The 102,063-nt window shown below is 46.6% G+C and overlaps 1 protein-coding gene across 5 annotated transcripts; it reads right to left on the bottom strand.

Annotated features, from left to right (window-relative positions):
- Positions 1-1,451: 1,451 nt before the first annotated feature.
- On the bottom strand, positions 1,452-82,046 carry ULK1 (unc-51 like autophagy activating kinase 1). 5 transcript variants are annotated; one of them, XM_086761137.1, is made up of 29 exons: positions 81,640-82,046; positions 81,298-81,459; positions 80,389-80,481; positions 80,259-80,300; positions 65,569-65,601; positions 64,684-64,720; positions 57,692-57,865; positions 55,883-55,956; positions 53,024-53,125; positions 46,132-46,190; positions 42,179-42,261; positions 37,584-37,634; positions 30,426-30,514; positions 28,278-28,443; positions 27,274-27,334; positions 26,848-26,937; positions 22,671-22,796; positions 19,312-19,463; positions 18,403-18,486; positions 17,553-17,815; positions 16,731-16,915; positions 15,786-15,901; positions 15,058-15,201; positions 12,312-12,499; positions 9,460-9,638; positions 9,197-9,315; positions 6,909-7,066; positions 6,558-6,693; positions 1,452-4,626 (listed from the first exon to the last, which is right to left on the bottom strand). In XM_086761137.1, exons 1-29 carry the CDS (start codon positions 81,691-81,693, stop codon positions 4,571-4,573), a joined length of 3,276 nt encoding a protein of 1,091 aa, XP_086617263.1. In that variant the 5' UTR covers positions 81,694-82,046; the 3' UTR covers positions 1,452-4,570. The 5 variants fall into 5 exon arrangements, with proteins under 5 accessions (XP_086617263.1, XP_086617264.1, XP_086617265.1 ...); XM_086761138.1 differs by having other exon boundaries at positions 28,278-28,440; XM_086761139.1 differs by having other exon boundaries at positions 81,298-81,415.
- Positions 82,047-102,063: the final 20,017 nt, after the last annotated feature.

Here is a 102,063-nt window from a genome sequence, read left to right as displayed (position 1 = left end):
CCAGACTTTAAGCCACATCAGCATTCATGTTTATTTAGATCTGACCAGCTTTCCAAGGGCTGCCATAGAGTCTTGCCTGGGTTGGACCACCGCAATGTTTTCACCACATTGAAGTGCAACTTCTCAGAGTTGTCTCCGACGCTGCTGCCACTGCAGCGTGGGGCAGCTCCGCAGGGAAAAGGAATGGACTCTCCCTGCGCGTGAGTCAGCGTAAATGACAAGCGAGCAGAGCCCCGTGTTTCCAGGCAGGACCGTTCTCACGCAGCGAACACGTGGAGTCCAACTCCCCATGGTGGGAAAGCCAGAGGCAGGAAACAGAAGTTATAAATAGGGCTAAGCAAGAAAAAACAATTCCAGCTCATGGTAAATTAAGATTTTGAAATAAGGTCTTTTCTTACAACAGCACAATACAGTCCAGGAACTGAATGGGGTGATGCTGAGTCACACAGGGGCTAGCGGGCAGGACACTCCCCAGGGATGCTCACAGCCAACAATAACATGCGTGGTCCAGCAAGCAGACTTTTGGGAAATGTTTGGTGGAATGATGCCATTTGGCTCCTGAAAGTTTGCACCTCTGTGGCTTAACTTTCTGTAAGAGTGGAAGGACTGGACTCATGAATTCAGGACCTCTCTCACGGCCCAGACGCAGAGCTTAGCTTTTTGTCAGAGTATTCAGGTTCAGACAGAGCAGGGATTACAACTGCTGTCTTGCACTCGAAGTCAGGATCAACGCTCACAGCATCCTCCTTGCACTTTCTGCCATGTTCAGTGACTTTGCACAGCTAGGTGGGCAAGAGAAAAGTAAGCCATGTGCCGCTCTGTTCAAATAACCAACTGCGATGAGCACAGAAATAGCAGAAAAATATTTAATCTTCATTAAAAACACCAAAATCTTACTCCTATACTCACACTTCAAGTATCTGTTTTGTACAGCAACAAGCTTTCTGACTCTATTGATTAAAAAAAGTTAGAGTTTACAATAATGTGCAATGATTAGGACTCAGAAAAGCACCACCATGAACCAACACTCGGTCCTCACCCTCCCACACGGGCAGCAGACACCCCAGCTCCAGCGCGCTTCATGCTGCAGCGCCGAGTAACAAACAGCTCTGACGGGCTGATCTTGCAAATACTGAAACATGGGCAAAATTTAAACATCTGCCTGGATGGGAAGGGGTCTGCTCTCATGACAGCTCCTAACCGCAGCAGGAGGAGAGCGTAGCCAGGTAACGAGGATGGATGAGCCAGTGATTACAGCTCCCACTTCTCCAACTTCCAAGGCTTCACGTGTGGCGTTAGGCAACACAGCTTGTTCTGTCCCATTCGCCACCCTCTGTGAAAAGCGGGTAACAGCACTTTTTCGGCTGAAAGTCACAGCTGGAACCAAACCCATAAATACCTGACTCGGATACGGCACTACCTGACATGATGAAGTACTGGAAACAGGCCACTAACAATTTCAAATCAATTTTATTTTCTTAAATTGGTGTTGTACAATTTAAAGCCAAAAAAAAAAAAGTCACACAAAACACAAATAAAAAAATGTTGACGAAGTATCAAGCATTACCTTATAAAGAACATCATCATACGCTCTCACAAACCTGAAGGTACGTGTTTATTAGACTGAGGTTTCTTGAAATCTATTAAAGACACTACACACAAACGCTGCGACAGTAACAAAGCCATGACAACAGCAGGTGGACTACACTAGCAACTTCAACAATTGTTGGGGGTTTGGTTTTTGGGGTGTTTTCTCTTTTTTTTTCCTTTTTTTTTTTTGCATACCTTATTGTCTACAAAGCAATAAATACTTTTCACCAAAAAAGTTGGTTTCACGCTACATGCAGTTAGATAAAAAATAAAGTCAAAGTGATGGCAAAATAAATCACCTGTCCGATTTTTCTTCCCCCCCCCCCCCCATTTTTGGGGTTTTTTTTGTGGGTTTTTTTTTTTTCAATTCAAGCACAGTGGCTAAGTTTCAAGTATTGAGAGAAAACATATATACACGTTTGTGTTTGTGTGTGTATCTACAGGTGTACACACACAGACACGCACACCCTTGCATGTATATACACAAACACGTACATCTAGATATCGGTTGAAGGTCTGTAAACCACGATTTTTTGGAGCAATATATACTCGCGTACACTGGATGTGGACAGTTTTGATACATTCAAGTAATGAAGTACAGCTGGAAGGTTAGTGCTGAGCTTGCCACGCGCAGGGTCTGTTACACCTGCGGCACAGCCGCGGATCCCGGGCCGCGCTGCCCCTCGGCAAGGAGGCTGCGGGGGGAGCGCGGGGGCGGCCGGAGGGGCTCGGGGTGCGTAGCAGGTGTCTGTATTGCAGAGTCAGGCCTGGCTTCGTGCTCTCAGGCTGCCTCCCGCCTGCAGCGTAGCCCTTTGCAGAACTGGTAAAACCCTTTCGGAAGCAGTCTGGGTCTCCTCAGCATTCTGGCCACAGGCTGGGGATAGTTGGTTGGTTGTTTTTATTTTTTTTTTTTTCTATTTTTTTTTTTTTTTTCCCCAGGCACAAGCACAAACAGCCACAGAAGCAGCAGGCTGCGAACATACAATTTAACAGCAGCCCAATACTGAAGCATTTGTGAAAGCCACACTTAAACTTCCCTGGTTGGGGCAATCAAATATTTTTAAATTTCTTTATTGGCATTCCTGCTCTGCGATCAGAAACACCCATGTTGCCAAAGCTGATGCCAGCTCCAAACTCAATTAAGTTGCTCCTGAAACCCTTGTAAAGTTATCACACTGAACATGCCAATATTGAGAGAAAAAAAAAGCAATGAGGACTTAACCACCATGTGCAAAATATTTTTAGATCCCCAAAAACAAAGCCTGAGGTTTCAAGTTGCTTTCAAAGATACTTTTCTGCCCAGCGCTAACAAAATACTGCCACGACTCTGATAAATTAAGACACACACGCGCACGCGGACAGACGGACAGGCAGCCAGCTATCCTCTCACACACATGCTCACGGCATCCGAAGCCTCAACCATAACTCGAGCCACTCGCACCCGCAGTCTCAATTGGCTACGGAGTCTCCTTAAAAGAAATGCTCAACATGAAACTGAACACTACAAGATTTCTTTATAAAAAAATGAAGCAGCAAATAAAACTTCTTAAAAAATGCATTTCCAATTGTAAGTGTGTAGGATTCTTAACGCCTGTTCTTCAGCTCTTAAAAAGCACGGAGCTTTATATTGACTGTCCTTAAAAGAACACTTAAATAAAAAACAAAACAAAACAAATCTTGGTACTGCCAGACTGCAAGTCAGCTTTGCCTGGTGTGGAGGAGGAACAGCACAGGCTCTGCAGTGCTTTTTGCCTCACACTCACAAGGTACAGTACAGTTAAATACGTACAGTTACACACAAATCATATCTATATCAATATATATTCACCCTTTGGAATACATATTAATATACGCACACACGTAGTGCAATAAAACAACCAGGAAGCAAGGAAAGGAATAAAAAGAACGGCATTCCTAACAGTCGTGATGTTCCTGGGTTGTTGTGTGATGCAAAGTCAACTTCTCAAAGTTCCCATAGTGTGTAAAGTGCTCCTTTGATTCACAAAGCTAGTGTTTTCGGTTTGGGGTAGGATGAGGGCTCCAGGAAAGGGGATATTGAGCCAACGGCTGAAAGCAGGACAGCACTAGTGCTTCCTCCTGGCAGATACGTACAGACAGGCCGAGTCTTTCATGTTGATCCCGCTGAGCTTGGGGACCAAGGGAGGAACGGATTCATTTTGGCTTCTGACAAACACAGGGGCATTACACTTTGTCGTCCTCCTGTTTCCTGCGCAGTCTCTTTCCCTGTGTCACTTGCCCATCCAGGCAGAGAGGCAGTCCGCACGGCAGCCGCAGGAGATGCAAACCTCCCCAGCAGCAGCGCGTCCTCTGCCTTGCTCAGTAAGTCTGTAGAAGGTGGGAGCTACTTCAGCAGCGCTCAGGCAGAAGGGAGCCAACTCCCTCCTCTCTGCCATTCAGTAAGCACTGCAAGGCAGAAACACCTAGAGAAGGGACAAAGGAGAGAAAGGAGGGGAGCCGCGGGTTGCCAGGAAGCTTGAAGATGCCTGGCTCTCAGCTGGGATAGGGAAAAGTACACAAACTGGCCTTGATTTCTGAATGACACCCTCCAACATCAACTGAAGCCAGCAGTTTCAGCACATCCATTGCCTGCAATGGACACAGCACTGGAATACCCTGTTCTTAAGCAAGAGGGATAGGCAGCAGTCTTATCCTTCAAAGTGCTGGGAAGAAGCAGATTTCTATCTTTCACCCCCTCTGCCAACGAGGGAAACCTTTCCATATTGGCTACGTCTTCGCTCAGGCCTTTGGGCAGGGAAGTATTTCTGCTTGCTGCAGTCACACTTCCCCACAGAGGAATCCGAGCCTGTGGAACGTCTTCCCAAAATGTCAAAATACAGAAGACTGAGCAGTTCATCCTCCAAGTCTCCGACTGCCAAAATCGTTGCCAACCACAGCAGCAGGCCGTTGGAAACAAAGGGATCAGCTGGGATGAGGTGCGTGAAGAACAACAACACTGAAATCAGGCGCAGAACCCCGACAGCAGAGCCGACAGCCTGCGCTCAATGCACAGTTTACCTGGGAGAGAAAAAAAAATGAAACAAAATTAACTTCTCATTTTCGTGCCAATATAGAGACTACTGGAACATACTGGAGATTAAAAATAAAATTAAAAAATATATATAAAAAGGCAGAACTTCAGCATTTGAGAATGGTTACCATGAACCAATTTAGACTGGGTGAAGATCTGACCCCAAATGCCATGCTGGGAAGGGACAGGCCGAAGGGTTGCATAGTCAGAGATCTAACAACGAAAGCCAGGAAGCAGCAGTTCTGACAGAGGTATCAAGAACCGCCATCCGCTGGGAACAATTTATTCACTTTTAGTTGCTGGGGTGGCTTTTGCCAGGAGGCAAGATGGCCCAAGGTCTCCAGTGCCATTTGCCCTGACCTGCAACTGAGAGACCGAGCCCAGCCCAGCACAGTCAGTGCCAGATCCTCACTGCCTGAGCCCAAGACTCTCTCAAAAGCTAAATGTTTAGTGGAATTAATTCCTCTCACAGGAAGACTTGCTACATTTCTAGATTAATCATTCTACTTTTCAGATATAAGTAATCATAGATTCAGGATCTGAAATGAAATGCATACCCACTACAGCCTACCAGAGAACAGCTCCATCAGGAAGCTGGAACATATGGCAAGACAGGGAATACCCAGATATCAACTGGGAAAATAAATCTATTAGATGCATTAACCGTACCTCTGGACAAAAGATGTGATTTAGGTTTGGTAAGAAATGATACAACAGAAACTCCTTAGTATTCCCTATTCACCTGGCCCTCCAGTACCACCCACCACCTGCCAGTCTCCGTTTGCTCTCCTTCAGCGAGCCTCCAGCCACCTGTGAAGGCTGGTGATAATTAACCAACTGATTGCCCGCGAGCCAGAAACCTCTTCTCTCGTTACCTACCCGAGAGCTCTGCCTGCACAGGGAGCTGGAGCAGCCTGGCAGCACTCTGGACGCCGGCCCAAGAAAGGCATTTGGTGGCTAGCAGAGGAGAGGGCACAGTTTGCCAGCTGCGGCCCTTCCCTTCAGCCACGCTGACGCCATCGGGGACTGCTGGCTGGTTTAGCTGTGGCGGAGCAGTGCCGAGGCCAAGTCAAGCTGCTCTAACAGATGATGGCCATCCCCCAGCCCCTCTGCCCACCTCCCGCACCGAGAGACCACAGAGCTGACTAAACCCCAGCCAGAAGGGCAAGGAAAGCGTGCTCAGAGCCAGCGAGGTCAGGCCTTTCCCCTCCACAGGCGCTGGCTGCAGAGCCCGCAGCGGCGGCGAATAACACCCCTCCCAACAAAGGGAGAGCGCGGGAGAGGTGACAGCTTGGGGCAGCAGAGAGAGGGGTCCATCTGTCCCTGGGAGAGGAAGCCAAACAATAGCAAGCAGGTAAAAGTTCAGCTTTCACTGCTACAGCAAGCACTTGCTGATGAGAAAAGTATTTGTCTGCTGCCTTCTCAGCCAGGCCTGGGGAACCAGACAGGCGAGCAGCCTTGTTCCAGGAGATGTGGTGGAAGGAGCCCTCTCTGTGCAGCCCTGCCTGCTCGACAGTTGCTGCCGTTTCACGTTCCCAAGTGCTCTGTGCAATCAGATGGATGGTTCCGGCGGGAAACCAAACCCAGGCCTCTGCTGTTGCCAAACCACTTCCTTCAGCAAGTTCTTTCACACATCAAAAACTCCAAGAAAGCCCTGGCAATTCCTCTGCATGAGAAGCTCTCATAACATGGCTCAGACCAGGGACCTGCATTTTTAACAACTTTCCTGCTGGGAAAGCAGGAGGCCAGTCTGCTAGGAGCTGTAACAAGCCAAGAGATCTCTGCTGTGTCCACCAAGATGTAGCCAAAGGGAAAAAGGATGCTGGGTACTGAAATTTCTGACCCATGTAGCTAGAAAAACATAACATAGTTTTGAGAAAAAAAAAAAAAAAAAAAAAAAAAATCACAGAACTCTCACATTTACTGATGTTTTCTATGTCCCCCTGTTCAGTGATGATATTCAAGAGCCCCTCCATCAGCAGCAGAGCCTTGTGGTACCTCTGTGCGCAGTCCTCTCTGTGGTGGAACATCTCATCCAGGGCTGCAGATTGCACCTGCAGGCAACAACAACAACCAAGAGGTTACTCCCAGACCAGTCCCAGCTTTCCCAACATGGCCCCTCAGCTGCATGAACACCTCCCTCGCCCAGCCTCCAGAAGCTGCACAAAGCATCGTGAGTAAATCCATCTGCTAAGGCCACCGGCAGGAACCGTGGGTGCCCAGCACCGGCTCTGTGCTACCCCTGCTCCCAGGCCCCCTGTGCTATTACCATCTGCACAGCATAGCTGAAGATGAGCTTCTCTGCAGTGATGCTGTTGATCCGATCCATGAGTTTCTGTTTGTCCAGGAAGAACCTCTGGAGTCTCATGTTGAGGCAGTGGCAGGATGATACACTGGATTTATAAAGCTCATTCAGCTTCTTCACAACTAGAGTAAAGGAAAGAAATGTTTTAGGCGCTACTTCCAGCTCTCCCTGTGCCTCCCAATCTTCATGCACAGGACCCCAAATGAGTAACTGCAAGACAACGGGGTTATGTTAAAGCCAAAGACAGACTGGCAGGAAAGTACTTGCTGCACCAACAGGGTCTTTTTCCTTTCCTCTGTCACCTTCACCAGTTATAAGCCTGCACGTGCCAATGCCTCCACATATGCCTAGGTTCACCTGAGGCCAGGTCTATTTTTGTTTCCTTCAGCTGCCACACTGCAGAGAGCACTTTGCACCAGGCATGTCTCTCATACCACCAGAAGCAACAGACATACCAAGTACAAAGCTTCTGCTACCTGATGGGTGATGACGTGCCGTAAAGACGTACGTGACTTGCATGTGGTAGCTGTCAGAGCTGAGTGTGGATGAGCAGCACTGACTAAGCAAGGGAACTTCTCTGTTGGGACTCTGCTTGCTGTCCCAGAAAAAAAAAAAAAAAAAAAAAAAAAAAAAAGACACTGATGCCTGTGAAAGTGTGGTGGTTTAGCCACATGATCCACGCAAAGTACTGAATACAAACTCCCACCAACATCTGATGAGTATTAACTGCTGTGTGCATGCTTGAAAATACCCGTGCTGCACGATTTGCTCCTGGAGGAGGCAAATTAACCCATACCGTGAACCAGTCTCTCTCAGCTATGACGCAGAGGGGCAACTTCACAGGACAGCCAAGCCTTGTGACTACATCCAGCCTTCCCAGGCAGAGATAAGAGAGCAGACAGACAGAGAAGAGACTGCCTCTAGGAAGAAAGGCTGCTGTAACTCTTCATCAGAGAAAAGGACTGAGGCACAAAACCGTAACCCTGTCAGGGTCAGACTGTCTGATCACCCCTCTCAGAAGGAATCTGAGAGGGGGTGGGAACCCCAAAGCTTGCGGCTGACAGCAGGAGGGTGAAATGAAAAACTCCATGAGAAGAGATTCAGGAGAGACTATTTAAAAACCAAAACAACACACAAATAGAGCGATATTCTCCTCCATGGAATTCAATCAGAGCTCCAAGCTGTGCCCAAATTATGAGGAGAAAGAGGACTGCTGTGGGTACGGACCCTGCCTGGGACACACTGCCCAAGGGCAACATCGTCGTGCTTCCCCACTTTTTCCATATACATGGGACACAAGTACCTTTAAAACCCTCGTGTCCTCACTTTGCCCTGAAAAGCCTCAAAGGAGCAGTATGTTGTGGGGAAAGAAACAAGCAAAGACAGCCTTGCCCAATTCCCACATACTGAAGGGCCAATTACACTACAAATCTAAGAAGTTGCAATCTGCCCTGGAAAGGAATAACTTATTTGGGTTACAACAACTTTCCTGTTAGCCTGAACACGTGGAAGATGTGTAGCTAAACCTGTGCATCTTGCTCTATGCTGCTTGCTGCAATGTATGTGTGCTCATGGCATTTAACTTCTATTTTTTCACACCCCATCCCAAGGCAGCACGAGTACTTTCAAAGACCAAGCTCTTGGGGAAGGCAGCTGATGGGTCAAGTACTTCAAGTGCTTCAAAAAGCTTCCTCAGTAATATTACAATGGGAGTTTTAAAAATATTTTTTCGAATCACTGAATCACAGCCAGCTCACACCACAAGCCAGCCAGTCAGATGCAAATGTAAGGCTGCAACACTAGCAAAGAAGTGACTCTGGCATTACCAGTATTTTACTTCCTGTGTTTTTGTTTCACTTGAAAAATCATCACTGCCAAGACAGGTCTCCATCTGCCAAGTAAGCACCTCCTAGGACATGTACTGTGTAATTAAGCTGGACTTAATGTCAAGTACAAAATAAGCACCCGAGATAGAGGTGTACACAGAATCAGATAAGATACATTCCCCTCTCGCTAATTAGTGCTGTAGATTTTCACAGGGGCATGAGCAGGAGTTTTGAGACCCAAAGGCAACATGAAGAGAGAAACATTCCCCTCAGTGTGAATGAAAAAGACCTGGCTGTGCAAGAGGACAGTAAGAATTAACTCTGTGGGCACGAGAGCGGGGCTTCAGGCTCGCTCAACCCCCTCCACACTTCTAATATTTCCATTCCAGGCGAGTCCTTCGCGCTGTGTGCCCAGCAGCCTCTTACCTTGCTTGACGGTGGAGGAGAGGCACAGCTTGCCCGCTTTGATCTGCTCTATGGCCATCTGCAGCCCTGAGGACAGAAGCTCCGCTACTTTCAGGTACAGCACGAGCTGCTCTGCATAGCTGCAAAGAAAGCACATTGCAAGGCAAACTGATCGATGGGACAGTGGTGAGTGTCCCAAAGGACTTCTGGTACTTAAGGATATGTGGGGTGAGAGGGAGTGACACAAGATTTGGGAGCTGGGCAGCTCTCTCCCCGGTCCTTACCTCCACTCCCGGCTGAGCAGGCTGATCTGGTCGGCCACCACGCTCTCCTGAAGCTGGTACTCAGATGTCACTGAACTGCTCATCTCGCTGGAGCTGCCTTTAAGGGCGGCAATTTCCATCACGTAGTGGACAAAGGCCAGCGTGAAGCGGAGGCTGCGCAGGATGTCAGTGTGCTCTTGCTGTTGAAGAGAGGCCAAGGTGGGGGTTACAGAGGGAAAGCTGGCATGCCAGGGAGGGCTGCTCACCTAGAGCTCTGCCAGGGACTCATCCCAGCTTACAGAAGTTAACACCTGGGCCTAAAACACCCCCAACACCTCTGCTTTAGGCAGGGACAGCCAAACTCAGACCCTAGCTTGCACACTGCACCAGTTCCTCCTCCACAGTAACAGCAGCAAGTGACAGCCCCAGGCCAGAAATTTCCAGGCAGCTCCCTGGAGAAGCTGCTGAGACCTGCTGCAAAATTACATGCCCCCTTCCCAAAGTGCATCCCAGCTCTGTGGGACTCTTTCAGAAGCCAGCCAGAAAGGGGGAGAGACCATCTGCACCACAGGCCCAGCTCTGGTCCCCACCACAACAACGCTGATACAAAACGTAAAGCGGGTGTGGATTTCATGAGAGCGACAACCGCTTACGCCACAGAAAACTGCCAACGCAGCGTGACCCACCCTACAGCCTGGGCCTCCCTTAGCCCTTGGTCTTTACATCCTCCCGGTGAGGTCCTCTGAAGAGACAGCAAGGACAACCTTTTATCTGCAACTCCTGTCCAGCTAGCCAGGGAAGAGAGCCTCTCACACCAAGTGCTATGTTCACTTCAAAGTAGTTTTTCCTCTGCTATTAGAGATCAAAGGGGATTAGATTATCCCATTTCTGGGAAGGTACATTGCCTAAGTTATTGCAAGCATTTTTGGGAAGTTTGTATTTGTGGAAAAAATTGAATGTTTGTGAGCCTACAAAATGAGTTGCTGCCTGGATCAGATGCAACTCCATTGTTCATACCCTCTGTAGAGAAGTGGCTAACCTGCTAGAACTTCAAATATTCAGTGGCTCAGTTCTTTCAAAGGGTTGTTTCAAAGGGATGTTTCCTACATAAGCATGGAGGTTTTTTTCTAAATTCAAGTGCTGCAAGCTTTTGTTTTTGATCCACTGGCTCAGGCACTCGGCTGCTAGGGGAGCTTTGACTATCTGAAACGGGAATCTCTCCTCCCACTATCTTGCTACCTGGACAGTCCAGTATGGTAAGGAAGTGTTATCTCCATCTTCCTCTATTTTCTTTAAAAGCAGAGGAGGAACTTGGAGATTAAGCAATTGCCAAGTCATACAAGAAGTTTGTGGCAGAGCAGGAAACTGGTATCTCTAACCAGTGCACAGTCCTTCCTCTCTGCTTGTACAGTCAGCTTCTATTAATTATCCTGGCATTCGTGGCCTCATTTGACATCACAAGAGTCTTTCCTTCCACAGTCATTTCTGTTTTGTGTCTCTAAAGCAATGCAAAACAAACTAAACCTCACATTCAACTTGCCTTGTCTGCACCTAGAGAAACTTTTTCAAAAGATGGCAGAATCACCTCTCTGAATGCAACAGCTCTGCTCAAGATAAATAGGGGTGCTTAAATAGCAATGCCCTGAAATATTTGGAGAAATCAAAAAATCTGCCAGGTCTGCATTCTGGCCAATTCTACAGAGCACAAAGGAATCTCAAAATATGCTGTAAAGGTTTGGTGTCAGGAAGGTTTTGTGACATGCAGATTACTGTGCTCAGTAGAAATGATGACTGAACCCAAATGACTCATTACAGCTAGGAGAAGCTGAACAGAGTCGTATTAACAAGATGAAGCTGATACTTCCTTAGGACATTTCTCTTCAGATCACTGTCTGAAGTGGTGGCAGCTGGCAGGGCCCCACAGTTCCGGGACCTCACAGAAGTAGGATGCTCACTTAAATGGACTACTGCTGCGATCAAATCAATACTGGAAGTCCTAACCCTGTGGCTCTGCAGGTAATTAAGCAAAGAAATGCAATTCAGTGCATAATTGACAAAAAAAAAATAAGCTAAATAAAACCAGAAGAGCAAACCCACATCCTAAAAACAACACATGCATATCTCTGTGGGTATCTAGGGGTTTTTTAGCAACACCAGCAAAATTCAGGTATAAAGTGATTTCCTCAGTCCCAGACAGCCCAAGGAGGTATCAGGAACAGAGCTGAAACCGTGGCTGAATCTGCCTCCCACCTCCACTGCAAACGGGCAGCCTGACCTACATTTCAAACCCATCTCAGCTACAAAAGCATTTGCTCTGCTTCAGCCTGCAGAGAAGGGGAGCCTGGCAGCCTTTCAGCTCCACAATCTGGTTCAGCTGTTCTGGTGCAGAACGTGGTGTCCTCCCACCCCCATCAGTAACAGAAGCATCAGTTTTACTTTTTTTCAGATCCTTTCAGCAGCAGCCGTATCGCTGCCTGACTCCCCCACTTGATATGCGAAGCTACTCATGCTCTCAGACAGATATTGCTAATGTTCAGTCTTTTAAAAGGGAAAAGGCCCAAAATACGCAGGTTTTCTTCAGAAACTTTGCATATAGCATTTATCAGAGACCTGCTGTTTCAGCTTTGGAAATGGTGAATTTTAACCCCAGCTGTCTCATGGACTAAACAGCTTGGTAGCAGGCTCAAAAGTCACCGCGCTAAATATGCCCTGGGCTTCCCCAGCCTTGCACTGGCCTGGCTCTCTCAAAACCAGCTTGCTCCATCTTTGCAGCCCAGGAGGTTGCTTCCAAACATGGAATCATCTCTCTGGATTTACTTTGCTTTTATTCTCCCCTGTCCTTTGCCCCTAACAGGTCCTTGGGATACACCCACCTCCATCAACGTCTCTTCCGGCAACTCTGGTGCCTCAAACGTAACAGCACCTTCCAGGTTGGCGGTGATCGGATCAGCAAAAGCGTACCGGAAACTTGAGGGGCCTTCCACCACATCCCCACCAGTTCCCACTGCCAAGTGCCGGCCGGTGAATGAGCCTCCAGAACTGAGAGAGCTGGAAGACCCCACTGAGAAGAAAAATAAGCAAAGAAATTACTAAAGATATCAATATTAGGCCAGGTATTCCTCGCCCAGAAGAGGGGACAATTCTGTAGGATCCAAGACCCTGGATCTGATAGGAGCCAGCATCAGGTACTTTGGAGGAAGATGTAGGGAACTCTTGATGCAGAATAACCACTCCGCAACATCAGCTCCTCAGCAACTCAGCTAGACCAGCTTACAAGCTCAAGCGGATTTAATGCACCTTCCAGAATGTCTGTCATTCACAGAGACAATTCAGAACAACTCTTTTTTTTCTTCTTCTTTTTTGTCCAGACCCCTTTCTGAATCTTGCCACAATATCTTTGGCTGATTTTCATCATATACCACCACAGTCAACTTCCCCATCATGGTTTAGCATGGTTTGAACCCTGGTTCCATAGCTTTTACACTATCACTGAATGAGAACTTCTGGTAAATGAGGTTTTTATCATGGGTTTAAAACATCAACCACTTACATGCAAACCAGGAGAACTTTCCATTCCACACCCTGCACTTCTGCTTCCTTCTCTTTACAAACAGGAGATAAGTGACTTCAGCTGAGTCAAGACCCTAACCTCAGGATTCAGGAGATCCTGCAAGTACAGTGTCCATCAGACAATTCCCTCACCATCATCTTTTCCCCTTCTTGACCACTGAGTCCACTCTATGAGCACATTGCATATAAAAGATGGACACTTCAAAATGAGTTTCTGTCTCACCACTTCCAGAGGGCTTCCTATCCCCTGACACACTGCCACAGAGGGATATATTCTGTCTGATGGGGGGGATCCCAGTCCCAGCTACAATACTCTGCTAATTCTACCAAGGCAATATTATCCAGTCGCTGATCCTTTGGAGGGAGATGTTTTTCTTCTTCTCACAAATTTAACTTGCTGCCCCACCCCACCTTCCAAAGGTTCAGCAGTATAACACACAACTGATCTGCAGAGACATACAGTCTCCTCTCCTCCCAGAGATCTATCCCAGCTGACAGCTACGCTTCAAAGCTAAGTGGATCATCAAAGACCAGCAGAGTATTTCCAGATCTTTCACAAAGATCCAACAATATAATATTCTGGATACTCTGTAATTCCAACAGGCTGTTTGCAGAAATTGTTATGATGACTCATTAAAAGGCTCTGCCTTTGTATCTGTCAAGCGATCTTACTCATGACGTGTCCAAGCACTTGGGGTGCAGAGTTTCAGCTTGCAAAGCTCCTCTTTTCACCATGTACTTTGTGCACTAGCTGTAACATAAGGAGTTACTGCACAGACCTAAAAAACAAAGCTTGTCAAGCAGCTTTGATTGCCTTGACCTAATGCTGTGTACGTGTTGTGGGTTCACTATTCAACAGCTTTCTCTTCCAGGTGTCCCATCTGAGATCTGGACTGTTTGGCAGATCCTTAAGGATCCAAATATCAACCCACTAAAAACCGGTGCTTGGATCTGCTTCCAAACTGCTATTATCCCTGCAAAAGCAAGATAGGAAGTCTGCATTCTCTATTCATAACATTTCAGTAGTAGCTAGAAGCTGTGGCCAGGATAGTAACGCCATTGTGCTACAGGCCCATCAGACACTTTCTAAGAGTCCCTGCCCTACAGAGCTTACTCTCCAAATAGACGAGACAAAGAAAGGATTATGGTCCCAACTTTCCAGACAATCAAGGATGTGAGTGGTTTTAGTAATGATGGAAATGCAAGCCATACCCAGGAATTGAGCCCGTATGTCCCCCTGTCCCAGTCAAGCAGCTTATTCATGGCTACATCCAAACCTTCCCTGCAGTAATTAAGAAAAACAGAGTCGACTACATTCAGATGAGGAAGAGCCAAGATGAGAACCCAAACAAGCCAAAAATGCAAATAAAAGTGTCCAAATATTTTCTGAAGCTGAACATAGACTCCAGCTCCCAGACACACTATCCCAAAAGGGCCAATTACCACAGCCTCAACTGTTGGCTGATGAGGCCAGAGCACTGGCACCTTTCAAGAAGTATCTGTCAAGCAGGAGTGCATTTCCCCGTTTCCTACTTAAGCAGCTCTGAGCGTAAGTTAACACCACTAATAATTTTGTATATACAGAGCCATCCTGGCCCTTTCCTAACGGTACTCATGCACTGAGACTGTTGGGCACGGACGGTCACGCTCGTCTTTTATAGCTCATCCAAAACCCACGGGGAAAAGGATCAGAACACAACACAGTCTCTGTGTTTCTTGACCTGTCAGCAACAGTGGGTCTATGAACAGCTGCAGCATTATTCCTGAAGCAGATAGCAATGAAGAAAAAGAAGTTTGCCCATCTCTTCCAGTACTGGAAAACCACTATCTGGCATCAGTCCGTGTGCCAGTGCAAACAGTTATCAGGAAAACCTGGGGTTGGCAGGAGACAGCACGAGAACCTCAAAGGCGTTCAGACCAGCTGAGCTCTACGGACTGTGCTCTGAGCAGCCCTCTGCCACCACCAGCGCTCAGCAGCAAGGAATTCAACACATTGCTCTGCCCCCAGGGATTCCCACTGGAACAGGCAGGTAGGTATCAGCCCTTTACCTGAAAACATCCTGGTCCTCGTGGTCTGTGGGGGAGTGGTTCCACTGGGAGGGGATCCGACAGTAAAAATCACTGGGGATGGGCTAGCAGAGCCCCCAGCCCGGGCACCAGAGTGCAGGGTCCCTCCGTAAGCACCTGAGGGAGCTGGGGAGACAGTTGAAAGGTGCAGACTGGCATTACAGGAAAGTTACTCAGAGCATGGTGTGCCTCACCCAGCGGTTTTGTGTTCCTGCAGACTCTCTTGAGAGACAGTGGTTACCAGCACAGGCCAGCGCTCCCTTTGGAGGCATCCCCGGAGCCTGGCTGGCGTGGACTACAAGACACAAGCCTGGGCAGCGTTAGGCATTGCTGCAGCTGTTCTCCCCTCCTCGCTTCCCCACCTGCAAGCCCAGGAAGACCCACCCTTGCAGAGCCATTCATATTCGAACCGCCTGGCAGAAAGTCCCCACTTCCACATGTTATCACATTCAGAAGAGGCCAAAAGAGGAAGCCCTGCCTACAAAAATCACACCACTAGTCAGCAATTACACACCACGCGCAGCCCACAGACCTTCGAGCGCTCCAGAAAAGAAAGCAAACACCATTACACTCCTCACACACGGCAGTCACTTCCTTTGCCAAAAGCCACCAGAAAAGCAGCCTCCCATTTGTAGAGGGTACGCAGGCAAACTGTTTGCCCCAGCCCAGCCCAGGACATCCTGCCAGATCTGCCTGGCCTCCCCACCTACCTGCAATTTCCATTGGCTTCTCATTGTTCAGGCTGTCGTTGCTGCCAGCTTCTGAGACCTGTGGTCCAAAGGCCGCTTTCAGAAGCAGGTCAGTGAGCCTGCCTGTGCTCAGAGATCTAAACAGAGGACAGACAAAATGATGCAGAAAGTCACCAAGTGCAAGGTTTCAGCTGACTTCCACTCTGGTTTGTGCTACTCCTGGTCCACAACCACTTAATGCTACACAGCACAGTCTGGAGCTGAAATAACCACTCTTCCTCTTTCAACAAAGCATCTGAAGCACCTCCTGCTACTTGCAGAAAGCATACAATGATTGTGACTAACTGCAGGAATGCAAGTACTGACTACAGCACTATTACAACACAAGTTTTCTTTGATGGAAGATACAGAGATTAGTATCAGAGGACTCCTCCAGATCGCTGGAGAAAGCTGCAGTCTGCAGAGAAGCATGTAAGAAAAACTTAACGGCGGAGTGACTTTGTATCCTGCAATGCTCACGACAGCCAGCACATGGGTTTCAAACAGATCTCTGGTCTGAAGACCAGTGCCCACTGTTTGAGAGACAAGGAACACCCACAACACCCTCTCATCCATGACAGACACAGACTCCACAAAGAACAAGGCACGCGTCTGCATGATTGCGGGGAATCTGGTCTAATTAAAAAATCCCACATCCCCACTTGATGGAACCCTGGACACTAAGCACAGTGTGAAGCTGCAGACAATCTCTCATTTTATAAAATCTAGGCCATGGCCTGCCCCTCTAGGGGAAGACTTCAAAATCTGCATCACATCTGCTTGCAACCCAAGAGCGCTAGCAGATTACTACAGAATATTTACAGATGCTAAATTACAACTTCAGTGTTAGCTGGGGTTATGAAATTTGCCCCATTTGCCCTGTATTAGGGAACAAAGCACCACTGTATAAAGCAGATTATAGCTCACCTGCCCTTGATCTCTTCCACAGGCCTCAATCCCAAGCCAGTTTGCTGGCAGTGGAAATGACCCATCTCCTTCAGATCTGGCAAGGTCTTGTTCCGTGTTGGAGTCATCATGACCCCCTGATGGGCCAAGAGGGTGAGGAGATTCTGGGAACTCGGGGTTTTGGGAAACTCAAACGGGGACACAGCCTGAAAAGAACAGAAAAAAACAGAGATCTATCTTTAAAACAAAGGATGAAGGTTCCTCTCACCTCATTTCTTAATCAAAATTAAATCCTGTGCTTAACAACCTGCATGAAATAAAGAGGTCAGAATCCCACCCCATGCAGTTACTTGTCCTAGAAAGACTAAAATGAAAGGACAACAAACTCTGCTGAAGATTCGTAGCAGCCTGACACAAGCACAAAGAAAATGCTGTCACAGTGCCAGCTCCGCATGAGACACCAGGGCTGTCACCTGCTTAACCGTCTGCCGTCTCTGCTGGGGATTCCTACCGCACGTACGCTTCTGTCACAAGCCGAGTCACTGCGTGCAAACCAGCCCAGGCACCGCAGTTCACTAACGCGCTTCTGCCTAATCTGGGCAGATCCTTTTCATTTAAAACGCTGGACCCTGCTCAGATGGTGAACGCTGCTGCCAAGTGAGATCTGTCCACTAAGAACTAGGACACCACCCCGTTTCACACAGATCACTGAACAGCCCTTGAAGAAAAGCGAACAAGCGGTGACAAATCCAGGTCAGAGTTATCTGATCATGCAGTGCTTCACCCCCAAATAACCCAAAAGATCGAGCCGTGAGAAACTCAAAAGCAGACTCCTTGACGTACCTTTGTAGGGGAGCCCATTATTGTTGGCAAAGGGCTCCTCTGCATGAACTCAGACAGCTTCGGTGAGGATCTGAGCTGCCGGCAGTGCTGCAAGCCATGCATCTGCAGTGGCTGGCTGACTGGGGTATGACCTAAGTGAGCAACGAGAGGATCAGAGTGCTGCTTGGTTATCTTCTGCCTGCAGGAATGCAAATCCGACAGGTTGGGAGCGCTGTGGAGCCGGGAGCCCATCCCTCGAGGAGAGTGTTCCGGCACCAAGGAACCTGGAGGGCCCAAACACAGCGACAAACCACATCGTTTTCTGCTTCTAACACAAAAAGCCAGCCTGATTCCACCACTCACTGCTAAAACATCTACAGATCAAAACCTCCATGGATGGCTAAGGCACTCTGATCAGAGCCACAATCTGCTAGGCCTGATCAGGATTTGACTCTACAGGAGGAACAAACAAGCACAACTGGGGCACAGAAGTGTAGCTTCTTTCCTTCTCTGCAGCCCTTACAAAGAAAGAGACCTTGACTGTCCAAGTTTGGCAGCAAGGAAATTACAGATCAAGCAGGACAACAGGAAGAGGAGAAGTCAGAGGTTTTGAGATGCTTTTCTTTCACTTAATTCATTGACTTAAAAGTCACAAATTTGAATTTCTGTGACACACGGTCTGTCAGCACTGGAAGAGGCTGGCTGATGGGACGTGAACAGATCAACCCTGACTCCTACCAGCACACAGAAATCCTGGCTGGCCAAGCACCAAGAGAAGCTGCTGAAGGACCATGCTCAACCTTGAATGCCCTGAGACTACAGTTCTGGCCTTATCTACAGGAATAATGAAGGAAGCTAAGAACCAACATACCAGCAACAGGAATCCGGCTTCTCACTTCTGCTCCAAGAGAGGAAGGGATAACAGTCTGGCTGGGCTGCTCTGGGATTGTTCCAACTTTGAGGGAACACAATAAAAAACGTTTATTCAATATAAAGTTTCCATAGACAATAACAACACTATGCATCATCTGCTTTACAGAAAGATGCTAGTTATCTCTCCAATCTTCTCAGCCCTAGCTGTGTAGTGAAAAGATCAACAACTGTAAAATGAGGGGAAAAAAAGCTCTGTCTAGTATTAGTTTAGCCTATTTTTGGTCTGACTTTCCAGTGATATTAATTCAGAGGAATAGAAGATGAATATTCTGCATTTCCACACCAGCAGAGACTAATACATACAGGATCAGAGACAGTAACACAGCTAGTTACATCAGAGTCTGTTCTTTCATAGAAAATAGAAAATCACATCAGTTGCACACTGGGGTTTTTCTTATGCCTTTTCCACTTGAATTGCTTGTTAGCATCTGGACCAGGCTAGCAGATACTCAGACCGCCACTCTTCAGTTTGAACAGTGAAGCTGAAGCCCTTCCAAAGCTGGTCAGAATCTTCCTCTCACAACAATTGGCTTATATTTTTTCTCACCCCAGCTCAAGCCAGTAAAAAGATACTCTGCACTTACAGAAGGCCTCTTCAGATGGCAGCAAAATGTTTGATGCAGACACCAAAACAAAGCTTGCCTCTGCTGGGGGCTAACAGGTATTTTCCTCTCCATTTTACTGAAGGCAAAACACTTGTCAAATAATCTATTGAGAAGAGCCTTGGGAAAACACAGCAATCTGAATTCCCAACTACCTGGCAGCTACAGCTGGTCATAACCCCCCTCTTTACAGGAAAAAGGCGCATGATTTTATTAGGGCAGTAACAGGCCAGTTGACATCTTACCTTGCGGTGATGGCATAAATGGCTTGGCACCGCCAAAGGAGAGCTTTCTAGAGCTGGGCACACATCCATGCTCTCCAGGATAAGGAGGGGAAGCACCAGTTTTAGGAAAACAAAGAGGACTTGTACTGCTAGACCTCCGGACCGTACCAGACCTTACAGGAAACAACAGCAGCACACAGGTTACTCCAGATGCCAGTACAGAAGAGCAAGGAGAACAGTAACACCAGACACACATACAGCTACTTCCACAGGTATGGAGCCTCATGACCAAAATCCCACTGTTCTAGGACTACACCAATACAGATTAAAATGATACTTTGTTCTCTAGAGTTTCAATCCAAACACAAAAGTTTTGCAAAACAAACAAAATTTGCTTAGCTTTAGGCAGGAAAGCCGGTCATTTTTCAGAAGTCACTTTTAGATGCTTCCAGGTGCCTACATCAATCCTGAACAAGACAGTTCTGTATCTTGCCAAGTCCAAGGTGTTTATTTTAGGCAGTATTTCAGAATGCCCTGAGAGGACTTTATTCAAGTATCCTTCCTGTGCTGAGCCACTTGTTCTTTTGTCAGAGCAGCTGTTTAGGTAGAAGGCTCTGTGAGTGCAGGTCCTGCGACACAGAGGTAAGCTGTGCCAAAGGCACTGCTCTGTAACAGAGCTTTGACTCAAATCAGAAGCTACAGAGCAAAACAGAGTAGTGTGTGCCTGTCAGAATTGAAACAGTTCAGTACCACCCAGAGGAATTTCTCTTTGGGCTGAATAGTCAGAAGCGCCTAGGCTCCAGCATCCTTTAACTCCTTGTGAAGCCTCACCTTAGAGAATTAAAATTAATTTGCACAGCCCACACATGCAAGAACCTCAAGTATTACCCAGCTGCTAAAATAAAACAGAAGAGGAAAACAGAGTATGGAGAAGTGTGTAGAGTCACACTATCACTCTGGAGAGAGATGGGATTATTGTATATTAATAATTTTTCTCAGTATTTTAATGTTTTCACCACACGTTAAGAACACACTACCTAAACTCCGCTTACTGAAATGCCATTCTGCCTCTGCACGCTCCTTCACCAAGATTCCCATTACACTCCTCTAGATGAGAAAACAGTCTTTTCATCAAATCCTTCATTCTACTCTCAAATTGGAAACATCTTGTTAAAAGAACATTAGTCTCAGCCAGTAGGTGGTTTTCTGGACAGGAATCAATGAATACGCTGAAAAAACCCTCTCTGCTGAAGCCACTGAAAGAAGCTGTCACTAAGATATCCTGCCTCCTCTCCCAGTGATGCTGCATTAAGTTGTCCGTATATATCTGAACCAAAATGAACACACAACAAGGAAACAGACACCTGGCAAGGTGAAAAGACACCTGGATGTTCAGTGTCATAAAGCATTGCTCTCCCATGTTTTTAACTCTCCACAATATGAGCCATCCAGAAGGCTGAGTATCATCTATTAGGAACTTGCATTAAAACCCACCAGCTGACTGCTGCTGCTGAAAGATGTGGAATGTCAAATGCCACCCTACGAGACATGGGATAAGCAAGCAAGCAGACGAGCAGGACAGGTGATGTGGCCAAAAGTACGCACACATAATTACCACCTCAGCAAGCAACATATCTGTCCACAAACAAGCCGCGTTACACAGGCATAGACCAGCCAGTCAGATGACAGTGGCTGATTTTTCAGAAACAAGAGTGTACGTAAGGGTTTGCCATCAAATGACTCGGCAAACATGACGAGGCACTTGGCTGGAACGGCCTATTTGATACATCTGATGAAAAAGTGGAATTGCATACTAAACGCCTGAAGTTCTCTCCTTCCATTCCTGAAGGGTGTCTACTGAATTTGCTGATTAGAGGAAGTGATGGCGAGAGATAAATATGGCTTCCTGGGGCAGGAAAAAAACATGACGCCAGAGATTTTGAGCAGATGCTAAAAGCAGAGTTTGAATCATCTGATTGCATCCATTCCTCGAGTTCCTCTGCAGGGATGATGCTAATCTCGTCATTACACAGCGGTGACTAAAAGGAGCAAAACACGACGGTTTGATGCTCGACTGGTAGCTGCAGGCCGTGAACCCGAACTCAGCAGCCCATCACCAGACCTGGGGTAGGCATGGCAAACTGAGGCGTATCCTCTGCACCTTCTCCAGAGTTCTCACTTTATACGGACAACTGGGACTCTTTTGCGAGTTCCAACACTAACAGGATCTACAAGTTTGGCTGTAAAAAATACAAGGTATGTAGGAAACAGGAAGGAGCTTACCACAAAACCTGCCATGCGCTTGAAGAAGTGAACATAAAATAGTATTAAAGTAACACCGGCACAAAACAATCTCTCTGCTGATCCCTGATTAATATCAGCATGCCGTGTCTCTACTTCCAGGGCAACTCTGAATAAGCCTTATTCTGAATTAGGCTGGCTGAAGCCCAAACTTAGGCTGACGCAGGTATTACCCTACTTCTGAAATCTAAACTTTAACTAAACCAGATACCAAAGCAACTCATACAAAAAAAAAAAAAAAAAAAAAAAAACAAGACACGACACCTCATAGACACTTCTGTTTGAATGCCCCTGCTGTACGAACTCTAAGATCCTGTATGAGTCTCCTTCCAATCAGTCTATGACCTGGGCTGCCACTGTCAACCCAGATTTCAAACCTGTAAGAACCAGAAATTATACGCGAGAAGAGATATAAGCCCAGTGTGTCCTGGACGTGCAAGGCATCACCACTGAACTCAGAAGGTAAGCTGTATGGCTGAAGTCTGGCATCCAGGTTCTCCTGACGGCCTTCACAAAGCATGCTCTGCCTCACAGGCATAAATTGCTCATGACTTAATCAGTCCTGGCTGCATAACCACATTAATATGCAACTCGTGTAAGACACATCATCTGTGGTGTGACTAGCTACAGGAACCAATTAAGGCAAAGTCAGGTAAGTTTTGCAGTTCTATTCATTTTAGTTGTTTATCTCAACGTTTTCCTTTTAAAAAGGCATCTGCCAGATGGATGGTTCTCACTGCCTGGACACCCAGCCCACAGCTGGCATGGGAAAAAGCTCTCAGACTCAAAGGAGCTCAGCCTGCACTGAAAACTGATGGGAGCTGTCTCAGATACAAGCACACAGACAAAATTTACAGTACATGGTAACAAATTTCAACGCCCCTAAAAGATACCCCCAAACTGTTAACACATAGCACACACCATACTGGCTCCCTCACCAAGGGGGAGAGCCCATCACACAGGGAAAATTTTAGCGCTACAGAGAACAAACTGCAAAGCAGTTTGTTTTACCACTCCCAAATTGTAACACAAGAGCCCCTGCACTGATACTACCCGCTCCTCCCAGCCTCAGCACTTACCGTGGAGAGGCGTATTGATTGGGAGACTGGAGGTTCTGCTCAATCCGCCGGTAGTTGTGAATCTGTGTTGGGACTGGAATGGGCACCGAGTGTCCGTACTTGCTGCTAGAAAACTGACCTGGCCGGCTGTTGAAAGGAGACACACAAAGAGAGGCTCTTGTAAGGGGAGGGCCTTCAACCAGCTAATTGGAGGTTTTATCTCTGTAAAGCAACCGTACACAGGGAGCGTCCCCTTGGCAGCTCTCGGGTTGTGGGTTTATACTGGGAGGTAGTTTGAAGTCCTATCACAGGGAACTGGCACCACACATCATCCTGAGAACAGGCACCTGTCTTCCAGCACGAATCCCAGTCACAGGCTGAAGTTAAAACATCCACCCAAGCACACCACTCCCTCCAGGAAAACCGGAGCCCTGCTATTTCAGGCCACAACTGGCCTAGTTTCCAACAGCTCAGATCCACAGCCAAAGAGCACATCATTGAACAGGGCCTAAACGTTTGTGGCTCAGAAAGGAAACTAGCAAAGATTTTGCTGCCAAGAGCTACTTGCGATTCATGCAGAGGCACTGCTGCAGCAATGGCATCTCCAGGAAAGTCTCTGCACGCCATGAAGAGAATACAAACTTGTGGTGTACATCAGAGCATTTTAAGTTAACTACAGGGTGGAAAAGACAACTTGGGAGAGAATAAATTTGAGGGACAGGAGCTGGTATCTATATACCCGTCAAAGTCAGCTGGAATATCACACACACAAAAGGGGACAGGCCCATTGTGCAAACTTCAGATGTCTTTCTAGTTCCATCCAGGCACGTTAACCAGCTCACGTCTGGTATCTATTTCCCTGAGTGACAGCTTCTCCTGTACAGGTGTACAGCTTAGCCTGTACACCACACTATACACAAACCATGCTACACAAAAACCATGCAAACACCACTTTTAGCTAAGTAGCCACCTAAAGTCTTTCCCAAAGGCTCCAGAATTCTAGGATTAATTGCCATGGCAATGGTATTTACAACTGCCAACACCAATTGCAGGGATGTTGCACAATTACAGAAAGATCTGATTGGTAATGAAGGCTTCTGCAGTCTTCCTTGTTGTCAATCGAGGACACGCTCCTGGATCTGCCCCTGAGAAGCAGGAAGAATCACTTCTTTGGGTCTAACACTCACAGTGGAAGTGTTTTACATAAGATGAAAGAAGATATTTAATTCAGCAAGAATGTACATACACGCACAGGGGGAGAGAGAAGAGTTTGTGTCTTATTTGGCAAAGCATCCCATTATCAGAATTTCCTTTTTGGGAAAGGTCAGCAGTACTCCGTGGTTTACAGTGACAGTGTTGAACAAAGCTGATCTGCAGGAATGTGTCCGCAGATCTCCACACATGGAGATGCTCCTCCATCACAAGAGAGCCACATAACTGAAAGAGATCTTTCATCAAGGCTGAAAGCTCAAAAGGGGATGACGATTTCTCCATTCCTCTCTCAGCATGTCTACTAATCTTTTAAGTTCTGTATATTCCTCCTCATTTCTTCCACCAAGAAAACAGACTTTTAATCTGATGTCTGTCTAAAATGCAGCATGGAAGCCTAGATTCTTCATTGACATACCATAAAATAAAGGCATTCAAGGCTTCTGATTGCTGAGTGGAAGGGTGAGGCTTTGGTGTCTCTGCCTTCCATCAGTGTAAGACATGGAGTCAAACAGAAATAAAGCAAACACAGCTTTAACCAAGAAATCTGAAGGTTAACATCAAACTTTATACATATCCTGATTTTCAACATAATGTTCAAACACTATCTCTTCAATCTGGGCAAAATCCTTTAGGGGAAGAGAACTTCCCAGGTGAAACTATCCCCCCCCCCCTCTTGAGGAGTTGTAACAAGTCCTTCTAGGAGCCAGGTCTCTCCACAAGGTGCAAAAGAAAGCAGCCAAATGAGGTGACATACACTAAACCTGCTAATTGGCCTCAAGCCTTAAAGACTACAACTGACCACAAATCTGCAAAGATCAAGAGATAAAGCTGGGACAGGAAGTTTAATTACTTAGTAGTAATTAAAAGCTCTTTGAAAATGGTATTAAATCCATTGCTGTGGGATACATCCAAGGAAGCATCTTTTGTTAGACTTATTAAGCATATCCAACAAGGAAGTGTTTTTAAAAAAAAAGCTCAACTGTCAGCATATTTTAAATCTGCCTAGTCCTTACCCTTTTATTTAGCTAAGAACAAGCAGAGCTGCTCTAGCGTACCACGACATCCTGAGAAAAACCCACTGCCGGCCACTCTAAAATAGCCTCTGCTTTCTGTCCTAGTTGGACTGCATCCAGCACTGCTTGCTAGCCCAGAGCCACACATGAAAGGGAGAACTGCTGCTTCCGAGTGAGCAAAGACAGAAAGAAAATCAGGAGTCCTCTGTGCCAGTGGAGCCACGCGCTGAACCAACGGGCCTCATGACACCTACAGTGAAGGGCACCAAAACTCATGTTAATGGTAAGGGCGTACCTGGCTGGCACCAGTTCAAAGCACTTTCAGGGGACAGATCAAAGATCATGCTTTACACTGCATTCAGAGTGACTGCTCCCGTCTTTCATCACTTATGTCTTATTCCCCATCCTGGACAGGGTAGGAAGTGAATTTTTCATGTTTCTTCAAAGCAGATAGGAAAGTGGGAAGTAGAACTAGAGGCTTTGGCATCTGCTCCACAGAAACTGCTCGGAATGAGCAGAAAAGACATTGAGAGCAGAAAAATGTTTAGATCACAGCCACTGGCATTGACTGGCCACCATGTGATCCAGTAGAATATGATGAAGCCAGTTTGGTGAAGACAGTGGTGAACAGTGAAAAGCAGGCAACATTTGTAGTCAGCTTCCATGAATTTGCACTCACTGCTGTCCAGAAACAAGGCCAAATCCTTTAATACTGATCCCCAGAATGCAAAGGCATCAGTTAAGGAATAAGCTGTTAAAAAGCTTAGCTGGCGATGGCATAAGAAGCCTCATGCAATTAAACTCCACGCTGTGGTACGTGCTTGCCAATTAATCTGATCACGTCAGCAAGGCTTTGAGCTATGTTCTTCTCCTTTAAATCTGTACACTTCGAGGCTATGTTTTGTCATTTTCTGGGTTCTGTTTATGTGACAAGTGTATTCAACATATAGCCTGGGACTACACTGCCTTCTTAAGGAAGATTTTAGGGTCATCCATCTCCCACTGTGAAATCCCATTCAATTCTCCTCCCCCAACAGGTGCCATGTCAACAGAATAGAAGATGAAAGCTGTCCTGCTTCCCTAGTAGGCAAGAACGAGACAGCTCCTGTAAGCTAAGCACGTACTCTAAAGCTTCAAGCTCTAGAGTCAATGGGATTGCCTTCCACAGACCATTAACGTCTTCTGAACATAAATGTGTCTGGAAGCAGTGGTGGTGCTGGGCAGCTGGTGCTGTTGTCTGCAGGCAGCCGTCACTTACAAAACTCCTAAAGGCTAAAGCTGAGTTCATAGCAACTGGTTTAGTTGGAACCCAAACCTATGACCATGCCTGCTTGCACTTGTTATTCCTACTCCTGCATCCTCCATTACTAAACAAGGCCCACGTAGTAGCATTGCTTTATACAGAGATGTTCAGAGTTTCAAGCAAACTACGAACAACCAAGTAGGCCCAGATCTGTCCTTCAACAGCAAGGGGAGAAGAGCAGTGCTCCTCCACATTTGCCCTCCTATGCCTTGCCCAGTAAGTCAAGTCTGTAATAGTTTCAGCCTTGGCTGACGTGTTGTGCTCTAATTCATGGCATGAATTTTATAACAACGGTCCTTAGCTGGAGTACTCATTACCTCTGCAGGCCAAGCACAGAGAATGAGTAGCACATATATGTCAGTGGAGTACATTTACTTTCTTGCTTGAGAATAATCCCTGGGCCCGCAGGGAACAGAGTTAATTCCAGCTCTACTGCATTCTCTCCTAGCTCCTCCTTAGGGCCAGGAGAGGGAGAGACAGGCTCTGTAGTCGGGACTGATCAGTGCCCGAGGCTGGGGAGTTTCTCCTGGGTGTTTCTCATTACTCTTTCATTAAAAGGGACGATGCGGATCTTGCCCAGCACACCAACATTTGTAAAATCTCCTCCTGGAAGTTAATGGGTGTTTAATTAATCAATGTTGCATAGTCATCCCTGAACAGTTTGTCTTACCTGGATGGGCTAGGAGAACTGCTATATGGGGGTGAAGGAGATGGTGTCCTTCCCTGGCTTTCCAAGCCTGCTGAAGTCACCAGAGAACTCCTGAAGGATGACAGAAAGAAGCCAGCTGTTAGAGCCTGGGAACCAACCCTGCTCCCCGCTACAAAGCACAGCAACAGAGCTGTGTCTGCCCAGCACCCTCTGCTACGCCTGGTCATAGGAGCCCTGGGGGCTGTCATGCTGCCCCACGCACGCTCTGGCATTCAGATGTCACATGCTGATGGTCAAACGGAAAATGGTCAGAACTAGGTAGGTGACAATCATCATCCCCGAAACAAAAGTTAACTCAGCAACATCTTCCCTCCCATCCACCAGAACCCAAAAGTCCCTAACGCACAGTATGCTCCAGTGGCTACTCAGCTGCCTTGGTGCTCTTACCCGCTGTACATCAGACTGTCTTGGATTGGTTTCCCTCCTGCAGCCTCAGCAGTTAAATCACCTGAGGAACAAGGAAGAACGGAAACATATTAATTCAAGATAGTTTTCTTAAAAATCTTTACATATATTGAGACCAACTGAGATTTTGGGTAGAATCTCCTGCGCCTCCAAGACCTGTTGAGTTGCTTCTGAAGTCAGTGTTTTGCTAAATACATGTGGGCTGAAGCTGATCACTCTTCCCAGGAAAAATATAAACAACACTGAGCTCTTCCTTCTCAAAAGGATTGCACAGCAGAGACCTTTCACAGATTCCAGTTCTACCCCTTCAAACCTGTTTTAATAAAAGTAGTGCAACTGTGGAATGAAGAATCACAGCATTTATCACTAAGTTCCAACTCAGCAAAGCATCAGATACATGGTCAAGGCTGAACAATATCCTTCTGCTAGTTAAGTAAGGACTCATGCATGGACATACTTAGGCATGCGGTTGAACTGGGCCCTGGCCTCTATGTAAATAGATATTTTTAAGAAATTCCTATCAAAATATAAACATGTAGATGTGCTAAAATTAAATTCAAGATGTTTGAAGAAAAACCCAACGTATTTTGTTATCAGGGATTTTTCTTCAAGTATAAAATCCATCCTGCTAGCTGAAATCCTGTCTTGGACTGTGATGCTGGGAGAAACTGAAGACAGGATGAGATGGCTTCTGTGAGACGAATACATTTCCCTGGGAGCCTATTTATCTTCTTTTTCCAGTTGGATTTCAAGGTCCAATCTCTTATTGAGGTCCCCAAGTAATCTTTACTCTCAAATCCTATTTTGGAAGGTAATTACAAAATATCCAATAAACTGGCCAGTAAGACAGATATCTCTTCTAGCTTGAGAATAAAACCACTCCTGTTACTCAAGCAAAACAGACAGGTTTAATCACTCCTTCAGCTTTCCTTAACATCCACATCCCACTCTGCTCAGAATGGTGGCATTTTCAGAAACCAGCTTACTTGAAAACTGTGCTGGGACCATAACGAAGTCATCTGTGTCGCAGGACGAATTCTTACTGCTGCTTCCAGCAGAATCCTTAGATCCATGCAGAAAGCCAGGAGAATCCTGGGTAGGAGACGCCAGTGCCTTCTCCTGCAGCTGCTGCTGCATCTCTCCAAGGGACTGCTAATTCAAGAAGAAAACAAACACTGGCTTCAGCAGAGCTACTTTGTCATTCTGCTCGATCCTTTAAACTGAGCTGTACAAGGCTACAAACAACATTTTGCTGATAAACCAGGGCTGATAGTTTGCCAGAGGCAGCTGTTTCATTTACTGAAAAGGAACAGTCTTTTATGACCATGTCAGAACATCACACCTTTTGTCACACAAAACATACTACCAGCATGTCTGATCCTCCCCAGATAAGAAAAAAGTCACCTAAGGTGTTGCATCCTTCTGCTGAGGCTTTCTGGATCAACCAGGCATTTTCTACCAACTCAATTTATTACAGCCACGAAACAGAGAAAAGCCTTCAGAGATGCTTTTAGTTATTCTTTTGAGTTACCTTTTTTAAAATTTGTTTTTAAACATTATACATCTGGTCTCTACTCATGCTTTTAGAGTAAGCGGCACTCGGGAACACGTACATACGCGTCCGTGCACTTTCGGGACAACCCTGTTCTGCTGTAGTGCTGATAAGGAGTTAGAGAAAGGTCTGAAGGAGATTAAGCATTCAATAGATGAACACCTCACAGCCATCAGAAGCAGGGCAGACCCTAAAAAGTCATATCTTTCTTCTCCCTTCAGCCAAACAATAGACAGCCCCACAAGACCTTGTTCACCCCTAAGGACCCTCCTGCTGCACCACTGGGGACTCACACTGTACATGCAGTACATACAAGCAGAAGGAATTTTCCAGCTGCCAAAGTTTTCTCTTCTCCACCCAACCTGCTAGCTCTGCCGTGCAGACATGGCATTTTTCACATCCCAAGCCAGCACACCTCCATCAGCAAAACTTCAAGATGCTGAGTAGGACCAGTGCAGTACACTTCTAGCAGGGGACCCTCCTTGAGTCTGGCAGTGAGCCTGTACCATCCCTGAGCTTCCCAAATCAGGAAAGCTCAGGGGAGATATTTTGCTTTTCGCATCATCTGCCCATTTCTGGAGTTCTATGGACAGGAGGGCCTCAGTCAACAACCTTCCTCCTACGTCTGAAGAGGGGAAGAAGCTTTTAGAGATACAATTATGTGACATTCAGAGGGGAGCAGACCTCTCCTCTCTGTTCACCCCACATTGTGAGCACCTACATCAACTTCAGATAGTGCCTCAGCCTTTCCCACACCAGGTCCTCACTGCAGATGCAATATCTTGCACAAATAGAGAAAAAAAGATTCAGCCATGGCACTTCCTGGAGGACGTTGAGAAGCCTTGGCCCAAGGAAACTCAGAACAATACAAAAAAAAGCAGCAATTCCAGAGAGGAAAAAAATCAGTCCTTCTCCCTTCCCCTACTCATCACACCACCAGCATTCCTGAATTCAAAGTCAAAAGGCAGCTTTCACCAAGAGTTAAAACAAGCTTTCAGTTCAGCGAGCTGGAGGAATGTCACTTCACTGGTCAGGTAATACTCTGCCCTCCAGAAAAGTTTTCACCCATTTCAGGTAACCAGATAGAAAAATTGTCAGTTCAGATCATCTCTCACAAGACCAAACTGTGGCAGGCCTGGTCTGAATGTCCCTCTGCGCCTGGGAACGCTGGTCAGAAAGAAGGAGGGTCACCTTACAAAGCAGGGTGGATACACTGCCAAGCTGCAGAGACTTTGCTTGAAAACAGAGAACTTGCAGCCAAGTAAGCAGCGCTACACTCTGAATTAGTGACCAATTTCTGGTTCTAAGGAGCTTTCCATCTCTGCCAAGACACGCTACTGTCATTAATACCAACTTCTTCATAAAGGCTTTTTGTATAATAGGTACTGGCAAACTGAAATATTTGTTGTGGAGAGAAAGACAACCTTTAGGATCCAAACTCTAAACAGACTGAGCCAAACCCAGGCAGAACTAAACTGTTCAGTGACTTGCACCAGAAGACCGTAAAAACAGAAACCTTGTTTCAAAGAAGCAAGCACGGAGACTGTTAAAACAAGCAGCACGTCCTTTGAGCTTTACTTACTGGAGGTGATGCCAGGTGGGAAGTAGAAGAGCTGCTGGAGGAACTACCAGAGCCTGAACTGGGATAAGAAGGCATTGGCACGGAAGCAGCTAAAAACAACCAAAGAAAAAAAAAAAAACAACAAAAGAAGTTGTCAACTAAGATTAATCAATAATAAAAGGTCTTTTTCATCTTTTCCCACAAGGTTCAGCTCATGTACCATCATGTATCTCATGTATCAAATGAGGCCCATTAAAGGAGAACAAAAGAAAAATTAGCATTCTGCTCAGTTACATGATTCACATTCACCCGCTCCTCCGCATACAGTTACAGCTCTTGGGGTGGAAGGTCTCGGAACGTCTGACCAAGGTCAGATGGCCACTCAACGGCCGACCTACACAGGTAGCAGGATGGTTTCTGCCCTAAAGAGCCTCCAAAGCACCTTTGCAAATGAAGGGAAAGATAATCAGAAAAGCAGACCGAGTTACTCGTGTCAGCGACAGAGGTTACAAGCTAGATCACACCCTTACAGCTTCTTCTTCATCAGACCCTGTGGCTTAGCACACACGCGCACACGTTGGGAGGTCTGCGCTACGTTAAACACGCGCCTGCTCAAGCCCTGTGCGCTTGCTGCCCAGACAGTCACTTGGGCATCCCAGGCCACACACTATAAAGAAAAACCCCACCAGAATTAATCATTCCACACGGAAATAATTCAGTGCTTCCTATACCACAACACGTTCTTTCCACAGCACTGGCTGCTCTTGCATCCCTTCCTTTTATGTTTTATTGTTCAATACCAGAACTGCCCACTTTGTTCACTGTAGAATTGGCTTCATAACCCTCAGAGAGGCACAAAGCTCACACTGAAAGGACTCGTTAGCATTGAACTTCAGGCAGAAAAGATAATTAAGGCATCACAAGAGGAAAAAAAAAAATTTAATTCCAATGACTTATGCAAGTGAGGTTCAGTAAATAACTCAGAAGAGCTCAGCTCCACTGAGGAGGGAGACAAGTCAAAGGCAGCACTGGCTCTTCAACAGACTTTGAAGTGTTCGGTGGTTCCCGCTCCCCAGCCCACTCGCACAGGACTGAACAGTGCAGAAGCTGCAGCAGAGTCCCAACATCCCCACTTCAAGGCAGCTTGAAGTTAGACCTTAGTCTGCAACCATTTTGGCATCTGAATGACTTAAGATAGAGATCAGAGGCAAGGCTTGAGCGAGGAGAGGAACACTCTGCTTTGCTTCTCTTCCATTGTGCTGGCAGAGAATTAGCACCTTGTATCAGATTTCTGCCTTTACAGGATCTCTGCTAATGACTCCACACTTAATACCGGGAGGGTTAATAACACGTAGAAGAAGAATGCTGCCGTTTGAAGTAAAACTACCTCTGCCATTAATCACATTAGATACTACAAAGGACTTACCTACTCTATTCAACCGGCTAGAAAAATAAAAAGTACACCTCCGCGCAATTAACTGTTGAAACAGTGTCCTAACGATAAAAGAATGGGAAAATACACCTTTTAGTAAAAGGCTTTAAGAAGTCTTTCCATGTAGCCTATCAAACGAAGAAGGTTAAAGGATGACTGGACCAGTGTCTCCCAGCACAAAGAGAGCAATCACTCAGATGCTGCGCTCCTCTGTGGCAGAGATGTAACAAGATCTAACAAGAGCAAAATGAAGCCAAAGAAGCGCAGACTTAAAATATATGTTTTAACATAAACAATAACCACTGTAACAGTTTAACCAGGGTCACAGTGATCTCCTCCGCCCTTCGCTAACGTTAACAGAAACAGAATGTTTTTCTAAAGAGTTCAAGTTATCCTGCAAACAGAGGTCGATCCAGCAGAGTCCCAAGGCTCACGCAATAGGGAGCCATAGCAGGACGGCTGCGTGACAAACTCACACACAGACGCCTTCCCCTTTTGTGCTGGGCCACAGTGGCAGCGCTCGCTCTGCCCGCACTTTGAGGGTTGGGTGCACTAGGAGATAAATCTTTCCAAAGTTTTGCAAGAGGTTACTTTTTAGCCTCTCCATCTATTCTACACTTGACGGACCGTGCTGTTAGAACACTTCGCCCTGGCTCCAGTAAAGGAGCTGGGATGGCGGTACCCTGAAGATGAGTATTCTGGGAGGTCGGGCAGCGGCTGGGCAGGGCAAGCTACACCACCCGCACCCCACATGCTCTCCCAGCACAGCTGGTTCCCACTCTCGATGCTCAGGGAACACAGAGGTCTGAAAACTCATCTGTAAAATGGAAAGCTCTGTCCTGCCTATACCACACTGCTTTTGATCTCCATGATCTTCCCAGGGAGCCTGCAAAGCAATCCCTATATATTTAATACCAGAAAACTGAGAAGAGGGAAGAAGTCTCTCCAGTTTTATCCTGCCAACTGTTACAAACTAATTCACCCTTTCACAGACAGACCTTCCCGTTACGGAAAGGCACTTTTCAGAAAAGGTAAGTGACTTCTGAACTGCATCAACACATGCCTGCTGCAAGACTTGCATCACTGTTCATTTTTCCTGGAATTAGTGTTTTTGTTAGAGTCATTACAGTTCTCTCTCTCAGGGTGCCCTCCACTCTATTTTTGGTCCATGTTTATTACTGATTCAAACCTGGCTGGAATTGAGACTTTTCTATTTTTGTCTATTTGCTTTGGACAGTTTTCTGTTAATCTAGGAAGGAAGACAAGCAGGCAGGCTTCACCACTATCAGCTGAAACTCCAGTTAAAATTCTGTCTCCATGGATCACACCTTTAGATACAGCTTCTATTAATCACGTCCTTATTTAAAACCCTCTAAACTCCCCAACTTCACACTGTAATGCTGTGAGGTCCAACTCAAAAGGTTGTGACACTAAAAACTGGCCTTCATGCATGCAGAACTACGAGGTTTGGCTCTGACAAACCATCTCTGACCACCATATCCCTGTCGGTGCGTTTTTCAGTGTCAGCCACACAGGACAGCTTGAAAGCAAGGCACTTGCTTCCATCTCCTCCACACACCCAGGCACTCCCAGTTTAAAATTAAAAAGGGTGCAAACACTTGGCTCATCATGTTTTCAGCTCAAGTCTGAATGCAGGGAATGTTAAGATGAATTGTAGGCCCCCACCCAAATCCAAAAATTGCTGGATTGTAATTGTAATGTAAATAAGTCTGTTTTCATAATTGTCCTCTCCAACTTGTTCCAGCAACAAACCAGTCATCCTGTGTGTTGCGTAACCAACACCAACTGGTTTCAAAATGGGTGAGCTGGAAGCCGTAAAGGCAAGCCTGTACTCCAGCTGTGTGGATCTTTATCCTGGATCCTACACCTGCAAAAATAACGTACGATGATTTGTCAGACCAGGGACTCGCTTGTCCTAAAAACATCCGAGCCTCAAGCTTTATATAAAAGCTTTATTTGGAGTCTGAGTTTTACACATGCTGGAGAGAGGCGTTTTTGTGATTATCTGGATTCAATTAAAACCAGTCATCAAAATGTTACTTAATTGCAGTCTCTGACAAGGCAATAGTTTGAGTGCAAAACCTGAAAGCACTTGCCCAAAGAACAAGCTGCTTTTTAAAGTTAAAAACTCTGCACCATTAAAGTCTTTTATATGCAGAAGTCACTGTCATTTTTTTGCTAGTTCTTACCCAAGTATTTTATGTACAATAAGATTACAAAGATGGTAACAGTCAAGTTAAGCCTGACAGATATTCCAGACACTGAACCACTTGTACACTTCTGAACTACAACCGCTTCTGTTTGATGCTCTCAGCTCAGAGCAAAGGAGGTACCACCTTACCGGTCATTACAGGCAGGAGCAAAAAAACCTCCAAAATACTCTGCATGGGTACCAATTACAGTGTGTTTATGGAGAGAAGACTTGCACAAGCATCTAATTATGCCTTCTCAGGCACTATTACTGTAACGCACTGCCCCACGCCACATGCTGATCAGATCTGGCTACAGACAGACGACGGTCTGACTAGACAACGGTATTGTAAAGACTTTATTAATAAACTAATATACATCTAAAGTACATGCTTAGTCACAGGTACAAAACCCACAATGTAAAGTAAAATATAAACAAACAAACAAAAAATAAAGTGCACATTTTAGTTAAAGCCACAGCCCTGAACCCACTCTCCAGGGTAAAGCCTGGGGCAAGCAGAGCGTTGCGGTTCACCCTGGACGGCAGCGGGCTGAGGTCCTTGCTTCACTAAAGGAGCGAGGTGAGAGGAGGGACACGAGAACAGCCATCCCTCGAAACCACAGCGGAGAGGATGAGCTTGTTAGAAATGTTGTATTTAAAGATTTTTGACAGAAATGTTGATTTTGCTGAAGTGTCTTGAAAAACATACAAATTTATTTAAACGAGGGGGACTCTCCCCCTGAACAACTTCAAAATTATTCACTTAAGAGAAGTACCCATATTTGAGGATCCTTCAATTTTCTGGAGTTCCAAAATTACATTGTATTTTTAAAATGTCTGTTTAAGTCCATGAGATGGTGCACAAACACATATCCACACAGAATGAACAGCGGGTGGCTTCACTTAAGTCGTTGTGTTTTGACCAGCTCTGGGCCACCCCGATGCAGTTCCAGAGCCCAGATGACATGCTCAGCTCAGCACACCAGTAGCAGCTCTCTTCTGCCCCGGCTACCTGAGGGCAGATCTGCCTGCAGGGTTCCAGAGGCCACCACGATCTGCTCCGACTGCAGAACTTTCTCACACGGAAAGGAAGCAGCGCTAAAATTGGTTTGGGACCTAAACGGATGCAGTTACCTGCATTACAGTGCAGGTGCACCTGACCTGGAAGGTCCTTCAAGCAAAGGCTGCACAGTGGGTCCCTGAGCTCCGTGGAGGTCTCAGTGCGGTCATCACACAACAGCTGCTACTCCGAAACACAGATCATCCAAACTCTTCCGAGAGAAACTTGCACACTCAAGTGTGAATGATCTAGTCCTGCTTCCGCTGAAGTCAGCGGTAGCCCAATTATCAGCTCTCAGGGACAACAAAAACATGAGGGCACGCTGTTTCTTCCTCTAGTTCTCCACTGCAGGCCTGAAGACTCTCTAATCCAGTTAGAGCACGACCATAATGATTCAGATGCAGCCGAATCTCTTCTCTGATACTTCCGACACCCACGATGCTGAGCCACATTTCAAGATGAAGTAGCACAATAAACTTTTGGACTCGTCTTAGTTCTGCACACAAAGCCAGGAGAGCCAGCCCCTGAGTAACTGCAACCTTACCAAGTTATCCACTCCAGCTAAAACTGTGCAAGTATTAAGCATGCTACTGTGTTAAGCAGCATCCCATACATCTCAGATGAGACCCAGACCGTTGCTGACACACTGGCTCTTCTCTCACCTATTCAGGAATCGAAAGGAACACCATTGTCACATGCAGCCTCTCTCATCCAGGCTCTTCGCTGCGCTTCCCAGAGGCTTTCATCCATCACTGCCATCAGGCAGCAGCAGAGACCTTCACTGCAGACTACAAGAATCATCTTCTTCAGTAGCAGACTTCTGTGCACAACAACTTGAATACCTCCAACAATGGGAAGATATTTCTCCAGTCTTCTTTTCAAAACCAGTAATGGTCTCTCCTGCCTGGAGAGGACTCCAAGTTGTGGACGTATGCCCGAGGATGAGAACCAGCAGGACAGCAGAGAGGTTTGGAGTTCAGATAGTGCTTATCTGCCAGTAAAGGTGCTCTTTTTATTGGGCCTTGACCCCATACCCTTAATTTTGGTGCAGCTGGGGGCAAAGGCTGAGCTACAGTCCCCTGGTCATAATGGTGCCTCTGGTTTCTGCACAGCAAATGCTCGGAAGTTGGAAACTGAGGCCAAGTCAGGAGAACCCTCTCCTGTTCGCAGGGGGTTTTCTGTTCCCCTGGCCAGTGAAGCAAAGGAACTGCTGGAGGCAAGAAATGAGTTGGTGGGCATGCAAGAACATGCTGGGGAAGTCCTCCTCTGCCCACAGAGGGATCAGAAGGGCTTTTCCTACACAGCAGTGGTGTTGCAGGTGCTGAGAGATGAGCTGGCTTAGGAGCAGTCCTACACAAGCAGGGTCCTTTCCTGCCTGCAGAACAGTCCTGTTTTGCAGGCCTCACCCCACATCTTGCTGGCACAGATGGAGATAGGGGCCTGGCTGACTTGCAAGCTCCCCTAAACCAGAAGCGTCTTTTCCTGCCTGCAGGATGGTCACCTAAGTACACAGTTAAAATCTGTATCAGCAACAACTGAAGTCCTGCTCTGGAACCAGGAAAGCAGGAGACTTTCAGTAGTGACATGGACATCAGACAAGGGGTGTCCACCCACAACATACGTCCAAAGAGGATGTTCAGAAAGCACTGGACACGCTTCCTCTGAAACTTCCAGCCCTTGCATTGGGCACCCCAAACCAGTCACTGATTAAAGTCTTGGCTCTATCATTTCCCCAAGAGATTAAAGGCCTAAGAGGATTCTTCCAGAAGATGACAATCATACACAATTCCACTAAACCAAGCCTCTTGGACAGAGCACTATTATATCCCGTACACAAGCAATTCTGAACTGTTTTCCACTGAAAACAAACCTCTGAATCACAGTGCATGTGGTTAGAAATTTCCAAAGTTTTGAATCAAAAGAGGAAAGAAAGAATTTTCAATGGAAATCTGTCTTTGTTTCAGCCAGTTCTCACAGAGCACCCAAATTTAACTCCACCAAAACACGACTGATCAAGAATTTGGAGGTAAATGTTGAAAGAAGATTTGGTAACTGGAGCCTGCCACTTGGCACACCCAACCTAAGGTACCACCTGGCAAGCAGGGACAAGAGCGCCAGTTTGCACCGTTCACTCTCCTGCAGATGTAGATGAAAGCAAGATCGTGCTGCGTAATCCTGTTCACCTACAAGCATCCCCACTGACCAAGCATACAAAGCAGCTGAAAGCATTTCAAAGCTACATTTACTTCTACTTTAGGTTTCTAAATAGCCCCCTAACCATCCCATTGAAGATAACTTAGCAAAACTAAATACATTTTCATAGCAAAATCTGGACATGACACAGTAACAAACGCTGAATCTCTGCCTAAACAACTAAGAAAACATGAAGCAGTCGTCGCCTTTCCTTTTGAACTAGCAGCAAAGGAAGTCATGTTATGGTTCAAAAAGAGTTGTAATCAAAAATGCAACACTTACATTTTTTCATAGAGGCACTTGCATCCAAGAATGGGTGATGGAAAAATTCATCTGAAAAAAAACAAGAACAATGACTCAGTGAAAGGAAATGGCTGTAAGAAGTTTACAAAGCAGTTAAAGCACAGCAAGTTACAGTATTTTGCAGTGATTTTTTTTTTTCCATGCAATCTAATCAACCATGGAAGTTCACTGACTGCAGTTGCATACAGTAGTGGTCAACAATGCAGACTGGGGACTGGATGCAGGACCTACTCACAGAAAAAAAGGATGGGAAGCTATTTGGATCCAGGAATTGCTATGTAATTATATTAAAAAAAAAAAAGTGGCTCCTCTGCTACCAGTCATCTCTGCAAAATCAGCTGGGGTAGCTACAGGAACAAAGAAAGGGAGGGGGGAAAAAAAAATAATCTCTGCATGGCCAAAGGACATGAGGGTTTGTACCTTGGGACTCACCACCAGTACTAACAGATTTTCCTTCCATTAAAGAACTTTATAAGGTTTTGCTCCAAGCTACAACCCTGGGCTGCTGGGGAGAATATGCTAAATGAATTGTTAACACTCCTTTGTCTTGCAATAGCTCTTACGCTGGTAGGAACAGGAATTGGTTACTGAGGGCTGGACAGCGTGACTCTGTCGAGACCTGGCACGGCCACCTCTGTGCATGTGCATCAACAGCTCCCATCAGCGAGGAGACAGAAATCCTTAGACACAAAGTAGAACTAGAAGACAAAGTCACCCCAGTTGTAGGGATCCAGGGGAGCTGTATTTAGCACACTGTGGTGCCACTCATTCCACAGAAGAGGAATGCTGGACAAAAGCACTTCCACTGAGTGATTTTCCATCACACACAGACCCAAACCCATTGTGCACTGAAGGCAGAAATGTATTTTTTAAAAGGCCACCGCAGAACTACAGCCCAGAACTCCCTTTCCTTTTACACCAGACACAATTGCTGCTTTGTTCGCTCATTATGGGAGGATATTCTACAGATCCAGGCCAAGAAAAGCCTCCGTCCTGGCTTGCTGGAGACCCTCTACAGGTTTGCATGTCCTCACAAGCAGCCACTCCTCTTGACTCCTTCATCTCCGATCCACTGCAGCTCTCCTCGGACCACAATCAGGAACTGGGCCTTTCAGGAGCGTTAGTCATGGATCAGCACTGATTGTTTGGCTAAATGCAGGCAGCCCAACTTGTTTTCCTAGCATGGATTTCCTGTTGCAACACCCAAGGTTTACAAACTTCTGCTTTCTGTAAACAGCTCCTCTTTGGCCAGTGAGCTTTCCAGAAAGTAGCAACTTGGGTTTTTTGTTTGCCTACTTCTTAAACTTCTTAAACAATCCCTCTTCTCCCCAGCCCCTCCTTGCCACTGCTTTGCCAGGATCACGTAGCCAGAGCACACTGGTATGGAGCTCAGCACAACAAAGTGATGGAAATCTCTGGCAGGGAAAGCTGGAGTCTCACAGATTAGATCTGCTGTGGATGGAGAACATCCCTATCCTGCTGGGAGCTGCTCAGCTGCTGGAATTTCCTGCTTCTTCAGCCTGCTCCTCTACAGGGTACCATCGTGCAGCTGAGCTGATTCACCTGAGGGGGTGGAAATGACCCTTTCTTTCAGTTTTCCCCCTCTCCCCTCCAAACTGCTTATTAGTTGTGCTTGCAAAGCAAAATATAACGACCCTGCTTGTCATCATCCACAGGAAACTTGCAACTTGAGACCCTCCTGGTTTTCCTCTAGATAATCTTGAGATTGCAAAGACCACCAGTTCCTGGTAGCGGAGCAGCTGAGACACACAAGTCAATGATGTTTCCAGCTGATGTGTTGCTGCTGTGTGAATCAAGCTCTGGGGGAGCTCCGGGGAGGGCACTGCACACATCTCCAGGTGGGGTACAGGGGGCCTCAGGGAACACAGAGCAGCAGGACACCCCGCTCCTCTGGAGAGGGTGGTGCAGGGATTATCCCTGACCCAGCAGCAGACATGAATCTTCACCTCACAGAGCGCAGGGGGGTAAAGGCACAGTGAACAAAGGCACAGACGATCAGCTAAAGTAGACCTTTTATACATAATGTACGTGAGGAGAGCAGCCTACAGTCAGTTTGGCAGTAGGAGGACACAGCACCTGTCTACTTGGAGTCAGCACTAGCCATTCCCATCAAGGGAAGGGGGAGATCTGCTGCAGACAGGATCTGGAGCTGTGGGACATTAACAACAATAGCTGGGCACAGGGAAGTGCTCTCATTTAAGTATTGCTACTATTTTGTCAAGGAGCATAATCTGGAGGTCTCCTGAGCTAACACTCTAAAGCAAGGGAGAAGTGTCCATTCAGTAGGTGTGGGTCAGAGAGTCTCCAAGACCTCAGGAACACAGAAGAGCTTAAAGATCTAGCACCAGCAGACAGCAGGGAAACAGTTGTGTCACAAGCAGGGATGAAGCTCAGATGCTTCAGCAGAGAGTTAGAAGAGAGGAGGCAGAGGTGGATGAGACCAAGAATACAACTGGATGCTGAGGAACTGTATTGGTCTAAGTAAATCATGGCTCTAGTACTTGCCTTCCTCTCAACTGACAGGAGATATTAGAATATAGTACGGGATGCCAGACAGCCATTGAGATCTGCCTTCTATAAAGCACAAGGAATATCTCAAATATAAGCTTCTGTACAAAATATATCCACAAACCCTAACAAACAATTACATCTTACAAGGATGTGCCAATTTGTAGAGAAAAGGATCCCGTATGTGATTAAGGGCAGGCAACATTCTCAGTAGAGCAAGATGTGCTGTAACTGTTGTCTTGAGTGAAATCAAAGTTTACTATCTCAAGTGTCCAAGTGTTAGACACTGACTCATGCAGTCTATTCCCAAGAGGTACAAAAAGGGCTTATGACAGGCTAAAAGGATTTACCAGACTCAATTTCTGACAGCATGGAAACTGGAACCCAAAAGATATTTTATTCTGAAAGGCCCAGTAGCATGATAGAAGAGGTACAGATCCACAGGAGACCTGCAGGGAATAATATTGAGAGGTGCTTATATCCATGTCAGCCTGCCAGTAGCTTCAACAGCTCCCTTTTCAAAAGGCTTGTTTTCTCACTTCTGTACCCTGGTAACCAGTAGTCCTTTACGTTCAGCACTGGATAATTATGATCAGCCTCGGCTAATCCACACACTCACTTCACCCAGGTGACATTTTCCCCAGAAAGGCTTTCCCAGTATCTCTAATCCAAAAGAGGAATAGAGGCTGCAAAACAATTTCTCTTAATTAACTAGCATACGCTGCCCAGCAGGAAACAATCCACCTGAGCAGATAAGCAACAAAAAACCAACAGAAAACCAACCCCCAAAAGACAGAAATATCAGATTCTTTTATCCCAAGCGTGACTAAAGAGCAATATCCTGAAAACACACAGCAGCACACTATTTTCCGGTTAAAAAAGTGTAGTGTCTGTGCAAAAAGCCGATAGGTCTATGACTTGCTGTGACACTGCCCACCTGATACTTCACACAAATCCGTGGGTTTTGGCGCTGCAGCCTTGTTTCAGGAAAACCACTTGAACAGGCTTGCCTAGCACCAAACCTTGTTCAAACACAGAGGCTGAGGGACAAACTTACCCTTTCCACCAGCAGCGCCAGCCCATGGAAGCAATGTTGCTTCCTGCTACTCTCCTCTGCACTCACAGGAGAGGCATCACCAGAATCAACTTCCTTGGTGAGAGAGAGTATCCACAACCTGATTTTTACCTGAGACAGGTCTAGACTACCTTTGTCTAAGGGGAAGGGAGAGGTAGGGGGAAGAATAAAAGACCACAGAGCTGCCTTTAGATGACCTGCTCCTTTCAGGGGCTCTAGGAAAGGTTCCACCTCTGCCTGCTTTCCTCTAGGGCACGGCTTCACTCAGAGGTTCTTCAGACCTTTTGGCTCAGCTAGACGTACCTGGAAGAGGCTGCCAAACTCAAAAGTGCCTGGCACACAATGATTGTTCTCAGTTTAGAAAGCATTAAGACGTCAAAGATAAAAAAAGAAAAAAAGAAAAAAGGAAATCTACAGGGATAGAGCCAAGAGACTGCCAGCTTGAGCCCTGATGAGAATCAGGGCATCCTTCCACAGAAATCTCGAGGAGAGGGCAAGGTTCTGCAAGCAGCTACGGGCTCCTGGCTCAGATTATCACTGCACAGCCTGAGAAACAAAGGTATTGACCGAGTTGTTCATTGAACGGGTGCAGCTTGCAGCTTTGGGAAGGAACTATGACACAGGAAGAACACGGATGCAAAAGATATATGGCTCACCTCAAAGCATACTTAACACATTAGAATTAGAATTAGAGAGATTATAAAAGCAGAAGCCAGGAGAGAGTAGCAAGTAAAAAACATTTGCTGAAGGTGCACCAAATCTGAGTTTACAAAACTATACTGGAATCAGCAATGACCTTTCTAGCACATACACTAAAACCCCCAAGATTATGCAGTCTTCCAGGCACAGGTGAAATCCAGGTGTCTGGATGCTTCTCCTAGCACCAGCCAAAAGTACAGAGGTTTGTGCAATGCCATGGCACAAAAGAAGACACAGAAGCAGCAGAACTAAAACCAGAAGAAGGTCTTACCAAAGTCCATGCGGTCCTTATGATTACGCTGCAGAAGGCCCAGCAGCAGCTGCCTTAGGTGGCTGGATGTCTCCCTGGGGATGCTAGGATTGAAAACAAAAGCAAATTAAGAGAGACTTGCAGTCTACTTAAACTGCTCTTACATATTCAGGAAGGCAACCTGCAAATGCAAACTCACTTAGTGCTGGGAGAGCTCACTGGAGAGAGGCTGAACAGAAATACCTCTATTTGCATCTCTGTTTGGCTTTTGCTCCCCATTGTCCTCATTAAGGCTACAGCTGATCTAGTTTTAGTGGCCTCTCCCCTGAGCACCCGCAGACCCTTCTCTTCCACTGTGGTGCCAGTGTCATCCCTCTGGTTCTTAGCTAAGTCCATCCAACATGCAATATTTTGCACATGATAAATAAAATCTCTTCTACTTGCTCTAATGGGAATAAAGAGGTCATTAAAATGAAGCAGTTACCAAGGGGAAGCTTCCAATTAAGACATTGCTGCTGAAATGTATTACCAATTACTACCATTTTATGAAGGCATTTCTTTTCCAATGCAGCTGATGTAAGACTAGCGAGTAACCTTTGTCTATTTGTTCCCTTGATATAGAGCAGTTATTAATCGAAGGCCACTATGATGTGAGCAACTGCTACCTGAGCAACCTAAAATTAGTGCACCACTACCTCACTTTCCAGTATAGCTAGGAAGAAAATACTCTTTCCCACGGCCATCGCAGCACGAAACAGCTAGTAAATCATCGCGCTCTCCCTCACCCCACAAGCAGACGTGGGGGAGGCCAGGGTAGCTCTTCACAACCGCAGCAGATTGCGAGAAGCAGGGAATAACTGAGTGGATTAAGGCAGGGAAAGCAGAGTTCAGCTCTTGCATAAGTGGATTCAGCTCTGCTGACTTTCCTCCGCAACCAGAAGCACGGTCGGGGCAGTAGCAGTCAGGGCCTGCCCACAGCCAGAGCAGAGCTCTCCAAACGAAGCGTAGGTGGCTCCAGCTCCTTTCAGTATTGACTCTGTTTATCATGGCTGCGCCCGGCACAGCCCCCACGGCCTGCCAGGCTTCCACCTCTCCCTGTGCGCGGGTCAGTTGAGGTGACGGCATGCGTGCTCCGCACAGCGATTCCAACCGTGCGGAGCCTGAGCCTGCTCAGTCGCGCTGCACGTGGCTCGCTCAGGCAGGGCTGGCATCACTCGCTGCCCCAAAGCCAAGCCCAACTGATGCCAGGAGAAACAACCCTTTCCATCAACTCTACCCCTGCCACAGACAGGGCAATAAAAGCAGCTAGGACAAAAATAGTAGGGGAAAAGAGGTGCTAGCTAGCACTAACAGACTCCTGTTCAGTGAAACTAGAGATGTGAGGCAAGATCTGTATTTATAGCTTTCAGTACTACCCGGTTATTTTTCCGTGAAGCCCTAGGCCTCGCTGGTACAAGAATTTTAGCCCACGATTCCTAGAACAGAGAATGATAGCAAGCATCCCTCATCCTTGTTTGTATTGGAGGGGTTGCTTTTCCATCCCTGACACTAGAATGGTTCCATGAGTCTTCCCAGGTCAACAAAGAAGAGGCCACCAGGACTCTGGAAGGGATGCAGTTAAACTGAGACTCAGCTTGAGCCAAGAAAAAACACCCTCTCGTCAAAAAAGGTGTGCCTCAAGAGCACACTGTGTAAGGGAATAACTCAAGATGCCACAGCCAGCAGAGTCTCCTGAAAAATACATTAGTGCTGGAGAGCTGCAGTCCTCCAGCGTCATCATCCTAATTTATTTATCTACGACATATAAAGCTCTCATCCAAAATGGGCCCATTTCCCAGCAATGACTTTAGCTTTTGTATGGTTTTAAAGCCAAGAAACAGGCAGGTCAAGTAGTAGACCTCAGATGTCACAACACAGACTGAAGATGGAGCAGATGAATAGCCTGTTTGCATCCTCTTATCTCTCACCTCTAAAACATCAAGCTTTGCTACCCTACAGTATTATTTTCCAAGGCCACCTTCTTAAACATAAGCAATAAAGCTGCCTCCTTCCCCCCATGATCCAAAATACACTTTGCAATGCAAATCAGCACAACGAACATCAGCTAGTGAGATCAGCACTATTAAAACTGCGAGGCCTTTGGGCTTGCTCCTACTGCCACGGGCTCCCCACCTCAGAACGACATTTCACCTGTCAGCACCAGCACCAGCCCGGCGGGCAGAGACCGCTGCTGGTGAGCATCTCACGAGCTTTCTTCCCCACCCTGTTCCCAAGCCAAAACACAGCATTTTCCACGGTGATGCTGGGCGGTGGGTGCCAGCCTGCCTAGCCCCAAGGAGAGTGAAACCAAATCCTGGCACTGCTGCAGTCCAAGAAGGAGGTCTCTGAAGTGGTTTCGTGTTTCATCCCGTGTTGGCAGGGCTGACGGAGGCAGTTTATTCATGTTTACACAGGAAATAGCACAGATTGCAGCTCATGTTGGAGACAAACTGACTTTGGAAAGCAGGGAACCAGCATTTACACAGAGGCCACTTCGGATCTGACTTCTACAGTGTGAACACAATGGGATGGATCTAAATTTTGGAGGAATGTGGTAGCTAAAAGGTGGACGTAAGTGAAAATGGTAAATGCAGACCGTGTAAAGGACTCACAACAAAGGAGAAGGGCTAAGCCCTACAAGAACAGGCATGCTCTCCTCTTACAGCTGAGTTTTGTTTCTCCCCTCGCCTGCCTCCTACTGTGTGCACCGTGAGCCAAAGCAGCAGCAGGGCAGTGTGATCAACACAAGGAAGCTTATTAATTGTAGGGATTAATTTCTCTCTTAGTAAGAGGGACTACCTGAAAGGTGAGCAGCCATGTTGTAGGCTGTGTAGGGGAAACAAAAGCTCTACTTTCTGCTCACACAGACCATCTGCCTCCAACTATGTGGTGGTGGTTTTGCTTTGAATTATTCTGTTTGGGTGCCTTACTCCACCATGCCCTCTGGTTCAATCCAGGAGAGTATGCAGATGTGCCAAATTTAATCCTGGTAGGAATTTGTCCTTTCTCCCCTAATCAAAAAAGGAAGTACTTAAAGGGAAAGTAAATGCATAGTGCAAGTCATCCATAAGAGCTCTAGCTTCTTGACAGTTCCTTCTGCTATCTCTTGGAGCTGTCTAAACTGACAAGGAAAAAAAAAAATAAATCCATATACAGCAACTCAGTGAACTTCCTTGTATGTGGCTGCATTAGCAGCTCTGCCAAAAGGAAGCTAACTTGCTGGTTGAAAAAGACCTTCCAATTTTTGGATGTACATCTGGAACTTCAGCCCTGCCTCTATACCAGATTGAGGTTTCCAGAGCAGGCGTGAGGTTTAAGAGCTCAGAGATGGAAAGGAAAGACCACAGCAACAAAACCAAAATACACTGACAAATCACAGCACGGAGCAGCTAGGTAACATTTCTTCCCGGTGGGACGAACACAGTTCTCTTCCCCTTGGAAACCGCAGCAGTGTTCATTTCCATCGAGGTTATAGTATTTCCTGCTGTTAGCAGGATGGACACAGCAGTTGCTGCCCTGACATGTGAGAAATGGGAATATGATCTGCGCTCAGGTATGGCAGGTTAGAGGAGAGACATCAGTTTGGCTGCTCACATGATTCAAGAATTGCCATGATTTCTACTCAAAGCTCCCTGCCTCATGGAAGCCATATGTGGGACAGGACCACCAGCTGGCTCTTGAAGTCACTAATGATCCTGAATTTTTGCAATTGAGGAGAGAAGTAGTATGTGCAGAAAGAGAGAACACCAACTCTGGCAATCCGCTGCTGTCTGACTTTCTCTGCGCCACGTCACTGCTGGTTTAAGGAACGGCGGAAGGCAGGTGGCCAAATATTTCGGTCACCTCCCTGAGGGACAAGCCAGGAGCATGCGAGGACAGGTGTAAATACAGAGTAAACAAGTGCACACAAATGGTGACACTGGAAAAGTGCTTACTTCGGCATCAGCATCTTGTTCTTCTCATAGAAGAGCCGAAGATCCTGTGGGCTGCTGGCCTGTAGAGGAGAAAGAAAACCAGTGCGTAAAACAGTTGACAGTGAAGGAAAGGGATTAGTATTTTTATTTCATAGTTACTCTGAAGAGCAGAGAGGCACTTTGCAATTGCTGAACCAGCACAGACAATGAGAACCTGCAGCTTGCTTTAGACTGAAAAGCCAGCACTATGCCAGAGTGAAAATGCAGTATTTCAACCCACTGTCTTTTTGTCCATGACCTGGTTCTGTCCTGCTCGCCCCTTCCAAGGGCTGAGCTTCACCACAGTGGACTCTGACGCTCAGGTCTGAGCTGGCCTAATAGCCTCACCCAGGAGGCTAAATAATTGCGGTCATGAGGAACCCCAAATGCCAAATGGCAGCTCCTGCTGAGAACATGGATTAGTGCTACAGGGCATTTAAAAAGGGGCAGGGAGCCCGTTGATGGGCAAGGGGGTCTCTGAAGAGACCGGGAACACAGGGAAACAGCAACTGAATTAGGATTTTCCACTCTAATTCCAGGAAGTCAGAAGGTCTCAAATCACAGCTCCTAGTAGTGCAGTAATACACACAACTGCTGGAGAATCCAATGACAAGATCCCAAATTCTGAGAGATGGGATTAAAAAAAAAAAAAAAAAAAAAGGGCTGGGCACAAGAGGTTTACAGCTGAGGTTAAAAATAAAGTCACCACTATAAAAGCACAGACATATAAAAATCTCCTAACGTCATTTCTCCATTTGTTTTTATGCAATGAATAATACAGGCCAGTAAATTAACCCTAGTGTCTCAAGCTTTTCTGCTTAGGCAAAGTCTCTTTATTAAAGGCAGAGCAGGCTGGCTGGCATGACACAGACATGAAGGGACATATAAACAGGGAAGGAAGATCAGAGAGATTCATCTGCAACCAATTACTGGTGCAGCAGAGTGTGCAGGAAAGTGTGAATGAGGAGGCAACAGCCAGCTCCTCCTGATGATTTCTGAGCTGGGCAGGCTCAAAAAAAAAAAAACCTGGAGCCTTCCACCTACTTCCATTTCTAAATTAGAAGCATTTAAGGTCAATTAAGATGCTTAAAACAGCAAATCAGACAAACCAATCTGCAGATGGCCATCAAAATACCACTAACACAGCGTGGCTGGAAAAGCAGCCATGTAAGATGCTGCTTCAACATCACCTACTCCCTCTGGCTGAAGATGAAAATTAAGGATAACAGAGCTCAGTACAAAACCTCAAGAGAAATCAAAGGGAGAGCCTCAAAAGCTGCTAATATTGATAGACTCATGTAGTACTGATCAGGACAGTACTTCTTACACAGTGCTAGCAACCCAAGCTTCACAGCTCTCCCATCAATTTGTACCCATGAGAGCTACTGGATTCCTGGAAGAAGGAAATAAAGATCTCCTGGTTCTCCTTTCTGCAATAACCTATCCTTTGCTGTTCACACACACACAGCGAGGACTCAAATAGAAGATGCAAAAATACTGTCTTCACAAACCATTAAAATGAATGTTATTCAGCAAAGCACCTTGTTACACAGACGCCAAACTGCATCAAAATTTCCAATCACTGCCACCCAATTTGATTTGGTTCAGTAAAACTCCATTCTACGCCTTTCCCCTTGCAGATCTTGCCCTGTAATTAGATTCCTAATATTTGGCAAACTTCAACAAGGCAAGTGTACACACTGCACCAAATGGCTTGGCCACAACGCTCTGCGTGATGAAAAATCCGCCTGGCAGACGTAGCGCACAAGGACGAGCAGAACTCCACTGCAGGGAAGCAAAGTGCACACTCACATCAGAGATACACAAGCCTTGGCTGTTTGCTCTGTTCATTTCCTGCCGCACAACTCAATTGTTTTGCAAATACAATGCGGCTCTGATCTACTTCAAACACTGTTTTGTCAGAAATTTTCCCAGCAGTAAAGACACAGAGTATATGAAAAGCAGCACACACGCAAAGCCCAGTTCATTACAGAGCACCAGCTTGGATAGAAACAAAATCCTCAGTGAAGTTCCCTCCTCTTTGTACAAATTAAAGAGAGATCCCTGTAGGGATGTTGTTTCTGCACATTCTGCTGTCTCAGTACAATTCCCACTTGTTCTGCAAGGACCACATCCAGGGTGTCAGGCTCCAGACCACGCTTCCTCAGCGGGGCTGCCCCCAGGAGCCCACAGTTCAAGGCTGGTCTCTGATACAGGCAGCTGCCTGCTGGGGAATTCAGTCATTTTAGTGGGTGCCCAGCACAGACAACTGTGGATCACCACTGATTTGGTAAAACCAACTGCATCTTCACATAACTTCATTATTAATTGACAAAGTCACACAGTTCTGCTGCTAGCACCAGGCTCCCAGTAACATGCCCAACTGCTCTCCTGCTGTTAGCATCCATTTCATAAACCACTGGGACCTTCAGATGCTTTGCTCACCTCTTCTTTCAATAAAGAGTGCTTCTCTGAGAATCATGGAAAAAAAAAAAACAAACAACCCAAAACACAGAAACATTTGTAAGACACAAAAAATGCCATTTGAATTCTTTCTTCTAGGAAGCCAAGCACTTCATTTGAAATCTACCTTTCAGGTAGATACACCTTACCCAAGACAAACATCAGAAAAAGCACATTTTAGGCACCTAGCAACGAGACCATTCAAGGTGCACAGAGCCAGCTGCTACCTGTAAGACAGCATCCATCTGTCAGAAACAGGGATGCAGAATTGACAGCTCAGTTTTCCCCCAGAACAGGAGACGCACCAGCAGGCCAATTCATGCCCTTGTTCCCCCTCCCACTGTGAAGCAGGTGCATTAGTGTAACTGGCTCTGTTCCTGTCTGTTCTTTCTATATATAAAGACAATTGGACAAATTCAATCCTGTCACTCTGCTTCTTTGTCCTGAGCAGCAGTGGAAATATGTTGATCCAACGAAGGCATTCAGCGTAACCCTGTCAAATCCCACTCGGTTCTGCCTGCCTGACAGTGAATTGCACACAAAAAGCACACAGGGTGGTGTTTCCAAAAGCGCTCAGCACTGGATTTGTTGCATCTTGGGGAAAGGCTGGATGTAAAAACACAATGCTCAGTCAGAAGAGGGCCAGAGACATTCACACCCTCAGTGAGCAGCACTGCCTAGTCAACACTTCACAGCACACGTATGGTATCTGCTATTTGTTTGAATCCTTTCCTTTGGGATTCCTGGGGATCTGGAGCTGCAGAGAAGGGATTCAGATGTGTTAGAGAGAAAAGAAATAAAGTAATAATGTTTCTAGCTCAGCAGTTCTAAGGAACTGGCATTCAGGGGATCCTGAAAGCACAAGGACTAGAAAACAAATAAACAAACAACCAAAAAAAACTAAACCTCTCTCTTTGGCTGTCTGTGGATGTTTTGCTTCTGGTTGTCACTTGTCTACACAGCCTACGTCACCTCACGGTGGGCACTGGATCCCAATCTTTTCAGTTCAGGTAAGAGCAAGAGAAAACCACTACACTCTCGAGGCTTTTCTCAGCACTGGTCAACAAGACCAGAAATGCACTGTTCAAGTCCTGTCTTCAGCAACAGAATTGAAGAGACGCAAGTGCAGACCACTTATTAGGCAAGGCAAATTAACAATTCCACATTAATACAGTGCTCAGCAAATCTGTTTATAGGGATTATGAATCCCATTAATCTCATCCCTGTGGCAGTCTCACTGGTTTGTTTATGGGCATGTTTAATACAAAAAGCTCCTTAAGACAGCTTCACCAGCCATCCTACCAACTGTTCCCATCTAAGCACCAGCAGCTTCTTTCCTGTCTGCGTGCAGGGAGGCAGGGAAGGGACAGGAACGGCTCTGGGAAGTTGCCTTGGGTGACCCAGCTATAGTCAATTTTGAGTCAGCCAGAAATCACACTCACGCACATATACACATCTCTGTCTTGACTTGCAAGCACTTTCTGGATTGACAGCTGCCTCAGCCTTTCCACACATTTGATCTTTTCTCCATCTAACCCAGGCCCCTGAAGCCCTATTTTATTTTTAGACAGCTCATTCCTCCTCGCTGCAGATTACACTGGAGTCCTTTTGGTTTGCATCCTCATGAAGGTGCCTCATGGGCTCACGTAGCGAACAGCCAGAGTGCTCAAACATGGCACGTTTCATGCCACTGTGCTCCAGTTTCCCATGGGAATCTCAGCTAGACAGAGGCTGTTCTTGCCAGTCTGGGAGGGCAAGCACCGTGAGGATTTAGCCTGGAGAGGTTAACATCAGAAATCCAGTTCCTGGCTGCCCTGTACAACTGGGTCTGCTGGTGGCACTATGCGGAATCAGCCTGTTATCTCCTCACCCATTCGCAGATGTCCCTTCCAAAAGCACTCACTCCTGTTCACGTTCTCCCATCCCCTCTGTCCACTACCCCTCTCTCCTCCTAAAAGCCCTTTAAATAATAGCTTCTTGCCTGCTCAGTGACCATCAGCAAATTCTCACAACACAGTCATGCCAACAAAGAAATAAGCAGTTAAACTTTAACTAGCTTTCTAACATCTGCCCTAGACAGGCTTCTTTCACCTGAAACTCACAGGTAGGAGAAGGCAGTTTGCGGCACACATGGTCAAAACAAATAGATGGTGCACGGAAAACCATCTGGGCTGAGTTTTTCTTTCTCCCTGATCAAACAAATGCACAGGTGCTACTGCAGGAATAAATGGGGGATGGCATTTTGCTTCAAAATACAAACTCCAAAAGAGGAAAGGGTGTGGGGAAAAAATTAAAATAGAGAAACAAATGACCCTCATCCCCAGCCCAACAGATGTTGGATGCATATGGGAGAGAGAGAGCTGATGGTTTTCTGACCACCAAGCTGACCGGTATTCAATTTTATTTCCTGTGAAAAATCATCTCTATAAGAACAAATGTTTTCAGAATAACATTTTTGTGACATGCTTCAATGACCAACGGTGAAAGTCACCCAATTCTTTTCAAAGAAATCAAATGCCCTGAAGTTGTGTGTGAGCTATTAAGCAAGAACACCTACGATAACATCACCATGTTAAATAACTAAATCATTAGAATGAGTACAGCACCAAGGTGCCTTTAGAGACTGAACAGCACCAAGTTACAAGACAGTAGGAGTGCAAGGCTCTCTATGCACGCAGAGTCAAAGCTTGCTTTCTCCACCTCCACATTTTTTTCTTAATGAATAAATATTTATTTTGTTTTATCCTAGCAGTGATTTTCCCCTCTCAAACAAAGATACCAACACTGACAAGTGGATGCAAGCAGTAAACAGGAGCCATTCAGGAGTTTCAGTGTACTTTGTGCGGAAACATGCAAAGGAAATGAAGTCTTGCTCTAAATACAGAGCGAGTTAGTGGACAGAATATAAAGCACTGGAATGGAAGATTCTTACAGCAGCAGGGAAAAAATTACCCTGAAGGAGAAAAGTGTTCTTGGCTCTAGACAAAACCAAAACATACCATTAGTTTACTTCTGTATTTGACCGCTCTTTCCTGCAACAGATTCAGAATTCAGTTTATCCTTCCTGATGACGTAACTGCATAAACATCCAAGGTCTTGAGTTAAATTCTAAAGAGCTGTGGATCTAAAGCTCAGAAAGTCCTGCAGTTCATAACATTTGCCTTGTTACATGAGCATAGATTCCCCTCCTTCTCCCCAAACTGACTTTTTTTTTGTTTGGGTTATTTGTTTTTGGGGTTGCTTTTGGTTTTTTGTTAGAGAGTCAGGATAAAGAGGTGTCAGGACATGAGAAAAGATGGCCACACTTCACATTTGCCCTAACTGACCTACGAACCTGAAGAGCTGGCATGAGCTGACACATCAGTATGCAAATTTGAGGTTTGGTCTTTTTTAATGGATTGGAGACAAGCTCTACAGGGCTCACACATTGGAGAAGCAAAGAAGTATCAGCAACTCAAGCATCTCTCTGCCACAGTTTAAGATAGCAAGGACAAAAACCTGACAAGTACAGTACTTTAAAACAGTGGTTGCAAGGGAGAGTCTGCAGATCTCCTTCAGCATGGAAGAAGAGTAACACGCAGTGTAGTATCCTAATGATTAGGAAGAAGAAAAATGCACTAAGTCTAAATGAACTCCAGCTATATAGAAGATTAAAAATACATGAAGTAATCCTGAAGCAACTTGCATAAGGCTGTGATGAATTCTCCATCATTCATAAATTTAAAATCAGATAATACCTTTCACAAGGATATGCTCTAGCTCATCTAAAAGTTATGGCATAAATTACAGGGTGGGGTTTTATACCCGACTGTCTTATATTTGGAAGGGTTTGGACTTTATGAACATAAACATTTCAGACTAGAAGGGATTGCTATGAGATGGCAGATAAAATCCTTTTGATAAGATCCTACTTAACTGCTCCAAACACAGTCAATTTAGCTGCAGCATACCAGTTACCACCAAATCATCCCAAACATTAACTTGCAATTATGATCTTCCTTGTTGTCCTTCCATATCCAACAGAATTAGAATTACAAATTATACCCTGAGTATACTTGTAAATAGAAACTGACTTTTTAAGTGCAGGCCTAGGAAAAAAAACCCACTGTTTTAACTGATTCATGATAATTTTCTGAGGAGATGATCCCTCCTAAGGATTTATAACCAGGAAATATATTTCACTGAGACACAGCCCAGAGAAGGAGAGTCATATTCTAGTAATATGTCCAGCATTACAACATGGAAAGCACCACATTATCAAGGTGTTGGACAGTCAGACTTCCATGAAGCTGGGTCTGTGGGAGTTAGTATTATAGATGACAGAATTCTTAGAGTAAACAAATTAAAAGGAAAAAAAAAAAAGAAAGAAAAAAGGTAAGAGAGTCAGAAACATTAGATCTAAGCAACTCACCTGAAAAGGAGCCTTTCCCGTCAAACACTGATAAATGATGGTTCCTATACTCCAGAGGTCAGCTTTGGCATCGTAGTGTTGAGACATAATGACTTCTGGTGCCTTTTTGGAGAGAGAACAGAAATCTGTTTTATAAAAGATGTAGCATTTGGGTTTTTTTTTTTGGCAGCTGCAGGAAAGAAACAGAAGTCACTATTATGCTTTAAGAAAATCCCTGACCTAGATTCCCCAATAGCCACAAAATGTTTGCTCCCAAGAACAACCGTAACACTACCTTGCATTGGCCAACTCCCTGTCTAAGCAGGTGAAGCAGAGACCTTCACTCAGCCAGACAGAAAAATACCAGACGCTGTTTCGCTACTCTGGGCAAACTCAGTACTTTCCCGTCTCAGTGTACCATTTCCTGCTGAATCCACCTGCGCTCAGAAGAAGCCTCACTGACATCGCACAGACGAGATAACAGGTAGGTGATGGAGAAAAGCACAGGCAAGCTTCAGCCTCCATCCTCATCTGGAATGTGGTGCTGAAGATGGCAGCATATTAATTATGCTCCAGAGCCTGCTGCCAAGGTCACAGCTTGGGTTCAAAGGCAGATCTGTGCATTTCAGTCCAACAGCTTGAGCCTTGCTGTGCCTCAGACTCCAGTTTCTAATCTCACATCATACACCATGCCCTTGGTTGCTCCCTTCCAGGCTTGTTCCAGAAGCTGGAGATTCTGCAAGCCCCATGGCTCAGGAGGCAGCATGCCTTAGGAGCGGCAGCAGAAGAAGCAAGACAGCAGGGCAGGTTTGCTAATCGCACATGTTTATAGCGGATTTCATCATAGTGCTGCCAACATGGAACAGGACCAATTTTCTAGCTCTGCTAGAAGTAAAGGCTACATGTAAGGGGGCGGGGGGGGGGGGGGGGAGGGGGGGCGGAGCAGCAGACAAGCTGGGGATAGGAGCTTGGTCTGTCCCTACAAGAAGCAGGCACAACACCAAACAAAGTCAAGGAAGCAGGGCAAGAACTGCACAAGGAGGTTTCAAGTCTCACGTAACATGGATCATATCAGGGTTCAGACAGAAAGCTTGTCTTGTTCTGGTGTGAATAAAATACCCTTTTCAAAAGAGTAAAATGAAGAGAGCAGCAGTGGGCTATGAGCTACAGCAAGAAATAAGGGCTTGCCTTGCCAGATGTTCCCAGGACTACCGCACAAGATCCACAATAGCAGTAGGGACAGACTTCAAACACCCCCTAAATCCCAGCTGAATCCTCCCTCCCCATCTTCCTTCAAATCCATCAGCAAACAGAGAACAATATGAAACATTCTGAGATTCCCTGTAATGTCCAGAGCTGTTTAAAATTAAAAAAAAATATATATATATATATATATGAAAAAAATATATATATAGGAAAAGGTCATCACTGGCTTCCTCCAGGCCTTTCAAGAAATAAGCTCAGTGTTTTCATTTACTTTCACAAAAGACTCTGAAAGAAAAAGTATCCCTAAAAATAGACAATGCAGGAAACTCTCATAGGAGAAAAAAAAAAATTACATCATCTTCACATACAGCACAGTCCAAATAAACATCAGGCTTCAAAAAAAAGGGAGAGGGAGGAAGTCTGTTTTGCCAGAGTTAATACTGTGGAACAGACTACCAAACACGCTACCCCTGTGCAGCACAGCACAGTCCCACCTAACTCTGCCCAAAAAGTACAGACAAAAAACTTAGGATGAGATCATGTTTAAAATCAGGCGCCTACTGCCCCAAAGCACTTGTAAAAATTTCAACCTAAATTGATCCACATCATCTTTTCACTTTCAGCTCAGACACCCACGTCCCCAGGAATTACTACAGGGTTGGCTTTGACATTTTTATTTCTGGCCTGATTTTGTCATTTTTAATTTCAGACTTGATCTTGACTTTTCAGTCAAGACCAGGATCTTGACCGCTGCCACGAGCGCAAACGACATCACCTCACATCCTGGTCCCAGAGTGGAAAGTACAAAGAGGTTGAAAGGGATTGGTTTGGTTTTTTCAAATCTGTTTCACAAGCTAAGAAGTTATCCCGGAAGCAGCTGGTTTGGTGAAATAATCAGTGGGAGTGAGGGCTAAGGAGTGGGAATGCAGAAAACACAAATTGCAAACAGAAGCTGTTGAACTCCATTTACACGCATCTGCTGAGCTGTACAGAAAAGCATCTTTAGGAGTAAGTTAGGCAGAACGGCAAAATCTCTGTCTGCACAGGTTCATAGATCTGAAGGGATTTTGCAAGACCAAAGAGCTAAAAACAGCTGAAGATTTAAAAAACAAAAAAAACCCAAAACACTGCTAAATAGGGACCTTGCTCCTGATGCTGCAGCGTTAGCAAAAGCGACTGCAAAGCCTGAGGTGACAGCAGGCTTGCTGAAGCACTCTGTCCCAAAAGGGCCTGCTGAAGCACTGATTTACTGAGGTTCCTCTCCAAGGAAGCAACACCTCAAATACAGCCAGATGTGTGAAATATCACCCCAGCCCTCTCTCTCTTCTGTTGTTGCTTTGCTCACAGCAGAGGAACTAAATCTCATTTCCCAATGCCTTCAATGGAGACACCTGGTCCCCTGTGGAAGATGCAGTTCTGGGAACAGACAGCTATCAATACTCCATTTTGCTAAGTTTTATTTATCAACAGCTCATCTGAAAGTTAGATGACAACACAGTTGCCCGACATTACCAGCAGCCAGAACTTTATGAAGTCTCCCTGTGTAATAGCTGGAATTCCAATAAGTAAATATAATTTCAACTTTGAGGGAAAGACCAGTGAAAAACAAAGCCTTGCTTCTAGGGGGCAAAGCAAAAAGAACACAGAAAAACCTGTAGGCAAAAACACACTTACCATGTACATCGGTGAACCACACAGCGTTGCTGCCATCATGTTGCTCTGCAGATATCGGGCAAACCCAAAGTCAGCTACAAAGAGAAACAAGAGAGGTAGGGCAGAATCAGACATCAGTTCTAGAGAGCCTGCACCTTCCCCCGTTGATTCCCGCTACATCTTCACAGCAAGTGAAGTGCCCCATCTTAACAAGACTTTGATAGATCTGTTCGAGCTGTAACATCCCTGTGCTAGTTATTAATGCACACTAAAGACAGAAAGAAAAGGAAAGGAGAGACCAAGCCACAAAAAAAAAAAAAAAAAAAAAGCATTCAGAAGAACAAATTCTCATCCATTTTCCAGAGATCAACAGTCACTTCTTCCTGTATCCTTTTGCCTGCACTCTGAAATGTCAGCTGCTGGAAGCTGGTAAAGCTCTCGACTTCAGTGAGAGCGTGCCAGTTCATACTGCTGGCTATCGCAGCTTTTAATTTGGAGGACTGAAAGTTCCCCTTCATTGAAAAGGCTGCAATGTAAAAGACATTCAAGAGAAACCACTACTCGCCACCACCCACATTTCTGGACCAGCCCTACTGAAAACAGCCTTGGTCTGCTCCTTTAGAAGGGTTTCAACAGTGCTAACCCCAGCACGAGGACAGAAAGCTGAGCCACAGTTCACCTGGTGCCTAGAAAAGCCAGGGACAAGGAATACCAAGATGAATTACCTCTGCAGGTTACTCAGCATCTAATCACATGATACTTAGAGGTTCTCTCAAGGTTACTAGATATTTCAAGCGGAGACTGACACAGCTGTTTACACTGTCACCTGTCACTAACAAATCGGTACAGCTAGCATTCCTTGGACCATGTACTTCTCAGGGAAGCAGGACGGGTACATCACACCCAAAAGCAGCCATGCCTGCAGCCCTTCTGCCTGCGTCTGCGTTCCAGTCACTTCCACCTTCTGGATAAAACTCCGCACTTCACAAAAAATGCTTCAGACAAATGGGCAGCAATGTTTCAAACTTTTCCACTGGATCTCATTTTTCAGCTGAATGAAAGCATTAACACCTTCTCTGCTGCACAGGGTTCAGGTGAGGAAAAGTTTTATCTAAATGTCAGCTTCAGCTCATGAACTGTAACATAATCAAAAGCCCACGTGTTGAGGGTGATATCATCCGGCACTCATTTCTGAGGGACCACAGGGAATACATGCGCTCTGTAACTGGATTACTGGAGCATTTGTCCTATCTACTGGCCTATCTGTGCCACTTGCCTGATGTGCAAAAAGTTAATTTCTTCAAGATGCAACTCAGAAGCCTGCCTCTGATTTGGACTGTGGAAATGCCTGCTTTCAGGTGTGCCTGACTCCCACTGTGCTCTCTGAGGCCAGCCAGGAGAGTAGCTAGTTTCAGGACTTAAGACACCAACATTTACCTCAATTCTATTAAAAACTGAAGACAAAAGTCACGACGGCTGCTCATTTCTGGGTAAGCCTGGATATTACAAGCCAGTTAGGGCAGGCTGTATTTGTTTTTGCCAAGGGAGGCACCGTTCAGCTTTGAAGTGGAGCAAGGCCTGCCCAACTTTTGTGTCAGTCTGTGTTCTAGCACAGCAGAAAGCTCTTGCTCCTACCGCTTGGAGCCAACTAATGGTTGTCTAGCAGAGGAACTAAGCGAGGAAGATGAAAAACACCAGGGCATTTTAAGAAGTGCAGCAATTCTTTCCTCCTCCTAGACAGCTCCCCAAAGACAGACTGAGGCTTGCCGCTTTTTTGTCACCAAATTCTCCTGAGAACGCTTAGGCCGACATTTGCAACGGGGGTCTTACCGATCTTTATACGAATGTTGTTGGGATTTGATTTCCTGCCTCCCACATAGGAAAGGAGGATATTCTGTGGTTTCAGGTCGCGATGGATGATGCCTTTGCTGTGCAGCATTTTCATGGCACCTGCTATCTGCTGGAGAAAGAGCCTGATGGTGTCTTCGCTAAGTGTTCGCATAGCTAGAGAGGAGGAAAAGAAAGAACCACAGATGAAAAAATTACAGTGCCAGTTCTCTGAAAAGCCCAGAGGGCAGACTCTCCATAACAATTAGCCATAATTCATCATTTTTACTTCCATGTATGGTGTTTTTTCTCCACACAGTATTTCTGAATGATTCCTACAGGCAACAAGGAAGAGTGTTCGCATTCCCTGCTTATTCTGTGGTCAGGGCTGTTTCCAGCCCTGAGTCTCTCATGATGAACTCAGGCCAGTGGTAGGTACTGAATTTTGTAATCAACTGGGTCCAAAACCGAGATTTGGTGAGGTTTAGGGCTTCCCTCAGTGAGTGCTGCCAGCCTGCTCTAGGCATGCATTAGGCAGGGCCTGTGGCCCAAGGAGTGGGAGGGATGCTACATTTGAGCTATGGCCAATAAATTCAGAGCTTTATCACAAAGACTATGTCTAAACCAGCAGCTAAGAGGAAAGGACTAGGCTTTACATCTGCAGGAATTATTAAGGCCCGGGCTGGGCCTGGAAAGGGTTAGTAGGTTAAATTCAGAGTCACTTAGGGTACGCGACCAGCAGGGATCTGTAACTTTGGGGTATGAGTCCAAGTCTAGGTCTAGCCCTTGTGCACCATCACCCACTAGACCAAACCATAATCCTAATCCTAAACCCAGTGTGGGAAATGAACCACAGTCCAATACCTAACACCATGGCCCTACCAAATGGCCCCCCGCAAACTGCCACCTGACACCCTCCATCTTGCATCCATAGGTAGTAAAGAGTAGCAAGACCGTCTCAGGACACTTATGAGCAATTTTTTTCTTTTTAAATATTAGTAATCAAAATCTGCAAGTATGGAAGCTCTGAACTGCCCTCTCCTCAGATATGGGCTTCCCAAGAACAGTGGTGTGAAAATAAATATTGAAGGGATTAAAAAAATATTCAACTGGCTCTTCTGATCAGAGCGATGCGACATCAGCTCTTGTTATTTTAAGAACTACATGTGTGAAACTCTTGCCAAAGCTGGGAGCAGCCTGCTAAACAAACCCCAGGATCAACAGTGCTACCAGCCTGCCTTCTTGACAAGTCAGGCTTAAAGCAAGCCCTGTTCCACTCAAATAAAGTAATTTCTTCTGTAAAAGGTCCCTGTAAATTACTTGGGACTTCATTAGTGTTTTTCCAGCTGTTCTCTAGTAAGCCATTAAAACAAGCTGGCAGGAGCTTCAAATGCTACCCTACCTAATCAGCCAGAAGGGAGGAATCCTTATGAAAACACAGATGAGGTTGCACACAGCTCTAACACAACACAGGAAATAAAAATAAAAAAAATCTAACTTTTAAAATACGTGCATGGGAAACAGCAAGGGACACAGATAAGTTCACCAGCACTTAGAATAGAAAATAAACTCCCAAACCTCACTGTTCTAGAAGGAGGCACAAGCAGAGCTAAAATGTCACCTCGGCTATCGGCTGGTGCTGGACTCCTACACGTGAGAGCAGCGCACATGTATACAGAGTTTCTGCCCCCTCACGGGGCCTTTTTGCTCATGAACTGGCACTCAGCTGGAATTCAAGAGACTCCTCTGCAAGAAGGGGAGATTCTGTGAAGGGATTTTAAGGATATTAAGAGGCAGCTCAGATGCAAGTCTTCCAAACCCACTCGTATCTTCTGAAGAAAAACACTGCCTCATCTTTAACAAGGCTTTCCCCGACCTCCTGCTGAAATACAGCAGTGCCCTCAGTCTTGTACTATTTCCTGTCTAGTAGAGGTCCAGTGTCCTAGCTGTGCTCAATCTTCTCTCCAACAAAAGGTCTCTGCAGTATTTCTGTGATTCCTATTCAAGGAAATCCATTCCGGAATGGTTAAAACATCATATTTAAATAAAACAGCAAGAATTCCAAAGTTTTTTACCCAATTCTGGTCAGGCCCAGGAAATGACCAGCTGTCTCACCTTCCCCCAAACATGAAGCAAGACTCGAAGCTCGGCAGTTCTTAATGTTATTAAGCCAGCAGGCAATTACAAACTCCTGGCTAAACACACTCTGCCTCCAGCACAGAAACAGTGGTGTTGGGAGCCTTGTTCTGACCTGCAGTCCCGACACCATGCCACATGTTTAAGGCGTTACCCTCTCCTTCATATAATTTGGTGGCTATACAGCTAACACAGCACTAGCCACCATCCCTCAGCAAACCAGTTAAGCCTCCCTAACGTGGGCCTAACTCTTTATACTGGAAACATTGCTACCAAGATCAGAAAAATCCATTCACCCAAAGAAAACAGGGCCTCTAAGCTACTAATTTCTGCAGAATTTAAGCTTTTTGGCTTCACAGAAGTCTGTACAAAGCTCTCAGTCCCGCAAAGGTGCTGTTTTCCTGACACACGCAGAATTTAAGCCGGTGTCTTGAGCCTGCAGACAGATTCCCTGGATTCCAGCAGCACAACTGCTGTGGCCCAGCAGAGCTACCGTGTTCCAGTGCAGTAAAATTAAACAGAGGTTTGTTAGATCCTCTGGCAACAATTAAGTCTTGCAAACCCAGGTAGTGCAGCAAGGTAGGACTGTGAAATGGAGACACTGCCCTCAGTAACAGAGAAGGGAGTCGGTTATTTGGGAAGTCGAGGTTCATACCCCTTTACCTCCCTCTGTTAACAAACAGGCTGTAACACAGAAAAACAAAAATCCTTCTCTCTCATACTCAGCTCATCAGTCTACTGCATGACAGTAGCAATCTCCGACTGAAGGACAGAGACATAAATACAACCGACACTTTCAGCAACTTCAGGATATTAGTCTGCAAAAGATCTCCTAGACCAGCTACTGTTGGCAGAGGGAGAGAGAAGATACAGAAGATTCATTCAATTTAGGTGCCACCAAGAAGAAGTGGAGAACAAAACCACTCGCTTTTGCTGCTACATCCCAAATAGGGAACTTGTACTTCTGTTCCTGTAAAAAAGGAGACATCTCATCTTCACCAGAAAATTGCTTGCAAAACACTAAGCCCACGCTGAAGTCTGGGCATCTCTATGGAAGTCTGCAGCAACACGTTCTTGCAGAGAACGCTGTTTCACAAGCCATTACTGAGAAGTAATAATATATCTGTGTTTATTTTCATGGGCTCCACTTCAGTGACGAGGCACTCAGCTTACTGCCCTAGGAACGGCGGCTACAGAGGTCAGTAGATCAGAGCAAATATTTATTGTAGGTCAGTGCAGGTCTCGCATGCCTCGTAGCTCTTGAGGGGTAGGAAAGGGATGAAACTACCTAAAAAGTGCCTGGTCAGCCTGTGGTGAGATGTTCAACCCGCTAGGTAAACTCTAGCGAACAGCCCTTGTCAGCTGATCCAAAGGTAGATGCGTTGGAGTACACCCGCTGATGTTACATGACAACACCATTTTGGAAAAGTTATTTAGGAAAAAGAGCTTCTCCTCTTACCCACAGGTGCCACAAGTATCTCTAACACGGGCCCAATCCAAATCATGCTGAGGTCTGAGAGACCAAGCTGATTTATTTGGGGCCAGTCTTGTAACTCCCCAAGCTCCACTCATGCATACCATGACCAGTGAGACCCCTCTGAAGTCTTCTGTACAAGTCAGAAGACTTATTCCAGATAGGTCTAGTGTCACTGCAGATATTCTTAGTTACCACGCTGCAGAGGGTAAAGAGCTACACAGAAGTGCCTCACACCTCTTCTTTGCAAGAGGGTCCCCGCACCACTTGGGATGAACCAGAAGATCACAGCTCCTTGCACCTGTTGTTGTCAAACCAAGAAATGCCCTGCTCTGACAGCAAGTTTTCTTCACAGATGTGCTCTCCAAGAAGTAGTTTTAAGCAAGGTCATGAATATGCACTTATGAACCGTCCATAACAGCCTTTCTCAATGCCAATTCACAGAATTTAAGAGGAAATTTTAGATCAGCCTGCTCTGACCTCCCAAGTAGCCAAGGCCACAGAATGCCAGTTATTCCTGTACCGAGGAGGGTCACTTCTGTAACGCTTCCCACAGCTCTGCCGTGCACAGCGGCAGTCTGCCACTCTCAGCTCAAAACCTATCATACGAGGGGCTTTAAATGAAAGCAACATCCACAGAGATATATCAGAAGGGACATCATATTGTACCATTAAAGAAGACCACAGAAGTTACGCTCCGCAGAATACACACACACGTATCAACATACATTGACACAACCTTGGGCTGTATCAAAGAGACGGGGCTGACCAACAGCGTACCCAGCCGAAACGCATGCTGCATTGAAACGTGCACACACGCACGTCTTCCAGTTATGAAGACAGGGAGAATTAGAGTGCCTTGGGATTCAACACAGAATTACCATATTGCCTAATGCCTGTAATTAGAGGGCAGAATGGATTGGGAAGCTTACAAGCATCTCGTTCAATGAGAAACGGGGGATTTGCATGTGCAGCTTGCATAAGTGTTACAGGAACTACCAGCAAAAACATCTGAGGAGCCAGTGGGAAAGTAGATGTTGCAATTAAATACCATCACATAATTATTAAAATAACTGAAGCAGAACAATAACTGCTCAATAGAGATGAGCCTCCTGCATACCAGTGAAATACCCTGGAAGAAATCTGAACTTTCTGACACTTGTACCTAGGCTCTGGGATCTGGAAGACCCAGAACTCTGCTGCAGTGACGGGACTACTCAACTTTCTCACTGCAGTCCCCTTCCCCTCTGGAAATCCGTGCCTGCTGAGTTTTCTTTACTGACAACTGGCAGGCAGATGTGAAGAGTCAAAATAAAAGCAAGCACCCATTTCTGAGCCACAGCAGCTGCTCTTTCCAGTTGTTAAGGTATTCTACTGGTAAAAACTGAGGTAAAGGTAACTTTTTCAAATTCACCCAGGCAAAGAAGGACCAAACCTTAGCCCAGGCAACACTCAAACAAACCAAACTGGGGTAAAACCAAATTTTATTTGGAAAATACAATTCATCACCACTTTCTCAAACCAGCCACCACTTTCCTGACTAATCTCGTTTGATAAACACTTAAGCAAGCTGTATTAACAGCCTAGCTAATTGCACAGTTTACTTCTGTGGTTTTTTTCTGGTGGGGTGGTGAGGGGTAATGGAAGGGAGAAGATGATGATGGACATAGTAGTAGTTTGAACAGGAAGGTTTTCTACAAACCCATGTTTCTACAAATCGTTCAGGCAGAAGCTGTGTTCTTGCTTAGAGACGCAGCTTTGCCAACAAGAGTGCACAGCCCAGTGCTTTAACATCAACATTCATTTCATGTGCATGAAAGCTAAAAACTTCAGCTTTCAAAGCCCATGCATTGGAAAAACTGAAGTTTGACTATTTTTTAAAAGCATTTCATTATTAAAATTTGCACTTGTATTCAAGGAGAAAAAGAAATTATTAAATAGAAAACCATTTTCACCTGGTATTCAAAACAGCATTTCACCACCACCAACAATGCTCCTTTTAAAGCACAGCAATACCCAACAGGTGCAAAATGCCATCACTTATCTAAGACACAGCACACCAAACCTGGATTTTGAAAAACAAATGCCTGTCACTTCTATCTCACTCCCATTTTAAACAAACAAAACACATGAAAGGCAGAATATGCCTTCATTTTCCTTCAAGTACTAAATCTTTTCTGAAAATTAAACTCCACAAAGGTAATTCATTAGCCTGCAGGAACAGAGTGCAACGTACTAGCATTAAGCCCCGAATAATCATTCTAGGGATACCAACAGTAGCTGTAGGGTAAATGTAAATTTAGCTTTTAATCCTTCAATTTTTGCCATTTCCAGGCATCACGTAACTCAAGTAAGGAGCCTGAAGTATTATCCAGCTGACTAGCTTTTAATTTGAACAATGTGAACAAACTTTGTTTAACCATGACCCTGAGCCACACAAGAAAGGAGATTAAAGTTGTCTCTTCACATTTAGCAATCTTCTAGTTAACATGCAAAACAACAAGAGAAAAAAAAAATACAGTCAAGTCAACGGAAAATAGGGCTGTGTCTGACTGCAGCTAAGCAACCTGTTAAATTTGTCATCCTCCTACCGCTCGGGTACTCAGGTGCGATGGGATTTCCACACAGGCCATGACTCTGCACCTGTGCAGTGGGCTGCACTGAAAAACAGCTCAGGAGATTGATGCCTGAGTCCCAGCAACACAGCTGGATAACATGCAAAGCACGTTTCATCTGATTTGATGGCAAAGACACACTTCAGTCTCACCAAAAGGTTCTTCAAGGCATGACAGTCATAGATACCTGTGCTATGTTCTCCAAAAGACCCTGAAGTTAGTGGTTTCTGTCACCCTCACAACACTGCTGGCTACAAAACAGTCACCCTCAATACAATGAAGTAAGAAACGTGTTCTGTCCTAGATGTGGGGACACCCGTAGGGGTAAACTTAAAGAAAGCGAAATATACTCTTGGGATCTTATTTTAATCCAACCCTACAGAGCTGCAAGGCTTCAATATAGATTGTCTTTTTCTTGGTCACTGGAAAAAAGCTAACCATGTCCCTAGCAGTGCTAAGATATGTTTAACCGATAAGGCCATTTAACCAAAATATGTAACTACTGACAACACTCACCACTGACCTACATAGGAAAGACTACCAGATTAGCTTTTATGGACACAAGTTGTCAGTTTTCAAATTATTATCAAGGGTGAAGCTCTTAGAAGAGGAGCAGTGATACTCTGTTTATTTTGCAGGAATTTAAGAAAAAAAAAAAACCCACAATCTGCTTGCTTAGATCTTCCATAAACCCTAGCAACTTTAATAAGCTAAAATAGTCAGTCTTTTCTTCTGAATACAGAGGATATTCTCCATATTGTTCTACTTACTGTGGAGATAGTCTGCCAGGTCACCACCATTACAGTACTGCAAACAGAAGAGAAAACTCAGTTAATGCAAGGCAAAGCAAAGACTAAAAAGAAATAGTAAACTTCACTATACTGGCAGGCTTATCATGGTATTTAAACATAAATAATCACACATATGTCAAAATATGTATTCAAAAGGTGGCAGGAAAAAAAAACAAAACAAAAAAACCAAAACAACAACATTCCAGTAAGTTCCCTTTATGTCCTATTTCTCCCACACGTTATATTGCATTATGATACACCAGCATTAATCAGCTTTTGTGCATGTTCACATCCCTGTGCATGTACTTCAAAGAGAAAGATAAAACTTTCTAAAAATAAAGATAAACTAAAGATAGAACAAAGTTCAGCACTGGCGAGACCACCAGAAAGCTGGTTGGGGAAAGCCTAGGAGAAGCCACAGCTGAAAACTTAAATTCCCCACATCACATCCCATATTAATCCAGGGAAGTCAATAAGACCTCAGACTGCAGACCTTGAAGACTGCAGAGCAAAGAAAACGTTCAAAAGCTTTGCAGCTAAGCAGTGTGGAGACAATTTACTTTCCATGTATCTTTGAAGCAGATATTACCCAGTAACATCCATTTGACCCTTGAGGAAAGGCATCTGACTGATTAAACCTGTGCCAGCATGACCTTCTGACAGCAGCGGCATGAAAAATCCCCCTGCCTGCTACCTTCACCCACACTGCTCCAGTTCTCAAAGGCATGCAGCTACAGATTGGATTTGCAAACATCGCAGGTAAGAGAGTAAGCAGAGAGCACTACTTGTGTAACAAGCCGGTCTGTTTAAACCAGGTTTAAATTAAAAAAAAAAAAAAAAAAAAAGAGACACACACAAACTCACCTCCATAACCAAGTAGACAGAGTTTGCCAGTTCCTAGGGGAAAGAGAAAATGGAAAAATAAAACATTTATGCACCGAAATATTTCACATGCATTACAGCTGCTGCTGCATTTCTTTTCAAACAGGTAAACTGTGCTCTATATGATCCAGACTGAAGAGAGCGGGAAAAACTTCATTGTACATTAATTCCTGAAGGACTGCTTACTTTGAAAGTGCCCAGTATTTAAGCATTTTATTCCTTTCTATGCATGCACCTATTTAACCAATCATGCCTTGTATTGTGGCTGGTGTCTTCATGTTCCTTTCTGGCTTTTAGGATTAACAGCAGCACGCAACGCAGACGCTGGCACACTACTATCTTAGAGCCTTAATCATTTCCACATTTAACTTGGCCCTTTTTAGCTGCTCTGCCCACACGTGCAGTGCTAGTCCCAACAGAGATAAGAGCAACCTGACTTTGGGACCTGCAATCTAACCCCGTGGCTAAAAGTGCCCAAGAGATTCACATTTGATTTGAGGGCAACAAGGAAAGATTCTCAGATCAAAACCGCAACACCAGCCAAGCAATTTCCACAAATGCATTAACAGAGTGCTATTATCAGGTGGCTAAAGCTTTCTGGGTTATCATGGAGGTCAACATCAGCAACATCCAGGCCAAACGCTCATCTTCCTAAGTTTGCTACAGGTGCTGCACTGTGATGCTCCTTACAATCTTGGGGGTTTACCTCCAGCCTTAGCCGATCTTCTCCACTGACTCCCTGGCCTTAGGAAGCACATACATGGCAGTATATCTACAGCACAGGAACAGGATACTGCAGAGAAGTGCCCCGCAAACACACAGCCCCACAGAGCCACACCTGGAGCTTCGGTGGCTGTGTAACCTACACCAACACCAGCCTGCGCTTGTTTAGCGGAGCTGCCAAACGACTGGCAGAGAACAAACGTGGAAACAGCCAGATGTTTCAGCCCTGGGTAGACCCAGAAGGCTGAATGACTCTAAATCCTCTTGTTGAAACAGACAGATGCAGATCTACTACACAAAGGCCGGTATGCTGGAAGTCACTCCTGAACGCAAGGCCCAGTCCTGGACAAGTGCAGGCAGCAGTTACTCAGGGGAGTGGAGAAGCTCTGAGAGCAGCGGCAGAGCAAGAGACTTCACTTCCATAGCTCCAGGGCAGCATGCCTTTACTTACAGCTGTTTACACACCTGCCTGCCCGATTCCTCTTCCCAGCCTGACCACAATCTCAAAAAGCCCCAGCACCCAGCTTATCAACCTTTCAGCTTCCAAGCAGCCTCCGCTCAGCCCCTTTCATCTTGGCCTGCCCACAGGACTCTACCTCCCGCCAAGCCTGTACCAACTGACCGCCTTTGTCCACACCTCCAGTCCTCAGCACCTCCCATCCTTTCTCTTGCACTCCTCTTTTAACCTCACAACACCAAATCCGAGTTCCCAGACGCTTGCTGGAAGACAGCGTGGGGAGAAGGGAGGAAGCTGAACTACCTGGCATTTGAGAGGCTCAAGCTACAGCTGCGCGCAGCACGGGCCACCAGCCCCCGGACCGGCTCAAGGCACCGGGCAGTGCAGCAGTCTCGGCTCGCATGGCTCCCAGGTTCGAGCATTCACCACATCCCAGGGCTGGCCACCCCCAGCTCTTACAGCTCTTCTCACTGTGAGCCCAGCTGAGCTTTTTGAAGGTGTCCTTGTTTGTCCAAAAAGTAATTTTCTGCAATACTTCAAGAACGTTTTTGCTGCGAGTACTGCTTTACAGAGGCCTTGTTTTCCAACCCCTGCTTTTAAAAGCAGCACACGTTAACTGATCCACTTTCACACACGCTTCAGATGAAGGGGGAAACCAGACTGTTGTTAGAAGCACCAGCCCAGGGAAGCAGCACGAGAAGAAGAACTCAGGCATCACCACAAATTTTGCACATGACAGTGCTGGGGGATAATTTTCAGAAGCATTCAAAGCCCACCAGCTCCTGCTGTCCCTAGCAGGGACAGTGGAAGGTCAAGGTTTACGAGAGACACCCAGGCCCCTCGCTTCTCCAGGAGCTCCAGCCACAGACGTACCAGCAGATGCGAGGACACACCAGCCGTTCAGGAAGTGACAGCGGGGCTGCAGGCCACAGAGCTCACCACAGGGCAACTGCTGGGCACAGGGGAAGCATCTCAAGTGGTTTTTGCAGCCCGCACCGAGTTCATCACTGCCACAGCAACCTCTTTAATAGACACCTCTTGTCTGAACGTGCTGTGATCACTGCAGCTCAGTACCTATACGCGTTCCTATGTGTAGTGCCACCAGGATTTGGGGAATCTTAATACGTTATTACATACACAAAAAATGAGGAGGAAGTTCAGCTTACACAAACTAAGTCCAAAAGATATTTGTAGGACATTATCAGCCAATAGCTAATGTACAGTGTACTGTTTGTTTGGTTTTCCACTGTACATTATTTAAAGACTCTGCAAACAAACAACATCAAGCAAGTAATTGATTTTTTGGCTTTGTGTACAGTGACGAGGGTTAAATAAGGACCTACGCAGGCAAGGGAGATGCTCTGCTCGACCTCCCCAGCAAAGCGACCTTGGCGGTTGGCGGTTTTATCCCTCCAACACAGGGTGAAGAGATAAGAGGGCAATGTCTGAAAAGACTTCTAGGACAGAAGTAGGTGGCCACCCCAACCAGTCACTGGCACCAATACACTCCGAATGTTGAAGCCTTACGGGGAAGCACCCTCACCCTGCTGCACGCACACCCACCGCAGCAGAGGAACATGTAGCAAGCGTATTTCCAGATCGCAGACGCCTGTAGCGGGGTTGACATAACTTCCACATTTGTAACTTCACCATTTCAAGACCCATTTACCAGAAAGAGATTTGTAGGAATTTTGCCAACAAAACAAAGCATTTACTTTAGGAAGGGCCCTGGAAACAAGCTCGTTAGGAAAAAGCCTTCAGCCAGTAGCCTACTGTGGTTACAATGGATAGAACTGTCTGAAGAGATTTCTGGTTTCTCAGACGTGCTGATGGACTTCTCTCAAGCTGATCCAGCAGCAGAAACCATTTCTTTTCCATTTTTGTTTCCACAGTATTTACAATTTGTTCATTAACAAAACAAGGAAAAGATACTACAAGCCAAATTTTGCAGGCTACCAGTCTCTCTGAAAAGAAACAAGACACCCAACTCACTCATTTCCACATCAGTAATAACAATATTATTACAGTTTGCTGTATTTCTGCAGAGGCTTGTGCCCAAGAGCAGCTACAGATAATTTACTCTGGACCGCTCACTCATGTGCCAGTCCGTGCAGCCAAAGATAATCCTGCCACTAAACAAGCTTGACAAAGGAAACAGTGTAGAAGCAACCCCCCAAATTTTTCCTCTCATCACAAAGTACAGCCGTACCCTGACCACGCTCCACAACAGCGCCAAGAGGCCTCTGCCAGAGACACTAAGCTGATAATTAATCAGTCTGGATCGCTGCCTAACTCGTAGCTCTCGCAGCAGAGGCCCCACCAATGAAGTTAAAATTTAACTGAGTGTAAAAATAGGCAACAGCCTCTACTGTCTACAAATAATATACATCTGCTGATGGAGGACAAGGAAATGAAGACACTTTGTTTAGCAGTACAGCATAAGTCACCCCAGGACAGTGCTGGGTTCAAATTCCTCGCTGGGACGGATGGTGTTGGGGACATCAAGACCCAGCAGTCCCGTCTCCCTTTAAATTTTCTCTCCACCCATAGTGGAAGGTGGCATGATCCTCTTCTTGGAAAGTGTGCGTTTAGGTGTGTCCAAAGGGAAATGTCTGGGTGTACCACAGTTAGTCATCCTCCTACCACAGCTTAAAACGTCTACAAGAGGAAACTTCCTTAGAGAAATCCTCCCCTGCGCTCTGCCCCAGCGCCTAGCCTGCCACCAAGTTTAGAAAGACGTTTAAGAAGGAAAAGAAGTGGAAGTTTAATTACAGAACATTCCAAAACTCTCTCAGCAGTGCAGTGTTCCCACCAATCTGAGTGGGACCAGTGTTGCAATAGTCACTGGGGTAAAACCAGCAAAGATGGCTGCCACTTCACACCTCTTTTCTAGGAAGACTGGGGGATGCAGCAGGAACACTTTGAAGATGAACGCAGCTCCACTGTTACACCCACGTGGTGGAGCACCATGTAGCCGATGAGGCTTCTGCTGCCTACAGGAGAAGAGCCGTATGGACTCAAGCCCCCAAAACTTGTTACTCTCCTGAGGAACGGTGCACCACTGCCTGCTTGTTGGCCTCCCTCTGATGGCAAAGGTTCCTGGTTTGTACCTCTCTGAAGGTACAAGGCAGCTCAACGCTGCCTCTCAAACAGCGCCCAGAGCAGCTGCAAGGCAAAGATACTTGCCAAACACAGATCTCTAAACGGGGCTAGGACGCATCGAATGTCCCAACGCAACAGAAGCACAAAACAGAACTGAGGGTCTGACAGTGGAAGATAAACTCAACACCAACTGAAATTAAGCTTTTCCCCTTTTTTTTTTATTTTAAATGCTACCTCTCCCACTCGCCGTAGCAGAACTACAGCACACCGCATCCTCCCGTTTTGCCAGCGGGACCTCATGGAGCCAGTGCCCTTCTGGCCTATGGTCTCTACTCATCGCTCTTCCAACAGTGGCACTGGAGTCATGAACATGGGCTGCAAGGAACACATCTCTGCTTTACAGAAACCAACTCCTAGTCCAACACCATCCGGAAAGCCTCTAGCTAGGGCAGGGGCTCAGGAAACAGAACCAACCCTTCTCAAGAGAGGGAAGAAGCTTTCCGAACAGTAACATCTCTTTATATGATTTCGCTCTGGCTCACAGCTTGGCTCACGCAGGCTAACCTCTGAAAAGGGAAAGGAAAACCATCACGCTACGCAAGGATTATCTCCTGACACAGCTATTTGAGTGGAAGCAAGATGAAAGACAATAGTAAAATCAATCTGAATTGTGGGAGCAGCTACCAACGCTCACCCTTCGGAAAACAGATCTAAAGCAAATAGCTAGAAGATATTCACATGCCTTTTGCCCTCACGGAAAGGAAAACGTATCTTGGAGTCTATTGTGTTTCTCTGTCCTCTGGCCCTGGTTGCTCTCTTCACTCCTGAACCTTGCCAATAAGGAACTCAGGAACATTTTAAGCAAGTTTCCCATTCAAGAAACAACAATTAACTCAGACGAAGGAAGAAAAGGAGCAAAGAAGAGGAAAGTACCTGTTCATTGCAGTATAATCTCCTCTCTGTACAGACATGCAACACCACAAAATTTCTCTCAAACCCACACACAGCTTCACAGCCAGAGAAAGGCACATTTTAGGACAGACTTTTGGGATTCAAGTCATGCAGTCAGCAAGGTCCTACACCAAAAGAGTTAGCACGTTGTAAGGAACCAGCAGCCCCTTTCCTCTTGCCTATGGGCTATACTGCAAGCCATAGATCTCGGGCTACAGCAGCAGTCACACACAGGCATGGTCCAGGAGATGATATGCAAGCAATAGATACCATCATCCAACAGGCTACTCAATTATCTTTACCTGTTCTGGTACATCCAGGTCCAGCAATAAAACCTACTGAACTGACTGGAAAGTGTTATCACCACAGTCAGTAGATCTTTGACTTCCCAAAAGAATGAGGGCTCCTAATTTCTTTGTGTAGATCCCAGGGAATAAGCATTAAAAGCAAGATCCAGAGACGCTGGATATCTGTGTTGGCTCTTGACTCCATTCTGCTTCGTACAAACCTGTCAGCTTGCTCCAGGATGGGGAGTACCAGCGGAAGCAGAGAGCAAGCAGAAGGGAGGCCCTGAGGCACAGAAGTGGTTTCTGGCCAGCCTTGCAGTGGGTACATTTCTGTAGGACCAGAAGAACAATGATGCCAAGGGCCAGTTACCCTATTCCAGGCACTACGGTATTGTCTGCTTATAAAACAGATGAGTTGTTTCAGGACAGGTTGTACTTCAGGGCAGATTAAAAACAGCAGGAAAGCTATCCTCTGGTTCTACATGGGCTTCAGGAAGGGAGGGAAAGTACTTCCCATCCTCCTGGCAACAGTACTAAAGTCTGACTGTGTGACACCATAAAACAAACAAGACAGTGTCACGTCCGTGGAGCCGCTGCTTGCCAGGCAGCTGATCCCACCACAGACAAATGGTAGGACAGCTGGTAAGATAGCTCAGTCTTCAACTGACCTGAAGAAACTTCACCATCTCTTCCACTGGACATGAGCTTTCTGCACCTTCCTTCAAACCAGCGCCAGCTCTCTCCTCCTCCCAGGCAACAGCAGGCAGCAGTGGCTGTCAAAGCCCCATGGACCGGGCACTCTGCTGTTGGCTTCACACAAGTTCACTGCAGGCCTTCATCGAAGCCCTTAGATTCAACACATTTGATGAACGACTGATGGCTACAGTGCCTCCAGAGAGCTTGAACAGGAAAACAGGAGTCTTCTTCAGAGGCAGCCTGGGCCTCTGCAGAGCAGCACAGCAAGTCAAAGCTGAGAGCTGCATCTGAGCCTAACCACAGAAACCAAAATATAGCATTAAAGTCATAATAAGGGCATAGAGACAAAGTGGCAGGTTCCACAAGTCACAGAGCTTCAAGACCAAAACCATCCATCAGAGCAAACTGAAGACTCGTGCTGCTGGGACACTGAAAAGCAATCCCTTCTCAGGGCAGTCGTGTTCTTCTGGGGGTCGCGCTGCACCACCTCCACCGTTTGTGTCCCCACTGCTGGGGACAGCAGCAGTCACCCCTTTGCCAACAGGCAGAATAAGACCTAGAAGCTTGTTTAAACAAAAGCAAGCTCCTTTTTGCAAATGGCAATGCATCATGTTAACGCTACCAAGAGAGGAAACTTCAGAATTCTAAAAATAATGATAAAATATTGAAGATCTGGTTTGCTTTGCTATATTTAATCCTCATCTCCTTTTGGTATCACAATCATCATATAAAATGAGCATTTAAGGTTGAACTCCCCATTGCCTTAAGCTCAGTCACATGTACTGGAATGAAATCCTTGCATACCATCAAGTTGCGTTTTATGAGCCTGCCCAAAGAGCAGGAGTCGTGGGGGGAGCGCTGGGTCGAGGCAGACAACGAGGCAGGCTACCAGAGCGAATATTTCGGTTTGAATCACACGCTCACCGAGACGTTCACCTACTGAGATGCGTGCAAATACAAGCAAAGTGACAACCTGGAAGTTTGATTTTGGTAACGGCTTGATTTTTTAACAGTATACCCCAAACATAACCTCATATCCTCCAGGATTTTTATTTTTTAAAACAGCTCTGGAAATTAGAGACCCAGCCTCCATGGGGTTTTCTATGGCAGCTGCATGACTGACTGGCGTTTGTAAGTCTTCTCTTTTATATCCATGTATTTCATACGTGATTTACCAGATTCAAGAAAACAAACACACAGCACAAAGGTGTTGTAACAAGGATTTTAAATAAAAAGAGCACAGGTTTTCTTTCAAATAAAAACGGTCTTATTTCAAGAGGGAAAAAAAATCCAATTACTGGAAGCCAGGGTAACATGGCTTGAATCTGCAGTATTTGAAAATCAAAGAGAATTGAGTATGTTTTAACAAATTTAACGCGCTGGTTACAACTGCCAACTACATGAAGGAAAAAGAAAATAATAATAATAAAAAAAAAGAAACGCAAACAAAGAAGCCTCCAATAAGAAAGCAGCCCATCGGCCCGGCTGCATGCACATAGAACAGCAAGCGGCACACACGCACAGGACGCGCACAGCCTCTGCGCCCCAAAGCCACCCAGGAGCTCAGCGGGGCTGCGGCTCAGCCCTGCCTGACACCACCTCGCCCCACCACAGTCTGCAGCGTTTCCCATCGCGCCAGCGGCGCTCTCGCTCTGGGCCACCAGCGCGTACCGAGCCGGCTGGGAGGCCTTCCCTTCCTGGAGATGTAAGATGCTTTGCTAAATAGGATCTCTAACGACTTAAAATCCTGTATCACTCATTCCCCCACCGGAACCGCGCTATCTGGCTGATCTCTAGCATGCCAGCTCAGCTGACCTAATTCCTCCCGTTATTCTGATGCTCGGAGACAAGCCAGGTGCTCCCGCAGCCAGACAGAACGCTATTGCCCTAAGCAACCAGTGATGCAGAATTTGATTCATTGCTATGAGCTCCCCTTGAAACAACCCTGCTCCATGAACAAACGCAGCTCTGAGATCCTCCCTTTGCGTTTTGAGAGCGTGTTTCTATGTTCATGGTGGTACTGAAGGCCTGCACATCATACAGCAGGAGACATCACACTATTAAAGCACCTCTTTGCTACGCAACAAGTACAAGTGAGGTTCTAAAGCCATCTGTTGGCAGGGCTGTTCCCGGGATTCTTCTGGGGACATTTATTATTAATTATTATTAACATCTGAAGACAATTAAGGTGGCTTCTCCTAAGCAATGGATGTTTAAGGCTGTACCTGAGAAACATTGCCTTGGAAGACCACATCGCTGATACTCACTTTTCAGCAAGTTTGCCCTTTACTATTGCTACATGAACATGAGGAATAGGGAAAAAAACCCACCAAAACACTACAACCAACACAACCCAAAACCCCACCCAACCAACAAGAACACAAGCAAAGAAGTACATAAACAAAAAAGCCCTCCCTGGCTTTGCAGATCAAAGACCACCACCTCTGCCAACCACCCCTGCAGCTCAGCTTCTCATCTCCCACTGCATCGCCCCGCGTGCCGTTGATGAAAGCGGTCTGCCTCGTGGAAGAGACACGTCCGCTTCAGAGGGCCAGAGCTTCTCTAGGAGTTCCCCCAAAGCAAACCAGAGCCACCCAGCTCAGATTCTTACCACCACCAACAACCCTGTGTTTGCTAGCCTGCCTGCTGTGCAAAAGCCTGGTATCAGCAGGCGGAAGGGCACAGGGTGCAGAAAATGGAGAGGAAAAAGGAAGACATGTGAAAGTGAACTGTATCTATTCTCTATCTAATCTGTTATCTAACTCTCTAAACGTGCTTGAGCATTAAGCTGAGCTTTTGAAACACACAGTTTTATTGCAGTTTCACAGCTTAGGGTCAAGTCTAGTCCAGCCACAAAATTAGATCTTTTAGTCAGGCTTTGATTTGGACATATAAATATCTGAAAGAAATTCCAACAGCGGTTATCCATCTGAATTCAGTCCCACCCAGGCACTGATTAGGAGGCATCTCTTCCCATCCATCTTCCAAATCTCCACCTCCCTGCTTTGCTCACTATATCCAAATGCATCCAATCATCACAAGGATTTGAACAGTGGAATTTTTCATAATGGAAACACTAATGGAGCTTCAAGAAGAGCAGCACGAATAGCACCTCAGCCGTTACAAGAGCTCTGCTGTCAAAGCCCGAGCACAACAGCCTACCAGTTTCCGATTACTCCTGGGAAACATTCCTTAATCTGTCATTATAGTCTGAGTAATGCTACCTTCCACAGGAGCTTTAGAGGCTATTAACTTCCACCTCGCCGGTTCTTCCGTGACATCTTCATCATGTGAGAGGAACACAGGTATGTGCTTTACACACGCGATGAGTAAAACTGTGATCATAACTTCAGAAATGCAACAAGACCACTCCCTCTAAAAAAAGCCCATGACTCCTCGGAGGTCTCTACTTAGTGGTCAGCATTTGCTGGATGTTTCTGTGACCTGCACGGTGGGGTACTCGGCTAGTGAAGCCAACATTAAATAGATGTTCAAGACTATAAAATTCTCTACTCTCCATAAACAGCCATTTTGGTCCACTAAAAACTCTCAAGCCTCAAGCTACAAAACTACTGGCAGAGGGTGCTTAGGTTTTCATCCTTTTCCCCTTCTAGCTCTAAGTTAAGCCACAACCAGTCCTCAGTACCAGAGTGATTCCCTTCAACAGATGCGAGGATGCTGACAGAGCAGGACAGCAGACACCCCGCTCTTGTCCGCAGCGCGCACAGAAAAAGGATTGCTTGGCAGCTCAGAGAAGCCTGCGCTTTACACCCACTCACCAGGCAGCTTGCCAGCCTCGCTCGGGGATGGAATTAAAACAGAATATAACCAGGCAGGCAGCCTGACCTCAGGAGCGTGATCTCCCAGACACACAGTGCCTCCTTAGTCATCCCAAGTGTCACAGCGGAGCCCTGTCTCCCAAGCCGGGGCACTCCAACAGCAGTGCCTGAGGAACAGGAGATCCTGCATTAGGTGGCACAAGAGGTGGCGAGACGAGGAGGTGACGCTGCATCAGCACTGATTCATCCGACATCATGCTCGTCTGCGAAGCACTGCAGCAGAAGCGAGCGGTGCTGGTGGGCACACCACAGGACACTGCTGTACACGGAGCTCCAGATGTCCTGGGGCACAGCAGGAGACACACACGCAAGACATGGAGTAGCACCTTAAGGCTCCGTGTCGGAAAAGGGTGATGGTGCAGACAGCACACCAGAACGTCACAGCCCCACAGCCACGCTGCTATTGATCACAAGGACTTTCTATACAGCAGCAACAGAGCAAGCCTGCTATTACCCAGCTCTCAAGACCAGCCCAGGGTGACTGATCATTAAGCTGAGAAGTGTTTGTTCTGCCACCCGTGCCTTAATCCATGTGCATGAGAAAAACTGCCCTGCAAGGACTCAGTGTTCTTTGTCTCCTGGAGCTCCAGGTGATACAGTCACCCCAGCAGAAATATTTTTGGTGAGTCTGTGCTGCACGAGTGAGTTAAGCATTACGCTGAGCTCACCCGGAGCTGGTGAGTACAATAAGCCAACCTGACACAAAATTATGGAAAGCAGACCCTCAGGTAACATAGGCTGAACCAGAAACTCAGCAGTGCAGTGCCCTGGCTGATCTGCCCCTGTGTTTTTACAACCAGTTCCATCTACTTGTGCAAACATTAGGAAAAAAAGCCAGCCCACCCCACAAGCACAGTCATAGCTAGGCTGCTTTAAAGAGCAAGCTCAGATCACAGCATACAACCAGGGAAAACGTGCTAGTAAAATAATCCTTCTTCCTGTTTAATGTAGGAAAATGCTTTCTAATATCCAAAGCATGCTTTCTGTCCAGGAACAGCAAATTTTCTGCCCTAGCACCAACACAGTCACATCCAAGATCTTCAGCTGACATGTATTCAACAAACCTTCCCCCAACCGGGAAGAAAAGCACACCCAGGACCTCCCATTGCCCCAAAGACCTTAGCTACAGGTGAGAACCTACTCCTTACGAGTGCTGCCTAGCACACAGTGCTCCCAGGATCTGACAAGTTCAAGAGTCACCTTCCTACCATCGCACCTCTTAGGTAATCAAGTGGCCTCTGACCACAGGCTCAGATTCAGCATCCTGAGTTACAGAAGAAACCAAAGCAAGCCCCATACACCAGACCACATGCTGCTAAGCTTTCAGTGTCAACATGCGTGAGGAATCCAGGTTTTCCTCAGAGTTTTGGAAACCTCTTCTCCAAGAAACCTTATTTCCAGACCAAGTCCCCATCTGACAGAAACCATCGTTTGTATCCTTGTTGTCACTAATTTCCACCTTAAGGAACAAGAGCTCATTTAGTTGTCTTCAAACAGAGTAAAGAGACTTCTGGTATCTAGATGTCCCTCTAGACTGCTGTACTCTCCTCATCTGCTGCAGTCTGGAGAACCAACTCCAGCACCTCTGCAAGCCAGCTGAGGAGTCAGAGATTGCTCAGTAGCAGCGAATGCACTCCACATACGGTGGAATACAGCTTTTGCTTGATGCCAAACATCTCCTGTGCCTAGGAAAGGCTTGCACCACAACTCCAGACAGACACGAAATGGACGATACTTTTAGAAACGCAATACAGTATGATTTATCCTCTTTTTGAGCAGGGGTTCTCGCATCAGCCTCCTAGACTATTCACAGCACCACTCATTAATACATGAGCACATAATAATGGGAATATGCATATTTCATTTTGTGAGCCATACTCACATAATGCTGCTGCTCTTAGGACTCCAGTGAGGAGATCTATAAAAGTCCAGTCACTGCACTTTAACGCATTAAACATTCACCAGTATCATTTATGCCTAGGAAGTTTCTTATTTTGTCATTATTTATGAACCAATACCACAAAGATCTATGAAACGAGAAAGAACACAGCAGTTTTCCTGGATTTGAAGGATAAAGTGTGTCAGGGTGAGAGCTGCTGCCAGTATTAAATATCAGCCCTGCAAGTGTCTGGGGCAAACCTGGCATTACATCAAAAATCTTGATTTGTACGAGGCCTGGTTAGCACTAGCTTTTAGCCAGGAAAACACAAACGAAAGCTCCACTGGGTGTAATCACTCGCTTACAGCCGCTGTGGTTTTGGCAACCATTTCCTTGTGTGTAAGGAACGGGCGAGTAAAAGTTAAAGTCACTGTTGACAGGAGGTGCAGAGGAAGGGAAGACACAAAGTGCAGCGACAAGCAAAGCTACAGGGCAGCGTTAAGGAAATATTTTTTTCCTTTTTGCCCTATGATGTTGTAACACAAGAATAAGCCTCTTACAGTTCTAGAACAACTAAAAGTAAGGGCTCAATTAACTACAGCTGTGACATTTTTGAGAGTAAACATATATGCAGCTACAAACAAAGCCACAGATCTTGTATCAGAGGAACAAAGTGAGTAATAAGGAGTCTTTTCCACAAAGTAAGGAAAGCTGGGCAGCAGCCAGCCTTCCACAAAACTGCACTTTTACCTCTGCAGATAATTTACGCTCGTACAGCTCCTAAGCAGACACAGAGCAAGGCCAAACACCCAGACCCACTACACACGCAAACCAGGTGGGTGGACCACACCAGACCACATCTCACTACCGATCTACCTTACACCAGAGGAGACTCCACATCATGGTGTAACATCCAGTGCCACCTACATCATCTCCTCTTGTCCAGGAAATCAAATTACCCAGGCCATAGGAGGAGTTTGACAAAGCTGGTAGCGAAACATAGGGTCCTGGGCTCAAGGCATGCCCAGGTATTCTCAAGTTCCCGTTTTTCTGGTATCTTACACAGCTTCTTGTGAACATCTCACCAGGCTCCACTGCTGTACACAGAATTTAACTAAAGCTCATTCGCCATCACGTAAGAAAGAGAAAAATGCATTGCTGCAGTTGTAACAGTGATAAAAATCACTCCTTTTTCAGGAAATGTCTTTCAGCTGCTTCCTACCAGGCAGATATTTGAAACAGGGCGAATGAACAAAGGTTTTGAAAGACCTGCAGTAAGCAAATCAGCAGTGCAACGCTTCATACAGATCCAAACTATAGAGGAAGAGCAGGAGCAGTCACTCACACTCTCGACTGAGAAGTTATTAAGTAAACTTCGATGGTACAGAGGAGAAGGAAAACACACCAAACCTGACGCCCAAGCAGCCTGTGCCCAGAGGAAGCTTCCCCAGCTGAGCTACCCCGCAGCGCGTACGGGGCCAAAGGCGGTCACTGCTCGGCAAGACCAGCTCAGAAGGGTGGACCAGGAGCAAGGCACAGCCGGCCTCGTACCCAAAGGACATTTCCAAGAAGCAATCCCGTTCTGGCAGCCTTGCCTCCCACCCAGAGCGGCCTCAAATCTCCCACCTCCCCCTTCTCGCCAAAATCAACGCCAACCACTGGAGCGCCTTCCAAGCCCCTGCCCCAGCAGAGAGGGGGGGGACGCGGTGGGTGACACAGGGAGACTACAGCACCCAGCAGCCACCGCAAACAGGCTGGGACGCGGGTGCGGCGTGACGCGCTGCCCACGCAGCCAATCCACGGGAGAAGGAGGAATGTCAACAAACACGGCGGCCTGCGGGACGCGTGATACGGGGCGGGGGGGGGGCGGCACGGCGGGCGGCTCCAGATAAGCGGCCCCGGGGCCGCCGGTCACGCAGCCACCGCGGGCCGTCCCCAGGCACCGCACGCCAGCCCCTCCATCCAGCAGCGGAAGGGTTCCACTTTAGGGTTTTAGATCCTGCAGCGCTTTGGTTTTTTTTTTAAAAAAGCAATGTCAGAGAAAGCTTGCCCCGTGAGCCAGATGGATTTTTTAACTAAAAATTCAAGGGGGTGGGGAGGGAAGGAATTGGATAACTTGGGTTGCAGACCAGATCAGTTTTAGCCCCGTAGATTAGATCTTCAGAGCTGACTTTGAAGGAAAAAGCAACTGCAGGAAACCACAGTAATCTAAAAGTATCTGCTGCAATTTTTAACACTTAGTGATTGCCACAAGGACAACAGAAAAATGCAAATTAAAATCCTCTGGAACTGAAGACAATCATATGCTACCAAGTCACGCTCGCACTATTTTTTACACTGCTCAGGGAAAATACATTTTCTTAGGGAGTATATCCAGACCAGAGAAAGAAAATAAAAGGTAGGCATGCCAAGAATAACTACTGTAATTTTATTTCTAATATTTCTGAGAACTTAACAGCTTTCAACACAGACATATTTACCACACACTGCCTAACATCCTGGGAGCAGGAGCTCCCCCCTCAACTCCCAACTGCGTAAGAGTTCTGTGGCCCAAACAACAATTAATACCTCATCTGCTCAGCAGTGTTTATCTTTCCCTAACTTATCAGAAGACTTTCACCCGCACCCCCAAGAATACACATCTTCGATTACAAACATCTGTTAAAAACTGAAATTCCACAAACTCCATTCAGCCTCTCCCAAATCCAGAATGCTTTGCCACAATTGAATGTATTTACCTGGAAGTCATACAAGGCAACGATGTTTTCATGTTTCAGTTCCTAGAAAAAGTAAAACAAAGACATCAGCAAGGAGCAACAAAGGACATACAGAACAAAGACTGAAGAAAACAAGTCAGTCTACTTTTACCTTAAGTATTTTTATTTCCTTGCCCAGCAGAGTCTGAGATTTTGCAAGGTTTTTCTTGTTAATGCATTTCACAGCTACTTCCAGCTCAGGCTTCTGAAAGAGTGCATATGTAATTCAATAATACATGTAAATTTCACCATTAATTTACATTAGGATAAGCTGCCTCTTAACAGCTTACAAATACTACTGAAAGAAGTGTCTTGCAGCAGCGGTAAAGGCCTCTCACTTTGTACCCCGGTGCCTATCCCTCGCTTGTTCAGACTTGCCCTTTCCCGAATTATGCCTGTCAGCCCAAGGAGAAAAGCCCAAGGTTTGGGTTTTTGTTATGACTTTATACGATGATTATCCTCTTATTTAATCACTAGAAATAAACGCACTGTGGGAGCCATGGCTTATCTCAAGCCTTAATGATGGAAAATCCACTGCTGGATTGGTTTCCTTTTATTCACCAGTGAGAGATCTCCCCTCCTCCTGGAAAAATTATGCGAAGAACAAAACTTCACAGACACAAAAAACCCCAAAACCCCAAAGCAAGAGCCCTGTACACACTTTATAGGCGGTGCGGGGGGATTTTCTGTTTGCTTGGTTTCAAGGTAAGGGCCAGTTTCGGGGAGCAGGACATCTCTGCGACACCTCCGCAGCCGGCTGCCGGCCTCCAGCCCCAAGGTGAAGCCACCTGCCCGGCTGCTGCTGGGTCGCACGCCTGCCTCCCAGAAAAACTCCAGGATAACAATAATCGATAATAATAAATAACGTCTGCTATCACCAGAGCTGCCCGGAGCTGATGCCCAGGCTAAGAATAGCCGCCGCAGCCCAGCAGGGACGGGGCGACCGTTCCAAACCGGTCCAGATCAATAAATAAAGAAAAAAAAAAAAAGATAGGAAAAAAATAAAGAAGAGACCGTTCACCTCTTTGTGCCTGCCTTTGAAGACGACGGCGAAGGCTCCGTGCCCGATCAGGTCCTTCCTGCTGAACTCAAACTTTCCCACCGTCTCCATGGCGCTGCGCCGGGGGGAGGCTTCACAGCTGCCAAGGGACGAGCAGGAGGATGGCGCTGAGGACGGAGCTCCCTTCAAAGAAAATTAAACCTCTCCCAACCCAAACACAACGGGTCGCCCCCTGCCACCCCTCCCCCGCCCCAACTCCTCCTCGCCGAGCAGCCAGAGACCCGCGGGCGGGGGGAGCCTCCCTCCTGCCGTCCCGTGTCCCCCCCCCCCCCCACCTCCCCGCGCCGGGCTCCTCTCCCCCACCTCGCCCTCGTCCCTGGGCCGCCTCTTCCCGCAGAGCGGCCGGGCGCTGGTCATTGTTAGAAGCCGGGGAGAAGCTGGCTCCTCAGCAGCGGGCCTTCCCCATCTCCTTCTCAGGACAGACCGGCGCGGCTCCTCCGGCGTCCGCTTCAGGCGGGGCTCCCCATGCCAAGCCCCGGCCCTCCCCGCCTGGCAGGCGCGGCTTCGCCCAGGAGAGTCCACCTTAAGCGAGATCCACCTTAAACACCCGGTCCGCCTTGTGGGAGTCGGTCCACCTTAAGCGCGAGTCCACCTTAAGTGCCGCCCGCGCCCCCCGACTGTTTGTACGCAGCGGGGCCGGGGTTACGCCGAGGGTCTCTCCGCCCGCCCCGGTCTCGCCGGCCGGTCGGGCCTAGACAAAGCTCTGCGGAGCGCGGCGCGGAGCACTGGGAAGCGGCCGGCCCGGCGGCGCAGGCGCGGTGCGCGGCGGCGGGGGAGGCAGGCGCGGCGGCGGCCACCTGAGGCGGAGGGGCCGAGCCCGACACGTTTAAAGGCGCCGCCCGCCGCCGGCCCTGAGTCAGCGGGGTGGCGCGGCCCCTCGTGTCCCTCCGCGGCAACGGAAGGGCTCCTGCCAACCCTCTCGCCTTTGAGAAACGTTTCCAACAGCTGAATAAATGGGTCCGTTCGGGTGAATTTTAGAAAATTCACCACAGGAGCCATGACAGGGCCCAGGCAAGACCCGGTCTCGCCACCTGCAACGCCGCTTCTTTTCCCACGGGATGGCCCATCTCCTCCACGCGCTCCAGCCCTTCTCCACACGAACCGGTGCTGGGGGCCCACAGCTGCTCCATCCCCTGCTCTGTCCCCTCTGAGGGTCGCAGACCAGGCCCACAGCTCGCCCTGAGTAGCGATGGAGGGTGCCTGCATCGAGCTCTCCTCCCAAAAACCTTTCCAGACACCCTACTCCGGAGCTCAACGTGAAATCGTTGTTGCGATGAGGAACGTTTCCCAGCCTGAGCCTGGTACTGGGTCTGGCCGTCCTCCGTCTCTCGCTTTGCCCTGTGGGTGCGGGACGCGGGTCATTCCCCACCATTGCAGGCATCCCTCACGCGTCTGCCCCATCCCCTGCTCCAGGCTGCCCAGACCCGCTCCCGCCAGCCGTGGCGGTGTCTAGGCCGCTTGCGCGCATACCGCATCTCGTCTGCATCCTTATCAAAACGTCCAAAGCGACCATCCCGTTCCAGCTACGGAGAAAACAACGTGCCCCACGGGCAGCACGCCTGCTCGCTCGTTCCACGCTGAAATTTGCCTTTTACACACAAAGCGGTGCGGTATCAGCCCGTACGTTGACTCTATCAGCACCGCGATACCAAACGCGCCGCCCTCACAGTGCCGGCAGCTCTGCAGAAACGCGATGCAAAGGGTGCTCGGTATCGTGATGCTGAGCGTCTGCGGTTATCGCTGTTTTCAGCAAAAATTAGGAACAAGCTGCACCTCACAGCGTCAGGCCTTGTTTGCCACACAAAGGCAGTGGCTGACTGATAGAACGTCTGGCCTGCGGTCTGTGGCTGTTGGTTTGTAGATAACTCACGTTCAGGTGCCATCCTGCGCTTAAAGTTTTGGTGGAAAAACGACAGTGTATGCCAAACGCTGATATAAAAGTTGGAGTGCCTGACTGGTGGCGATTTGCATCTCTTATTCCAGCAGTTAATTAGTGCTTTGGGGGAACTGCAGAAGTGGCAAGGGAATTTGATGACAATGTCTGTTGAAGTAGCCTTTAAACCCAAACAAGACTAGAGTACCTTTGTGATATCAGCAGAAATGAATTTTAAAATTACTTTTTAAAAAAATGCAATAAATTTAACTACTTTAACTACTTGTTTCCTTTCTCGTTTCTAGGCCTCTGCCATCCCTGAGGTCTACAATTTCAGACTTTTGTCAAGAGTGGTAACATTTGGGTAATATATAACAATAGGGTAACAATAGGGGTGACATTTGGGTTAGCAGGGGTAACTTGTTACAGGTAACACCTGTAACAAGGGGCTAATTCAAAAATTAACACAGAAACTGTTAAAAATGGCAAACATCATCAAACTTGCGAAAGAAATCAAGCTACTTGGCAAATGACAGACACAGGAATTTATTTCACCAGTTGTTAAAAGCTGCTGTCTGTGATGCAGAACATAACATTGCAAAAGTTTAAGGCAGTAAGTGAAGAAAATGTTTTGAAAATTCTTAAGTGATTTCTAGGCAGGCAAAATCTTGTATCCCCCTTCACTGGAAAACAGCCAGGGCACCATGGTGAGCAAGCGTACCCTTGCAAGAACTGCGGTAAAATCTCTCGTGACCACAGGTGTCTGCGCCTGCCCTTTCCTAGCGCGGCGCAGGCACAGTGCTCGCGCTGGGCGAGGGAGGAAGTTGATCTGAATGCTGTTCAGTTAGAGGTCAAAATATCACAGTGATGAACGGTCTTTGTTCTGTACTGTGCGTGCTTATTTATTCCTTCATGTGCTGATGGTTGTGAAAAAAAAAAGTTTAACTTAAATAATTTTTCATTAAATGTGGGTTCTAAGGTAGCTTTCTGCATGCAGCTACACACAGAGCAGGGCGGCAGTGTCAGCCTCCCGTCTGTCGACATTTTGTTGTTATTGCAAGCAAACTGGGTTTGTTTTTAAGCAGACTCACTGGGTTTCTAGTAAATAAGCAAAACTTCAAAGTAACATAAACATTGTGAGGGTACTCCCAGGCCTCTACGAGGATCAGGACCAAGTTGGACTGGATGCCATGGACACACACGAGGCACCACACTTTCTCTGAACTGACAGTTTAACATTTGTAGCAGGTAAATGTCTCTCAAATGTGTCTTCCAAAAAAGATTTCAAACTTCTACAGGGGTTTAAAAACCTACCCTAGGGCAACTAATAAAGTGTAATGCCACTTGACAGCAAATACAGTTTTGAGATATTTGGAGTGCACTCTGCACACACGTGTTATTAGAAAAGCATTTGTTTATTTTGGAACAAAGAGGGCTGAAAAGCTTTTTAATTAAAGGTAGGATTCCTCAAATGTTTTTTTTTTTTGTGGTTTGCTGATCAAATACTTGTGCTCTATCAGTTCTCCCCTGATGTTCAGAATTCAGTTGAGAGTATGTTTAGGCAAACATCCAACACATGCAAGTTCTGTTCTCCCACAGTGTCTCATTTGCTAATTATGAAAGTACCACCACCAGCGTGTATTCAACTGCTTCCTCAGATGGAATTAAGGCATTAATCCTTGAGGGGACAGAGGGTATAGATCAATTTACTAATGCAAGACATGAGTGAGGGGAAGGTCTGCTGCTGTGATTTATGACAGGTGTAAAAAAAAAAATAAGCATAAACCCAGTTGTGGGAAACCTTTGAGTATTTTCTTGAAATTCTTTTTTTTTTTTAATTTGATGCAAGTTTATTCTTTTTTCTAATTCACGCGTGAAAGAAAGCAACAGACAACTGATATCCTGATGACTCAGGTGATACTGTTTTCCAATGCCATGTTTTAATCAGTACTCATAAATATGGCTGTTTCTACCTACGGGCATCCAAGAGCACCATCCTTACCTCTGGGCTGCGGAGGTATGATATCATTATCTCTGACACCACCTCTGTGCTGTGAAATTGGTTAAAGCTACAGAAGTATGAGGGAATTATGCAAGATCAGGCAAACTCAGGATAAAGATTTAGAATAAAGATTTTCATTTAGAGCTGAATTGTTCTCATCATGGTCCAACCTATGGAATAAATTATGTATGTACCTAACCAGTCGCTCAAGGTGTGACTGAAGCTTGTGTAGGTACAAGCACACTAGTTTTAAACAAACTAACTCTTTTACCAGTAACCTGGAGCAACGTAGACTTCATTTTGGACTGTAAAAAAGCTGGATGGATGCTGCGGAGGGCTGGTGCCTACCCAGCCGCTTGCTGCTATGGGTACTTCACTGTAGGTACCAGAGCTTCCATGAACAGTTAAATGACACTTCAGTCCCATCCTGATGTACCCAAACAGCAAGATGGACCCATGTCTTCTAGGACAAGTGACATTTTACATTTGCTCCTCTATATCAAAGACGTGCATTCACACATCCCAAGGAACCTGTGCCAGATCTGTGACCTGTTTTTCGTTGCTGTTCTAGACAGTTCTGGCTACCACAAGCATCCTCTGTGGGCCAGACAGCTATCTTTCCCAAGATCCTAATGTTTTTGCTTTTCTAGTTCAGCAACTCCATCCCAGTGTTCCCCACACTGTCCCATGAGAGATCAGAAGCCTTACAGTGGTCGCCCGTGGAGCTGAACCACTGTATCTGGAAGGCGTGGGGGAACCCTTGGCTGGATAAAATCACAAAGAACAAGTTCTTTCCCTCGCTATGTATCTCTGTTCTGAAATCAAAGTTCTGCTTGACGCAGAGGGAATCTCGCAGGCACTCCTGTGTAATCTTTTTATTACAGCAATTGCCTCGCAGACAGAGGCACGAAGGGCCCAGGAAAAGAAATCAGCGTTTCTGGAGGAAGGGAAATGCCAATCTATGAGGCTGGGGCACATGAGCAAGATCTGACTGAACAAGTTTCTGCACTTGAGCTGAGCCTGTTAATTGGCCACACATCTCCTCCTTATGTGAAATGAAAGCTTAACCCTGAAGATGAGCTTTAACGTGAGCTGTAGCACAGATGTAGGTAATGCTGGGTAATTCATTTTATTCACAGAAATGGATGTTTGAAACTGATTCTGCATATTTCATAGCAAAAAAAAAAAGATGGTTAGAGTAGCACAAGAGGAAAGACTGGGTATGGCTTAGCTTCAGAGTACATCTGGATGAAGAGCAGACACTGTATTCGTGCAGATTCAAAGTCCCATTCAAATTCAGACACGTTCCGACAGTTACACATCCGTTTTCCACAAACATCCTAATAGCTGAGCATAATCACCAGCATCTGGGCAGAGCCAACGCTAACCTGAATGCTGGAGTATTTGCCAGATTCATCAAGAAGGAGTGAAGGAACTGAATATGCAGTGCTTGGCTGAAAACCAGTTTGGTGGAAGAAATATGTGGAAGGTCCAAAAATATCTATAAATGGTCAAAGTCAATATTAGCCTAGCATTAATGGAATAGAAGGCAAGCTATAGGCCGAATTTAATGAAAAATGAAAATGCCATCTTTTAATCATACCCATTTCAGATGTCTGTCCGTAGATGAGATTCTGGCTCGGTTACAGTAAGGCCAAGACACAGACTACAGTAGAATTGCGCCAAAGTCACACCAGGGTGAGTGAGTTTTGGACACAGCCATGTTGTGTTGCATTCCTGGAGAGGCTGAATGAGAGCAGATTAACTTGGAGCACTGAAAACATCTGTACATTTACAGCAGCGGTGTAAGTTATGTCGAGAGTATTTGTTCATACCTCACTGGGATCTGCAGAAACAGCACTCCAACACTGGGAAAATGCTTTTATCGTAGGAAGGGAGCGATCCCCCACTCACGGCATCAGCTCTTGATCGGTGAAACTGGAGACACTCGATTAAGTGACAGAGTTTACAATCTGCTCCCTGCCTTTCACAGCCTGCTCCCTCCGTTGCACGCTCAGCTGAGTTGAAGACATTTAGGTGACAGCTAAACACGGGATAACACAGCTGGAAAGACTGGATGTCTGAACCATCAGAGCATTGAGGTTATTCAAATACCAGTTGCTGGAGCAGTGCGACACCTAACATCACACACAGGAGGGGAAGAATTGCTTTCCATGCACTTTCGTAGCCGTGTCATATTACGTTCTGGATTTATTTACACTGTGGGCCCCTTTATTGATTAATACTGCTGAGAGATTTAACTAGCCACTCAATTATCCTGGCAGGCCAGGTCTGAAATGTTTTATTACCCACCTCCCCACACATACACACCAGCTCACTGAACAGATTGATGAATTATGGAAGGTGGCATTTTAATGTACTCAGCAAGGTGTTCTGGCAAGGGGCTTCCTAGGTTCCCCTTGCCTTTTAATATCAGATGCATTTCATCTACTGGCAGAGGGCTCTGGGCCCTAAAGGCTGCACTCAGCGTTCAGATCCGTTAGTGCTCACATCAAGGACCATTACCTAACCTGCCTCTCAAACAGCTGATTATATTAAAATCAGGTTTGCCAACAAGTAAAAGAAAGTCTGCAAATCCTCCACCTGGAGCAGTCTGTTTTCAGGCTAATTGGAAGCTGTCTCTTGCCAAAACGAACACTGCTTGTCCATAGATCAGCAGGTATCATCACGCAGTTCCTTACAAGACCTCATCTCTGTCCTGGGTGAGAACAGATCCACCCTCAGCCTCTCTCTACATCTGCACACATGGTTTGGTCCGTGCCATCCATGGGGCCCCCACATCAGTCCTGGAAAAGCCAAGGTTTGTTGGGAGGGGACACAGACCATTCTTCAGCCAGCACCCTGGTCTTCTGGGATGCCCACTCAGGTCAACAGGATCCTCTGCAACAGCTCCAACATGCTTCAGCACTAGCCCTTGCTTTCATGATCCCTGTGTTAAAAATAACCACTCACCTCATGGAGGGAGGAGTAGGAGTGTCACATCCCTTATCTTTCACATCTACAGAGTCATACCTTTAGGAGGCCAGAAGAAGGTTGCTCAGCATTCAGCCTGTGGTTCCCTCCAAACAGGGCAGGGCCAGTGTGGGGTGAGGAGGTGGCATGACTCATGTAAGGAAAACCTCCAGGTTTAAGGACCACCTCCTACTTCAGGAGAGAATTGAAAATCATGGTCAGAAGGAACCTCTCAGCCCAGAAAAGTCTTTCCAAAACAGTCTAGGTGGATAATGAAGTCACATTTATCACCTCCTCTGTCTTTGACCTTCTAAAAGCAGCCTTAGGACAAAAATCACCTATGAAAGCTAAAATATTAGATGCTAGCAGTGACTTCCCAAAGCAGCCTGAATCTGTCCTGTTATGAATCAGAGGCCTCCTTGCTTTTCCTGCTCCAGAAGCTGCCCATCTGAAAGCAGGTTTCACACCCTTTCCCTGCTGGCTTGTGGCAAAGAGCCGCAGAAGCGAACGTGCTTATGGAAACGGCCACCTCCTCCTCTCTGATGTGAATCTGGGAAGTGCCAAGACCTGTAACAGCTTAAAAATGGGATTGTTAGGCATTTTTTTTTTTCCAGCTGGGCTCTTCCTGGGCTTCCACACATCAGCACCGCTGTCCCTGGGGAGGGGAGGCTCGGCACGGCTGGGAGCACCTGGCGCCTGCGACCGGCTCAGTCGGGATGGCTGGCTGCTTCCAGCAAGCTTTCAGCTTCGCCTTGGGAAGGGACTGTTAATGAAACTTTCCTGTTTATGACTAACTGGCTTGGAGGTGTCTGTGTTTTCAGGTAGACCAGTGGCACATACAATTTCAAGAAGGCATTGCTCCAGCCAAGGTTTTACTGATCCCATGTAAAGCCAGGGCAGAAATGATAGTTTCCTTTGTTTACAAACGTGTGTAAATAACAGCTGTAACAGTGAGGAATGTCCATAGGAGATAGGACAAGACATGATGAGCTTTAGCGGGAATGAAGAGCTCTGCCCCCGCGGATGGTTCAGGAGGGGAGCAGGCTGCCCTGCAGCAGAACACTGCCACTGCGGGAGCCTTTCTGGGACAGGTTGGACAAACATCTGGCAGGAATGACACAGGCAAGGCCAAACCGTGACCTTGGACAAGCGAGCTACGTCATGCCCAACTCTCTCCCTCTTTCTGTGATTTGCTTCAGTGTTCTGGTTTTGGGCAGAAGCCAAGAGTTTCTCTCCCTGAAAGCCCAAGAGGAGCAGTTACTCCTAACTTGGCCTTGGAAGTTATCGTCTTGGTTTCACTCCTACGGATACAAAGAGCACTCGGGGAAAAAAACTCAAGCTCTTCCTCTGAACCTGTTATCAGCCAGCTTTTTCAACTGACAAGGACAGGCTGTCTCACGGAAATGTGAAATTCAGCACAGGTGCACGCTGTGGTGAGTCTGGACGTTGCTGTTTGCAGCAACACGCAGCTGGGAGTTGTATTCGCATTGCAACACTCCAAAGCAACAATCCCTCGTCCTTGCACATTTCTAGGAAGCCAGAGGAACAGTTGTCCGGGACAGAAACCTGAAGCAATGAGTGACATGGAAGAAAAGTTTCCAGTGGAGCATCAGAGGAGTTTCTTCACTGTTTAGTGCTTTCAAACTAATCAAAAAAAAAAAAAAAAAAAAAAAACCAACCCACAAAATAAAAAAAGAACCTTTTTTTTTTTTTTTTTTTTACATCTGAGCTCTCTGCCCTATGAATTCATATAGCAGTTGCCCAGAAATGCAGTTTGGTGAAGCACTTGGCTGGAACTGAAGATGTCAGGCTGCTGCCTGACAAATCAGAGGTGCATTTCTGAGAGGTATTTAGGTATTAACTCCCCTAGATGGCTGTCTCTTCCTTTCCCTCATCTGTCTAAGTGGCAAGGTCTTTGCAGACCCAGTTTCTCACAATTATTTCTGTACTGCTTCGATTTTGGTAGCGACCGTAACACAGTAGTGGTTACCTCCAATTAAAAATCAGAAGTGTACACATCTCAGCATTTGTCATTTGCCCTTTGTCAAATGCAAGGAGGTACAATCACTAATCAAACCAAATACCTGAATGAAAGCAAGAGGAAAACGGCTAACCCACATTTGGGAATTCTGTGTCCAGAGCTAATGCTCTCCCCAGGGCTAGGTGCCAGCTGGGAGAGTTGTTCTGCTAATCAGCTAATGTTTCCCAGTAGAGGATTTTCTTTTTATTGACGCTATGAAGTGTTGCAGGACGTATTCACCATCTCTGTCCAGGCATTTGGAAGACACCTGACCTGGCAGTACCAAGTCGGCAAGATCATCCAGACCTGTGAGGCCCATGGAGCTTTCCCATGACTCGTGAAATGGTAGTCAAATATTCCATGACTCATGGATTAACCTGACAAAACCCAGAGGGAAGAAAAGCTATTGGGTTGTTGGTTGACAAGAGCCTTTTAAAATTAACATGGCATAATAAGCAGGATACCAACATCCTCTTTCTGACTGTTGAGGAACTCGTAAGGAAGAGTTTTATCCACTCACTTATTACCAAGGGACCTCAGCTGAGGCTGTGTAATTAGAATGGGACACTTTTCACAGCTTCGAGGCTTGAATAGAATATTAATATGATCCAGTTATGGAAAGCATGGCCACATGCAACAAGCTATTAGTGCTAGCTTATGTTTAAATGCAATTCCCTTCTACTGCAAATAAAATCTATAGAAGGCGCCCCATTATTTTTAATTTTACATTCAGTCTTGGCCTGACCCTTAACATATCTGGGATTCCTAAGCTTATTTGAACTCTCTTATACAGACATAATACAGACTAAGCCTAGGGAGCAGTGCAATACATTTTGCATTTGAAACATCACTGTCAGTTTGGTTTAAACACGTATTCTATCATTCCAACAATACTGATTAACAGAGATTTTCTCCTTCAGAAGCTATGTAGGATGGATAAAGAGAAAAAAAATAGGCAGAAGCATAAAGTTTAAATGGCATCTATGGGAGAGGAACACTGGAACTATTTGTTTTAAGATAGCCTGTTTTTTTTTTTTTTGTGACATTATCCCGTAGTTCCTAAGATTTGTTTGGTATAACTTCCTTCAGATCTCAGGGTTTACACTGAGAATCAGATTTTTCTGTCAACAATCTTAATCTTTTAAACTAATATGGTATCTTTCCTGGAAAACTCCAAGGGCTTCACAGCCCTCAGGCTGTATGTTTTAAGACCATTCTCAATTTAACATCGCACTCATATAGGAGCCCAGAGCCTCAGCCAGATGAAACAATTCTAATTCGACTGACTCGTGCCAGCTGAGGAGCTGGCTAATGCCAGCCAACGGGCTTGAGAAGAGAATCAGCTTGAGAGACATGTGTAACCACTGTGGCATCGGTCTAATGTGTCACAGGACACCAAATTAAGGCCATGACAAAATGTGCTAATACCTGCATGGGTACAGACTGTCGTGTAAGGCACAGAGGGCTGCCCCTGTGACTCTGACACAGAAGAAGCCCTCAGACACGAGTGGGAAGAACAGCCGTGGCAAGATGCATGCTCATTTTCTCTCATGCATGCATATTCATTCTGATCATTGCACATGAGTGAGAGCTGGGAGGATTACGCCTTTGTAGATGAGAGGCTTAGTTTTTCTTACAGTGAGCTTCAGAGGGAGGGTTCCCCATGTCCAGGTAGCGCACCCCAACAGCAGTTAAAGAAATACAACACAAACGCCATCAGGCACTACAAGTCAGCACTGTCACTGAGGATGAGAGCTGCCGCCAGCAGACCCACCCACGTCACACCAACCTGCCTGATTGGATCAGAGAAATTCTTTGTGGTTGAATTCGGTTAGAAAGACCATGCACAAATAGGCCCTGGAACAAATTATACCATTTTAACAACATAAGTATACTCTTATCTGAATCATAGAGGATCTGTTATTACAGAGTGAATCAAGTGTCCTCCTTCTAATCGTTCAGCCAGTTCCCTCATGATACAGCAGAGGCACACACCGTCTGCATCACGCAGGAAGCATCCTGCCTGTCCCCAGCTGTCAGCACGGCATCAGCCACGTGAAGGCATCACTACGCGTCGCAGCAGCAGCGCATTATTTAGCGGCCCCGCCGATAGGTCCTGAATAGCACAGGATTCTGGATTTTCTTTAGCAAAGCTCTCACCAGCTCTTTAGCTTCTCAGAAGACTTGCTGACATTAGGCTGTTTCAATACAAATGCGTCTTCACTGGAGCACCAGAGGTTGCAAGTGGGAATGAGGAACCACCGGGCTGCTGGACCACGAGGCTGCCAGCGTACCTGCCCAATTCCCTCTGCCAAGGGAGAAGAGGTGAAGAATTTCAGGAGAACAAAAGTAATGAAGATGCTCCAGGTTCACAGTGTGCGATGATTAAAGCCAGCATTAAACCTATTCTGTAACTGCTCAAAATGACTGGCTTGTGCATTGCTGACTTACATAACATCTGCTTTTTTTTTTTTCCCCTCCACTTCTGTTATCCAAGAAACCAAGGCCTCTTTGCTTTTTACCCATGAGTTTCATTGAAGTGTAATACCTTTTATGCAGGTCATTGTAACAGGTTTGCTGTGTACACGCGTTTTCCAGGAAGCTGCCAACAGGACTCCTTGTGCTGATTGCAAGAGCTGCTATCAATCACCTGTTTTTAAATATAAAATGATGTGTACATAGCCTCTGCAAATGGTTTGTTTTAAACCTGTATTACATTTACCTTGAAAAAGGAAATATGTTTAGGAAATACGTCCTTGTACCCTTGTGTCTTTGACCTGTACCCCTGCCAGCGCTGCAGACCCAAGGGCAGCGAGAGATTTATCCCTCTGCTACCTGCTCCTGAAACACATCAGTCCATGAATGTTAGGGTCAGGCTATGCCAAGAAATTTAATTTAAGCATTTCTGATGTGGACAATGTAGCATCTACCCAACTTCTACTCCCTGCCTGGAATACCTACATTTTAATACGTGCTTTTATGACAGCCCCAGGAGGCGTGACTGTCAAGTGTCAGGCTGAGCCTAGAAGGAAAGCAGGACAGGGCACTTAGAGAAGCAGGCTACTGGGGATTCCTCAGCTCCTACATGATCTCAGAAGTGACCAAACTGAGGAGGAAGGAGCTTAAAGAACCTGCCAAAATAGATCCTTTTTGGAAATACAAAAGGCAGAAGCTGAAGCAGACTCCAACAGTGCTTCTTGTCTCTGCTGCATATAAAGAACAGGACAAAAAGGAAGCCAGAAAAAGCTTCATCTCTGACACTTTTTTTTTTCCTGAAGCTCTTTTACATTTTTGATAGTTTTTCAGTTACCTGAAATAGCCTTATGCTATAATATTAGGGAAGTACTGCCTGTTGTGTAAAATGAAACACTAGAGGGATCTTCCAAAGCACAGCACCAAGAGAAGGTAATTCTGGACGGTATTTAAACCTGAAGAGGCAGCCCTTTAGGTTTCAAGGCTAATGAATTCCTGATAAGAAGTTTCTGAGCCAGAAAACTCATGGTGGCATTAATGGAAAATACCAAATTAACTTGAGAAGGCACTCAGAATTTGTCAAGCACGTGAAGTTATCCAGTCCAGACTGATGGTAGGAAAGGCTGGCAGCACTGTGACTTTCTGGTCATGAGAGAACATCCAAAGTAGTACAGAGAAAGGGACCAAAAAGGGTGGCAGGGAGAAGAGGAAAAAGGTAGAACTCACAAAGCAGAGCACATAGAAATCTCCAGGCCTGGGCTACTGAGACCTCCCGTCTGGTTAGAGATCAAGCCTTGCCATAGATAACTTTTTTTTTTAATTGCAAAATTTGGCAAAAACTGCTTACATAATTTAGCAAAACCAACCCAGCTATGTTCCCAGATCATTTTACAGCCAGAGTGCCATCAGCACGTCATGCCTATCCCTCTGAAGTGAACCAGGTGGAGTATGAACTCTGCCCCAGGGCAGAAACATCCACTATTGCTTCCTCTGTCACATATCCCTGCTCTTGAATTAACACCATGGGTGGCACAGAGCCAGGCAGACCCCACAGGACAGAGCAATGTGGGATTCCTTGGGATTTTTTTTTTTTTTTTAATTTTAACTGCAGACTCATGGGTATCTTATGCAACATCTATTTTAGAATGACAGGAAAAAAACCAAACCAAAACAAAAAAACACAGTCATTGCCCTGAAGGCTGCCTACCTCCTTCTGTGTTGAGAGAATTTAAACTACATAAAACATTTCTGTACTGCTGTAGCTGCAGCATGGGATGGTTGCACTCCCTGCAACGCTTTCCTACTGATCTGGCACATTGAATCCCATAAGGCTGGATTGTGCCTTTCCTTTCTTATCCGCCAAGTTTTGAATAGGCCTGTGACACCACATCAGCTCATTTTTCTGAGCTGGTTCACACCCAAGGCTGTTTCACCATTCTGTTCCTGGGTTTACCAAGTGCTGAAGCACAGCAGCTTCCCAGATACTGTGAAGCAGAGATCTGAAGTTCATTAATTAATTTGTTCGGAGGCATCTTTACCTCCTTGATCAGCTCAAGCCAAATGGAAGGAAGAGCTCCAGTCCCAGAGAAACTCAGGCCTCCACGTGCCTTCGAGCTTGGGACTTTGCAAAGAAAGTCAGCTCTGAAATATTTGTGTGCAGGCCGGCAGTTTGCATCCCAGACCCTAGGACAGAAATCAGTAACAGAGCTCCAGAGTTCATGGGGAAAATGCTGGTCTGTGTGAAACTGCACACAAAGACCAGACACTTCCCTTTTGACACAGGGAAAGTCTGATGATTTTTTTTTTTTCAATTTTTAAGGGCCATATTTCAGTCACTCTCAGTCATTTTCCCTCAGGTCAAAACGCAACTGTTAATTGTAGGTGTTTCATCTTGGTGAGGTGGTGAAGCTGGAGCCAGCATGGTGGAAATCCAGGGCTCAGCACCAATAGGCTCTGCTGAAGCCTGGCATTTATCGCCTAAATGGAAAGAGTAACAACCTAATGCAAATATTTGAACTTCTCTTTGTTCCTAGCAGGGCTCTTGCAGCACACACGCGAGCGGATTGCATTTGTTTTTGCTGGGGTGGGAGAAGCAATAGAGGCAGAGCTGAGTAGGAGCCGAAGCCAGCATATGGGAGAGGCAGCTGCTGTTCCCAAGGCTGTGTCCACGTGCGCGGGGCTGGAGCACCAGCACGGGTAGGGTGAGGTGGTTCCTGGAGCCTTATCAGGGCACTGATCAAGGACCGTTGTTGATCATGAAGAGCAGCATGGGGCAGAAACTCCAACAGGTAAATCCTCTGCTTGTGAGGGTATGAGCAGAACCAAACTGACCATCAAAAGACTCCAGATCTGAGCAAAAATCCAGGTGACCCAAATCTGGACCTTCCTCAGAACTGCTCCAGCCTGGTCGCATCCCCCTTGTGCAGAGCAAAGCATTAACCAGACAAATAGCACCTCACAAAATAATGGCATTTTCCTGTCCTTAGTCAGAGTGAGGGCAGTACCACCGGAAAGCTCAGTGACCCCGGCTGCACGACCACACGTTTGTCCTAGCCCCTCAATTTTACATCTGCCACAAGTCCAATTACACAGCACTGCTGTTGTAGGGCTAGTTTGTCTTTGTAAGTAGTGACAACGTGGTCACCTTGTGTTTGGTGCTGTGGAAACTGATGCAAAGTGTTCCCTCATCCTCAAAAATCACAGGAGCAGGCGACCAGAGGCCACGAGCAGACCTGGTTTCGCTGATAGTGCTGGCACAGTTTAAACAGCTGGTGGAAAAAGAAACAGCCCCTGGGTTGATAGGCCTGGCTCACGGCCCTGGGAGGGAAGCTGGGAAGCCCAGAGGATTCAGAAGACAGCCCTTGAGCCAAACACCCGCCGCAGAGGTCAGTGACCTGCACTTGCACAGGGGATGGAGACCAAGCCGAGGTGAAGGCACCATCTCCTCAGCTGGCTGCCGCTCCGCTCTCCCTCCTGGCACTGGGTTTCTCCAGCAATCACAAGCCGCTGCTTGTCTTTAGTTTAGAATACAAGTCAAAAAAAAAAATCTACTGTGCACTCATGGCTTCAAGAAGAAAGAAGTGAAGGAGAAAGTCCAATAGCAATGTGGTCCTTGCTGCTCTGCTCAAACATGGGCTCAACCAGACACAGCATCTGCACAAACTGGTCTGCTGCAGCTGAGCCGCTTCTGCGGCGCTGGGAACCACAACCCAAAATACTCACCTTGAAAAGTTCAGTGGTGTGATGGATATTCACCGATATACATTTGAATTATTTCTTAACATTTATCACAGCACATCCATCTATGCCAACGTGCTTCAGAAGCCGGGTTCAAGTGAGGTGAGAGCCCTGGCACCAGGCAGAGAACAAACCTGCACTTTCTCTCTGCTATCTGTGACGCGATTACAGCCCGAGCTCCGCCGGGCACACCTGCCTGGTCCAAACAAGCCTGGAGATAGCACGTGTGTAAACACACGCACCTTGCATGGCCAGGCCAGCGGTCACTCAGCGATGCCTCTTGGTGGAACCTGCTGGCAAGTTTTTGTTTGCTTGCCCTTAGTGACACAGACAAACAAGGAGGAAGCAGACTGGAATTAAAACTCAGAGCCTTAATTGTGTTTGCGAGGCTCAGGATAGCATCAGAGCATTCCGTATGTGTCGGGAGCACAGCAGAGGGGAATACTTCTTCAGAGCTGATAAAGTAGCCCCTTCAGATATTTTTCAAGCCGTTTTATCTCAGCAGCCTCCTGTTGGGACCCAAGGAATTACAAAGGGATCAGCATTTCCTCGCAAGCACTTTCCGACTCACTCCCTATCAGTCTTCAGATACCCATGGAAGGGGAGATGTTCTCCTCTGGGCTTTGCCCAGGGTCTGCGGAGGCACCAGCTCACACAGCTACAGTCACTCACCCTGGTAGAACAGGGCAAGGCACAAAGCCCTGCACTGGTGGTAACATGGCAGGCAAGGAAGCCTGCCCGGCTCCCAGCAGAGTGGGCAACCATAGATAAACGGACCACCTTTGGCAGCGTGGAGAAGAGCATCTCACGTTGCTAATGAGAAATGGCTAATGCTGGTGGAAGAGAAGCACTTGGGGCCACCGCCCTTTGCAGCGGCAAACAGAAGGACACAAGTTTCACCGCAGGTCACAACAGGGCAGTTGATGGATGAGCCATGCTTCGGAGCTGCCGTGACAGAGCGTGCAGAGCAAAGTTCTTCCATTACGTCACCGCTACCTTGTTTGACCCAAGGTTAAGAATAACAATCGGGCTCCACTGCCTCATGCTGCCAGAGTGAAACTATTTAGAGACAGGCTTCCTAGGGCAGCCATGAGCTTACTCCCCTGGCAGGCTTGCAGGGAGAAGAGCTTTGAGAGGTAGCGCCCATCAGTACCCCCAGAGGAGGTGGAGGCCAGCAGGGACATGACTTCATTCCTATAAATGCAAGGGGTGCCAAGTGTTTGGCATGTGCTTTGCAGAATAGGATTAGCATGGGCCCCGCAAAGCCCTTCTTGCCTGAGCATGGCTGTTGCTTAGGGGGTTTCTGATCTCACTTGTTTATCCTGGTTGTATGTGATCATGAAAGCCTTCCAGAGCCAATAGAGATAAAGGAAGCACATTCCCGATGAGCTGCTCCCTCCCGAGCCAGTCCACTCTTTTTTTAGGAGAAGACTCAACAGCCTACACAAGGCATTGTGGGTTTTTTTTTTTTTTTTTTAAATGCAACTAGAATACGATCCATGTATTTCCGGACAAGACCTACTGCAAGCTGCACTTGTGTGACAAGGACACCTCAGAGCCCCCCTCTCACATCCCCCCCATGACAGAAGGGAGGATATGAGGGAGACTGGGTGTGGGAGCACTGTGCAACCTCTTGCCAAGTACTAGAAATGCTCTCTCCTCCCTGGCAAGCGAAATATCTGCCTCCCTCCAAGGCAGGGGACTGGGAAAAGCAGAAATTCACTTGCTTGCAGGGGCACCTCAGGAGAAAGAGTTGAGCATCCAGAGTTACAGCCAAATCGCTCCACTCTTCAAGGTTTCCTTACACACATATTAATTGCAACCTGGGAATTCTGCTGCTGCCCAGCAGGCACACCTGGATAGATGTTCTAAAGCAGCACCAGAGACACCCATCGATCCCATCACACAAGTCTCCCTTCTGTAGATGTTCTCAAGTCACTCCAATCCTGCTTTCTCCCAACTTCACATTCCCAGGTCAGACTATTGGAGATTCACCAAATACAATGTGGTATTTCTGATCCTCGTGACCCTGGGCTGAGGTCATGCTGTCCTCTAATGGTGGTCATCTGTTACAGAAAGATATGAGAAGCTCTCTAACCACTGGTGCTTGCAGAGCTCCAGGATTTTCTTCCCTAAGAGACCACCAACTCCAGCCCAACCAGTGTATTCTTGCAAAGGGGAGGGAGAACTTCACAGCAGCAAATGAGGAAAAAGGGAGGATGAACACAGCAGCAGAAAAAGGGAGGGTTAAAGCAGCTGATTGCTGTAAAACACAGAGCCCTTTGCTTCTGCATGCTCAGGAAATTAGAGCAGTTAAGAGCCTTGGTTGAGCATTAGTGATGACATTTCAGATAAATTCGAGCCCAGCAATGCAAATAAGTGAGGCCAACAGTTCCGTGGAAACCTCTGCCCGAGAGCTCTGCTCAAAGGCAGGGTTTCAGGGCAGAAGCAGGGTTTTGTCACAGCAAGCCCTCATTGGCCGCAGTTCCTTCATTACCTGGCAACTTTGAAAACAAGCAAACCCATCCCATGGTGCTGCCGCCTTGCTGTCACGTAGGAGCTGAGGCGTGCGGCGTATAGCTGTCATCCAGGTAAACAGGTTAAGTCCCCAGAAGTGGAGAAGTTACAGTAGGTGAGATGGCCAAAATGCTTTAAGACAGCTGAGAATGGACAATCTCCACACAAAGACCACCCAACACCATAATTTTCTATTCCCCAGACAAAATAACCCTCAGATACAGAATAACCATACATTTCTCTGACTTGGCTGGGAAGAGGAAAGAGACATTGTCAGCGAGTTGCCCCGTAGCCACCAAGCTCCCTGCCCAACTCCACGGGGAGAACGTGCCAGGGGCCATCCCAGCGTGGCTGTTCCTGCAGCACAGCTGGGGTGGGAAGCAAATTGGGCATTTCAGCCCTTTGAAATTTATTGGAGAGGCCCTGCATACAAACAGGCTTCTGCAGTCATCACCTGTGCTCCCCCCCAAACCCTCCTGTTGTTCTGGCTGAGAAGAACAGACCAAATGTCAGACCTGGAGAGAAAGGGTCTCTGCTCCCAAGGTTTCCAACTGCACAACACATTGGCTCGGTTCGGCTTGTCAGAGGCGAGGGGGGAAGGCCTCTCCTCTGGATACATTTCCTCACGTGAAGCTCAAAGATGAGTTGCCACAACCCATAAATCCTGATGCAGCTCCCTGGGAAGCTTGTCAAGTCTTGTCCTCACCACAGCCACAGTGTCCCACTGGCCCTGTTGTCAGTGCAGCTTGTCTCCTGCCAAACTGTGCTTGCTGAAAGCTGCTTGGAGCAGGCTGAGCACTGTCCCAGCAAGAGCCAGGCCTAGGTCTCATTTTATTTGACTGGTGTGGGTGTGCAGTCAAGCTCAAAGCCCTCAAAAACAACAACAAAAGAAGGGGGAAGGCGGGGGGCTTACCTAGATCCTTCCATACCATTGAGAAATAAGCCCACTCAAGCCGGCAACTTAGTGCTGAGTTAGGGTTTCATTGCTGACAGGATCATAAATCCCAGAGGTTTGGGACTTGTTTTTCTAAGCCAGGGAACAGAAATTTGGGTGGAGGACAGGGAGCTGCTCTGGCAGCTCTTGCACTAGCTTTGTTAGTGCCACAAGGTCAGCAGTCACTGGTGCTGCAGAAACCCAGAGACAGTCCCTCCGCTTCCCCATTTACAGCCCCAGCTGTAAATCCTCCACATGCCATCCAGCTCTAATACCCTCTCCTATTCTTAGCTCAAGCTGCTCTTCTTATAGGCTCTTACTCAGCTATGTGCTGCTGCTTTTGGCCTGTTCCAACCCCACGAGGCCAGCCAATTTCTGTCTAGAAATTTCAGAGAAAAGCACGTGATCCACAGCACCGAGCTTCCCAGGAACTGCTGGGACACAGAGAGCCAGATCAAGCCCCCCTCCCCTGGACAAACCATCCCTTGGGCTTGCTTCTCCTGCTTACAGCAGCATCAGGCACAGCCCTGGCTCACGCGCCATGCTCACCTGGCAGAGGAGATGGAAAAAGCAAAGTGGCAGGGCTGGAGACAGCTCTGGTATCGGTCCTCTCCCAAACTGCCACCTCAGCAGCAAAAGAAGAGCTCCGTCTCCAGGAGCTGCAGCAACCCACCTGCTGATATAGGGCATCACCCAGCGCAGCTCCACCTGAGCCACGGGGCTGGTCCCCACGCAGGGCTCTCCTGGCCCACAGCTGCGCAGGGGCATCTTCTGATGGGGCTACGGGAGGCAGGGACCCTTGTTGCACACATGCCTGCCTTATGATCTGAATCAGCAATAAAGATGTCTCTTCTCAATAACTTGTGTTTCTCAAGCTGTTAAATCCCAGGTCTTGTCTGAGATGACTTGTTATTATTTTTTTTTTTTAAATCCAGACATTGCCGTAGCTTTGTCATTTGAATGCTGCTCCTGCCCACCTTACTATTTTTTTTTTCCTTCTGCTTTTCTTTATGGTAGCAAAACAGAAAAGGCCTCAAGGGCTGGCTGAGCCTAGGGATGGGAGTGAGAGCCAGGAAAAACTTTGACTGAGACCCTGGAGCTAGCCCCAGCAACCACAGCTGCGTAAACTCAGGTTTTCAGCTTTAAATACTCGTGGATTCAGCTAGCCAGTGCTTCCTCTCTAAATTCCCATCTCTGCTATAACATAGGAGAAGTATTTGAAATCTGAAATGAGCTCACAAAATCCTCTGAGAATTTAAATAGTCATAAAATATCCAGACTGGGCAATATGCAATAGGAGTATGATGCTCAGGTTATTTTTTTGTGGAGGGTGGAGGTGGCGTTTCCAGAGTAAGGATGCTGTTGTGGAGGAGAGCCGGCTCAGGGACTCTGGGTAGGACTGGAGGAATACAGGGACAATGCCAGGGAGCCTGGCAGCAGAGCATCAGCAACGTTCAGGAGTACAGAGACCGCATTTATATGTTACATTCTTATTTTTAATCCACTGGGAAACAAGCCTGTGTCCCTGCAGGCAGAGCTTCGGGCTGGGGAGCGGTGCCAGCGGCCCTCTCTGCTGTCCTCCTGCGGCCGTGCCGGCGATGCCCGTGCTGCCCTTTGCCCAAACCTGGCCTGCTGCCCTCGACCTCTGCTGTGCCCCTGGCAGCAGTACCTCCCCTACCCACACACATGTTTGCCTTTCGGTGGCTGTGCACCCACTCAGCGCCTCTCAGAGACAGCGCCCATCCTCCCCAGATCCAGAGGAACACGCAGTGAGTCTGGCTTTAGGGGAAAACCCGGGAGATTAACTTCCCCAAGTAGCAGGTTCGTGCTGTGATTTGCACCCGTTGCCTCTACCTACAAGCGATCTGCAAACGTGGTTGGAACTGGCTGGGGATTTCCGAGCGCACCGTGCCCGGAGGAGCAGCTGCAGAGGCACCATGCGGGAGCCGCAGGGCCCTCGTAGCTGCTGGGTGCAGGGCTCTCTCTGCTTTGGGTCTTCAAAGCATGGGACGCTTTCACCGATGGATCTGCACCTCTTGGCCCATGTGTCCCCACAGGGGAACCATGCAGCACCCTGAACACCACAGTGCTTGCTGTAATGGTGTCTGTGCCATGGACATCGCCTCCTGACGCCCCAGCCCAGCTGACCCCGCACTGAACTGGTGACCTCGATGGGAAACACTGTGGCTCCCATTTCC

The sequence above is a fragment of the Chlamydotis macqueenii genome, chromosome 17 (genome assembly GCF_036417535.1).
Source record: "Chlamydotis macqueenii isolate bChlMac1 chromosome 17, bChlMac1.mat, whole genome shotgun sequence".
Classification (NCBI taxonomy): domain Eukaryota; kingdom Metazoa; phylum Chordata; class Aves; order Otidiformes; family Otididae; genus Chlamydotis; species Chlamydotis macqueenii.
Note: the sequence above shows the minus strand (reverse complement) of the source record. Positions and strands in the feature narration are given on the sequence as shown.

Bases quoted from the DNA above. Each gene is read 5' to 3' on its own strand.
- ULK1 (XM_086761137.1), bottom strand. From the start codon at position 81,693: ATGACCAGCGCCCGGCCGCTCTGCGGGAAGAGGCGGCCCAGGGACGAG. The intron at 26,938-27,273 runs GTAAGAGCACCA...GTCATCCTTCAG, and splicing joins GACAGTCTGATGTACAGCGG to GAGTTCTCTGGTGACTTCAG. The intron at 19,464-22,670 runs GTAAGTGCTGAG...GTTTCCTGTAAG, and splicing joins AATCAATACGCCTCTCCACG to GTCTGGTACGGTCCGGAGGT.